Source organism: Procambarus clarkii, chromosome 8, assembly GCF_040958095.1.
Source record: "Procambarus clarkii isolate CNS0578487 chromosome 8, FALCON_Pclarkii_2.0, whole genome shotgun sequence".
In the NCBI taxonomy this organism is placed as follows: Eukaryota; Metazoa; Arthropoda; class Malacostraca; order Decapoda; family Cambaridae; genus Procambarus; species Procambarus clarkii.
In genome coordinates, this window is record NC_091157.1 from 4,341,754 (window position 1) to 4,485,932 (window position 144,179).

At 42.0% G+C, this 144,179-nt stretch overlaps 2 protein-coding genes and 2 non-coding genes across 4 annotated transcripts in view; 2 read left to right on the plus strand and 2 right to left on the minus strand.

Moving 5' to 3' along the window:
• Positions 1-50,730: 50,730 nt before the first annotated feature.
• Positions 50,731-109,830, minus strand: LOC138358453 (uncharacterized). The gene is made up of 10 exons (XM_069316407.1): positions 109,698-109,830; positions 101,959-102,215; positions 96,538-96,696; positions 93,200-93,382; positions 67,747-67,935; positions 66,043-66,141; positions 65,273-65,433; positions 62,572-62,691; positions 60,824-60,939; positions 50,731-57,057 (listed from the first exon to the last, which is right to left on the minus strand). The coding sequence occupies exons 2-10, from the start codon at positions 102,067-102,069 to the stop codon at positions 53,057-53,059; spliced, it is 5,139 nt and encodes a 1,712-aa protein (XP_069172508.1). The 5' UTR covers positions 102,070-102,215; positions 109,698-109,830; the 3' UTR covers positions 50,731-53,056.
• An 18,220-nt stretch (positions 109,831-128,050) lies between these two features.
• Positions 128,051-128,121, plus strand: TRNAG-GCC (transfer RNA glycine (anticodon GCC)). Its single transcript has one exon. It is a non-coding gene; the product is annotated as a tRNA-Gly (tRNA).
• Positions 128,122-129,252: 1,131 nt separating this feature from the next.
• Positions 129,253-129,323, plus strand: TRNAG-GCC (transfer RNA glycine (anticodon GCC)). The gene has a single exon. It is a non-coding gene; the product is annotated as a tRNA-Gly (tRNA).
• Positions 129,324-136,295: 6,972 nt separating this feature from the next.
• Positions 136,296-144,179, minus strand: part of LOC138359473 (serine/threonine-protein phosphatase PP1-beta-like) — an 11,973-nt gene continuing 4,089 nt past the window's right edge. The window contains exons 2-6 of the mRNA XM_069318692.1: positions 140,441-140,671; positions 139,900-140,114; positions 138,844-138,957; positions 138,409-138,552; positions 136,296-138,059 (exon numbers count right to left, since the gene is read on the minus strand). Coding sequence (XP_069174793.1) covers positions 137,961-138,059; positions 138,409-138,552; positions 138,844-138,957; positions 139,900-140,114; positions 140,441-140,671 — 803 coding nt within the window. The 3' untranslated portion in view covers positions 136,296-137,960. The remainder of the gene's footprint in view (positions 138,060-138,408; positions 138,553-138,843; positions 138,958-139,899; positions 140,115-140,440; positions 140,672-144,179) is intronic.

Genomic DNA, 144,179 nt, shown 5'->3' on the forward strand with positions numbered 1-144,179 from the left:
TTGTTCGTCTCCTCATATACCTTGAAGATATAATACCTGAGGAAACTGTACGCGGCCTGGTGGCCCACGCAATCTGCTGGCGGCCTAGTGGCCCACATAAACTGTAGGCGGCCTAGTGGCCCACACAAACTGTAGGCGGCCTAGTGGCCCACACAAACTGTAGGCGGCCTAGTGGCCCACACAAACTGTAGGCGGCCTAGTGGCCCACACAAACTGTTGGCGGCCTAGTGGCCCACACAAACTTTTGGCGGCCTAGTGGCCCACACAAACTGTAGGCGGCCTAGTGGCCCACACAAACTGTTGGCGGCCTGGTGGCCCACACAAACTGTTGGCGGCCTGGTGGCCCACACAAACTGTTGGCGGCCTGGTGGCCCACACAAACTGCTGGCGTCTTAGTGGCCCACACAAACTGCTGGCGGTCTGGTGGCCCACACAAACTGCAGTACAAATGTTCAGTATTTGTTCAAATGAACAAACCCGCAAGGGACGTGATGACTGTTTGAACCTACGTCCAGGATGATCCCGGACGCGCCCTAGTCGACTGCGCCAAGACATGGTAAAAGAATGGCCACATGGTAAAAAAAAAATAATTAAATTGAAATTTATTGTGATTTCTGTGTGTATTGAAGTGAGGGCGAAGAGGTAAAACATTTAGTTGACAGAGCCCGGGTGCTTGGGGGGAATTGCGTGAAACTCCGGAGAAGCTGTGGTAGCCTTGTGAGGGCAGTAGCAATCTAGGTTGCAATTCTTTTACTATGTCGTGGCGCAGTCGACTAGGGCGCGTCTGAGATTATCCTGGACGTAAGTTCGAACCCTCATCACGGCCCTTGTGGATTTGTTCATTTGATGCATCACACTATTGTGATTTCAGTGTGTAGTGAATATCTTCTTCTATCACCCGACTATGCTGCGTCTTTGAGTAACCAGTTTTATATGCAAAGTGAAAGTCACGAGTCTGTAAACTGTCAGTTAGGAAGTCAAGGAGTATATATTGGTAGCAAAGAGAACAGGTTAACTTTAGGTTACCAGGGCGGGAGTTATTGAACAAAAGGAAAAATTAAAGCCAAACAAGTCTTCAGAACCGGACGAGATGTTTGCTAGTTTTGGTTAAAGACTGTAAGGAAGAGCTTTGTGAACTCTTTGGCATATTCTATAGATCATTAGCTAGTACATTAGTCGTTGAGGGTTGCTAATGTGGTATCGATTATCAAGATATGAGATAAATCACTTGCGTCGACTAATTAACCAATTAGCGTAATGTTTATTGTTGGAAAAAAGCTTGAATCGATAATCGCGAAAGCTGTTTGTGTTCATCTTGAAAAAAAAGATGAATGAAAGAAACTTGAAAAAACTTGCAAGATGTAAATAAAGTAAGGAATAATAGGCACAATTTTGTTGTAAATTCTGACCCACGTAGAATTGCAAATTTCATATATTGGCAGAAGTTGCCAAAATTAGTTTACTGCAAGTTTTAGCGAGAGTCATAAGATTCTTGGAAAGACCAAAGACACAAAATCACATTTACAGCAAGAATCAGTGTGGATGTCACTTGCACAGTCATTACTCGAGATGAAATATTATGACAAAGCTAGAAATCTTCAGCCCATGGGGAGGAAGGAGGATCTTATGAAATCACGAACTAGTTGTTATTGAGAAGAGGTCCTTGCAAGACCTCATTAATATTAGTTACAAAGGAGGCAAGATTCCCCGTAAATGGAAAAAAAAGCTATGATCATCCTTATCCCTAAAGTCAATGGGTCGTGTTGGCCTGTGTCCTCAACATCATGTTTCTGTATAAGGATAGAGTAGATAATGTTATGTAGACATTTATTCTTTGAAGGATATCAGCAGTAAACTCCTGCCAATACTTGCTCCTCATTTCCTTTCTCTTCTTCCCACACAGCCTAGCCACTGGGCCAGACAAAAGTCAGTCATTTCCTATCCTGTTTCTATATGTCACACGATTAAGGATTTAGTGTTTGTACTCACTAATTATCATAAAATATAATTATCAAATAACTACAGAAAAACCATCAATCATGTATTTATAAATTTAAGAAGTTAAAACAAATTAACAAATCCACAAGGGCCGTGACGAGGATTCGAACCTACGTCCGAGAGCATCCCAGAGGCTCCTTAATCGACTGAGCTACGACATGGTATAAGAATTTAATCATTTGATACATCACGCTATTGTGATTTCTGGGTGTAGTGTAAGTTAAAACACTTAGTGCTCACAAAATACAACCTGTGAAAAGTTTTACAATAGTTTCCACAAAGTTAAGTGTAATCGGTGTTTTGGGGTCTGAAGCAATTCTTGTCCTGGTGCCGATCTGCGGTACCGCAGCCTGTGGTAAACATATGGCTCAAGATTCCACTGAACTGGAAGAGGTCCATGTAATTTAACAAACATAAATGCTGATACATGATTTGCGAGAATTCTTGAACGTGTGGTTGTTATTCAACAGTCAGGCGCAGACAGAGTGAGAGGGTATGTTAGCTGGAGCTCCGATTGTGTCTTGAATGGAAGGTGTAGTGAGGAAAATACCAGTTGAAGAATTATTATTTAAAAAATCAGCATATGACTCACAGAGGCTCCAAAAAATCATGGAATAACAAATGGAAAACATATTAAGACCGACAGAGAGTATGCTGCAGCAGCAGTTTAGACTAACAACCATGAAGCTTACTGGAGCATGAATCTTCATGGTCAACATTGCAAACATAATTATATGCCCTGCAGGAGGCTATAAATTATACAATTGGGAAGAATTTATATGATGTCATCATTCATACCAACTCTAAATCTTCGTTCCAGGCATTATTATCCAACCAGCACAGAGATAATATACAACTCATCATAGAAATGCTACAGTATAGGAAAAGAAGCACACAATCTAGGGATGTTAATCACCCTAAATTGGAAACCAAGTACCATTGGCATAGATGGTAATGAAAAGGTAGACTCACTAGCAAAAACTGCCACTGCTCTACCTGTTGTACAGGTTAAAATACCTCCACGTTTTTCACAGATTAGGGAGCAAATCAAAAATAAAATATTCTCAACTATCAAATGTCGTCACAGAGCCAAAGTAGCAGAAGGATGTGGTACTGCGATGTGGTACTAACAAGCCTCTGGGTACTCCTCTCTCAAGCCTGGCATAAAGATATCCGGACATTGCAGTAGCTATACATAGACTCAGACTTGGTTACAAGTGCTGCTGGGAGGTAATAAACACACTAGTTAACGAGTGTCCTATCTGTGGAACAGATGCAGAGGCGCCACTATTGCATTACTTACTAGAATATGAAGTAACTGAAGCCCTGCACATCAAACCCAACATTAATCCAACAAGAGCAGCTGCATGATATAGGAAAGTGGCATAATATTTTGAGGAGTCTACATTATGCATAAAGTGTTCTCGCTGGGGACATATGGGTTGGAAATGTCAATTTGACCCCAAATGTCAGTCTTATGGAAAGAAGCATGACAGGCAACAGTGTAGTCAGGATTGACAAAGGAGAAAACATTTTGCCATCTTGCTGCAATTATCGAGGCATCCACAATGCTGGTTCCTCTCTATGTCTCGTGAAGCCCCGTGTGAGAGATTCTAAGCCGGAAACCACAAACAAGGTAAACGAGGCTCCGATGGAAGACGAGATCTTACAGCAGGAACAAGGAAGAAAATGCATACGCTACTGTGATTTCTGTGTGTAAAGAAACAGTAAAAAGACAATGATTGCCTCTGTGACCAACGTTTGGGAGAAAGGCACAGCGACGATTAGGGATAGCCTAGTGATTGATGATTGATGAAGATTAAGCCACCCAAGAGGTGGCACGGGCATGAATAGCCCGTAAGTGGTACAAATTTTTTTTTCTCAGTATTCTGAGGTTGCATTTAACCATCAAGCTGTTATCGCGGGGGGAGGATACTGCTTCACAGTCTTTATGAGGGTGTCCAGCTGCTTGACACCTTTGTTGACCAGGAGAGTGGCTGTGTTGATGGCCTAATGTGGCTGTGATGTGGGAGCCGGTCGGCCGAGCGGACAGCACGCTGGACTTGTGATCCTGTGGTCCTGGGTTCGATCCCAGGCACCGGCGAGAAACAATGGGCAGAGTTTCTTTCACCCTATGCCCCTATTACCTAGCAGTAAAATAGGTACCTGGGTGTTAGTCAGCTGTCACGGACTGCTTCCTGGGGGTGGAGGCCTGGTCGAGGACCGGGCCGCGGGGACACTAAAGCCCCGAAATCATCTCAAGATAACCTCAAGATAAGAAGATGGCTTCAGGGTGGCCACTGCATGATTCAGGAACTCTTAAAGCTCTTCTAAGGTCATTGGTTGCTTCACACTCCAGAAGATAGTGAAGCAATGGCTTTTCTGTGACAGTTTGGCAGAAGATGCACTCTCTCTGTCGGGGTTCACCAATCTCCCAGTTGCATCTGTAACCTAGACGTAGTCTATATAACCTAACTGCTATTTCCCTGTGGATTCCTTTTGGAATATTTAACCTTTCTAATTTGGTTGCCTGAAGATACCATGTTGCAGATGGCGAACTTTCAGCTATTCTCTGGTGCAGGTAGGCTTTGTTGAGATGTGAGAGTTTTTTGGTGATGTTTTTTATGTTCTCTAGGCTGGGTTGAATTGTTTTATGTATCACTGGATGACGAACTGCCAATTTAGCAATTTCATCAGCTTTCTCATTTAATGGGATTCCAATATGGGATGGGATCCAGTTTAAAGTTATGTTGAGTCCTTTGCCTTTGCCTCCAAGATACAAAATGGTGGTAATTATTTCCACGTTATTTTTCCACTGTTTTTGTCCTAGTATTTGAAGTGCAGCTTTTGAGTCTGTGTGTATGATTGCATTTTGAGTGTTTTCTGCAATTACATATGCGAATGCCTGTTGTATGGCAAACAGCTCAGTTTGGGTTGATGATACTAGTCCTCCCAGTCTCCAATATGCCTGTACGCTGGTCGTGCAAAGTGTGGGAACCGACCTGTGAGATTTATATTTATTTAGTTTATATGAATTTATATAGAATTTATATCTACATTAATTTGTATACTTCGATAGCAATTTGTATGATGTTAAGTGGACTGTATTTCTGCAATAATCTCACAACTCGATCCTCTACACATTAAGGGGGGTTTATATTAAATTTATATATATGCAGCCAATCAAACTACAGTATTAACTACACATTAGTGTACATTGAAGAGGTTCCTTATCTTATTGTACAGCAGGCCTTAGTCCACCAGGTATAACCAGGATGTAGACACCAAATTATCCTCTTTGAGGTAGCTTCCATCACCCAGTAACTGGTACACAAAGCATGCTTCCTCGTCTTGACCTGTCAAAAGGGCGCTAGCTATGAAGCCAGAATCCTAATATATGACAGCTATATCAGAGAAAACACTGTACATTGAACCATAAAGACCTAGGCTTAATTACCTTTAGTATGAGGCGATCTCGTATTCTAACCGGCTCACCCTATCTACTGACATTAATGGCCAAAAATGATTAGATAAATGGGTTTCGGCAGAACACTTAGCTTGTATTTGTTGACAGTGTGTTGATAATGGTACACCTTTGGTTTCCATAACACTTCGTCCAAGTAAAATTAACAGGAGCCGTATTGCTCCCGTGTGCCTCTGGTCTAAGTACAATAATAACAATGGCTGACCACTCCCTCCTCACTGATGCTACTGGCCTACATTGTCCAGATATCAGAAAGTGATAGAAGGGTCACATATACTCTATTTTAACATTGATGATTAAGTTAATTTATATGAGATGTTTTTATGATGGTAAAGTCCAAAGACTAATGTATTTAAGAATAATTCCCACCATAATAGGTGGTGAATTTATAATAGTATGTAGTAATGATATCCCGTTTTCTATAGATGGAAATTGCACTACATGTTACATTTTCTATGGGTTAACTTGTGTATACAACACAGTAATATTATCTGCCTGTATGATATTATTAAATGGTGTCGGATTTTCCGACATAATTCCCCGGGGGGCTGCTCACGGGTCGAAGTCCTCTTCAAAACAGACGAACACCAATACTCCTCCTTTGAATTATTAGATTAATTTGATGTTAGTAGTTAGTACTCACACATTTGTGCGTCTCTTCGTACAGGACGGATGTCCCATACTAGAGTTGCAGGGGTTAGAAGTCTAATGCGATTTCATTTCCCTGTTAACTCTTGAAAGGCTAAAATTCAAGCCTAATTACATATTATTTAACCCAGAAGACTGGATGTGATCAAGTACTACAGTCAAGTATGATTCAGGGACTGCAGTGAGATCAGTGACATTAGATATAACGTGAAGCTTGTTCAGGTAACTGGTCACTGATATATAAACACTGAGGCCCATGGAATACATCTTGATTAAATAATAAATGTATCAAATCAGTCATCAGATTTATTGGGGTTTAATTTAGTTAATTGATTCAGAAGATTGAATAGCTCATCATTAAAGTAAAGTATGGTTCTGAGACTGCAATGGGTTCAGTGACATTGGTCACAGTGACTTGTAGCTGTTTAGGCTACTGTTCACTGATTTGCCACTGAGGCCTCATGAACTCATCTTCAGCTTTAAATGATGATACTAACATCAACTTCTGTTGGTATAGTCAGCTGTAATCTCCTGTGGGATTTTTCTCTACGCCTACCTCCCTTAGGAGGTGGACTACAAGTTTAAAGTCTGCTCACGGCAGTTAAGCATGAGTCCAATAGAAAAAGGAAAAGTGGGAGCAAACCGCCAGGCCTCCACCACCAAGGGTGAAAACCTGTCCACAATAGGCCGCTGGCTCCTCCTAGTTAAACAGGATGTTAAAACTAATAAAGGGTAACCGACGGGTTCTCACAATCAAATATTTATATTTGATGTGGCGCTATGAATTGGAATTCGAATTCCCAAGAACAGCCGTCATATCAAGATCACATCAACATTTAATAATATGCAGAAATATGGTGGAACAATATGGTTGAAGGGTTGACATCAAAGACCGTTTTCTATAACATAACAATTTATTAATAACAAGAGACTAACTACTACATTACCGAGTTTACGTTACGTTAATGTCCATCCAGTGGCACGATAACAAACAGCTAAATAGCAACCCTTGCTGTGAGGCTGCATACTGAACTAACCTGAACACAGGTGTGCCCACTGATGACGCAATATTGCAAATCAAAGAAAAATATCACAGACTAAGTTACACCACAGCGAATGGTTACGTTATTGTACATCAAGTGGCATTTGCAACACAGCTATTCAACAGCCCCTCGAGAAGTGACGGCAGGCTCCATCTTGCTGACACTTCGGGCTGACAACATGAACTAACTGAACAAATGAAGGATATCCACTGAAGACAAAGACACAAGCATGCAATCAATAGTGTCTCGGTTTCCCTGACAGCTACTATAATCACAAACTTAGGGGTCCTCCCGCCCCCCAGGAGAGACCCACGTAACTAGGAGGGTAGTCCAACAGTGACTCCCCTCTAACACAACCCAGTGTGAACACTCTTTGCAACTCCCTACAAGAAGTTGCACTGTTGTAAACAGTAACAAAGACAGGCAAGGCGGGATTCTGGGACACAGCTCCACAAATCCCTAGATGACTCTACTCTCGTCACCAGACGACAACCAAAAGAAATTGCCTTAAGTGATTAATTACGTTAATTGACTGATCGCAGCAGTCAGCAACAAAGTACTACGGTAATCACAAACAATTGTCTCACACTAGACAACAACATGATGATACTCTACGTTAATCTTTAACACTTGTCTCTCTTGTTAACAATAACTCAAACTTATATTACATCACACTTGACTCCTTGCAAGTATTCAGTGAGTAATTCTCAATTAAGGTCAAACGGACCACTAATTACATCCCCATTGAGTTACGTTAACTAAGCCTACCCTAACTTGGTAGCTTCTCCACAGTCTGTGTCAAAAATTACTAGTGAGTGTTAATTACCCTAATTAATTCCCTTAATTAATACTGAGCAATTAATTAACTGTCACCAGGACCGATAATTAATCGTCCATAAATACGTCTCACTCCGCACTGCCTAAGCAGGTCTCATCAAACACTGTGAATTCACGGGAAAGGAGTTAATTACCCTAATTAACAAGATGTGCCACTAATCCACTGTCCTCAGACAGGATATGATTAATACAACGATTTATGCTAGCTCCATGACCTCGCTTTACCGAGTCATCGGAGCTCTCCAATGTTAATTACTCCACTAATTAACCTGAGCCACTAATTGCTATACCCCAGAAAGGTAATTAGTCTCGAGCATATTACGTTAACACAAATACTGACAGATCCTCTCCCACTACGTGAATTCATGATGAGAAGGCTAATTACATAATAGCTAGAGTGGTCAATTAGTTGTCACACGGACAATTAATTGCTCCCAAGACGTATCTCACTCAAGCTCAACACTGTTTTCTCTCATAACAGCCCTCACTCACTCCACAATACTAAGTGTGCACCCCTTATCCAGTTAATTACCCCTTACTTAATTAACTCACTGAATCCTTAAGTCCTCAACACAACTTAAAGAAACAAAGTAACCCCAGCATTACATAGGTCACACTACAATGGCATGCAACATCATAAAAGCACTGTCCACATATGGTTGCGGCTACTGCAGCTCGCTAATTACTGTGCCCACACAATAATGACACACGGTTGTGCAACACACAAGAGTATACGAATATTACTGCCCCCCTCTTTTTCTTGCACCCGATTGCAAAGGACTACTGTGAACACACACACTTACCTCAGCAAGGCAATTAACCCATCAATTGCCTGCTCTCATTAAGTACTGTGAATTCCCCTGAATAATCCTAGAGGTCCCTTAAACCCTCAACACAGTTCCTGGGGCAATAATATCGTATAAACTGAATACAATACTGCACAAACCTGCAACATAATGATGCCGTCAGCATACCCCACATGCTAATGACATCATTAGGCAATCAGTCAGCAATCACATCTGCTGACTCACCACACAACACAGTACATAAACATGCAAATGAACACATAGAAATGGCATTCACATAATCAATGAAAATTATATCATCAAGTAAATTTAACTAACTACACAGACCTCAGGGGCCCCCCATTGACATCACTGCAACCGGGCCTGCTTACCTCTAATGATTATAATTTTACGGTACTCTATTGCATTAATCCAGTCTGAACGATTATATAGAATCGACAGGCTGGATCACTTATATGATAAATCTCTACACTGACCGGTTACATACTCTAGTCAGTCTACTATATATACATTATGATACTACAGTGTGGTCCCGTGTATAATATCCATCTCCAGGTACTGCGTTATCAATCACCTGGACCCTACTGACAGCTGTCACTCAGCTGCTTCTCTAGCCTGGCGAGGCTCTGAGACAACTCTTACCATGAATTTCCACCGGTATGCATCACACTGTAATAGTACTCATTTCTACTGCCCTCTTCCCTTTATTTTTTCCTCATTTCCCAAGTCACTACCACACTAGCTGCTTGCTCCTCATGCGTCGACAAGATGTGGCCCTAGGCTGTCCCGGAAAAGTGGCCAAGGCATGTGGCCACCGCGTGGCCCACAGCGCCCCTCCCGAGCTGAGAAGGGGGGAGATGGGGTGGTGGTAGCCGGTGCGCGGGCAGGCGGCTTGGTGGCCTGGGGGTGGCCACGGGTAGCGCATGACGTCATAGCACCCCACCCGGCTGAGCGAGCGCGCGGGGTGGGGTGGGGTTTGGCAGTGCGGGTGGGTGGTCCCCCCCCCCAAGCAGCTGGCCAAGGTGGGCGGCGCGGGTGGGCGTGCACATGGGTGCCTCAGGCTGGCAGACTGCCGCCCACAGGAGTACCCACGCAGCTGGGGGTGACAATGGCCGGCGGCGTCCCCACACTGACACAGCCTGGCGGAATGCAAAGTCCAACATGGGCCTGTAATATCACACTCACTTACACTGCCCAACACCAATTGTCCATTGCCACTAGACAGGATACTCGACCCACCTGTTACACCATGAGGCTCTGCCAGCTGCCTCATGTGTGGACACATTCAACTGTCTCTTTAGCTTTTTACTGTTCCTTCCGTAAATCCTTGGCCCTAATTCACCTAATTGGGCCTTGACACAACCCCTGATGGCAGGAGTGCCATATTCGATGAGTAATTTGGACGACAGAAGCGATTAACGTGGGGTGGAGGTGGCCGGCGTGCCACCTCCACCAGACACTTCTTCCTCCACTGGCCGCCCAATTCAAACTGCCTCCCTGGCGGGCAGGGAAACTCAAATACCCATACCTCCTCCCTACTTTGTCTTGACCAATCAGCTCGAAGCCGGCACACTACCAAGATGCCGCTTCCAACCACAGCTCTTCGCGCCAAAACTAGGCTTGGAGCACACATGCCTAAACCAATCACAGACCTCCGTCACCCTCGGGCGTCCTGTGACGTCACAAGGAGGGGGAGGCCTAAGGACAGTGGCGTGATGTCTCCCATGTGGGGGGGGGGGCAACGTTCACTCCACTCTCCTCCCCCCCCCCACCTCTAACGGTTTTAGTCAAGTATCTCCTCATCCTATTTCACAGAAACAGGAAAATTTCTGTAATTCTCTCTACAGAGCAATCACAGACCTCTAACTACTCACAAATGATAGTCCATAACATAAGCTTTCATTCAACACCCAACAAGCATATGTTATTTTGAAAGCTTCAGTTTCTAGAGTGACTAGCCTAATCTAGAAACTAGGAAAACTAGCTGAGGGATCTAGATCCCTCACATCTCCTTAGTATTATGCTACTGGAGAAATATAATCAGCTGACAAATTTAGATTTCTACTGGTATTGTTTATCTGCAGCCATATATAATTAGATTCCCAGGCTTGATACTGGGCCTGAGAGTAATTTACCTCCTGTAGAATTTAACATGGTTATGCCCTGATATTTAGTAGGGCTACCAATGAATTGATGGTAGTAGTCTGTCCCCACAAGGAGAGCTATTTGGCATTTGATTTGCTCAAATTTACCTGCAGCTGCTTGATAATAGCTTTCCAGGTCAGCATAATAAACTTGAGACTATTGTGACAAATCTTCACATTTCTTGATCTGTCTTGTTAAGTGGCCTTCAAGATCTGCAAGGGTTCTTTTCATTCTCCTTGCATTATCCATACTGGCTAGTTGGTGAAGCCTTGTGGGACTTGTACTTGGGTCGCTCATAATACTGAACAAGCACTGGTGGTAGCCTAGGGTAAAATTTCTGCACTCGCTAGGCTGTAATCCTACCTCTACTAGAGGTTAGCACTTAAAATTAATACACATTATATATATACAATCATACACACTAATGATTTGAGTGATAAACCAGTGTCATGGAAGTACCTTTAGGTTAGCTCTTCTATATCACCCTAGGATGGTATAGACACTAATTAATCACTCAAAGGTGTAATGATCATAAGTAAATTATTATATATACAACTCAACTCGAGTTGATAAAATTTACACCCAAAATAGGGTCTGCACCATTCATTAATGGTGCTAGGTTGTTTAATATAGTACAACTAGACTATGGTAATGGGACTATGATGAACAATAAATAGTTCAACTAGTCAATGGTAATATCCTACCCTGTTGTGGGTTGGCAGTTGGTAAATATTATATTGTGAACACTAGTGCAATATATATTAAATAATTCTCTATTTTGGAGAAATAATATACACAATTATTGATAATAGCCTCTATGAAACTTCTAATATTATAAAGAAGTATTAAATATTATTAGTGACCTCGCGAAATAAACTCCACAAAATTCGTGGATAATCTCTCGCGAAATTTAACACCACGAAATCTGTGAACAATCTCGCGAAGACACAGCCACTAATTTGGCTGGCTTCAATATTAGCACTGTCATCTCACAGAATAACACGCCACCAAATATCTGTGGGTGTCCCTGAAACCGCTGATGAGGCTGAACTGAACTGAGGGGGGCTCCTGAGCTCGCACGAGGCTACGCCGCTGTCTTTGACTGCTGGCTTTGTATAAATCACACTGCACTAGTATATTTAATGAATCTACTGGTTAACTGGTTCATCCGGTACTAAGATGACCAAATAATCTGTCATCCGACTCGCAGATGACCAATAATGTGGGTTCATAGGACCAATAATCTGTCATCCGGTTCGAAGATGACCAAATAATGTGGGAACCGACCTGTGAGATTTATATTTATTTAATTTATATAGAATTTATATCTACATTAATTTGTATACTTCGATAGCAATTTGTATGATGTTAAGTGGACTGTATTTCTGCAATAATCTCACAAATCGATCCTCTACACATTAGGGGGGGTTTATATTAAATTTATATATATGCAGCCAATCAAACTACAGTATTAACTACACATTAGTGTACATTGAAGAGGTTCCTTATCTTATTGTACAGCAGGCCTTAGTCCACCAGGTATAACCAGGATGTAGACACCAAATTATCCTCTTTGAGGTAGCTTCCATCACCCAGTAACTGGTACACAAAGCATGCTTCCTCGTCTTGACCTGTCAAAAGGGCGCTAGCTATGAAGCCAGAATCCTAATATATGACAGCTATATCAGAGAAAACACTGTACATTGAACCATAAAGACCTAGGCTTAATTACCTTTAGTATGAGGCGATCTCGTATTCTAACCGGCTCACCCTATCTACTGACATTAATGGCCAAAAATGATTAGATAAATGGGTTTCGGCAGAACACTTAGCTTGTATTTGTTGACAGCGTGTTGATAATGGTACACCTTTGGTTTCCATAACACTTCGTCCAAGTAAAATTAACAGGAGCCGTATTGCTCCCGTGTGCCTCTGGTCTAAGTACAATAATAACAATAGCTGACCACTCCCTCCTCACTGACGCTACTGGCCTACATTGTCCAGATATCAGAAAGTGATAGAAGGGTCACATTTACTCTATTTTAATATTGATAATTAAGTTAATTTATATGAGATGTTTTTATGATGGTAAAGTCCAAAGACTAATGTATTTAAGAATAATTCCCACCATAATAGGTGGTGAATTTATAATAGTATGTAGTAATGATATCCCGTTTTCTATAGACGGAAATTCCACTACAAGTTACATTTTCTATGGGTTAACTTGTGTATACAACACAGCAATATTATCTGCCTGTATGATATTATTAAATGGTGTCGGATTTTTCGACACAAAGTGCAGCGCCAGCACTCTCATATTCTGTGTCCACCGATCCGTCTGTGAAGATGTGGGTGGCTCCTGCTACTGCTATGCTATACATTTGCTCTTCTATTATGCGCCTTAGGATTGTCGGATCATAGGCAGCCTTTTTCATTGGGAGACTTTCTATTACAATTTTGAAAGTAGGCTCTTCCCACGGTGCGGAAGGAGTGCAATTTGGGTGTGGATGATCACCCTCTCTATCAAGAATCATGCTTTTTAAATGTAGTCTGTTTACGACTTTTCCTGCTCTTGCAGCCCAAGAGTTTCCATTGTTTTGGCCTAGTCCAACCACCAAGGCCTGCCATACTGGGATTGGATCAGAAGAAATAATTATCTTACTGATAATTGTAGCTGTCCTTTGTGATATTCTTTCTTGTAGATAGGGCAAACCCGTCTCCAGTCTAAGAGTTTCAAGCCTGGTCCACATGGGGACTCCCAGTGCGGCTTTCATAGCATTGTTTTGGGCAACTTCAAGCTTTTTCCACTGTTGGTGTGATAGATTTGTGAGTGCAGGTGCGGCATAATCGATCACTGATCTGACTGCCTGTATATCGTATGTGCAAAGGACTTGCAGATTGGCTCCTCCAGAAAGGGAGGTTAGCGACCTGAGGATTGCCGTCCGGCCGCAGTTCGCTCTCTCAAGTAAGTGACCTCAGCATTAAAATTCATGTGTGTGTCCAGGATGATTCCTAGATACTGATAGGTGTCGACTCATTCAATTGGTTGACCCTGTACTGTGAGTTGGATGTTGGGCTTCGCTATTTTTATGAGCATGGCTTTTGACTTTGAGGGGTTGAGTTCGATCCCAATCTGTTTTGCCTCTTTACTGATGCAGTCTAAGCATTTGGGTGCAAGGCGCAAGGCAAGGCGCGCCGCATCCTTTCCTTTTATGATGATGACAAAGTCGTCCGCGTACTTTAGCAGCCTGCAGTGATGTGGAAGTTTCAACCTCATTATTCTTTCCATTAAACAGTTGAAGAGAAGGGGCTATCATTTAAACAGCTTTCATCTTATATACCCGCATTTGGGTGAGGTGATATGTTACAACAGTTTTGGATGAGGTGAACAAAACTTTCAACACAAGATAGAGCAAACTTTCAACACAAGACAGAACACGGTGCAATGGGTATAAATTGGGTAAATTAAAAGGAAGAATGGAAGTAACTGCGAAGGGCCTATTGGCCCATATTTCTTGATGCTTCTATACTGGTGCAGAGTCTTGAAGTGGGTAGAATATAGTTGTGCATTAATTGGCTGTTGATTGCTGGTGTTGACTTCTTGATGTGTAGTGCCTCGCAGATGTCAAGCTGCCTGCTATCGCTGTATCTATCGATGATTTCTGTGTTGTTTGTTAATACTTCTCTGGTGATGGTCTGGTTGTGGGAAGATATTATATGTTCCTTAATGGAGCCCTGTTGCTTATGCATCGTTAATCGCCTGGAAACAGATGTTGTCTTGCCTATATACTGAGTTCTTTGAGGCTTACAGTCCCCAAGTGGGCATTTGAAGGCATAGACGACGTTGGTCTCTTTCAAAGCGTTCTGCTTTGTGCCTGGAGAGTTTCTCGTGAGTAGGTTGGCCGTTTTTTTGGTTTTATAGTAAATCGTTAATTGTATCTTCTGATTTTTGTCTGTAGGGATAACGTTTCTATTAACAATATCTTTCAGGACCCTTTCCTCCGTTTTATGAGCTGTGGAAAAGAAGTTCCTGTAAAAAAGTCTAATAGGGGGTACATGTGTTGTGTTAGTTGTCTCTTTAGAGGTTGCATGGCATTTCACCTTCCTTCTTATGCTGTCTTATCTTGAGGTTACCTTGAGGTGCTTCCGGGGCTTAGCGTCCCCGCGGCCCGGTCGTCGACCAGGCCTCCTGGTTGCCGGACTGATCAACCAGGCTGTTGGACGCGGCTGCTCGCAGCCTGACGTATGAGTCACAGCCTGGTTGATCAGGTATCCTTTGGATCCTTTGGTCTTCACCGAAACCATTGGAGAAGCCGTTGTTGACTAGGACCTGCCTTACCCTACAAAGTTCTTCATCGACTTGCTTCCATCCTGAGCTGTGGCAGAGAGCACGGTCGACATAAGCGTTAACAACACTCCTCTTGTACCTGTCTGGGCAGTCACTGTTGGCACTGAGGCACATTCCTATGTTTGTTTCCTTAGTGTAGACTGCAGTGTGGAAACCTCCGCTCCTTTCCATGACTGTTACATCTAGAAAGGGCAGCTTCCCATCCTTCTCCATCTCGTAAGTGAAACGCAACACAGAATTCTGCTCAAATGCCTCCTTCAGCTCCTGCAGATGTCTGACATCAGGTACCAGTGTAAAAATGTCGTCAACATACCTGCAGTATATGGCCGGTTTCAAGTTCATGTCGACTAAGACCTTCTGTTCGATGGTACCCATGTAGAAGTTCGCACACAGGACACCTAGGGAAGAACCCATGGCAACTCCATCTACTTGCTTATACATGTGCCCATCCAGGCTCAAGAAGGGTGTCTCTTTAGTACAAGCTTGGAGTAGTTTCCTTAGAATGTTTTCTGGTATGTCAAGAGGAGTACAGGCCGGATCACGATATACTCTGTCAGCTATCATCCCGATTGTTTCATCCACAGGTACGTTGGTAAACAGTGATTCTACGTCCAACGAGGCTCTTATCCCTGTGGCCCATGTGCCCCGCAGTAAGTCAACAAATTCCTTTGGAGACTTCAGGCTGAAGGTGCAAGGGACGTACGGAGTCAGCAAGCCGTTGAGTCGCTTTGCCAGTCTGTACGTAGGTGTGGGTATCTCCACACCCACGTACAGACTGGCGAAGCGACTCAACGGCTTGTAAACACGCAAATTTGTCCATACTTATTCTCGCATTATACTCGTGGGTGAGGTGATATGGTACAACAGTTTTGGGTGAGGTGAACAAACTTGTGTCAAACACAAGACAAAACATGAAACTATGGGTATTAATTGGATATGAGAACATAAGAATGGAAGTAACTGCAGAAGGCCTATTGCCCCATACTTCCTCTTGATGCTTCTATATTGGTTTGAAGTCTTGAAGTGGGTAGAATATAGTTGTGTATATAACACATCTCAGTTTTTTCCCCACTCTGACTTAACCCCATTTATACTAACTCTGTTTCCTTTGGTGTAGTCATGGCCTAATCCATCTTAATATGGCACCCCAGTACCATGAGCCTCTATCTTTTTAATCAGTCTTTCACGTGGAACTGTATCAAAAGCTTTGCTAAAGTCAAGGTACACAACATCGCAAATCTTACCACTATCAACTGTTTACTGCTGGAACAAAAAGATAGCAAATTTGTTACACATGAACGGGCATTTGTTAAACCATGTTGTGACTCGTTTATTAATTTATGTTTTTCAAGATGAAAACGAATGGTATTTGCAATTATCGATTCAAGTAACGTTCCCACAATAGACATTAGGCTAATTGGCCGATAGTTTGATGCAAGTGATCTATCTCCGTTCTTAATAATTGGTACCACATTAGCAACCTTCCACGACTCTGACACTGCCTGATTGATGAAGATTAGGCCACCCAAAAGGTGGCACGGGCATGAATAGCCCGTAAGTGGTGGCCCTTTTGAGCCATTACCAGTATCAAGAGCTGATACTGGAGATCTGTGGAGGTGCGAATGCACCCTGCGTGACGGGAGATGTCTCCCTTGTCAATGTGTTAAGATGAAGATGAAGCCACCCAAAAGGTGGCACGGGCATGAATAGCTCGTACGTGGTGGCCCTTTTGAGCCATCACCAGTATCAATAGATGATACTGGAGATCTGTGGAGGTGTAACTGCACCCTGCGTGACGGGAGATGTCTCCCATGAATGTGTCCAAGATGAAGATTAAGCCATCCAAAAGGAGGCACGGGCATGAATAGCCCATAAGTGGTGGCCCTTTTGAACCATTACCAGTGTCAAGAGCTGATACTGGAGATCTGTGGAGGTGCAACTGCACCCTGCGTGACGGGAGATGTCTCCCGTGCACTGCCTGACTTTAATGATTTATTAAATATGGTAGACTATGGATCGCAAAGCTCCTCTTTGCATTCTTTCACCCTGGCAAAACACTTCATCCGGCCCTGGGGATTTGTTTGGTTTGAGTTTTACTATTTATTTAATAATATCATCCCTGGTAAATGTTAGACTAGTACATCTGTCCTCGTCCCCACCCACATAAACTTGTTCGACTGAAGGCATAGAGTTAAGCTCTCCTTTAGTAAATATAGAGATAAAATATTTATTAAAAATACTACTCATCTCTTCGTCATTATCCGTTATCTGACCCGTCTCAGTTTTTAATGAACCTATCCTTTCCCTAACCTGTTCAAGGGAGTTTATGTTTCTATGTTAGGGAGTTTATGTTCAAGGGAGTTTATGTTTTTTCTTTCACAAAGATGACACATACTGTATTCGACATTTGGGTTTGGAAAACCCAAATGTTGAATACACATGTGGGTGGCTCCTGCTACTGCAGTGCTGCTCATTTGCTTTTCTATGATGCGCCTTAGGATTGTTGGATCATAGGCAGCCTTTTCATCGGAAGACCTTCTATTACTCTTTTGAAGGTAGGCTCTTCCCACGGTGGGGAACAAGTGTAGTTTGGGTGTGGGTGATCACCTCCTCTATCAAATCAAGAATCATGCTTTTTAATTGTTGTCTCTTTAGGATTTATCCAAGCAGCCAAATAGTTTACGTTGTTTTGGCCAAGTCCAACCACCAAGGCCTGTCGCACTGGGACTGGATCACGGAAAATAATTATCTTACTGATAATCGTAGCTGTATTTTGAGATATTCTTTCCTGACGAGGGGGCAAACCAGTTTCCAGCCTTAGAGTTTCAAGCCTGGTCCACATAGGGGCTCCCAGGGCAGCTCTCATAACATTGCTTTGGGCAACTTCAAGCTTTTTCCACTGTTGGTGTGATAGGCTTGTGAGTGCGGGTGTGGCGTAGTCGATCCTGATCTGACTGCCTGTACATAGTATGTGGGAAGGACTTGCAGATTGGGTCCTCCAGAGAGGTGGGTGTCCGGCAGCTGGACACCCCCATTAATACTGTCAAGCAGTATCCTCCCCCGCGATAGCAGTCAGACGATTTAAATGTGACCTCAGCACACATTTACGAAAACAACAAAAACTACCACTTACGGGCTATTCATGTCCGTGCCACCTCTTTGGTCGCTTAATCTTCATCAATTAATCAATCCTGGTGAACATTAACAATGAGACGAGCTCACAGGAAATGGAAAACGAATGGTAGGACAGAAGAAGGGAGGAGTGCTTTCTGGCAGTTGCTAGGCTGTTTGGGGCGAAGAGAAAGGAAATTAAGAGCAAGTATTGGCAGTTTACTGCTGATATCCTTCAAAGAATAAAAGTCTACATAACATTATCCACTCTATCCTTATACAGAAACATGATGTTGAGGACACAGGCCAGAACGATCCATTGACTTTAGGGATAAGGATGATCATAGCTTTTTTTCCATTTACGGGGAATCTTGCCTCCTTTGTAACTAATATTAATGAGGTCTTGCAAAGACCTTTTCTCAATAACAGCTAGTTCGTGATTTCATAAGTTCCTCCTTCCTCCCCATGGGCCGAAGATTTCTAACTTTGTCATAATATTTCATCTCGAGTAATGTCTGTGCAAGTGACATCCCCACTGATTCTTGCTGTAAATGTGATTTTGTGTCTTTGGTCTTTCCAAGAATCTTATGACTCTCGTTAAAACTTGCAGTAAACTACTTTTGGCAGCCTCTGCCAATATATGAAATTTGCAATTCCATGTGGGTCAGAATCTGCAACAAAATTGTACATTTTATCCCTTACTTTATTTACGTCTTGCAAGTTTTTCAAGTTTCTGTCATTCCCATTCTTCTCTGGAATATTAAAACCATGTTGGGAATCATTTATTAATCCATGTTTTTTAAGTTGAACACAAATGGATTTCGCGATTATCGATTCACGTTTTTTATCCCACAATAAACGTTACGCTAATTGGTCAATAAGTCGATGCAAGTGAAATATCACATATCTTGAAAATCAATACCACATTAGCAACCTTCAACTGACTAATGATCTATTGAATATGCCAAAGGGTTTACAAAGCAGCCCTTACAGTCTTTTATCAAACCTAGCAAAGATCCTCGTCCGGTTCTGAAGACTTGTTTGGCTTTAATTTTCCTTTTATTCAATAACTTCTGCCATGGTAACCACTCGTTGCTGTGTGTGTATGTGTTACATAGTAACCCACACATTTAGTCTGTGTTATACTGATTGTGTATTTTGATTGTATGGTTTCATGATTTGTATGACCTACCCCGGATCATGCAGTCTCTCCGAGAATACAAACCTGGCTTTACACAATTCCTCCATGCACTCGAGCTCTGTCAATAAGCTGCTCTACCTCTTCACCCTTCATTACACACACAATATTTATATTTACGTGAATCGAATTAAATTCACTTCATGTCAGCATTCCTTAATAAGAATTATTGGCTGATAATAAATTCACAGTCGGTTATCCCATATAGTATTGTTTGTTGGAAATATTTTATACAGTTAAAACCAGCTATTCCAGTGAATACATGTAGAACGGAATTTCAACTCTTAGCATTCTCGCCCATTTGAATGCCGGTGCATTTAAATTATTTGCGTAGCGAGCGCTTATCATTGTAAACACTATGCGTATTAGTGGCTTTTGGCATTGAATGTCCTAGCTCTATCTTTAAATCCAACATTATCTTTGTAACTCATCTTTAATGTATGTACCTTTACCTGAATAAAATATCTAAATCTAAATCATGTACGACAAATTAATATCGCATAATTTATGATAAACCTTGTCTCTATCATCTCGGAAAGTTGGACAAATTATAGAAATTATTTACTGCGTTCCAACCCTATGTACTACTGCGCATGCGCGAGCAAGCTGAGAGCGACTTAGAAGAGAGACGCCCTTAATATCGGGAGTGTCCTGAAGCCGGTCAATTCATCGCCTCTTATTTCCATCGTCCGTGCCCCTACGGACGTTATGAAGGCGTGACAGCCTCATCATCTTACCACCGCGTCCGGCAAGGCTGAGATTTGTCCTATTTATATTATTGTGGCCTCAATATATATTAGATTGGACGCCTTGTCGCTAAGCCGTGCGACCATTAAAATAAACATGTAAGTGTTATTAATTTAGCATATCCACACTTAATTTGTGAATATGTGTGGAATCATATATGTCCAGATCGAAATTATAAGCGGCTCGCCTTTCAGCTTGAGTTCTATGGGAAAGAAGGACGATTATCTTCCAGCAGGATCACGTGTTCCGAGAGTAGCCTGCTCTAACAAGTCGCTGTGACGTATTCACATAAATTTTAATGCTGAGGTCACTTATTTAAGAGAGAGAACTGCGATCCGAACGACAATCCTCAGGCGATGAGTCACAATAACGTGGCTGAAGTATGTTGACCAGACCACACACTAGAAGTTGAAGGGACGACGACGTTTCGGCCCGTCCTGGACCATTCTCAAGTCGATTGTCAAGTCGATTCACAATCGACTTGAGAATGGTCCAGGACGGGCCGAAACGTCGTCGTCCCTTCAACTTCTAGTGTGTGGTCTGGTCGACAATCCTCAGGTAATTAACCTGAGGCTCCCTCTCTGAAGGGGCCAATCTCCACGTCCTTCGCACATACTGTGTACAGGCAGTCAGATCAGTGATCGACAATGCGGCACCTGCACTCACAAGCCTATCACAACAGTGGAAAAATTAATTTCTTGGAGTTCACAGTTTCAATCAATCTGTTTACCTTCGTTTTCAATTCATTTTTAACCTTTCTAACCAGTTGTATAAATTCTTGTGTTGATGAGGAGTCACAATAACGTGGATGAAATATGTTGACCAAACCACACACATTAGAAAGTGAAGGGACGACGACGTTTCGGTCTGTCCTGGACCATTCTCAAGTCGATTGTATTACAAATTTACAAATTCTTGTTCTAAATTATATTGTATTACACCAGATAAAGAGACACCAGGTGTCTTGTTACTAATGCTTCGTTTAATAAATCCTAGTGTCCTATTTGCGTTATTACGAACATTTATGCATCGATTTTAGGGTTTTAAATTCTTACAAATCATAACTCCCAGATCCCTTTCGCAGTCTCAACACCATCTTGCTCGTGTTTTGTAACTTTATCATCATTATCAAGCCTCAAAACCTTACATTTGTCACCATTAAACTGCATCTGCCAATCTTTTGACTATTTCAAAACCCTATTTAGATCGCCTTGAAGTGATAGTGAGTCACTATAATAAGCCGTCTGTTTTTTCCCCTCATTCTTGTATTCATGTTCTTAAATACTGTCGAGGCTGAGACGCAATAACTGAGTGAGCAGTTATTAAAATTTATTTGTATGAAGGAATTTGGAGGAATATAAATACGATTTGCTTTGTATGGATCCAAAGGCCTTCTTCAGCTATTTACATATTAAGTTCTCATGTGTTATTGACCGGCTTGGGAAGCCCTTAGCTTTGTGAGGTGGCGGGAAGGAGTTCGGGAAAATACTTACGTCTGCCCGCTAATTGTTCCTATGATCTCATGTGAGGTGGCGAGAGACTATAAAATTGTTGTACTCATGTGTTAATATCACACACGGGTTGTCTTCTGTACGTCCACACTGCACTCTCGTCAACAAGGAAAATGGAACAACCAGAAGAACTGTTCGCTTATGCGTCGATAGCGTTTCTTGATATTGTAAGTGTGGTAGGGGTTCTGTTAGCGTGCCTTATCATTCTGTGTTTTTGCTGCGGGAAGAGACAGACTCGCTCATCAACAGAACGGTCAGAAAATAATGAAAATAGTGCCAGGGTGTGTTCCAAACGCCCAGCAGGTCCACATGACATTCCCCTACAGGGACGCGGGCAGCAAAATTTAGAGTCTCTCTCATTGTCACCGATCAATATTGTCACTTCAGAAACAGGTAACTTAGTCATGCCTCTACGAGAGCCTGCAACCGCTGCCACAGTTACAGCCAATTCATTTATTTCTTATGCGCCCCATACCCAACCCGTGGGCAGGGGTGATGTTTACAGAGTCTTCATGAACTGAACGAGTTACAGGCAACAGGCGTCCTATGCACTTCAGCAACATAAGATCAAGATAAAGTAAAGTAGCATTGGTTAACGACAACTGTTCCAGGTCGCGTCAGCACTATTATATGTTTCTTATTTTTTGTAGCAGTTAAACTGCATTAATTTAACTGAATAAATGTTAGTAATTTGTATTTCCCTTTTCACTATTCCTATATATATATTTATATATTTTGTTTAATTTAACAATATGTGGACCAAACCACACACTAGAAAGTGACGGGACGACGACGTTTCGGTCCGTCCTGGACCATTCTCAAGTCGATTGTGGACAACACAGGTCCCGTCCCGTCACTTTCTAGTGTGTGGGTTTGGTCAACATATTTTAGCCACATTATTGTGACTACTTGTCTGAAATTTAACAATTCAGTGGAAGTCTTCCCTCCCGATTTTCGAATCGTCGGCAAATTTGCAAATACCTGAATGAATAAATACATATATTTCTAACACATACACATACTTTTAGTCCTCTTTTCTCCCTATCACTATTACATAAGAACAAGGTAACTGCAGAAGGCCTATTGGCCCATACGAGGCAGCTCCTATCTATAACCACCCAATCCCACTCATAAACATGTCCAACCTATGCTTGAAACAATCGAGGGACCCCACCTCCACCACGTTACGCGGTAATTGGTTCCACAAATCAACAACCCTGTTACCGAACCAGTATTTCCCAAGTCTTTCCTGAATCTAAACTTATCCAATTTATATCCTTGTATAAATTGTCTTGTGTTGATACTTTTAATACCCTATTAACATTCCCTTTATTGTGTCCATTCATCTACTTGTAAACCTCTATCATGTCACCCCTAACTCTTCGTCTTTCCAGTGAATGCAATTTAAGCTTTGTTAATCTTTCTTCATATGAAAGATTTCTAATTTGGGGAATTAACTTAGTCATCCTACACTGGACATGTTCATTTGAATTTATATCCATTCAATAATACGGCGACCAAAACTGAACTGCATATTCTAAATGGGGCCTAACCAGAGCAAGATATAGCTGAAGAACCACACCAGGTGTCTTGTTACTAAAGCTTCGATTAATAAATCCCAGTGTCCTATTTGCCCTATTACGAATATTCATGCATTGATCCTTTTGTTTTAAATTCTTACTAATCATAACTCCCAGATCCCTTTCACAATCCGACTTCGCAATCTCAACACCATCTAGCTCGTATCTTCTAACTCTTATCATCATTACCTAGCCACAGAACTTTACATTTATCAGTATTAAACTGCATCTGCCAATCCTTTGACCATTTCAAAACCCTATTTAGATCAACTTGAAAAGATAGTGAATCTTCTTCCGTATTAATTTCCCTACCGATTTTTTTGTCATCGGCAAATTTGCAAATGTTGCTACTCAAACCTGAATCTAAATCATTGATATATATTATAAACAACAGAGGTCCCAGGACAGAGCCTTGAGGCACTCCACTTACAACATTTTCCCACTCTGACTTGACTCCATTTTTACTAACTCTCTGTTTCCTTTGGTATAGCCATGCCCTAATCCAGCTTAATATAGCACCCCCAATACCATGAGCCTCTATCTTTTTAGTCAGTCTTTCATGTGGCACTGTATCTAAAGCTTTGCTAAAGTTAAGGTACACAACATCACAATCCTTACCACTATCAACGGCCTCAACTATGCTAGAATAAAAAGATAACAAATTTGTTAAACATGAACGGCCATTTATAAAACCATGTTGCGACTCATTTATTAATTTATGTTTTTCAAGATGAAGACGAATTTTATTTGCAATTATAGATTCGAGTAACTTTCCCACAATAGACGTTAGGCTAATTGGTCGATATTTTGACGCAAGTGATCTATCTCCTTTCTTAAAAACTGGAATCACATTAGCAACTTTCCATAACTCTGGTACTCTGCCTGACTCTATTGATTTATTAAATATGGTAGACAGTGGCTCGGAAAGCTCCTCTTTGCATTCTTTAAGCACTCACCATCTGGTCACCATTAGGTCCGGGAGACATCTCCCGTCACGCAGGGTGCAGTCGCACCTCCACAGATCTCCAGTATCATCTATTGATACTGGTGATGGCTCAAAAGGGCCACCACTTACGAGCTATTCATGCCTGTGCCACCTTTTGGGTGGCTTAATCTTCATCTTAACACATTCACAAGGGAGACATCTCCCGTCATGCAGGGTGCATTCGCACCTCCACAGATCTCCAGTATCAGCTCCTGATACTGGTAATGGCTTAAAATGGCCACCACTTACGGGCTATTTATGCCCGTGCCACCTTTTGGGTGGCTTCATCTTAACACATTCACAAAGGGAGACATCTCCCGTCATGCTGGGTGCATTCGCACCTCCACAGATCTCCAGTATCATCTCTTGATACTGGTAATGGCTTAAAAAATGGCCACCACTTACGGGCTATTTTTGCCCGTGCCACCTTTTGGGTGGCTTAATCTTCATCAATCATCAATCAATCTTTTAAGCATTCTGGCAAACACTTCATCCGGCCCTGGGGATTTGTTTGGTTTGAGTTTTACTATTTGTTTAAGAACATCCTCCCTGGTAACTGCTAAACTCGTCAACCTGTCCTCGTCCCCCACCCACATAGACTTGTTCGACTGAAGGTATATCGTTAACTTCCTCTTTAGTAAATACAGATATAAAATATTTATTAAAAATACTACTCATCTCTTCATCACTATCTGTTATTTGACCTGTCTCAGTTTTTAATGGACCTATCCTTTCCCTAATCTTTGTCCGGTATAATTGGAAAAACCCTTTAGGATTTGTTTTTGCTTGCTCTACTGTGCGAACTTCATAGTTTCTTTTTGCTTTCCTTATCTCTTTTTTAGTATTTCTAACCAGTTGTACGAATTCCGGTTCTAAACAGACTTCCCCATTCTTAATCCTTTTGTACCGCGCTCTCTTTTTACCTATAAGGTTCTTCAGATCCTTTGTTTTCCACTTTGGATCATTAGTAATCGATCTATTCAATTTATATGGTATACTACATTCCTGGGCTTTGGTTAGAATATTTTTAAATAGGTTATATTTTGAATCCATATAGAAACCCCTTTTACGTCACCTATCGCTGGATTAACGTCTAGCTCCAATACCGGCCGACAACCCATACCCCAAGACGTTCCAATCTATTTGACCCAAAAAATTTCTTAGGCTATTGAAATCAGCTTTTCGAAAATCAGACACTTTAACAGAATTTTCTCCTACCTAATTTTCTCTTTTCTCCTATTCCATTGAATGCAAAATCTGATTTCTTTATGATCACTGTTACTTAGCTTACTCCCTATTTCGATGTCCTTAATTTGTGTTTGCCTGTTAGTTAACACAAAATCTAAATTATTATTTCCCCGCGTTGGTTCCTTAATGTGTTGCGTAAGAAAGCAATCGTCAATTAATTCTAGAAAATCTTCTGCTTCATTATTCCCTGTTTTCTTCAACCAGTTTATTCCACTAAAATTAAAGTCACCCATGACATAAATACTGTTAGATCTAGATGCTCTAGATATTTCATCCCATAGATGCTTTTTTTCCATTCTGTCTAAATTTGGTGGCCTATATATAACTCCTATTATAATGTTATTTGTTTTTTCGTTTAATTCTATCCAAATAGTTTCTGTGTGTGGCTCAGTTTTGATTCCCTCTTTGAGACTACATTTCAAACTGTCCCTAACATATATGACTACTCCCCCTCCTCGTCTAATATATCGATCTGTGTGAAATAGTTTAAATCCATTTATTTGATATTCAGCTAATAGCTCTCTATTTTCTACATTCATCCACGTTTCGGTAAGTGCAATAATATCTATTTTTTCTGTGCAGACAAGAGCATTTAAATCGTTTATTTTATTTTTAGACTTCTAGTGTTTGTGTAATATACCCTAAGTGAATTGTTATTTTGAGGCTCTTCTCTTTTCCTGATCATTTTGCCAATTCTTTTCTCCCACAAACACATATTTTTATTACCTCCTTCCTCCAAATCGGTTCCCATACCCCTATCTACTATCAGTTTAAACCCAAACAAACGCCTCTAACCACTGCTTCCAACGAGTCCAACAGCAGCCGCCCCAGCCCTCGATAGATGCACCCCGTCACAAGCATACATTTCATTTCTTCCATAGAAGTGTTCCCAGTTGTCTATGAAAGATATTGCATTTAATTTGCAATATCTTTCCAGCCGGCAATTGACACCAAGTGCCCTCGACATCCATTCATTTCCCACTCCCTTTCTTGGAAGAATGCCACATATGATCGGGATTCTTCCCTTGCTTCTAACTAATTCAATTGCTGTTTTATACCTCTGAATCAATTCCTAACTCCTAACTCGACTAACATCATTTCCTCCTGCGCTAATGCAAATTACGGGATTGCGGGATTCACTACTAACAGTAGATAGCTAACTATATCTATATCTACTAACAGTAGATAGCTAACTATATCTATATCTACTAACAGTAGATAGCTAACAGTAGATAACCAGAACAGTTGAGGAAGTTGATAGTGAAAACGTTAGTGACGATGTGTATCTTAACTTTAGCAAAGCTAAACTTTAGGAAAAATACAGTGCCACATGAGAGATTGAGGTATTGGGGGTTCCTATGTTAAGCTAGATTAGGTCATGGTTATACCAAAGGAAATAAAGAGTTAGTATAAATGGAGTTAAGTCAGAGTGGGAAAATGTTGTAAGTGGTGTGCGTCAAGGCTTTGTACGGAGACCTCTGATATTTATAAATAATCTAAATTCTGGTTTGAGCAGCCTTATTTGCCAATCGGAAAATCACTAGAATCGTCGAATGATATGGCAATATCATATATGGAAGGACTGATATGTTTGCTCTAGATGTTATTAATTTATAGGCTGGGGTTGTTGCTGTGGCCAACTCTCGAATCAGTGATTGTATGGCTTTATTTGGGATTAACCTGTCAGTAAATAGTGTTATGGGAATAGGTTTGAGGAAAGGAGGAAATAAAAGTATGTATTGGGTGGGGGAAAAGAATTGGTAAAAGGAACAGGGCCTCAAAATAGCAATACACTTAAGGTATATTAGACAAACAGTACGAGTCTAGGAAACAAAATAAACGATTTACATGCTCTTTTGTGCACAGAAACAATAGATATTATTGTACTTAATGAAACATGGATAATGCTATTTGATACAGATTGGCAAATTAGAGGGGGAAGTAGCCATATATGCAGACGATGAGTCACAATAACATGACTGAAATTATGAAGAGTAAACCACTCACGAGAAGATGAGGAGACGACGACGCTTCGATTCGTCGGTTGGACCATTACAAAGTCGATTGTCATACAGAATCGACATGATATTTGGCATGATACATGACGACGTCGTCATGTATCATGTCGTCGTCTCCTTACCTTCAGGAGTAGGTAATATAGAAAATATAGTGTCAAAGAGGGAATCAAAACTGAGCCATTCACAAACAATTTTAAGAAACAAACTAAAAAAGCTATCTTATAATAGGAGTTATATACAGGCCACGAAACTTGGAATGGAAGCCAAAGTGATTGATAAATATTAAGCCACCCAAGAAGTGGTACAGCCATGTATAGTCCGTAAATTGGAGTGACTAATTTTAGTGGCATGAACTGACCTAACAAAACAGGGAATACTGAAACAGAAGATTTTATCAAATTATTGACGGAACCAACCTTAAGGAATTCTTAGTAAGAATTTAAAGCCAAAAAATCAATGTATAAATTTTCAAAATAAGACAAATAGGGCACTGGGATATATTTATCGAAGCATTAGTAATAAAACCCCTGGTGTTATTATTCTGCTATATCTTGCTCTTGTTAGGCCCCATTTACATTATGCAATTCAGTTTTGGTCGCCATACAATGGTGATCAAATGGACATCAATTCCATATTGTCCGAATGGACATAAAATTACTAGAATGCGTCCAGCGTAGGATGACAAAGTTAACCCCACAAATTAGAAACTTCCCATAAGAAGAACCAAGTTGTTTTAGATTCAGCGACTGGAACAAAATTTCCTTGTAGCAAAATTATGGTGAACCCGTAAGTGGATGCTGTTGTTGTTTTAGATTTAGCTACTCAGAATGAAATGCCCATGTAGCACGGGCTATAGTGAGCCCGTAACTGAGTTCGGTTATTTGCGATGACCTTGTTACTGTGATATTTGGGTCAAAGATTTAAATGAAGGTGGGGTTTTCTCCCGTTTCTTTTCCGCTTCTGTTTTAGCGCACTAGTTTTAGTCTTGTTTTAATAACATTATTTTGGTAGCGGATATAGACGCGCAGAGTTCACTAGTGCGTCCCATTCTTCTCCTGCTAGTCTAACCATTGTATTCACTGTGGATTTTGCATCTAATGCAGCGGCTCTCATTAGATGAATGTTGAATTTGATGCGCAGGGCTCGAGTTGCTTCACATTTTAGTAAGTAAAGTAATGCAATAGAGGCTCCTCTGCATCTGTTCCACATATATGACACTCTTTAATTATTGGTTTTATTACCTCCTAACAGCACTTGTAACTAAGTCTGAGTCTGTGTATGACTACTGCAATATCTCTGGATTTGTTTTTCCAGGATTGAAAGAGAAGTACCCAGTGGTTTGTTCGTACGATATTGCAGTGGATTTCCCTTCTGCTACTTTGGCTCTGTGGCGACTTTTGATAGTTGGTAGTATTTTCTTCTTGATTTGCTAGTTAAGCTGTGAAAAACTTGGAGGTATTTAATCTGTACAACAGGTAGAACAGTTGCAGTTTATGATAGTCTGCCATTTCAATGCCAATGTGACTTGATATTCCATTTAGGGTGATTGACGGCTCTAGATTGTGTGCTTCTTTTAGTATTTGTAGGATTTCTTTGATAAGGTGTATATTATCTCTCCGCTGGCTTGATAACAATGCCTGGAACGAAGATTTAGTGTCAGTATGAATGATATCACATAAATTATTGTCTGCTGTTTCAAAATTTTAGTTACAAAATTTCAGAATTTTTTGCCTACTTCAGGGCATATAACTTTGCTTTCAATGTTGAGCACTCACTAATCATGCTTCAGTAAGCTTCATGGTTGTTAGTGTAAACTGCTGACCCAGAACCTCTTTCCTGATCAATTGCAGGTTGGGCAATCTGTGAAGAGTGATTGTTGATCTTGTGATGCTTTCCATTTGTTGTTCTCTGACTGCTTTGAGCCTCTGCAAGTCAAATGCTGATCTTTCAACTGGTAATCCATCAATGATTATCTTTAGACTCGATTCTTCCCAAGGAGGAGGCTGCCAAAATTGTTGATATGGTTTACCTTCTCCTTTGTTCAAGTCCACTTTCTCTAGAATCTTGACCAGATTATCAGTCCAACCACTTGTTCTGTATTGAAGGTTTTTGTGAAGCGATCTGTGTATGCTATCTCTGCATAGAATACACAGTCTGGTAGTGGTTCCAACAAGTTTTGCTGGTATGTTGGCTATTCTTTGTTTGATCCTGTTTTCTAAGGCTGGTTAGTTGGTATCCATTCTTAGATTCTCTCGACACGTCCATATAGGTGCTCCCAGCATTGTTCTGCTGCATTTGTGATACTTCCAGTTTCTCCCAATGGTTATCACTGAGCAGGTAAGAGCAGGAGCAGCATTGTCAATGAGTGACCTAGCTGCTTGAACGTTGCACCATCTCTAAGACTTGAGAGGGAACGTTGGGAGGTAAAGCATTCTGTGGTTCCAACACCTTTTCTGTAAGCAAACATATTTTGGTGCAGCGGTTTGGCTTTCCATTCAATTCGATTCAGAGTCATTCTTCCCGCAGTTTTGGCCAGATATCTTGTTAATGAGATGGATTTTGGAATGGGAACTATAATTTCACTATTCCAAGAGAGTGGTCGATGTTTGTCACTCATACTCTGTTGATTCAAAGATTCTTGGCCAGCATGTTGTAAGTGAATTTGTCCTCACCTGGAGTTGTGTTTTTAGTTTTCTTTGTAGCTCTGCGGAGTTCTTTCAGATTGAAACGTTGGTATAGTTCGTCAGATATGGCTAAAACATCGTCTTATTTTTTTCCTTCTTGCTGCTTGAAGTCTTTGGTGGTGAGTCAGAGTTGTTTGAGGAGGTTAAGTGGAACTGGCTCTTGAAGCAAATACATTTGCTCTTTTTGCTTCGTGCTCTGGATGAACATGATGGGAGCAGGAGGCTATTTTCCTTTGGCCCTGTTGATCTGCCTCTAGATGTCTCCCAAAGAGTTATGCTGATTTAGCTTGGCACACTCTTTAGTCATTTTTCTTCTCTGATTTTTGCTGTTTCATCATGCAAATGATCTCGGACAGCTCTAATTATTTCCAGCTTTAGTTCCAAATTAGCTTGGGTTCTGGCTCTTCTGAAATTCTTTCGTGCACAATTTAGTCTGTTATGTAGTTCTTTGATCCTATCACAGTAATATCAATGGTCATTATGTTGTTGGGTAATTGTTTTTTCTTGGCGATGGAGTGATTTGCTGCTCTATGTATTGCATTTACAAAATCTTTTTCCATTTTTTCAGTGTTGTGAGGCGGAGTGTAATTTTGGCGCCAAATTTCAAGGAATTCCTGAAACATTGTTCAATCTGCTATGATTAAATCCCATCCGGGCTCGGGAGCTGGAGGTCTGGGAGGTAGTGCTATTAATAACTGTTCTTGTAGTAAAGTGGTCACTAGTCAGTACACTGGTTGTTATTGTTTTAGATTTAGCTACTCAGGATGAAATGCCCACGTAGCACAGGCTATGGTGACCCCGTAAATGAGTTTGGTTATTCGCGATAACCTTGTTACTCTGATATTTGGGTCAAAGCTTTTAATGGATGTGGGGTTTCCTCCCTTTCCCTGTTTCTTTTTCACTTCTGTTTCGTGCACTGGTTTTCGTCTTGTTTTAATACCATCTATGCCAATAACTTGGTATCCAATTTAGGGTGATTGACAGCCCTAGATTATGGGCTTCTTTTCCTATATGTTGGACTTCTGTGGAGTTGTATATTATCTCTGGAGCGAAGATGTAGAGTCGGTATGAATGATGACATCATGTAAATCATTCTCAATTGTATAGATTACGGCCTCCTTCAGGGCATATAATTATCTTTGCAATGATGAACACCCACTATTCATGCTCCTGTAAGCTTCATGATTGTTAGTGTAAACTGCTGCCCAGAAGAACCTCTTTCTTCATCAACTGATCCGTCTGTGAAGATGAGAGTCGTTGTAGATCTTGTGAGGGTTTCCATTTGTTGTTCTATGACTACTCTGAACCTCTGCGAGTCACATGCTGATTTTTTAAATAGTAATCCTTCAATGATAATCTTTAGACTCGATTCTTCCCATGGAGGAGGCTGCCGAAAGTGTTGATATGGTCTATCTTCTCCTTTGTTTTTAATGGTCCATTTCAAGTCCACTTTCTCTAGAAACTTGACCAAATTATCCATCCGTGCACTTGTTCTATACTGAAGGTTTATCTGAAGCGATCTGTGTATGTTATCTGTGATTGACAGTCTGGCGGTGGTTCCAACAAGCTTTGATGTTATGGTGGCTATCCTTAGCTGGCTGTTTCACTCTGAAAGCCAACTGGCTTGTACACAATGTGAGTCCTATTGTGCAAAATTCTTCTGATCTGATCTATCAAACTTCCCAATAAACTTTTAAATCTCTCAAAATCGGCTAATCCCAACAAAGTTTTTTCTCATAACGTCTCCATGCAATGGTAGATCTGAATTTCTATATTCATTTAAGAGGGGGTGGAGGCCTGGTCGAGGACCGGGCCGCGGGGACACTAAAAGCCCCGAAATCATCTCAAGATAACCTCAAGAAGAGTATGAAATGAGAATGATTATAAATGTAGCTGCAAAAGTCCTATGCAAAGCCGCTCCTATTTTAATTCAACCAAACTGATCCAGAGATCACAATTCACCCCATTTAGATTCAGTTCGGTTTTGGTCGCCATACCGTAAAAAGGACAAATTCACTAGAACGCGTCCAGCGTAGAATGACAAAGTGAACTCTACAAATAAGAAACCTGTCACACGAAAAAAGACTGAAAAAGCTTAATTTACATTCTCCACAAAAAAGAAGAGTTATGGGTGACATGACTGAAGTGTTCAAGTGATGATGATATGTATACGATATAATGGACATAAACTGGGTAAGTCACTTCAGGCTGAATTACTAACAGAAGCATAAAAAAAACGAGGAACATATTCATCTACAATCTTAACCCCACGACTCAAAGAAGCAGCAAAACAACTAAAAAATCTGAAAGATGTAACAATAAGAAAAGCCGACAAGACAGCAGCATATGTATTGATTCCTACCCAAGAATTCATGAACAAAATTAGCGACATCCTTATTGATGACACCAAATTTCAACGAATCACGAGGAACCCTGTGGAAGACCTTAAACGCAAAGTGAACAAAACAATTACGGCAATCAACGCAAAGAAAGGTAGTGCGCTTTTCACTAAACTCCAAGGCGACTATGGCTTAGGATATGTCTAGGATATGTCTAAGGCAATGTTAAGACACACAAACAAGGTAACCCACTACGCCCAATAATCAGCCAAATACCAACTCCAACCTATCACCTAGCAAAAAGATTTAACGAACTCCTAAATCCATACACTCCAAGCAACTATAGTCTACAATCAGCAGATTTCCTAGAATTAATCAAAAGTACTCAGCCCGATGGAATCATTGCTTCCCTGGACGTCGAATCCCTATTTACCAACGATCCAGTCGACACAACCATAGAAATGATACTGGACTATACAGAGACGAGAGCACCCCCCACACTCTCGTGGATAAAGGGTCTCAGCAGCAGGTGTCGAGGACACCTAGCCATCGTGCAACAGTGATTGCAAAGGTGCACTCAGGATCTGCCTGAGGTGCAAGACACCACCTACCTTAGGGTAGACGAAACTTCTAGAAGTGACCTCAAGCGTGAGAGGTCTCATTGGATGACAATGCAGTTGTCAAGGGTGTCATGGAGGTGTAGTTGTTAATCCACCTGTGGATCTTAGTGGGAGGTAGCGCCCCCAGCTGAGGATCCGAGTTGACTTCTTTAGAAAGAGGAGTAATTCATCGGTAGTTAGACAGGTGATTTAATTTCTTGCCAGAATGGGACTGTACAACCCCCAGGAAGAATTCACTGTAGTCACTTGAGAGGTTGAGCAGAGGCTCCCGTTTTCAGAGGTGACAGCAAGGCCGAGTTCGAGCCTGATGGTGAGAGCGCAGCAAGTCAGTGCTGGCTCAGGTGCAAATTGCAAGGAGGCAATCTCACACAGGGAAGGGAAGCCAAATCCACCCTATTGCACTTAACCCGGTGACAAGGTATGAAGGTAAAGATGCCTAGCTTGGCAGCAGTGAGAAAGACGATTCGATGGATGCATACATCGATTGCCTTTTGAAGAAAGGCTGCCAATGCAAGATGGCAAAGGTCATTTTGGGCTGGTGATTTTCCATGGTTCAGATCCCCAGCAGCATAATGATTTTAATCTTTAGGGATTGTCTTGGTTATAGTAGATCTGCAGAAGGAATGCTGATCACATTCCAACGGATCAGGTTATGTCCAGGTAGAAACGGACAAGGGAGTTTGACAGCTGTCAAAAGTTTCACTCGAGTCTTTGATAGAGTAGCAAGACCTAGGAAATGCAAGGGAGAGACCCCAAGCTCAGTAGGGTGAGAGTAGGTACTTGAAGAAGGTTTTCTCCCAGATAGTTCAGTCGGTAGAGCAAGACCGTCTTGTGTTTGACACGTCTTGTGTTTGACACAAGTCGGTAGAGCAAGACCGTCTTGTGTTTGACAAGTTGATCCTGTCAACTTGTTGCAATGTCAGGAGGAAACTGACAGTAAGTTCATTATAGGCTGAGAGGAGTTAAGAAGTTCTTCACCGGTAAGGCCACACCAGCGTGTTGCACATGTGTCCAGTATGACACAGACCGAGGATGGAAATGGTTGCGAGGTGTTGAACCAGCCAGGACCAGAGCTGGAGCCGAACATGCTGCCACTCCAAGGTCGGACAGCACCACCAAGGGTGACTCGGTGGTAGTGCACAGAGACCCCTCAGGCCAGAGATGTGTAGAAAACAGAGTTTTACACTCCAACACTTGTTTAGCTAGTACACCTGTTGAGCAGATGTGTGCAGAAAAGCTAGCTGGTGTTTTGAATGGGAGGTAGTGTGAGGGAATGAAAATTCCCTCAGCTAGTTTTCTAGATTAGGCTAGAGTCGCTTTAGGACTCTAGACAAGAAGTTTTCAAACTACATGCACTTGTGTGCTGTTCGATGAAAGCTTATGCTAAGGCCCATCGTTTAAGACTAGCCAGAGGTCTGTGACTGCTCTGTAGAGAGAATTATAGAATTTATCCTGTTTCTGTGAAATGGGATTGGAGAGAGTGAGTGTGGTATGAGAGGGTACTTGACTCGCCAACGGTTTTAGAGGTGAGGGGACAGAGGGGTGAACATCGCCTCCCCCTCCTTGTGACGTCACGGGACGCCTCATGGTGAGGGCGTCTGTGATTGGTCTAGACACCTCAGCTTCGTGGTGAGTTTTAAGCGTGAAATGTGGTGATTGGAAGCAGCACTATGGGCTGTGCTGGTTTTGTGCTGATTAGTCAAGACAAGGTAGGGGGAGACGGGCATTTGAGTTTCCTATGCCTGCCAAATCTTCAGTCTGAGCTGGGCGGCAAGCTGAGGAGGTGTCCCCGGAAGAGGGTGGTGTCTGCCACCTCCACCACCGTTAATCGCTGTGTCATCCTTATTACTCATCGTGCATGGCACTCCTGCTATCATGGGTTGTGTCGAGGTCCAATTTGCGTGAAATGGGGCCAAGGAGTTCGGAAGGAACAGTAAAAATCTAAGAGACAGTGTTCACCCATGAGGCAGCGGTCAGACCTCATGGTGTATCAGATGTTGGCTCACATCGGTTTAGAGTATCCTGTCTATGTTAACGGACAATTGGTGGAATAAGGGCAGGGCCTCCTAGTGTAATTGTGGTGATATTACAGGGCCCCTGTTGGACTGTGAATTCCACCTTGCTGTGTCCGCCATGTGGTGACGCCGGCCATTATCACACCCGGTGTACGAGCGAGGCATGCTCTGGTATGATGTGGGTGTGGGTGCTCTCCCATCCACATTGTGTATGCCTGTGGCCGCCAGCCAGCCAGCCTGAGGCAACCCCATGTGGGCGCCACACCACTAAATGGCCAGACACAGTGATGGCCACTCTGGCCACCCCGTGGGGCGCTGTGACGCCCCGCGTCACAGCGGGGGTGGCTACTCGGTGGGTGGCTACTACTAAAGGGTGGCTACTCGGTGGCCACCCTTTAGGGCCACGCGGTGGCCACATACCTTGGGCCACATGCCCTGGACACTCTAAGGCCACACCTAGTCGATGCACGTGGAGCGAGCTAGGTGTTCTTCAGCCAGTGAGGTAGTGACCGGGGAAATGAATGTAATGAGAGTGGAAATCGTGAGTACACAATATTATTGTCTCAGGACTGTTGTTAATTCTGGTAACAGTTGTGTTGTCCCATAGTGCCTGCCAGGCGAGGGAAACAGCTGAGAGACAGCTGTCTGTACTGACGTCCAGGTGACTTTTTTTTTTTTTTTTTTGCAGGTGATGTACCTGGAGACGGTACTGTTTACACAGTACCACATGTAGATGTGTATATTTGTATGTTGTGTGTAGACTGACTTGAGTATGTAACCGGTCAGTGTAGAGATTTACCATGTAAATGATCCAGTTCTGTCGATTCTATATAATCGTTCAGAGTCTAGGTTAATGCCATGTTAATTATATCATTGCAGAGGTAGGCAGGTGAGTGTTGTAGGGTTGTCAGTGGATACCCTGAGGTCTGTATAATTATGTATAATTTATCTAGTGATATAATTTTCATTGATTAAGTGAATGCCATTTCCATGTATTTTCATTTGCATGTATATATATATACGGTGTTGTGTGGTGAGTCAGTAAATGTGATTGCTGACTGATTGCCTAATGATGTCATTAGCATGTGGGGTATGCTGATGGCATCATTATGTTGTAGGTTTGGGCAGTGTTGTAATCAGGTATGCGTTATATTACTGCCCCTAGGAGCTGTGTTGTTGATGTAAGGAGGTAAGGTGAAGGTCCCTATGATTATTCAGGGGAATTCACAGTGCTTGATGAGAGCAAACAATTGATTAGTTATAACCTAATTATGAGAAATAGTGCCAGCTGTCCACGTAGCGACGGTGTTTTATATTAACGTAAATTGTTTGGCTGAAGTAGTAGTGATTGTGCACAGTAGTCCCTTGCAACTGTTGCAAGATTAGAGGGGGGCAGTAATGTAGGTATACTAGTAATGTGGGTATACTTTTGTTGTGGCCAAACTGTGTGTCATTACTGTGTGGGTACAGTAATTAATGTGTTGCAGAAGCTGCAACCGTATGTGGGCTGGACATTTATTTATTTGTTAAGCCGCAGTAAGTGTGACCTATGTAACCTGGGGTTACTTTGTATTCTTTAAGTTGTGTTGAGGACTTAAGGATTCAGTGAATTAATGGGAATTAACTTTATAAGAGGTTGCACATTACTTGATGAGTGTGAGAGCTGTTAAGGGGAACAGTACTGAGCTTGTTGAGATACGTTTCCAGTGCAATTAATTGTCCGTGTAACAACTAACTGACCACTCTAGCTAATTATGTAATTAGCATTCTCATAATGAATTCACATAGTGGAAGAGGAACTGTCAGAGTCTGTCAGTATTTGTGTTAACGTAATTTGCTTGAGACTAATTACCTGTCTGGGGTATAGCAATTAGTGGCTCATGTTAATTAGTGGAGTAATTAACGTCAGGGGTCTTGATGACTCGGTAAAGCGAGGTCATGGAGCTAGCCAGACTCGTTATATTAATCATATCCTGTCTGATGACAGTGGATTAAGATGCACTCATGTTAATTAGTGGAGTAATTAACTCCTCATCCGTGAATTCACAGTGTTCGATGAGACCTGCTTAGGCAGTGCGGAGTATTTATATATGATTAATTATCGGTACTGGTGACAGTTAATTAATTTCTTGGAGTTAATTAGGGTAATTAACACATTAAAGTAAATTTTTACATAGACTGTTGAGAAGCTACCAAGTTAGTGGTAGCCTTAGTTAACGTAACTCGATGGGGATTTAATTAGTTGTCCGTTTGACATTAATTAGGAATTACTCACTGAATACTTGCAAGGAGTCAAGTGTGATGTAATGTAAGAGACTTTGAGTTATTGTTAACAAGATGACTTGTGTTAAGAGAGACGAGTGTTGATGATTAACGTAGAGTACCATCATGTTGTTGTTTAAGAGAGACAAGTGTTTATGATTAATGTAGAAGTACTTTGTTGCTGACTGCTGTGATCAGTCAATTAACGTAATTAATCACATAATCAATCTTGTAATTGATTAAGGCAATTTCTTTTGTTTATCGTCTGGTGACGAGTAAAGTAACTTGGGGATTACTGGAGCTGTTTCTCAGAATCCTACCTTGCCTGGCTTTGTTTACTAATTACAGTGCAACTTCTTGCAGGGAGTTGCAAAGAATGTTCACATTAGGTTGTGATAGTGGGAGTCACTGTTGAACTACCCGTCTAGTTACGTGGGTACCTCGGCTGTAGGGTTGGAGGACCCGTAAGATTGTGATTATAGTATCTGGTCACCGTGAAACGTGACAATATTGATTGCAAGCTTGTGTCATCAGTGGGCATCATTGTTCAGTTAGTTCAGTTGTCAGCCCGAAGTGCCAGCAAGATGGAGACTGCTGTCATTTCTCGAAGGGCTATTGAATAGCTGTGTTACAAGTGCCACTGGATAGACAATAACGTAACGAATCACTCACTGTGGTGTAACTTAGGCTTGTGAATATTTTTTGGTTTGCAATATTGCGTCGTAATGGGGAAACACCTGTGTTCAGGTTAAGTCAGTGTGCAGCCGCACAGCAATGGACCGGAGTCATTGCTATTTTAGCTGTTTGTTATAGTGTCACTAGATGGACATTAACGTAACGTAAACTCGATGTTGTAGTAGTTTAGTTTCTTGTTGATTAATAAATTATTTATTTTATAGAAAACGGTCTTTGATGTCAACCCTTCAACCATTCTTTTCCACTCATGTTCTGCTTTATAAGATTATGCAATGTGATTTTTCTATTAATGACGGCTGTTCTTTAGAATTCGAATTCCAATTCATAGCACCACATCAAATACAAATATTTGTTGACCAGACCACACACTAGAAGTTGAAGGGACGACGACGTTTCGGTCCGTCCTGAACCATTCTCAAGTCGATTGTGATGGGGAGATAGAGACAGGCAATAAATAGGCAAGAGAGAGAGCTGAGGAGGAAAGTAAGGTGTAGGGGATAGTAGTAATAATGAGAACTGCAGAGGGCCTATTGGCCCATACAAGGCAGCTCCCATTATAACCACCGAATGAGATAGTAATAGGAATAAGAAGAGGATAGCAAGGAAGCGTAGGAGAAGACAATGAACAGAAAAAGGCGAGAAGAGAGAAAGATAAATGGAAGGGGTAAGCTTATGTTAAGTCACGTTTGTTAGAAAGATTAGAGCATTTGAGTATATACTGTGAAAGGGAAGAGTCCACAGCAACAAAGCCAGGACTCAAGTTCATGTTGGGTACATTGCGTATCAGAGCCGATTCTACAAGACGGCATCTGTGTAGAGTAGAGGCAGGAAAGATTATTTTGGAGGAAGGCCAATCAATGGGATGATTAGAATCCCTCAAATGGCAGAAGAGAGCATTGTTAGTGTCTGCAGACTTAACACTTCTCTTGTGTTCTTTAAGTCTGTCATTCAGTGTACGGCCAGTTTCGCCAAAGTATTGGAGAGGACAAGATGAACAGGAAATAGAGTAGACACCAGCAGCATTAGAAGCAGGAGGAGCAGTGTGAACTAGATTGCTACGAAGTGTGTTAGTTTGTCGAAAGGCGAGTTTAATGTCAAGAAAGGTATTGGTAAAAGTTTTGAGTTCAGATATGAAGGGAAGGCATAGTACAGTGCTACTAGTGTTGGAAGCAGGTTTAGGATGAAAGAAATTTCGTTTAGCTTGAGAGTAGGCACAGTTGATGAAATGCAAAGGATAACCAAGGCGAGAGAATGATTTGCAGATAAAGGCAATTTCAGAATCAAGAAACTGAGGGTCGCTGATGCGCAGAGTGCGGAGGAAGAGAGAGCCGAGGACACTTTTCTTAACAGAAGGAGGATGGTAGGAAAAGTGAATGTACATGCCACTATGCATGGGTTTACGGTAGACAGAGAAAGAGAACCCAGACACAGAGCTGTGAACATGAACATCAAGAAAAGGAAGGAGGGAATTAGATTCCCACTCAACTTTGAAATGGATAGGAGCCAGATTGTTAAGAGAGGCGAGGAAAGGCTGGAAAAGATTAAGGTCATAAAGCAAAAATGTCATCAACATACCGAAGTCAGAGAGAGGGACGAGTATCAATAGAAGGAAGAACAGTTTCGAAGTATTTTCGAAGAAGTAGCAAGAACACTGGGAGAGAGGGGAACCCATAACCCATGCAGTAAGTGCTTACTTACTGCAGATATATTGTGCAGTAATATATGCCCACAGCGGGATGCCCGCCTCCATAGAAGTGTGACCACCGCGGGAAGCCCTGAGCTATGTGAGGTGGCTGGAAGGAGATTCTGGAAAATACTTAGGTGTACCCGCTAATTGTTCAATACCAATATCAATACAATCAATATAATGTCAATACAAAGACAGTTAATGAGAAAGGAACTTAATATTCCGAGCGTTGTTGATCGTGTTACTGAAATTAACTGTCAAATTGGTATAAAAATGCTTAGGCTAACTCATCCTTGCACAGAAGCCCTCCAGAATTTCTTTATTGAAGATCAGCATTATCCAAATGGATAACTAATACTGGAACTCAACTCAGAATGTATCAGGTTCTAAGAGAAACAACAACGGCAGTTTCCTGCACCGTGGGAGATTACACCCTTTCCAGTTTTAATCCCTCCCTTTCCCAAGAAGCAAATTAGAGATCAACCCAAGCTTCGTCTTGAGGCAAAGCTCAATGCCTTAAGCCATAGTGATGCTCTCTCCACAGAGCATTCTCTCTCTCAAATCATATACACTGATGGTTCCCTACACCGCACCAAGGGTGCAGTGTAGGAATTGCAGGTGTCCTGACAATGGGCGATGGCTTATATTTTGAGTGGGGAGTCCAACTGGGACTCAATAAACAACAATAAACAACTGGGCCTCTACTCTTCAGACCGAACTATTTGCCTTGCTCATTGCACTGAAATGTGTACAAGTCTCCAAACTTGATACATTAATTGTAAGTGCTCTCAACTCTTTAAGACATAACTGTAACATAACCGAAGCTAGACAAATACAACAAAATTATTAAATTTTGGTAACAGGGTCCATTTCATGTGGTCTCTTTCATTTCATGTTGGCCTCCGAATGCATGATAGAGCTGATAGGTTAGCCAAAGAATCTGCCTTAAAAGGAGCCGTTGAGTGTAACCTTGGATTGTCAATGAGCAATCTGAGAGCAGCAGTACACCGAGAACTTCAACAAGTTCTTGTAGATCTGAGACAAATTGAAATCGACACCAGTAATTCCATCTACCATCATACTATCATGCAAGAGGAGCCACACATCTATGGTTCATCCAATAAAATCAGCAGACTTCTAGATGTTACTACTGCTCGGCTTAGACTCAGTTACAAGTATCTGTGGAAATTCTCATTATATTCCGATGTAGACCTGACCAAATGTGAACTGTGTCAACAAAATTATTCGCACATCCTCCGTCACTATGTGATGGAGTGCGAAAAGATACGTGAATTCAGAGACAATTCTATAACCAATGTTCTAACGATGTGTAAATATTTCATTCAAAACGATCTCCTACAAACTTTTTTAGCCAAGTACCCCCAGTTTGCTAACTGTATGTAGTAACTAATTGATTGTAACCTATCCACCGCTGCCCACTGAATGGGGGGCGGTGTGCAGGACAAACATATCAATTGTGACACTAGCTCTCCACATATGTCAGTTGCTTAATTAAGAAACTGTACTTGTGGTCGATCTCGAACCTACTGTTACTGTGACTACTTATACTGAATTTTATAACTCGTTCATCAAGATTGTAACTTGCTAAGCTAAATGAATTGTGGGGTTCAGCCCTGAGCCAATATGTGCCTCTGTAACCCTTTCCACAACCGCCCACAAGATGGGTATGGGGTGCATAATACATTAATTAAACTGAAACTGTCATACCAAACATCAATGTCTGGTATGATATTGCCATATCATTCGACGATTCGAATGATTTTGCTATTGGCAAATAAGGCTGCTCAAACCAGAATTTAAACGATTTATAAATATTATAAATATCAGAGGTCTCCGTGCAGAGCCTTGAGGCACACCACTTATAATATTTTTCCACCCTGACTTAACTCCATTTATTCTAACTCTTTATTTCCTTTGGGAAATAAAAATTAGTTCCTTTAATGCCATGACCTAATTTAACTTAACATAGGAACCCCCAATACCTCAATCTCTCATGTGGCACTGTATCTTTCTTAAAGACTAGCTTTGCCAAAGTTAAGATACACATCGTCACAAACGTTCTCACTATCAACTATTCTTGTTTTAACTGTTAGTAGATAATGGTATGGGAATGGATTTGGAGAAAGGAGGAATATATATATATGTGTTAGAAATATGTATTTATATATTCAGGTAATTTGCAAATTTGCCTACGATTCGAAAATCGGAAGGGAAAACTTCCTATGTATTGTTAAATTGCAAAAGAAGAGTCACAGTAACGTGGCTGAAATATGTCGTCGTCTCTTCATTAGAAAGTGAAGGGACGACGACGTTTCGGTCCGTCCTGGACCATTCTCAAGTCGATTGAGAATATTAGTAAATTAAACAAAATATATAAGTATATATGAATAGTGAAAAGTGCAAAGCAGATCACTAACATTTATTCAGGTAAATTATTGCAGTTTAACTGCTACAGAAAAACAACAAGAATCATAATGGTGCTGACGCGACCTGGAACACTTGTCGTTGACCACCGCTACTTAACTGTGTCTTGACCTTAATGGTGCTGACGCGACCTGGAACACTTGTCGTTGACCACCGCTACTTAACTGTGTCTTGACCTTAATGGTGCTGTTGACCACCGCTACTTAACTGTGTCTTGACCTTAATGGTGCTGACGCGACCTGGAACACTTGTCGTTGACCACCGCTACTTAACTGTGTCTTGACCTTCTGTTTCAGAAGTGTAAATGACGCTTGTTTCTTGTAACTGTAACTCGTTCTCACAGACGACTGAAACATCACCACTGCCCACGGGTTGGGTATGGGGTGCATAAGAAATAAATGAATTGGCTGTAACTGTGGCAGCAGTTGCAGGCTCCCGTGGAGGCGTGGCTAAGTTACCTGTTTCTGAAGTGACAATATTGATCGGTGACAATGAGAGCGACTCTAAATTTTGCTGCACGCGTCCCTGTAGGGGAATGTCATGTGGACTGGAACATTTCCTGGCAGAATTTTCATTATTAATGTTATTATTATTTTCTGACTGTTCTGTTGATGAGCGAGTGTGTCTTTTCTTCCTGCAGCAAACACACATAGTGCACGATACCAAAAACACTATCACACATACAGTACCAACAAACCGCACCGAAGCTAAAATGAGCAGTTCTTCCGGTTGTTCCATTTTCCTTGTTGACTAGAGTGCAGTGTGGATGTACAGAATACAGACCGAGTGTGAAATTAACACAGGAGTACAACTGTTTTATACTCTCTCGCCACCTCACATGAGATCATAAGAACAATTAGCGGGTAGACCTAAGTATTTCCCCGAACTCCTTCCCGCCACCATACAAAGCTCAGGGTTTCCCAATCCGGCCAATAACTCATGAGAACATAACATGTAAATAACTGAAGAAGACCTTTTGTTTCATACGAAGCAAATCATATTTATATTCCACTAAATTCCTTCATACATGTAAATTTTAATAACTGCTCACTCAGTTATTGCGTCTCAGCCTTGACAGTATTTAAGAACATAAATAGAAGAATGATGGAAAACAGATGACTTATTAGCACATATAAAGCAGTTTCAATTTGTATCCATCAAAACTCATATATATTTTTAGTCAACACTTAAACAGTCAATTGATCCCTCATCAATTATGGCACTGAAGCTTTGCTAAGGACAAGGTATACAACGCCACAAACTTTACCACTATCAACTGCCTCTACTATTCGTGAATAAAATAGCAAATAGCAAAGACCAACCTTTCAATCTGAAAGAACTCAGAAGAGCTACAAAGAAAACTAAAAACACATCTCCAGGTGAGGACAAAATCACTTACAACATGCTGGCTGGAAAAGATAGGAGAAAAGGGCGAAGAAGCATTCTTGAATCTCATAAACAGAGTATGGCTGACAAGAACTCAACCACTCTCTAGGAACAGTGCAATTACAGTTCCCATTCCAAAACCTAAAGACCAAGGAAATCCAAGACCCATCTCATTAGAACAAATCCACAAGGGCCGTGACGAGGATTCGAACCTACGTCCAGGAGCATCCCAAACACTGCCTTAATCGACTGAGCTACGACATCTCATTAACAAGCTGTCTGGCTAAAACTGCAGAAAGAATGGTTCTTAATCCATTATATGATTAAGTATATGAGCTGGTATATGAGTGGGATTGGGTGGTTATAAATAGGAGCTGCCTCGTATGGGCCAATAGGCCTTCTGCAGTTGCCTTTGTTCTTATCTTCTTATGTTCTTAATCGAATTGAATGGAAAGCCAATCCACTACACCAAAATATGTTTGCTTACAGAAAAAGGTGTTGGAACCACAGAATGCTCTACCTCCCTCCTGGATCAAATCAATGGCCAACCTGGAATCCTTATTTTTCTAGACCTAGAAAAAGCCTTCAAGTTAGCCAATGCAGCTACACTGCGCTGCCTTGTGGATAGGGAAATCAAAGGATACACTCTTACCTTTGCCAAAGGAAGCTTGCTTAACCGAGAAGCTAATGTAAAATTCTAAGGAAAAACTTCGTCCTCAAAGAGGCTCAAAAATGGAACTCTGCAGGGGGGAATAGTAAACCCCTTCCTCTTCAACTGTCTCATGGAACAATTCATAATTCTCAAATTACATAAGAACAAAGGTAACTTCAGAAGGCCTATTGGCCCATACGAGGCAGCTCCTATCTATAACCACCCAATCCCACTCATATGCATGTTCAACCCACGCTTGAAATAATCGAGGGACCCCACCTCCACCACGTTACGTGGTAATTGGTTCCACAAATCTACAACCCTGTTACTGAACCAGTATTTACCCAAGACTTTCCTAAATCTAAACTTCTCCAATTTATACCAATTGTTTCGTGTTCTGTCTTGTGTTGATACTTTTAATACCCTATAAATTGAATACGGCTCTTTCTGGGACCTCTGTTGTTTATAATATATATCAATGATTTAGATTCAGGTTTGAGTAGCAACATTTGCAAATTTGCCGATGATACAAAAATCGGCAGGGAAATTAACACGTAAGAAGACTCACAAATCACTTCAAGTTGATCTAAATAGGGTACTGAAATGGTCACAGGATTGGCTGATGCAGTTTAATGCTGAAAAATGTAAAGTTTTGTGGCTAGGTAATGATGATAGAGTTACAAGATACGAGCTAGATGGTGTTGAGATTGCGAAGTTGAATTGCGAAAGGGATCTGGGAGTTATGATTAGTAAGAATTTAAAACAAAAGGATCAATGCATGAATGTTCGTAATAAGGCAAATACGACACTGGGATTTATTAATCGAAGCGTTAGTAACAAGACACCTGGTGTGGTTCTTCAGCTATATCTTGCTCTGGTTAGGCCCCATTTAGATTATGCGGTTCAGTTATGGTCGCCGTACTATAGAATGGATATAAATTCAATTGAGCGTGTCCAGCGTAGGATGACTAAGTTAATTCTCCAAATTTGAAATCTTTCATATGAAGAAAGATTAACAAAGCTTAAATTGCATTCACTGGAAAGGCGAAGACTTAGGGGTGACATGATAGAGGTTTACAAGTGGATGAATGGACATATTAATAGGGTATTAAAAGTATCAACACAAGACAGAACACGAAACAATGGGTATAAATTGGATAAGTTTAGATTTAGGAAAGGATTGGGTAAATACTGGTTCAGTAACAGGGTTGTTGATTTGTGGAACCAATTACCGCGTAACGTGGTGGAGGTGGGGTCACTCTTTGCATTCTTTAAGCACCCTGGCGAACACTTCATCCGGCCCTGGGGATTTGTTTGGTTTTATTTTTACTATTTGTTTAATTACATCCTCCCTGGTAACTGATAAAGTAGTCAACCTGTCCTCGTCCCCACCCACATAGACTGGTTCGGCTGAAGGCATATTGTTAAGTTCCTCTTTAGTAAATACAGATATAAAATATTTATTTAAAATACTAGATTTGGAGGGAATTGATTTGGAGGAAGGAGGTAATAAAAGTATGTGTTTGTGGGAGCAAGGAATTAGCAAAATGATCAGGGAAAGAGAATGGCCTCAAAATAACAATTCACTTAGGGTATATTACACTAACAGTAGAAGGCTAAGAAATAAAATAAATGAATTAAATGCTCTTGTCTGCACAGAAAAAATAGATATTATTGCACTTACCGAAACGTGGATGAATGTAGAAAATTGAGAACTATTAGCTGAATATCAAATAAATGGATTTAAACTATTTCACACAGATAGATATATTAGACGAGGAGGGGGAGTAGCCATATGTTATCCAAGTGGATAACAAAGAATTTGAAGAACCTTATAGGTAAAAAGAGAGCTTGGTACAAAAGGATTAAAAATGGGGAGGTCACTTTAGAACAGGAATTCGTACAACTGGTTAGAAATGTTAAAAAAGAGATAAGGAAAGCAAAAAGAAACTATGAAGTTCGCATAGCAGGGCAAGCAAAGACAAATCCCTAAAGGGTTTTTTCAGTTATATCGTACTAAGACTAGGGAAAGGATAGGTCCATTAAAAACTGAGACAGGTCAAATAACAGATAGTGATGAAGAGATGAGTAGTATTTTTAATAAATATTTTGTATCTGTATTTACTAAAAGAGGAACTTAACAATATGCCTTCAGCCGAACAAGTCTATGTGGGTGGGGACGAGGACAGGTTGACGAGTTTAGCAGTTACCAGGGAGGATGTTCTTAAACAAATAGTAAAACTCAAACCAAACAAATCCCCAGGGCCGGATGAAGTGTTTGCTAGGGTGCTTAAAGAATGCAAAGAGGAGCTTTGTGACCCACTGTCAACCATATTTAATAAATCAATAGAGTCAGGCAGAGTGCCAGAGTTTTGGAAAGTGCTAATGTGATACCAGTTTTTAAGAAAGGAGATAGATCACTTGCGTCTAACTATCGACCAATTAGCCTAACGTCTATTGTGGGAAAGTTACTCGAATCTATAATAGCAAATAAAATTCGTCTTCATCTTGAAAAACATAAATTAATAATTGAGTCGCAACATGGTTTTATAAATGGCCGTTCATGTTTAACAAATTTGTTATCTTTTATTCTAGCATTGTTGAGGCAGTTGATAGTGGTAAGGATTGCGATGTTGTATACCTTGACTTTAGCAAAGCTTTTGATACAGTGCCACATGAAAGACTGATTAAAAAAATAGAGTCTCATGGTATTGGGGGTGCTATATTAAGCTGGATTAGGGCATGGCTATACCAAAGGAAACAGGAGAGTTAGTATAAATGGAATCAAGTCAGAGTGGGAAAATGTAAGTGGAGTGCCTCAAGGCTCTGTCCTGGGACCTCTGTTGTTTATAATATATATAAATGATTTAGATTCAGGTTTGAGTAGCAACATTTGCAAATTTGCGATGATTACGAAATCGGTAGGGAAATTAATTCGGAGGAGGGTGAGGGACAACAGAAGGGGGCAGATCAGTCAGATGTTGAAAACACACAAGCCAAATAAATTAAATTCATTACCTACATGCAGTGACTAGCCAACAAATGGATTGAAATCGCGCCAAAGGTGATGCAAATAACCTCTATTCATAACTTCAAGAACAAATATGACGGCACTGGTAGCATAAGTAAACCAGGTGCAAGAGCTAAGAGGGTGAACGAGACCTAAATCCTCCTCCTCGTACAGTACACACCATTATGCGCACAATTATTGTTGTCAGATGGAACAAATTCCATGCCAAATTTTCACGTAACAGTTTGCAGGAAGAAGCAAGTGTGATAATTGAAAGTGAAGAACATTTACAAGCTCTTATCAATGGTGAATTGATGGATCATCAGCTGTAACAAATGTAAATTGTGTGTGGGGTATATAGGCTATGGGAGTGTGTTCCAAAGACACTCATACCACACTAAAACTAAAAGTTCTGAAGCATAACATAAGTAATTCTCAAATGACACCAAGCCCAGGAAACTACAAAGCACTGTCTGCATCTCAGAATATTCAAGTCCCTAGATATCATGCAGATGTGAGAGCAGAAAGATAAGATGACATTAAAATTAAGATGAGCATTGCCCAAGGAATCACATTCACCGAAGATTTCACCAATGGACAAAGGAACATTGGTAAAGCAAAATTTTTGAGGCAGAAAGTAAAATGCTTAAATGTGTAAAGCCATGTTTATAAATATATTGTATCATTCACTAATAACACACTGTTTTTGCAAGATTAATGAGACAACCTCTGTTTCTGTGCATCAGTCATCTTGTCTGTAAGTGTCCACACACTCATTGCATAATACACTCCACTAAATAATTGCCTTAAATTGTTTCCTACTTTACTTTTGTGTGCAGATCCACTATTTCGTAACAAAAGTTCTGCACATGGCTGACAGAGGAACTCTCCACAGTACTAAGATGGCATAAATCAATGCCAAGAAGAAAATGGGTTCACACTTTAACAGTCATTAAAACAAATCTGCCCAACTCTTCAAGTGCCATGCATCATATTATATAAATTACTTTTATTACAAAATTGGTAGATCTGAATTCAAAGTATGGAAAATAAACAAAAAATCTTATATCTAACCTTATATTTTGGCCAGGGTGGTTGGTGGTCAACATTCCTCCTGGCACTGGTCAGCAATATGCCGTAATAAGCGCCAGGGGACCAAACAAAAATCATATTTTTTTGCATGAAATATATTAAAAATAAGGGATCTGTAAGCAAAAGTAAAAAAAAAAAAGAATACCTAAATCAATATATATACAGTGATAACGGGAGAACATTTACTCCACATTATTGGATATCCTCCCATGACTGCTGGGAGAGACCACTGTGGTATTGCAACCATATGGTTAATATCAGTCTTCAAGCTAACAAATGTAGAATCATCATATGAGGATGACCACACTTTGAGGGGTTAAAAGATTGCCGTGACACTGTGTATAGTATGAAGTGCATGTAGCTGTACATTATATAGAGAAGAGGCTTTCAATATATTAATGTACTAACAACAAATAAAAATTCCAAGACAATACAATAAGTTCGAAGAAACAAAGACTGGCATCAAGACTTGGTAATATGCTATGTTATGCCCTGACGTGGCAAGTAGCCATGCTGGCCTAATTTGGGAACTGTCTAGGAATTTGTTAGGCCTTGCTGCGACCATGACAGTGCTAGGAATACACAGCAGAAAGGTCTGTTCTATTTCTTTGTGACTGGAACAAGGCATTGTATAAAGACAAGTTATGCCGGTGATGTGAATGATCTATTACTAAAACTTTGTATGTGATGGCCATAACAGTGATACTTATATGTACAGTAATGTGTTGAAACTCAAGATATAAAAATAAAGTTTAGTTTGTTGTGAACTGTTTGAATTGCCACAACGACAGTGTACAGGTCACGGCAAAATACTTTTGTACACGTGTACATCACGGCAAAAGACTTTTGTACACGTGGAGATGTAAATGACTTGTGCATGTACATGTCATTTACATCTCCACCTCCAGCAATAGGAACCTGCACAAACGTGCTCTCGTACCTTAACGACACTCATCACTCAACCTGCCCCCTCTAGCTCCATTATAATAGTGCAAAGCATAAGATGCAGCAAAGATGGACACATAGATGAACATTTAACATAATCAGTAATAAACAATAATAACCATTATATGTACTTCATACATTTCATTCCCATCTATCAAAATTCTAATTACATATGGAGAACCCTCGACAACCTACTTCTGTTACTTGAGGACGTAACAAATTACACATGACTTAATAATTATATCTTTTATTATAAAACATGAGTAACAGCAAAATACTCACTCAATTACTCAGACAAGCCAGTGCAGTCCATAAAAGTATAAATATTCCATTTATACAAAGTTTGCATAATGTCCATTCTTCATTGTCAATGACTACAAATTGCATCTCAAAAATTCTCAGACCTTGCAGATTCCTTAGGCCCCCCCATACAAACACGACTAAAAAAAAATCTTGACTTGTGACGTATTAGCCAATGTGAGCAGTGGTGGCGGTGCATGTTTGTTCTCCAGTGTGAGCACGATCTCTCCCCAGTGTCCACACCACCACCGAGGCCATGCTTGACCCATGCAAAACCAAAATCATGGAGAAGTAACTATATTTCCTCTTGCATTATATAGTACAGTACCAATATTATTCTGCCAGCACACAGGATTACTCAGAAAACTAGTATTCAATTTAATTTGGGTAGAATATTTAGCTCCTGCTAGAAATGTCTATAAATTTCTTTCCATACCCGAGCAGCATAATCGCTCAGAACACTGATGACATACAAGCCAATAAAAATGTAAAAATGGTATGATTTATCTATGAAGTTTATAATGGCATTACAGTACGTTCCATTACTACATTTTGGCTAAGTAAATGCTCTTTAGCAAAATGTTTCTGCTACTTGATCAAAAAAAAAAAAAATCGTACCTAGCCATTATATTATACTTACATTATATCAAGACATTTAAGGAAACAATCCAAGAAATCTTTTGTCTATAAATTTCCTTGATAAAAACAAGGATAATTTCTGGTTGAAATATCGGAAAAAATACTACAATTTGTTCGTCATAAATGAAAATGTATGTCATGCATTTTAGGCAGTTACAACAAACCAAATTTTCTCGCAAAATTAAGTTTTCAAAATGTTCTCATGCATTAATAAGAAATATTCAGCTCAAAAAACATGTTTCAAATTTTTTTTTTTATTTAAACTAAAACTAACTTAGCAACCTTGTCTAACCTTAATATGCCTATTAACTCCTAACACTGCCAAATGTATGTACATATAATTTATAAAAATGGCATCATTAAAATGCTGAGTTTAAAAATGAAATCAGCGTTAGAACAAAATATTAACCTGCCTATTTTGGCATGTAGATGCTTGATAACTAGACCAAGTTGGGCCTACAAGGCCCCATTATATCTACAATGCAGTATACAGCAATGTATGTATACACAGTATATATGCTGTCTGTTCACAGTATAATTAAGTGAGAAGTACAGTTATAAAAAATAAAGTAATACTGTTTAACCAAAATATTATCAATTTGTTGCAGTGGCGTTCAATACCAGAAGATTGAGGGAAACCTGAACATGTCTGCCGTTTCTTCCAAGCAGACACAAGGAAGAGTACATCAGCAAGAGTTTCTTCCAAGCAGACACAAGGAGGAGTACATCAGCAAGAGTTTCTTCCAAGCAGACACAAGGAGAATACATCAGCAAGAGTTTCTTCCAAGCAGACACAAGGAAGAATACATCAGCAAGAGTTTCTTCCAAGCAGACACAAGGAAGAATACATCAGCAAGAGTTTCTTCCAAGCAGACACAAGGAAGAATACATCAGCCAGAGAAAAGATTAAGGCTTTAGGTAACCGTTAAGCAGTTATTGTTTTTATTCAGCACTTAATAGCCAAATACAATTATAGTTATAATTTGTTTGTTTCTTTACCACAGGAAAAACTCTTGTAAACTGACGATCAAGGAAAAGAAAAGCACTAAAATTAACGACCAATATCTACATACCTGAATCACAGATGGTCTTTGAATACTGGACCACCAGCCCTCGTTATGTTACCTTACAAGTAACCGCTGTCATCCACACATTCTTTATTCATTTAAAAACATTATATTGAAACAATTTTATTTCCACTCTCCAGGAAATCAGACAATTGTTTACAATAAACAAAAGTAATTGGTTTTCCCTATCTGATAAAATCTTCTACCACCCTGAGGAACCTGATCATACTACTTGTGGTAATCTGGTTTTATGCGTCACAGAACCCTCATACGCACTCCAATACCTCAAATAATTAAGAGATTTGAATGAAGTACAAATATTTACTGTGCCTACCTATTTACACATTAATTTTATCACACTGCATAATACTCTTTTCCAACTGATTTACTGCTCTCTTTAATAATTATTTCAAATTTTTTGTACACACACGGACAAAAATACCGAGCTATTCATCCAACGCCCATGTTAAGATTCAGACAACAAATCCCTTCAGAATCCTAATGATCAACACTTTGTTGACAAACTCCACACCTTACCAAGTATAAATACTATCATCAATATTCCTCCACATTATGAAGAGTGCCAACAGCACCAAAACATTACTCAATAATCAGACGTAGCCAGCTGCTAAGTGTGTGAAGTTCACTTGTAAATATCTTGATATGTGAACATTGTTGCATGACATGCCTTCTCCCTCACTCGCATACCATACAACTATTTAAAAATGTAGCCACATTTAGTCATTGCCAGAAAACTGTAGACACTATTTAAGTATAGAAATGCATCCTGAACAGAAGCAGGTGGCGGCGTGGTGCCCACAACACGGACCGCACCATTATCATCATCTTATTCTCCAAAGAGGGAAAAATAACGTCTCCCAATATTACGTAGAAGAAAAAGCTCGTAAAAGTACTCTCTTCCTGTAATGTAGTTGCCATCAAAATTATACTGTAAATAAATATTTTCATTTCATTCTAAAGACTGGTCACTCAAAAACTGCACGATGATTAAACTCATTACAATATACATAATGACTGCCATTGTTGTTCTCAAATGTTATCTTTGGTTGCTGCTCAACAAAATGAAACCAAAATGGAAACAACATAATTACAGCTCTAAAGACAAAAAAAATTACAATAATTATAAAGAGTATACATTAAACTTAGATTAAATTTTTCATATACCAAGTTTCTTTTACCCACGTACACCACATTGTTTCTTATTGTTATACACAACAAAAAAAAAACTGCGGTTGTAAGTTTTACAATAAATGAAAGAAGGGGCAAGTTACTGAAGAACATGTATACAAACCTTTCAAATTCTATGAAATATCCCAATACATTTCAGTAAATATTATGAAATGATCAATAAAATATTTTGTCAACCGTATCAGACAAAATGGAGATTGGTAATTTTGTAGCGCATATCACTTTACTTGAAACAAGTCCTCATAATAAAAGCTTACAAGAAAGTTGATACAACACATATACCCTTCTAATAAAATCATATTCAATTTATGACTGGCAGGTTAAAGTTCAACACGCACATAGCTCTCTCGGCGAGCAATATTTGTCGATGGGAACTCCGAGGGGTGAACACTTCCAAGTTACTAACAACATTAGTTTGTGACCGTGTATTTCGTACCTGGCACCGCATGCGTGTTTTCGTGGGGCTATTTGTCATGCCAGACTTAAGCAACACAGATGGAAAATTTATTGAAGGGGTTGGTAAAGCACTTCGGGTAGTTCTGTAGCTTCCATCTCCACTTTGCGTCCTGATATTTCCCACATGGCTGGCTCTCCTGAGCTGTGATACAGATTTTAATAAGTGTCTTCCCACTCTGAGCTCCTTGCATTCATCACTCAAAAGTCCAGAAAGTTCACGGTTCATTTTAATTGACAATTTTTCTTTTTTTCTTCTCACATCTGAACTCTTTATCTCACCTGTCCTGTGTCCATTTATTGACTGTCCTTTAGAATGATATAATGGCACGTCATCTTCATCCGAACTGGCATTTAGATATTTAACATCTTCCGAACCAAGATAATCAGATGGATGGAAGCCCGTTCCACGAAGTTCTTTGTATTCGTCTTTCCCTAGATTGTTTAATTCCCGACATAGAGATTTAAATATCGATCTCTTTTTCTTTGGGTTTGGGGCCTGTGGTTGTACAGTTGACCCAGCCACTTGTGTACAATCCAAAACTATTGACTTGGAAGTTCCAGAATCTGACACCAGTATGCTTTCTAACTTATTTGAGTATCTGTTTTCTTGTGGTTCTTCAGGTGTTGGAATTCGAGCCTGTAATGCCCCACTTTCTTCTGCAGTCTCGCCCATAAACCCAGACTTTGCATCCGTCACAAATGTGGGCGAAACATCCACATTATCTCCAACAGGAGATTTAATTCCACAGTGTGTCTGTCTTAATTCTTTTCTTTTAATCTCCGATATAACAAATTGTGAAGGATTAAAACCCATCCGAATGATTTCCTTACATTCATCCTGAGCAAGAGATTTCAACTCTCTTACCATTTTTACACTATTTTTCTTAAGGTTCTTTATCTGTTCATCTATCTCACTTGACTCAAGTACAGTATTGAGACAGGCTGCAGATCCCTCCACTCTTGGAAATTGTTTTTTTAAATGCCCTACATTCAACAGACCAGGTTTAATATTTGTAACAGGATGAAATCCTCTATGCTGCATTTCCTTCCACTCATCACTAGTTAGATTTACAAGTTCTCGAGTACTTACACTAAACCTCTTTCTTTCAGTATTTGTTACGTCAAATATGCCTCTTGCCGCAACACTATTTTCACTACTTAATAAAACACTATCTTTTATAACTGGTTCACTGTGTACTGTACATCTAATTTCTTTATTACTATAATTATCAGTAAGCTGTTTTTCATTATTTACATCTAAAGGTCCCTTTCCATGAAACATATTTTCAGTTATTATAGATTCTCTGTATTCTTTAGAGTTTTCTGAATATAACCCAAAACTTCCCCGTTGCGCAACACCACAATTCGAAGAACTATCGACTGATTTACCGTCGAGTGTCAAGTACGAGGCTGAATTTCCATTTTCATCCGTACACGATATATAATCTTCTGGCATCACCGAAGGACGTGAGGGACGAGAATTACGAGTGCCAATTATTTCCGATTGTGTCCTGGTTCTTGAATTAAAATGATCTGTGGCACCCACCGCTGATGTATTACCAGATTCACTCTTTGCTGCAGTATTTCTGCGGTAATTTAAGCCGTCACTATTTTTTCTTCTCGCTTTGCTAGGTAAAAATTTTTCTAGAGATCTTCTTGTTAATCGGGTCTCTTGCACATCTAAATGTCTCAGTTCCCCTAACCCTTTACACTTAAGTTCCCGACACTCATCCTTAAAAAGTTGAACTATTTCAGATTTCCTTATCTTGTAGCTAGTATATTGAAAAGATGAAATTTTTTCAGTTTGTTCAGCACCATTTTTGTCTTTTAAAGGTTTTCCTATACCTAACATTTCACTGTGTAATCTATTTGAAGTCAAACTGCTCATACAGTTGTGCCTTACATCTTGACTTGCATCAGTTCCTACCCAAGATTTGAAGAATTCCACACCTTTATTAACAGTATTCACAATAGTACTAATAATTCCACCAACTTGAGTGCCCACAGTAGGAAGGTGTTTATTCTGGGTCTCTGTTACTTTCAAAGGGGTCACACCCTCTGTGTTGTGCTCACTCTCTCTCAAGTTCACAGTTGGAACACGGAAGGAGATATCTTCATCTACACGAAAAGGAGACTTAAAGCTAATGTCTTCATCTACGATAAATGACTTGTTAGTTGCATGTGAATATTTCCTTCTTTCAAGGGCACCACTCTGATCTGATACCTTCAGGAGTGTGGCTTCTGTCAATGGTGTTAAGTGAGCATTATTTAACTCTTCAGGAGTAACAGGAACAACCTCTTCAGGGATTACAGTTACTTGGTTGTCTTCTTTACTAAGCAGAAATTCTTTCGAGGGTCGAGACTCTTCTGCAATATTCCCCTCCGAGGAGATCACTCCTTTATTGGATATGTCTAAAATTATCATCTTTCCACCACCACAAGGAGGTTCCTTACTTTTTCGCTTCCGGCTATTGCCCTTCATCTCTGGTCCTTGGGTGGCCGGTGGTGGAACTGTGTCATTAGGTAGGAACAAAACATGTGGGACGGGTGAAGTTGCTAAACTGGGCGGGACATTCGGCGGCTGGCCATTGGTCGCCAAGTCCCCTACGTGTCCGGCTCCACAGTGGGACTTCTGTTCCGACGACCAATGGCTACTCCCATTTTTTGGCAAGGAATAATCAGATGAATCTGGCACTTTAGCACCAGTGTGAGGATAGCAGGCAAGGCCATCAAGCTGTTGAGGGGCATTGTCTGCTTCACTCTGGCCACGAGCCCGAACAACATCGTCATCGTCACTAGAGAGATCAATTATTTCAATAGAAGAGTTTGTTGTCGGATGTGATATACTTGAGAGAGTAATGCTGGTATTGTTCAGTGACACTGCACTACTGTCCCTCTCTGACATACGAGGCACTATTTGGGAATAAATGCTCTGACTGCCTTTTGGCATGCTTTCACTTTGCATATGTGTAAGGTGTCTGTTTTGTTCTTGTTGGTGACCCGTTACACTTATTCTTGAATCATTGTTACTTTGTTCACTGGCATTTATTTGCTGAACATTTGACCGAGAATCACAAAAAGCATATTTTTTTCTCGATAATGGCTTCAAAATATCACTATTTAATTGTCTATTACTTCTATCATGTTTAACTGATGTCTTTAGTGGAATTAGAGATATGTCTGCAGTAGAAGAAGCATTCATCTTCAAGGATAAGCTCGTTCCATCAACAGAATATGAGGTCATTTGGCCTAACTGATTCTTACTACCAAACTGACCTATTTGAGATTTCTGGATGAAAGCAGATTGGAAAGCACGCTGTTGATTCGTGAGCAAGTGCTGACTCCCGAGCGGTAACGGAATAAATTTTAAAGAACCCTGCTGAATGGCCTTATTTGAATTTAGTTCACTTATGCCTAATTGAGCAGTACGATTTGAAGTAAGGATACTGCTGAGTAACCCTCCAGAGTTTAAAATTCCACTGCCCCCAGGAACACTCACATTGTCAGACATCTCAGGCAGGCCATCCAGCCACTGTATAGTACCAGCAAGTGTGCCAGATGATGATGCTTTAGGGCTAAATGGGTCCTCATTTGTGCAAAACTGTGTTTCTCTACTGCTCCAGGGTGCTGGTCTTGAATTAAGCAACATACTGTTGTCCGCTAAAGCTGGGTATCTATCAAATGCCCACATGTTATCCACTTGACACTCGTCAGTTAAATCAATGCATGGAGCAGTAGGCCCTCCCAATCGCATAATTCTATCCACCATTCTTTTCTGTAGACGTTTCATTTCAATCTTCAGTGGTCGACACAATCTCAGTAGTCGTCTGCTTCTCCAGTTCAGCCCTGGAGAAGATTAAGAGGAAGAAATAAATAACAGCCTAAAAACAGGAATGTCTGATGCTCACAACCGATAGTAAGGGGCACCAAGGGGCTGCTTCAAGAGTGGCAGTGACTGCCTTATGTACAGACCAAGAGAGACCAAGAGATGCTGGTTTAGTATAAATGTGAAGACCCAAGAATTATTAAACCAGTAGAAATGGATAATCTAAGAAGCATGAGTGCTGTTATTTTGACCAGACAACACACTAGAAGGCGAAGGGACGACGACATTTCGGTCCGTCCTGGACCATTCTCAAGTCGATTGTGACTCATTCGACTTGAGAATGGTCCAGGACGGACCGAAACGTCGTCATCCCTTCACCTTCTAGTGTGTGGTCTGGTCAACATACTTTAGCCACCTGATTGTGACTCATCGCCTGCATAAGTGCTGTTATAATGTGCTCCAAAAGGGTTTAGTCACAATGAATGGATGTTGATAGGCTGGTGAAAGGAATAATCAAATAAATTAGAGAGGACGAGACAGAGATAAAAGCAGAAGAGAAAGTGCAGACATGGTGACTGTGTGGGCACAAGCAGAGATTGAACGAATAGCATACAAAGTATGATATACTGGAGGTGTCGTGCTGTTAGTTATCCATGATACCCGCCATGTGTTATACAAGACATGATTAATGCATGAGTGCCATACAGTCCAGTCCTGCTCCATTTACCTCTTGAGGCTCATGCCACGAGAGGCGAGATACACGGTAACAGTGATGATGACACTTCGAATAAAGCAGCTATAGAGATAATTAGCACTTACTGGACATTTATAATTAATGATGTTTAAGACAAATAACTTGTTGTATTTAGTGCAATTAAAACCTACAATTTGAATTTAGAGACTTTGTGCTATAAAATGACAGACTTGCCCCGAGTCAACACAGTAAAATCTGGCTCAATCTCCATAAAATACACAGTTCTGAGGGCAGTGTAACTGATCCAGTACTCTTCCACATCCTCATATCCGACAGAGACAAAGACTTGGGCTACGATGTTTATCAACTTCTGCAGATGACGCTGCCATTTTTATGAGAGTACAATCTACAGAGGACACAACACACCTCCAAGTTAAAGTAAACCAGAACACTCAATGGCTCGTGGAAAACAGCACATCTCCCGCACTTCAAAGCGTTATATGACAGAGTGCTGGGAAGATGGAACACCACGAGCATAGCTCTCATCCTGTAACTACACTTGGGTAATTACTATGGTAAGAATGAACAAATCAAAACTCAAAATACATATACAGTGTTGTCAAACCACACAACAGAAATACAGAAAGCAAAATAACAAACCTGGAAGTAATCATGATGAAAGACCTCATTTTTACAAAATACTGTACAATAAAGTAGCTGTCACAAATACAACAAAAATAAATGATGGGCTGCATAATAAGAATCTTTCAAACAAGAGATGCCAGACCAATGACGGTACATTTCAAGACAGCAGTAATATCTAAGGTGGAAGATTTTGCACACCAATTCTCCCATTCAAACGTGCTGATAGAGATCGTGTAGAAAACACTCACTGCTCAAATAAATTCAGTAAAATATTCATAATTGGAATTTTTTAAAATTCCTCAATCCTGGAATGCAAGTGCGAGAGATACATCATAATTTACACCTAAAAAATGCTGAAAAGACTGGTTCCAAATCAGGACACCGAAATACTTCCTTAGACCAGAGAAATGGTAGAATAGATAAAATTACCCAGTTGATAATTAGGGACGCAATAGGTATTAAAAAGAAATAACTATAAATATTAACAGCACAAGAATTTAAAACTCCATCTCTCTAAAGAGGCTCAACTAAACAACCTTTTGGCATTCAAGAGGAAACTTAATAAAACCTCCAAAGAGGCTGATCAACCAGGCTGTGACTCATACGTCAGGCTGCGAGCAGCCGCGTCCAACAGCCTGGTTGATCAGTCCAGCAACCAGGCGGCCTGGTCAACGACCGGGCCGCGGGGACGCTAAGCCCCGGAAGCACCTCAAGGTAGGCCCTAATCATCTGGACTGTGATTCATATGTCAGACTGCATGCAATGCCATCCAACAGCCTGGTTGACCAGATCATCAAACACGAGGTGCTGATCAGAGACTGGCTCGTGAGGATACCGATCCTCGGAACCAATTCAAGGTGCTCTCTACCTTTTCTTTTCCGTTTTCTCATGTGTATATTCGCAGACCAAAGAGCCAGAGCTCAACCCCCAGAAGCACAACTAGGCAAGTACACTGTGGCAGTCCTCATTTTTAACACACGTTCATGTATAACAGTGAAATTGTTCAAACTTTACTTAGTCAATTACCAAGCCAGGACTCATCAAACATTTACACAATATACAAAGTCTGTAAATGTTTTCTCAATCATGGTGGCTGTTTATATTTATTAACTATTTTACAAGCTTGGAAAAAAGGTAACTATTGTTATAAACAACCCTCGTATTGCTTTGAAGCTCCTCAACTGCTTAATATATGTAAACAAAGCTGCCATGACTGAGGACAGACCTGCAGGTGTTGTAAGTGGAAACATGTATGCTTGAGTAATGCTGGCCCACAACCTGCAAGTCTTAACAAAATATGTTAAGTATAGTACTCGTTTTAAATCTTCAACGGAACCCCTTTAAGGTACGTGTTGTTTGGAACATTAAGTTACGTAAAGCCACCCCCTTGAGGCAGGAGAGTTTCGAGAGGGAAGAAGTGTCACACACACACACACAAGAGATCTCGTGGTACAGTTGGCTTCATTCTTGACCCTCAATCCGAGATCCTGGGTTCAATTCCCAGGAATTGGAACAGAAATGGCTGGCCACTTTTCTTTCACCTCATGCCTCTGCTCACCTATCAGTAAGTAGGTACCTGGGAGTTAGGCAACTGTTGAGGGTTGCATCCTAGGAGAGGTCAGTAGTTTGACTTACAGGGGACCTCGATACAAGCCTAAAGAATACATATACACAGGCTTCCTCTCCTTGACAAAATTAGTATTATTCAAATAAATATGTATAGCTCCGGGTTCTCAAATTTTTATGCCATTTGTCATTTTTCTTTCTAAGATATAAGTAATGAAGTTTTAAGTTCTAGTAACATTTAGTTTAGCAAAATTGCAAACAAATTTCTAAATATATTTAGTTTATACTTTACATAACAGGATCAGCTTTCATATTTTGTTGCAACAACAGTGATTCAATATTTGTTTAGCATGTGTCGTGACATCATAACGTTCAACAGCTCTGCCTGTTCATGTATGCATTCCAGTACTGTTGTTCATCAACAAATAATACCATGGGGCACAAGGGCACTACTCAATAGTGAATAAACGATGGCTCCTGAATCTTAAAAAAATAAACTTATGCTGAAATATACTATAAACGTAAATAATATACTATAAACGTAACAAAATGCAATTGGGATCTGACTAACAAAAATGATCGATAATGGGAGATATAGGGAGAAAGTGCGATAAGAAAAGGAATCTGGTACCTATAAGTGAGGAGGTGGAATTATAAATTAAAATGTGTTGTATCCTGAGCAGTTTGAGTCTACAGCCTCACCTGAAAAATATGAAAAATGGTAATTGTTACAATGAACATCATACTGCAATAGTTTATTAACTTGTACATGAACTGTTATACTAGTTTTTTTACTTCCCCTGATCCCATTTTCTCAAAGTGACTATTGATACAAGTCATCATTGCCAAAATGTCCTTTGAAAATACTCAAATCCTCCTACCTGAGTTGATGGTGATTCTACGATCTCGCCGCTGTCCGCTAGTGAAGCAGTAGAGATGGACCCACGGTTGCTCTTCCTTCCTGTCCCGCCATACAACAATCCATCGACTGTTACATCTGTTGATAATTATAGCGTACTGAATTGTGCTACACTATACCTTATTATTTTGAGGTTATCTTGAGATGATTTCGGGCATTAGTGTCCCCGCGGCCCGGTCCTCGACCAGGCCTCCACCCCCCAGGAAGCAGCCCGTGACAGCTGACTAACACCCAGGTACCTATTTTACTGCTAGGTAACAGGGACATAGGGTGAAAGAAACTCTGGCCATCGTTTTCTCGCCGGCGCCCGGGATCGAACCCGGGACCATAGGATCACAAGTCCAGCGTGCTGTCCGCTCGGCCAACCGGCTCCCGTCATGGCAACGTTGACAAAAACAACAGTTACAAAGGAAATGGTGGATTTTAAACATAAAATTAAAAACTTCTGTTTAGGTAGATAGAGAACAGATGTACGTAAGGTATGAGGTAAAGAAATTTTAAAAATACAAAACTGGTATAAAACACAGTAGATAAAAGCAAACCAATAATTTTGGGGGGAATGTAAAAGGAAGGAAGAAAGTTGAAAAGAAGTTGAAAAGTTGAAAGAAAAAGTTGAAGAAAGAAAAAATATATGTTTACAATATACAACATACGAGACTGAAGCTGGTGTATGCAGCACAGCTGTGAAGAATCTACTTAAAAAAAAAGTTATACAATATAACAATTTAATGATCAGAATTCTGCAGCAAAATGACTACCAGAACTGCAGGGAAGAATTATAGGAACTTGAGCTACAGAAATTTATAGATAGAAGAGAGAGAAAGGAGACATGATAAAGACAAATTAGATAATGTATATGATGGAGAAGCTAGAGAGGGACGAGACCCCTATGATCAGTACTGAACAGAATCAGGTTTTAGATACAGTTGAAACAATAAGAAAGCCACAAATACTCTTTTACAAATAGCAGACGAACAGAATGTACTACAGGATTCAGTAGTCACTTCTAAAGTGACACAGCAGTCATAGTACAAGATAAGATGTGTTGACCAGACCACACACTAGAAGGTGAAGGGACGACGACGTTTCGGTCCGTCCTGGACCATTCTCAAGTCAACAATCAACTTGAGAATGGTCCAGGACGGATCGAAACGTCGTCGTCCCTTCACCTTCTAGTGTGTGGTCTGGTCAACATACTTTAGCCACGTTATTGTGACTCATCGTCTGCAAGATGAGGTGTGTAAAGATGGGTCACCACTACTACAGATAATCCTGAAATAATACTTAAGTAAATTACACCCTCCCTGCTCCTGTGCCTGTCTAACACTATATAGCTTTTACTCTAAAATCTCTAAGTTCTTACCAAATTGTAACATTATAAAAACATCACATTCTTAGTTGCAATTGCAGGCGATGAGTCACAATAACGTGGCTAAAGTATGTTGACCAGGCCACACACTAGAAGGTGAAGGGATGATGACGTTTCAGTCCGTCCTGAACCATGGAGAATGGTCCAGGACGGACCGAAACGTCGTCATCCCTTCACCTTCTAGTGTGTGGTCTGGTCAACTTAGTTGCAATTATTTGAACTTATTTTATCGAGGGGGGTATACTACTTATAGGGGGGGTATACTGCTTATTATATAAATATTATAAGGAGAGTAACTATAGAATTATGAATTTAGGCCCAATATTTCAAGCATGACCCACCTATCTCTGCTCAAGTTGAAGTCAGTGTTCGGGGTAGCATGAAGGTGGCGTTCATACCGCATCACGTTGTGCTGCGATGGCTGATATTTGTTACGAAACTTGGAGTGCGAAAACAAAAACCTGTGGAGAGTCATATACACAACTGCTGGTTTTATTCATCTAGACTGTCACATAAAATACTTGTGCATTTAAAATAAGGATGTATATTCAATACCTGTAACAAGATGTATGGCTTCCTTCAGTTCTTCATTGAAGTTTTCTAAATCAAACTGCAATGCTTTAAATACACAGAAGAAAATGTCTAAATTCTTGCTGTTCTACCAATAAACTAACTAAACAAGGTTCCCTGATCAAGAAATACATCTCCAGTTCAGCACATACACGTAGTACCATGATACAGACAGGGGTCGTTAAGTACAGGTTCACTTTACAATCTTAATGAGTAGAGCCATATATAATGAATATATGGGGTATCGTGAGTTCAGACTGCTGTAATGAATACAAGCTGATTGTATGTATGGCACCTTTAGTCTTCACTGGATCTATCCTGCATTTCCTACCATATCTTTCACTGCAATAAGTTGCTATTCTATTTTGCATTTTTGTGATCTGTTCTTCAAGTATTTTACATGCATATGTGACATCTCTCGTTTCTTTTCCATAGATTTCATTCCAAGTGCTTCGAGACAGTCCCGTTATTTTAGGAGAGTTACTGCAGGTATGTCTGTATATTCCCCATACTCCCTCTTTTTTCAGATATTTCTTCTACATGCGAAGGGGAGGTGACTATCGAACAGTATTTAATGCAGGAGAGTACAAGTGACTTGAAAAATAGGAGTATTGTTGAGGCATCCCATAATTTAGAAGAATCTTTTACTTCACCCTTATTATTTTCCCTTGACTGATGCTATGTTTGCCTTATTATGCTCACTGAACATTAGGTCATCCCACATCATTGTTTCGAATTCCTTTATGTCATTTTCCGTCTTGTTAAGATATTTAATTGGGTCTTGTAACCTGAATCCAATTCAAGTCCTTATTTGTTTCCTCTAAATACTGTACCTGGTATTTATCACTACTGTATTGAAAATCATGTTGTCCGTCACCCAGTGAATACATCAACTAGCTTTATTATATTAGCTTGTACAGTATGTACTGCAGTGCACCAGTTGCTCCCAACTGGTGCACTGGTCGTGCACCCCAAAGAGGGTCATGACCCCAAAGAGAGGTCACGAAATGTTTGTGGTGGGGTCACGGGACCTAATTTCTGAGTACAGTACTAGTATATCTGAATCACGTAGAAATAGTAAGTGGCGAGTATCCTGATTAGGAAATTTGTTCAATTAAAGTGGCAGGGGGGGGGGGGATGTGGGAGGGTTGCAAGTCTTTTGAGTGTCTTAAATAGGACTGTACAAAAAGATTGGGAACCACTGCACTACACTTATGATTCTTGCCAATATTGTTTCTGAAATTAAAATGTGAGGAAGCAGATTTGTTAAGTCATTCTATTATTCCCATTTATTTACATTACTCATATAGAGTTCATTACTGCTGCGGTGTTGTGTCCCCGAGGAGAGTGGCGAGGGTCCAACACTGTTTGGGATGTGCTAGTGAAAGAGGCAAGTAGTGGGGAGTCAGGGGTAATAGGTGGGTGGCCTGATTTGATACCTGGTTGATGGGGTTCTGTGAGTTCTTCTACTCCCCAAGCCCGGCCCGAGGCCAGGCTTGACTTGTGAGAGTTTGGTCCACTACGCTGTTGCTTGGAGCGGCCTGCAGGCCCACGTACCCACCACAGCCCGGTTGGTCCGGCACTCCTTGGAGGAATAAATCTAGTTTCCTCTTGAAGATGTCCACGGTTGTTCCGGCAACATTTCTTATGCTCGCTGGGAGGGTGTTGAGCAACCATGGACCTCTGATGTTTATACAGTGTTCTCTGATTGTGCCTATGGCACCCCTATGGCACCTCTGCTCTTCACTGGTTCTATTCTGCATTTTCTTCCATATCGTTCACTCCAGTACGTTGTTATTTTACTGTGTAGATTGACATATTGGCGGCATGACATACTAAAAGGACTGAAGAAGAGGCAGAAGTGGCACAAGGTTGAGGGGATGGGGGGTAAGGAGATCAATAACTGCTGTATCTGGCACAGTAACAAGGTCATTAGGGTAGCTGGGAAATGAACTCGAGCTGAACTAAGATGGGAGGTAGAATGACATCACGTTACATTTGATACCAGATGCTGCCAATTGTCTATATAGCATGCAGATAATTATCAAATGCTACCATTTAGTCTGAAGGCTGAAAATAAATATGGTTAATTACACGACATTAAGAAATGTACAAGAATTCTCCAAACAAGATTCAATTCTGCAATGCATATTCTGAGATACTAATCACAGATTCAAAACCATTGATTACTGTAACAGTATAATTTTGCTATAATTGCAAAACAGAAATGGTTGCAGTGGCAGTGATAACAATTTACAAAATAAACTTAATTGCAATTTTTAAGAAGTATGAGGAAATTGAATCTATAAAAATAATATTAAAATTGTGAAAATATATATACTGTTCATTACTGCTCTAAATAGTATAGTCAAGACATTCACTGTACAAATTTGAAAGGAATATTAAAAAACACAGGAATCACACATTGGAAAGCGAGTTCTGACCCATCATACCACACGTTTAACCACTCACCTTCCTAGAGGGGAGCTGATTGCAATAGAGTCATAGCGAGGGTACATAGGCCCTGGGATTTTTCGGGGAGGGCTGGATGAACTTCTCTTTCTAGGAGACATATATGGTTCAACTCCAGTATGTTTTGCTGGTTGTAGGTTGAAGTATGCAAGGAATGGTACCTGCAAATATTAATTACAGCAATAAAACTTTGCATTTCTTATAATGGAGCTTAGCAAAATTTGTGTATTTTAACTTCCTCGTCAACAGCTTCGACACCTTTGCCAATATTTGTTTTGCCCCACTGCCTGGATAGCTGGTAGACTTTGCATGAAAATCATTCTTTGGTCCTGAGATATGTTATCCAAGGAATTTTATGATAATTTTATACTTTATGAATTTTATGATTTATCTGAGATGTTGCAAGCTGGCATGCCTTTCCTACACACCCAGAGTTACACACACAGCCTTCTCACAGACCTTTAATTTGTATACACACCTGCACAAGAAATGTAAAACCTATTTTTACCCTTTTAATTTTCAATCCACTCCTGGTCTTAATAACAAATCCTCTTAAACCCTCCTACCACCGACTCATCATTCTGCCACGTACCTCAAAGCTTTTAGCAACCAACCACACAATACAGTACGAGTATTAGCTATGCCAGTAGCTAACTTAACCTCACTGATTACGGAACCACCAGTTAAAGAAAATGCTTTAGTGTCAAATGTCCTCTCCAATAAAGCTTCTCTTTCCAGGTTTGAACTATTGGGCAGGAGATGGCTATTACCTGTCCAGCAGGTTCAGGCTCATCGTCGACCAGGTCAAGCTCTGGCGAGGGAGCAACGGGCGACGATGGCATGTCTCCACGACACTGCTTTTCATGTGTCTGAAAATGCATACAACATTGAAGTTCACATCGAACAGATTAACTTTTTCAGAGTATGAACTCCAATCCACGATGTTACTGAAGTAATAGTTACAGATTTTAATAAAATACAATATTTTTACATTTACATGGGTAATTTAAACATCCACTCATGTACAGTATACATATATTAGTTATAAAGCAGCAACTAATCATTTCTTTTAACTATTCCGATAAAATCAATGTTTATAATGATAACAACAGCAGCCGACTACATGACATTACAGTATTATTCTTATCCACTGGCTTACAATTTGTGAGGCTGCACATTAAAGAATACTGTACACAGTAGCACGTGCAGGTCTTAGAGCGACTAATCTACTTCCCATGTTGGGTGGCCCCGACTGGACCTGGGGCCAGAATCACGAAAGCACTTACGCAAGCACTTACGAACGTGTACATCTTTCCTCAATCTTTGACAGCATTGGTTACATTTATTAAACAGTTTACAAGCATGAAAACTTCCCATTCAACTGTTGTTATTGTTATAAACAGCCTCCTGGTGCTTCGGAGCTCATTAACTGTTTAATAATTGGAAACAAAGCCACCAAAGATTGAGAAAAGATGTACAGGTTCGCAAGTGCTTGCGTAAGTGCTTTTGTGAATCTGGCCCCTGGTAACTCAACTAGGCATGACTTATATTATGGGGTCCCAACCAGAAACTGTAAACAAACTGGTTCACTGACTGCAAACAAAATATATAAACTAAATCAATTATTAAGGATACTGTATTGAAAATTAACTAATTTTGGACTGTATTGTGGTGTTTATTATCTGGCATATTACCTGTATCTCAGTTGTAACATGATTAACTTGATAGGTAACTAACTGATGGATAAGAACTCGGTCATTAATCAAATACAGTACTGTATATTGTCTTCTGACCTAAATAATGAAAAACATTCTGAACCCTTCGGGGTTCATAGAATTTTCAACTACATCTAATACAGTATTTACTTTTTTTGTTTTACAATAAATATAGAAGTGATGTGTTTAAGTACTGTTGTGGTAATAATCTAACATGCCCTTGCACATACAGAACATTATATTTACACACAACATCAAAAGGTAATGGGACTTTACTGCAGTTCAGTGCTATGCATATTAAAAAAAATCCATCTTATGCAAAACTTATAAATATATAACTATTTTTTTGTCCCTGGGGTAGCAAGTGCTCTTTTCTATGATGTCTTGAAGGTGTCTGATGGCTGCCGACAAAGCAAAGTTTGAGGGGGAAATAATTAGCCATTTTTCTATACTTTGGAGGTACATACCTGGATAAGCCATTATAAAATAACGCTTACTGCCCGAGGGATACAAACTGTGTTACACAGTGTTCAAGAATGTTGTGCTTCCAGAAATGAACATACACACAAACTGTAGGAGCTGTACCAAACTGGAAGTCATGTACAGTACTATATATTAGAATTTAAGAATGTAAGCCATATAATGCAATTGTCTAAAAGGAAGGAAGGAAAGTACTAGTACAAGAAAACGCTAGATAAAATGCACATCTTCAATACATGGAGTGAATATTTTTCTCATAATTAAAACTTTGAACAGCACCTGAACTTCTCGCAGACTATAGAATTCACTTTCACATTTGTCGCAGAGGTAAATGTCTGTAGCGGGAGGCTGGAACATCGCTGTAGTGCCGCCACCAGACCCTTTGCGTTCGCCAGTGTGAGGGGAGGGTGATAGAAGCAGCTTCTTCGTGGTGTCTCGACTGCGTCCATGGCTATATTTGTCATAATCCTGGAAAAAAAAATTGAATAATCCGATACATACTTCTAATTTTGATATTCCTGTATTGCTATGTTTGATATATTAATTAACTACTGTACATTATATATCCAGGTGTGCATAAAAGAGATTTGAGAACCAATTAGGTTCAATCACATATAGTGAATTGAACACATGGGATCATAGCTAGTGAGTGGAATAGAGTATGGGTTAAATAACAAAAATTGCTAATTGACTGATCATTAACACCTAATTAAATATGTTTACAAGTAGGATTTTCAAAATCATTCACTATAAACCTACATAACAAATTTTACACAGTATATCATGAAAGCCTGTACCAATTTTTTGTTTTTTTATTACAGTATCACATGGAAACATACCAAAGATGCTATGGAACCATGATAGGAATATGTGAAAAATAGAGTGCAGAATACAACCAACCAATCCTGCAAAATGTGGTATAGTTCCCCTTACCTCACATGATTCCTTTCATACTGATCCCAAATTAAAATTACTGTACTAGGCAGAGAGAGATTTCCATAAAGTATTCGGAGAAGCATCTGGGGAATATTACAGTATTCCCTTAAATGGGCCCACTTGTCAAATTTTTCTGATGCTATTAGAGATCTAAAAGATGAAACAAATGTCGTTATGAGTGAATTCAATCATCTTGATACCTGGTCGAATGGAAAGCTATTTAATAGTCTTGAGATTTCTTGAAGTTATCTTGAGATGATTCTGGGGGCTTTAGTATCCCCGTGACCCGGTCCTCGACCAGGCCTCCACCCCCAGGAAGCAGCCCGTGACAGCTGACTAACTCCCAGGTACCTATTTACTGCTAGGTAACAGGAGCATTAGGGTGAAAAACTCTGCCCATTGTTTCTCGCCGGCGCCCGGGATCGAACCCAGGATCACGAGTCCAGTGTTCTGTCCGCTCAGCCGCCGGCTCTGTCCCTGTCAATGTCTAATTCTGAGTGGATGTGAACTACGGAACCTTATGGTATGATTTGATGCATTTTATATATGGTTTCTGTTTTGATATTTTAATTTTTCAATGGCACAGGAGCTGGAACTTCATTAAATGTTTCTCTTATCTTCAAATTATTTTTCTGTGGGACATTGAAAGACCTAATTTACACCAGTTTCAAGGTTTGCCGAGTCCTCTATATTGTCTACTCTCATAACAATCAGTGTTATCTGCAAAGGCTACAGTACTATAGTTTGTTTCTATTTCCAATATGAGGATGAGAAAAAGTACTAGGGCAAGCACAGTAACTTGGGGAACTGAGCTTTTAACAGTGGATGATATGGATTTTACTTTTGTTGACTATTACACGCCGAGTTCTGATTGTTAGGAAATTAAAGATCCATTTTTCTACTTTGTCAGCAATTCCCTTTGTGCACATTTTGTGTATAATAATGCAATGGTCACATTTGTCAAAAGCTTTAGTGAAATTTGTGTACATTACATCAGCATTTTGTTTGTCTCCCCATGACATCTAAGGCCATGGACATAGTAGTCCAGCAATTGTGAGAGGCAGGAGCGCCCTATTCTGAATCCATGTTGTCTAGGGTTAGGTAGGTTTAGTTTAGTTCATTTATTATGCACCCCATACTCGTCTTGTGGGCGGTAGTGGAAAGGGTTACAGAGGCAAATAATGGGCTCAGGGACTGAACCCCACAGTTCATTTAGCTAAGCAAGTTAGGTAGGCACTGTGAATCCGTGTGTTTTGTGTTCTTACTTCTTAACATCATTTCAAAGTCTTTAAAGTGTGATATTAGTGCTATCAGGCTAAAATTTGTTTCCTCTACTTTATTTCCTCCTTTGTGAAGTGGCACTATCTCTGCTGTTTTAAGTGTGTCAGAGATAACACCATTATCTAGGCTCCTCCTCCAAATAATGATAAAGGAATATGATAGTGGTTTTTGCAACTTTTACCAAGAAATGTATTACAAAGATGAGTGTGGTTCCGCCCTGCCTCCCTAACACTGAGATCACAACAAGTCTTCTCGCGTTGCCACAATGGATAAACACCAGTGTGTGTAAAATACGCAAACCCAAGCCACTGGCTTAACCTAACTGACCTAACACCGGGCGGGTTATCTTCGAGTGACGGCGGAAGCGTCAACACCAAATCAAGGGCCAACCCTCCCACCCCGTCAGTATAACAACAAATCAACAGCTGACTTATCAGCTGATATGACAGGCAAGGGAAGTGATATCTGGACCAAACAAGTACAGAACTGACTTCACGAGACTCAACCTTCAATCCCGTTGATACGCGCACACTAACATTCCAAGCATATGTAGTCTAAGAAAGGACACCAAGGTCTTCTGTATTATAAATTCAAATATCCATTTTAAGCAAATATGAAATAAGGTTTGCAGCTGAAAAAATAATATATGTGAATTTCATTCAACATATTCTGGTGAAGGAGTACAGTAATCATACCCACACATCACAATAACGTGATATTGTCCGTGTGTAGGTTCGAACCCTCATCACGGCCCTTGTGGAGTTGTACAGTAATCATAGCTGGGTGGAGTCTCAAGTGGAACAAGCTGAAGCTCTTCCTCGTCCTCACTCCCCTTTTCATAAAAAAGAAGGTTGTGTAGGGGAAGTGGGAAGACAGTAAGCCTGGAAACTATGTGGTGGGAGTGGGCCGTGGTGGTGATGGTGGTGGTGGGAGTGGGGCATGGTGGTGGTGGGAGTGGGGCGTGGTGGTGGGAGTGGGGCATGGTGGTGGTGGGAGTGGGGCGTGGTGGTGGGAGTGGGGCATGGTGGTGGTGGTGGTGGTGGTGGGCGTGTGGCATGGTGGTGGTCCACACCGAGACACGTGCAGTGGAACAAGCAATGAGGCACCCACTGGCAGCAAGATGTAATCCATTGACCACTACGAATTCTTCCATGAAGGAGACAGTACAAGCAGGAGAGCGTACAAATTAGGAACCAAAGAGCAGAAGCAGAACCCCTCCAGCAAGAGCAATTAGCAGAGTGCGTCCCCACTGGGGGAATATCTCATAAATGGTTTACGGGCTCACCATAGCCGGTGCTACATGGACACTTCGTTCTGAGTAGCTAAATCTGAAACATCATAAATGGTCATAAAGGCATGGAAAGTGGAGGCAATTGACCGCACTCGTCAATTCACATCGGCTTACTTCCCATTTTCAAGTAGTTGTTAACACCTAACACCCAAACTCCTACAAATATTGAAAGACAAAACTTGCTCCTTCCCAAATCAACTTTCCCGCGCAATGATGTCAAGTGGTATAAGGGTCGTACGTCAGCGGGTGAGGCCCGGATGTCAGTGGGTAAGGGGGCGGATGTCAGTGGGTAAGGGGGCGGATGTCAGTGGGTAAGGGGGCGGATGTCACTGGGCAAGGGCCCGGATGTCAGTGGGAAGGGCCCGGATGTCAGTGGGTGCGGGCCCGGATGCCAGCGAACCCCGGGAAAGACCCCAACGTGAGGGTCGGTGAGGCCCGTATGTCAATGAGTAAGGGGGCGGATGTCAGCGGACCCCGGGAAAGACCCCAACGTGCGGGCGGGTCTTTGTTCCCATAACCCGCCGCCCTCCGCCCACCACGGGAGCATTCTCCCTACACGCCCCTCTACCTTATACCAACTTCACAACTCTACTTACAAACCATTCACTATTGACATTAATCTTAAACTGAGTATCACGCGCCGAGAACAACAAATGTCTTTGACCAAATGTGAAGCGACGGGCTCTTCAAGTCTTTAATTAATTAAACGCACACTAAAAATTTCCCGGAGGTTGAATGCGCCAGAACAGAGGAAGAAGAAGGGAACAAAGCCAATTTCCCCTCAAAGTTCTCCCCCGAAAACCCGTTTTCTATTGTTAATAACCTTTTGTCCATTTAATTTTTGAACAATTATTAGATTAGATTGGAGACTTTATTCGTAGATTGGATTTATTAGATTAGATTGGAAACTTTATTCGTAGCCACTTATAACAAATGTTACTGAGTAAATCAGGCTTGAATCTTTAGACAGATAAAACAGAGTTAACATACAATTTGAGCGGTGTAAAGTACTGACAATAGTTGTACTGAAACACACATAGTAGGCAGTAGAATAATCTACAACAAATAATTGTTTACTATACACTAGCTTCACAACATTGTCACTTGCCTAGCTAAATGAACTATGGGGTTCAGTTTCTGAATCCATTACATGCCTTTGTAACCCTTGTAACCCCGTGTCAGGCGCACCTATACACCAGATGTCACCCCATCTGTTACATGATACGTGTGGTGTCTGCCACTCCAGACCGACAAGCAGAGTGCAACTCCATAGTCTCCCGAGACTTGTATATACCTACTACAACAGGCTAAAACGCCTCTAAGTTCACATCCATAACATACCTGTCATTTAAAAGCCAACGACCTCAGGCTCTCAAAATCATTTGGGGTGGAGGTGGGAGAGAGGGGCTGGGAGAGTGGGGAGAAGGGGGAGGAGAGAAGGGGAAGGGGGAGGAGAGAGGGGGGAGGAGATAGAAAAAGGGGGGGAAGGAGGGGATAAAGGAGGGAAGAGGGGAGGAAAAATAGGAGTGGAATGCAGGGGAGGGGGGGGGGGTGTGTTGGAGGCGAGATTACCCCGGGCACCCCTCTTAATATATCTATAAGAGAGAATGTCTGTCTGTCTGTCCAAAAGTTGAAGGCTAGATGTTTAGGGCTAGCCTCACTCAAATCCGCAGGGGGGGTAATGGCCTGGGATATGGGACGAATATAGGCTGGTAAAGGTTCGCCCAAGTTAAATGTTTTAAGAAATATTACATTGTACAGAGACCCCCCCCCCCCATGTTATTTTCACAGTCAACGTGTGAAATACTTGCAAGGTTTTACCAAGAGTTCTTAGTAAGAATAATAAAATAATAATATTATTATTATTAAGATGTTGGAGGCGTCTGGCCTCCAACCTAGAGATGGTTCCCAGAATTAGCGCTCACGAGGGCAGACTTCTTTCTGAACAAATCCACAAGGGCCGTGACGAGGATTCGAACCTGCGTCCGGTTCGTCCATCTTTTTGGCCAGGACTCTTGATTGGAGGTCAGGGGTCAGATTCACGAAGCAGTTACGCACGCACTTATGAACCAATACATCTTTTCTCAACCTTTGGCAGCTTTGTTTACAATTATTAAACAGTTAATGAGCTCCGAAGCACCAGGAGGCTGTTTATAACAATAGCAACAGTTGATTGGAAAATTTTCATGCTTGTAAACTGTTTAATAAATGTAACCAAAGCCGTCAAAGATTGAGGAAAGATGTACAGGTTCGTTAAGTGCTTGCGTAACTGCTGCGTGAATCTGTCCCCTGGTCAAGCAGGCTGTGACGCCCCCTGCTCGTAGTCTGACATATGAATTGCATCGTGGTTCATCAGGGGAAGTTCTTTGGAGACGACTAATACAAAACATGACTAAGGGAACATGTGGTGGGGGTGACGACCACCACCTAACGTGGTCGTCGTCACCCCCTGGTCGTATGTGAGAGGCAGCCATCGCCTCCTGGCTTGGTCAAGTGGCTATAGGTCGATAGTGAGAGCTTCCTCTCACTTGGGAGGCCTCTACAACCTCCAGGGAATTGATTTCAGCCGAGGCTTACACGTGGGGTCAAGTTCACCTTAAGGTGTGCTCTTACTACGCACGCGCACTGAGACAAGACTAAGGGGGGGGGGGTGTTACAGAGGTTACAGGGGGTGATGCTAGCGTGGCCTTCAAAGGTCCCACTTGTCACACCATCAAAGGTCCCACTTGTCACACCGTCAAAGGTCCCACTTGTCACACCATCAAAGGCCTCACTTGTCACACCGTCAAAGGTCCCGCTTGTCACACCGTCAAAGGTCCCACTTGTCACGCCGTCAAAGGCCCCACTTGTCACGCCGTCAAAGGCCCCACTTGTCACGCCGTCAAAGGCCCCACTTGTCACACCGTCAAAGGTCCCACTTGTCACACCGTCAAAGGTCCCACTTGTCACACCGTCAAAGGTCCCACTTGTCACACCGTCAAAGGTCCCACTTGTCACACCGTCAAAGGTCCCACTTGTCACACCGTCAAAGGTCCCACTTGTCACACCGTCAAAGGTCCCACTTGTCACACCAGCAAAGGTCCCACTTGTTACCAACACACAAAGGTACAGTGTGGTGTGTGCATGGATAAAGGTCGAGCGGCAATTATTCATTGGGACAAGTTTTGGCTAAGTGGCACTCACTGATGCTGGGGGGGGGGATTGGGGGGTGGGGGGGATAGGGGGGGGATAGGGGGGGTGGGGGGGAAAGGGGGGTGGGGGGATAGGGGGGTGGGGGGATAGGGGGGGTGGGGGGATAGGGGGTGGGGGGATAGGGGGTGGGGGGATAGGGGGTGGGGGGATAGGGGGTGGGGGGGGGGAGGGATGTCCTGGAATATTCATACCATTAACTACCCTCTACTGCTTTGACTACCCCCTTGTGTCTTGGCGCCCCAGACACGTTCCTCCAGGAGGTGCCGGAGCAACCGGTTGGTAATGGGTTATCTTGAGATGATTTCGGGGCTTTTTAGTGTCCCCGCGGCCCGGTCCTCGACCAGGCCTCCACTCCTAGGAAGCAGCCCGTGACAGCTGACTAACACCCAGGTACCTATTTTACTGCTAGGTAACAGGGGCATAGGGTGAAAGAAACTCTGCCCATTGTTTCTCGCCGGCGCCCGGGATCGAACTCAGGACCACAGGATCATAAGTCCAGCGTGCTGTCCGCTCGGCCGACCGGCTCCCAGGGTTGGTAATGGTTGGAATTTATGCCCTATTCTTCCTATTCTAAAGCAACAGCCTTTTAGATCAGGGGAGCCCAGATTTACCAAGCAGTTACACGCAAGTACTTACGAACGTGTACATCTGTCCTCAATCTTTGACGGCTTTGGTTATATTTATTAAACAGTTTACAAGCATGAAACTTGCCAATCAACTGTTGTTATTGTTATAAACAGCCTCCTGCCGCTTCGGAGCTCATTAACTGTTTAATAATGATAAAGTCGCCAAAGATTGAGAAAAGATGTATAGGTTCGAAAGTTCGAAAGATGTACTGCTTCGTGAATCTGTCTCCAGGTTACCACACGACAAGGGTGACCCCAGGTCGGGCTTGGAGTAGTAGTAGTACTCAGAACCTACTCCAGGGGCCAGGATTCCCACCTGAAGATACTTCAAGATACCGACATAGAAGATACTGCTCAACATACCGGAGCCAAAGTAGCGGAAGGAAGATCCACTTCCTTCTGCTTCTGTCTGTGTTAGTCTTGTTTTAGTGGTCTGACATATATATATATATGTCTGACATATATATATATGTCAGATATATATTTTATATGGTCTGACATTATATAATAATATATATATATATATATATATATATATATATATATATATATATATATATATATATATATATCTATCTGAAAACTCACACCCCAGAAGTGACTCGAACCCATACTCCCAGGAGCAACGCAACTGGTATGTACAAGACGCCTTAATCCACTTGACCATCACGACCGGACAAAATGAGGTGATAGCCGAAGCTATTTGAACCACCCCACCGCCGGCACTCGGATAGTAATCTTGGGCATAGCATTTTACCAAATCACCTCATTCTTTGGGGCACACGTGAGGAACACAAATGCGAACAAGCCTGAATGGTTTGTGTTCCTCACGTGTGCCCCAAAGAATGAGGTGATTTGGTAAAATGCTATGCCCAAGATTACTATCCGAGTGCCGGCGGTGGGGTGGTTCAAATAGCTTCGGCTATCACCTCATTTTGTCCGGTCGTGATGGTCAAATGGATTAAGGCGTCTTGTACATACCAGTTGCGTTGCTCCTGGGAGTATGGGTTCGAGTCACTTCTGGGGTGTGAGTTTTCAGTTGCATATTGTCCTGGGGACCATTCAGGCTTGTTCGCATATATATATATATATATATATATATATAATGTCAGACCACGGAGGAAAATTGAAACAGGAATTTCCTTAAGTACTTTCGTATATTAATACATCTTCAGAAGGAGTGAAGTATTCTGAAGATGTATTAATATACGAAAGTACTTAAGAAAATTCCCGTTTCAATTTTCCTCCGTGGTCTGACTCACATTTTTAATCACGTGTTTATTTTCGTGATACACACACATATATACACACACACACACACGCATTCAGAAACTTGTGTAAAGAATCATTCAGAACTTTGTATACCACATATGTCAGGCCAATCCTGGAGTATGCAGCCCCAGCATGGAGTCCATATCTAGTCAAGGATAAGACTAAACTGGAAAAGGTTCAAAGGTTTGCCACCAGACTAGTACCCGAGCTGAGAGGTATGAGCTACGAGGAGAGACTACGGGAATTAAACCTCACTTCGCTGGAAGACAGAAGAGTTAGGGGGGACATGATCACCACATTCAAGATTCTGAAGGGGATTGATAGGGTAGATAAAGACAGTCTATTTAACACAAGGGGAACACGCACAAGGGGACACAGGTGGAAACTGAGTGCCCAAATGAGCCACAGAGATATTAGAAAGAACTTTTTTAGTGTCAGAGTGGTTGACAAATGGAATGCATTAGGAAGTGATGTGGTGGAGGCTGACTCCATACACAGTTTCAAGTGTAGATATGACAGAGCCCGATAGGCTCATGAATCTGTACACCTGTTGATTGACGGTTGAGAGGCGGGACCAAAGAGCCAGAGCTCAACCCCCGCAAACACAACTAGGTGAGTAACTAGGTGAGTACACACACACATACACAATATACACAACACATCAAGTACTACAGGAACTAGTAGTACCACTCTTATCACCACTACGGGACATCCGCTCATTACACGCATCACTTTTACACAACTCCCAACACTCATTATCAAATCATTGGCACCCTTGTGGGTTAAATACTGCAAGTACCAGGATCGATCTCCCAGCCCCTCAGACGTCACCTTTGCCCACTACTGGTTGCTTCATTACCGACTCCTGGCTAAGGAACACTATGTACATTACACTATGTAAGGAACATAGCCCGTGCTACTTGCAACTTTGTTTTGAGTAGCTGAATCTAAAAAAAATTATTTATCAGTGGTTTACCACCCATAAATGTTGTATTTAAGCAGGTGAGGAGTCACAATAACGTGGCTGAAGTATGTTGACCAGACCACACACTAGAAGGTGAAGGGACGACGACGTTTCGGTCCGTCCTGGACCATTCTCAAGTGGATTCAAGTCTGTTGTATTCATGCCCGCGCCACCTCCTGGGGTGGCGTAATCTTCATCAATCAATCATAGGAGTGGTTACGGGTTATTCATGCCCGTGCCTTATACCAGTGACCCGTCATGTACAAATCAAGTCTCCTCTCACCTTGGTGTTTTTGTTTTAGAGACAAAGTTAAGTATTTTCATCATACACGTTTACCTTCGGTCTATCACAACACACACACACACAAAGAACCAAACGCCATTCATAATTGTAAAAGTTGAAATGATAGGGAAACAGGCCACACATCATTGCCTATGACAACCTGCGGACGGCAAATCAGGGTCCAAGAGCTAACGCTCGATCCTACAGACACAAATAGGTGACCGCGCACACAGCCCCCCTCCCCCCCTTTTAACTCCCAAACACTAAAACTTCAGCGAGACACTAACGAAATCTTTCCATTCACAATAGATTTATTTATTTAACGAAATCTTTCTTTCCGGGGCCTCACCTTGACGGCAGAGTCCTGGAGGCCTTGACCGGGGTAAAGTCTCACCACGGGTGAAGGACTCATCATTATCATCACCATCATCATCATGCTCTCATCATGGTCCTCAACACTTATAATGCTTTCCAATGATGTAGTGTTGCGTGCATTGTTTACGGGGGGAGCAGCGAGAGCTCGTGTTGTGTGGAGAGTAGTGGTGTTGGACCTCTTAGTGGCGGGTGTTGCGTGAAGCTTAGCGGTGTCGCTCCACTTAGCGGCGGGTGTTGCGTGGAGAGTAGCGGTGTTGGACCTCTTAGTGGCGGGTCTGGTATTCCTTGAGATTAGAATGTCATAAGACATGCTCTTGTCGGAGTCATTTGCGATACTTGTATAATAATAATACGGACTTGTGGCAAAGGCGTTGGTACCGGATAATGCGTTAGTGTTGCTGGAGGGGGTGGGGGTTGTGGGGCCGGCAGGGGTGGGGTATAAGATGATTTCGGGGCTTAGCGTCCCCGCGGCCCGGTCCTCGACCAGGCCGCCGCCTCGTTACACATCCCCAGGAAGCAGCCCGTAGCAGCTGTCTAAACTCCCAGGTACCTATTGACTGCTAGGGGCGGGGCCATCAGGGTTAGAGACACTCTTCCCATTTGTTTCCGTCTCCGTCGCGGATCGAACCCGGAACATTAGGACAACGAATCCCGAGCGCCGTCTACTCAGCCGTCAGGCCCGATGGGGGTGCCAGCTTGGCCAGATAGTCCACAGGAGGCGGCGAGAGAGAGGAGCCGGCCTCCAGCCTCTCCGCCAGCATGAAACTAAATCACTGGAACCTGCGGGTTGTCACTGACTGACCTTTGAGGCAGCAGTTTCCTCCCCACGCTAGGCAACATCCTCCCTCACACCCCCAAAACCTCCCCCACCAACTGTCCCACCCGCAGATTGATTGATTGATAAAGATTAAGCCACCCAAGAGGTGGCACGGGCATGAATAGCCCGTAAGTGGTGACCCTTTTGAGCCATTACCAGTATCAAGAGCTGATACTGGAGATCTGTGGAGGTGCGACTGCACCCTGCGTGACGGGAGATGTCTCCCGTGTCACCTGTAGGTTCGCCACCTACCCAGTACCTACCTTCAGGTTATCTTGAGGTGTTTTCGGGGCTTAGCGTCCCCGCGGCCCCGTCGTCGACCAGGGCCTGATTCACAAAGCAATTACGCAAGCACTTACGAACCTGTCCATCTTTTCTCAATCTTTGGCGGTTTGTTTCCAATTATTAACAGTTAATGAGCTCCGAAGCACCAGGAGGCTGTTTATAACAATAACAACAGTTTATTGGCAAGTTTTCATGCTTATAAACTGTTTAATAAATAAAACCAAAGCCGTCAAAGATTGAGGAAAGATGTACACGTTCCTAAGTGCTTCGTGACTTCGTGCGCGTAACTGCTTCGTGAATCTGGCCCCTGGCCCCCTAGCACGTCGACCTAACACTGGTGTTATATCCGGCTCTCGCATTAATCCAGTTGCCGTCATCACCGTGTCGTAGTCAGATGTGGTCTTGTGCTGTGAACCTTGTCAGATGTGGTGTTAACTCTGCACACATGACGCGCAGGAAGGGCTCATAGTGAAAATAGAAATCCAAAAATGAACTTTTTGTCCTATACAAATCGCCAACATTTGGAAGATCAGCCGATGACAACCGAACCTATTTAGAAAAACCTCACAAACTTCATAGCGGCGACAGAAAATTCTGATGTTAACCACCAGGGAGCCGGTCGGCCGACCGGACAGCACGCTGGACTCATGATCCGGTCGTCCCGGGTTCGATCCCGGGCGCCGGCGAGAAACAATGGGCAGAGTTTCTTTCACCCTATGCCCCTGTTACCTAGCAGTAAAATAGGTACCTGGGTGTTAGTCAGCTGTCACAGGCTGCTTCCTGGGGGGTGGAGGCCTGGTCGAGGACCGGGCCGCGGGGACACTTAAAAAAATCCGTGGTGCACTATGCGTACTGTACTCTCAAGGCACAAACCACACAACTTGGAACAATATCGGCCGCGCTCTCTACATCGGCGACACAAAACTTTTCACCCGCGATCACTCCCCCGAGAATGACAAATTAGGTTACGTACGGAACACACCACGAGGCTCTGTTGTTGATGTTTCAGAGTCAGATTAAAAAAAGTTCCAAGTAGCTATATTGAGCCCGTAACAGGAGGCGGCTGAGGGCTGACTCATGCCACCCACCCAGCGATGAGTCGGGACTCCGGTCCCACTGACTCATCGTGACTCATCAGCGGCCCGTGCGGCTACCACGACTATAATTACCATCGTCTGATGACCGCGGCCGAAATGAAACTTTTAAAGCTTTGCCGAGACGGGGGGGGGGGGGGTGTGAGTGTAGTAATAGGTTAAGGGGTGCTGGGCTTGGTCAAGTTTATTGGGCAGCGCCACTCATCCTGTGAGTGGACACACCGCCATAGTGACAGTATTGGGCAGCGCCACTCATCCTGTGAGTAGACACACCGCCATAGTGACAGTATTGGGCAGCGCTACTCATCCTGTGAGTAGACACACCGCCATAGTGACAGTATTGGGCAGCGCCACTCATCCTGTGAGTGGACACACCACCATAGTGACAGTTTTGGGCAGCGCCACTCATCCTGTGAGTGGACACACCACCATAGTGACAGTATTGGGCAGCGCCACTCATCTTGTGAGTGGACACACCACCATAGTGACAGTATTGGGCAGCGCCACTCATCCTGTGAGTGGACACACCGCCATAGTGACAGTATTGGGCAGCGCCACCCATCCTGTGAGTGGACACACTGCCATAGTGACAGTATTGGGCAGCGCCACTCATCCTGTGAGTGGACACACCGCCATAGTGACAGTATTGGGCAGCGCCACCCATCCTGTGAGTGGACACACCGCCATAGTGACAGTATTGGGCAGCGCCACCCATCCTGTGAGTGGACACATCGCCATAGTGACAGTATTGGGCAGCGCCACCCATCCTGTGAGTGGACACACCGCCATAGCAGCATGTACAACACTCCCCAAAAGGAAGAAAACCCGCTGGGTTGTGCATCCTGTCACTTGTACCCAGACACAGCTGGGACTTGGTGTTACCCGTTACCAGAGTCCAGAGTTCTACTTCCATACCCCGGCGAAGTTACACGAATTGTTTTGGTAAATAATTGGAAAAGCCTAGAGGCACGCCGACGCCCAACGCTTACTGTCTCAACACCTCAAATGTCTTATTCAAAATAATTAAAGTCAATTTATCATAGAAGTAGGATCCCTCGATTGTTTCAAGCGTAGGTTAGACACATATATGCATGAGATTAGGTGGATATAAATATTATACATTACACATACATTTGCATTCTGAAATTCACATCTCCCAAGTCAGTAAGTTTAATTCTATCACCACCATCCGGTCGACGACCGGGCCGCGGGGACGCTAAGCCCCGGAAGCACCTCAAGGTAACCACCATAGCATTTCTTGAGGCATGCTAACATTATTCTCACGGCTTCGTTTTGTAAATATTCTCCAACTTATTAAGTCTAGGTTTACCATGAGAAGTAGTGAGAGGCGAGGTCCCGCCAAACACACACCGAAACTACGACGTTGGTACAACGTTCCAAGTTTTTAACACCACCTAACCAGTTATAACAACCAATATAGCAAGTTGTAATAACGTAAGGAACACGTTGAGACAAGATGTAACAACTTTATTACACGTTCGTGACAAGCGGAAAATAGAGTTTCGGTTTGTGTTTCCAGGGAAGTGGAAACACCTCACCTCTCACTCCAAGAAGTGAGAGGTGAAGTACTGTATTCCAAGAAGTGAGAGGTGAAGTACTGTATTCCAAGAAGTGAGAGGTGAGGTACTGAATTCCAAGAAGTGAGAGGTGAGGTACTGAATTCCAAGAAGTGAGAGGTGAGGTACTGTATTCCAAGAAGTGAGAGGTGAGGTACTGAATTCCAAGAAGAAACCTCACAGTACTTGAGTATATCCTGCGCTCTCACTGGACAAGACGGGGGAGACATCTCCCGTCACGCAGGGTGCAGTCGCACCTCCACAGTTCTCCAGTATCATCTACTGATACTGGTAATGGCTCAAAAGGGCCACCACTTACGGGCTATTCATGCCCGTGCCACCTTTTGGGTGGCTTAATCTTCATCAATCAATCAATCGACTCCCATCCCACAGCACGCCAAGGCTCTCAAACACACTATCTCTTCCCACATTGACGCAACACGAAAAATATTTTGTGAACAATTGTAAAACGGAAAAAAAGTAATTTGTATTATCATCTCTAGTGATTCTCGAGAAGAAGGAATTGGAGTAAACTGGCAGTTTAGCGTTACTTGTTATAAGCTGTCACACATGTGTCACATGTGTCATAAGGGCCTGTCACGTGTGACAGGCGTGACGAGGTTTGTGACGTGTGTGACGAGGGCGTGTCATAGCCACACAACAGATCATCTACACAAGACACACGTGGCAGCTGGTTAAACACCTGTCACATGTGTGCAGTTATTTACACAACCCCAAATTCGTTCGTATATATGTGTGTAACCTCCGCTTGAAACAATCAAGAGAGCTATATTATGCTACCCGGCAACTGGTTCCCCACCAATCCTCAACTCGTAACCAAACCCACAATTAATATCAACCCTTGGGATAGAAAGAACATCTGCCGCGGCCTCTGCCACTATCAAACACCTTCCGCATACCGCAAAGAGGTGTTATCTTGAGATGATTTCGGGGCTTTAGTGTCCCCGCGGCCCGGTCCTCGACCAGGCCTCCACCCCCAGGAAGCAGCCCGTAGCAGTTGTCTAACGCCCAGGTACCTATTTACTGCTAGGTAACGGGGGGCACATCAAGGTGAAAGCAACATTTTGCCCATTTGTCACCGCCTCCACCGGGGATCGAACCCGGAACCTCAGGACAACGAATCCCCAGTGCCGTCCACCCAGCAGCTGTCAGGCGCCTTTTGGTGTGGTCTAAGGTGTTTACAGGCTCACTAGAGCTACACGTGTCACCGCCACACACGCACACTTCCCTCTCAGTAGCTAAATCTAAAACAACAACAAAGAGGAAAGAATTAGCCAATGGGAAAGACTGCCGCCGCGACGCAGCAGCAGAACCCACCAATCAGATCACAGATGCTGATCAACACGTTCAAAGCGACGCAGTATGGCCGCTCCTCTTCACAGAACTCCTCGCAACATTTGCTACTTAACATTACAGGAAAAACAAATGAAAATCGGTTATCTGAGGCGTAACGACAACAACAGAAGCAAAGGAGAAACACAGAGGAAGGCACAATGTAAATAATGAGAAACAAAATGTGAAGGTTGACTAGTTAGCGCCATTAATGGTGCCATGACTGGTCTTATACCCTCTGACACCCCCCTCCCACAGGGACGTACCCAGTAACCCTCCCCCACAGGGACGTACCCAGTAACCCCTTCCCCCACAGGGACGTACCCAGTAACCCCTTCCCCCACAGGGACGTACCCAGTAACCCCTTCCCCCACAGGGACGTACCCAGTAACCCCTCCCCCCACAGGGACGTAACCAGTAACCCCTCCCCCCACAGGGACGTAACCAGTAACCCCTCCCCCAACACAGGGACGTACCCAGTAACCCCTCCCCCAACACAGGGACGTAACCAGTAACCCCTCCCCCCACAAAGACGTACCCAGTAACCCCTCCCCCAACACAGGGACGTACCCAGTAACCCCTCCCCCAACACAGGGACGTAACCAGTAACCCCTCCCCCCACAGGGACGTAACCAGTAACCCCTCCCCCCACAGGGACGTAACCAGTAACCCCTCCCCCAACACAGGGACGTACCCAGTAACCCCTCCCCCAACACAGGGACGTACCCAGTAACCCCTCCCCCCACAAAGACGTACCCAGTAACCCCTCCCCCAACACAGGGACGTACCCAGTAACCCCTCCCCCCACAGGGACGTACCCAGTAACCCCTCCCCCAACACAGGGACGTACCCAGTAACCCCTCCCCCAACACAGGGACGTACCCAGTAACCCCTCCCCCCACACAGGGACGTACCCAGTAACCCCTCCCCCAACACAGGGACGTACCCAGTAACCCCTCCCCCAACACAGGACGTACCCAGTAACCCCTCCCCCAACACAGGGACGTAACCCAGTAACCCCTCCCCCAACACAGGGACGTACCCAGTAACCCCTCCCCCCCACACAGGGACGTACCCAGTAACCCCTCCCCCCACAGGGACGTACCCAGTAAACCCCCCCTCCCACAGGGACGTACCCAGTAACCCCTCCCCCAACACAGGGACGTACCCAGTAACCCCTCCCCCCACACAGGGACGTACCCAGTAACCCCTCCCCCCACAGGGACGTACCAGTAACCCCCCCTCCCACAGGGACGTACCCAGTAACCCCTCCCCCAACACAGGGACGTACCAGTAACCCCTCCCCCAACACAGGGACGTACCCAGTAACCCCTCCCCCAACACAGGGACGTACCCAGTAACCCCCCCCCCCAACACAGGGACGTACCCAGTAACCCCTCCCCCCACACAGGGACGTACCCAGTAACCCCTCCCCCCCACAGGGACGTACCCAGTAACCCCTCCCCCCACACAGGGACGTACCCAGTAACCCCTCCCCCCACAGGGACGTACCCAGTAACCCCTCCCCCAACAGGGACGTACCCAGTAACCCCTCCCCCAACACAGGGACGTACCCAGTAACCCCTCCTCCCACAGGGACGTACCCAGTAACCCCTCCCCCCACAGGGACGTACCCAGTAACCCCTCCTCCCACAGGGACGTACCCAGTAACCCCTCCCCCCACAGGGACGTACCCAGTAACCCCTCCCCCCACAGGGACGTACCCAGTAACCCCTCCCCCCACAGGGACGTACCCAGTAACCCCTCCCCCCACAGGGACGTACCCAGTAACCCCTCCTCCCACAGGGACGTACCCAGTAACCCCTCCCCCCACAGGGACGTACCCAGTAACCCCTCCCCCCACAGGGACGTACCCAGTAACCCCTCCCCCCCACAGGGACGTACCCAGTACCCCCCCCCCACAGGGACGTACCCAGTACCCCCTCCCCCAACACAGGGACGTACCCAGTAACCCCTCCCCCCACAGGGACGTAACCAGTAACCCCTCCCCCAACACAGGGACGTACCCAGTAACCCCTCCCCCCACAAAGACGTACCCAGTAACCCCTCCCCCAACACAGGGACGTACCCAGTAACCCCTCCCCCCACAGGGACGTACCCAGTAACCCCTCCCCCCACAGGGACGTACCCAGTAACCCCTCCCCCCACAGGGACGTACCCAGTAACCCCTCCCCCCACAGGGACGTACCCAGTACCCCCCCCCACAGGGACGTACCCAGTAACCCCTCCCCCAACACAGGGACGTACCCAGTAACCCCTCCCCCCACAGGGACGTACCCAGTAACCCCTCCCCCCACAGGGACGTACCCAGTAACCCCTCCCCCAACACAGGGACGTACCCAGTAACCCCTCCCCCCACAGGGACGTACCCAGTAACCCCTCCCCCCACAGGGACGTACCCAGTAACCCCTCCCCCCACAGGGACGTACCCAGTAACCCCTCCCCCCACAGGGACGTAACCAGTAACCCCCCCCCCACAGGGACGTACCCTGTAACCCCTCCCCCCACAGGGACGTACCCAGTAACCCCTCCCCCCACAGGGACGTACCCAGTAACCCCCCCCCCCACAGGGACGTACCCAGTAACCCTCCCCCCCCACAGGGACGTACCCAGTAACCCCCCCCCCACAGGGACGTACCCAGTAACCCTCCCCCCCCCACAGGGACGTACCCAGTAACCCCCCCCCCCCCCCAGTTACGTCCAAACTTCGAGGGTATTCTCTTACTGCCACTTTACTTCCTATTCTTATAACAGTCTCCGTCGCCGACCACCAGGGGACGTAGTCCCCCCTCACCAGGCCCTGGGGTCGGGGACGTAGCCCCCCTCACCAGGCCCGGGGACGTAGCCCCCTCACCAGCCCGGGGTCGGGGACGTAGCCCCCCTCACCAGGCCCTGGGGTCGGGGACGTAGCCCCCCTCACCAGGCCCTGGGGTCGGGGACGTAGCCCCCCTCACCAGGCCCTGGGGTCGGGGACGTAGCCCCCCTCACCAGGCCCTGGGGTCGGGGACGTAGCCCCCCCTCACCAGGCCCTGGGGTCGGGGACGTAGCCCCCCCTCACCAGGCCCTGGGGTCGGGGACGTAGCCCCCCCTCACCAGGCCCTGGGGTCGGGGACGTAGCCCCCCCTCACCAGGCCCTGGGGTCGGGAACGTAGCCCCCCCTCACCAGGCCCTGGGGTCGGGGACGTAGCCCCCCCCCTCACCAGACCCTGGGGTCGGGGACGTAGCCCCCCCTCACCAGACCCTGGGGTCGGGGACGTAGCCCCCCCTCACCAGACCCTGGGGTCGGGGACGTAGCCCCCCTCACCAGACCCTGGGGTCGGGGACGTAGCCCCCCCTCACCACCCTAAACTAAACTAATTATCGTTTCAGAAGTATTAAATCACTCGATTCCTTGTGAGGAGGACGATCAAATGTGAAAGTTAAACCTTGCATCACCTAGGACACCGACACACACACATGTGTGTGTGTTAGGGGCCTCGTAGCCTGGTGGATAGCGCGCAGGATTCGTAATTCTGTGGCGCGGGTTCGATTCCCGCACGATGCAGAAACAAATGGGCAAAGTTTCTTTCACCCTGAATGCCTCTGTTACCTAGCAGTAAATAGGTACCTGGGAGTTAGTCAGCTGTCACGGGCTGCTTCCTGGGGTGTGTGTGTGTGTGTGGGGTGTGGGAGAAAAAAAAAGTAGTTAGTAAACAGTTGATTGACAGTTGAGAGGCGGGCTGAAAGAGCAAAGCTCAACCCCCGCAAAAACACAACTAGTAAACACATGTGGGACAGGAGTCATTGCTGTAAACAACCGATGGCTGGAAAGGCGGCATCCAAGAGTCAATGCTCGATCCTGCAAGCACAAATAGGCGAGTACATGTTCTCACAACCCAACACAAAATAAACGCACAAACAAATGACACACGCATAACGCCAGCCAATGGTGGTGGACAGGCCACCATATTTTCAAACCACCTCCCTCTCCCTCCCTCCCTCCCTCTCACCACCTCCCTCCCTCTCCCTCCCTCCCTCCCTCTCTCTCACCACCTCCCTCTCACCACCTCCCTCTCCCTCCCTCCCTCTCACCACCTCCCTCTCACCACCTCCCTCTCCCTCCCTCTCTCTCTCTCTCTCTCACCACCTCCCTCTCCCTCCCTCCCTCTCTCTCTCCCTACACCCACATCCTCTTCCAGAATTTCACCTCCCCATCCCTCTACCTCCCCCTTATCCTTTCCAAACCCTTTGGACATCTTAAGCTAAAGCTGTGTCAAACCTTCCCAAACAAAAACTCTCCTTCCGTGGTATAAATGAGCCCAGTAGGCTCAGAAATGTGTACACCAGTTGACTGAAAGTCGAGAGGCGGGACCAAAGAGCCAGAGTTCAACCCCCGCAAGCACAACTAGGTGAGTAATGAAAGCGAACGGGAAATTTGAGCTACGTGTTTTGAAAGGCATCTTTAAGCCCTATTATATGGGGCGTGACGTCACAGTTGGCACGAATTCTGGAGTACACACCACTACAGTCAGCCGGCAGGTAATACCTCAACCCGTTCTCGCACTTTCGTATAGTCAATATTGACTTATTAAATACGTGCATATGTGACATACTAATTTATTGTGAATATTTTAGTTTACCTTGAAAAGCTTCATAGAAAACACCGGCCTTACCTAACCTTCTTAGTATGTTAAGATAAGCATCTTATTGCTTCGTAATTACAATTATTACTTAACCAATTATAGGTATAGGTTAAGTAATAATTGTAATTAGAAAGCAATAAGATGCTTATCTTAACATACTAAGAAGGTTAGGTGAGGTCGGTGTTTTCTATGAAGCTTTTCAAGGTAAACTAAAATATTCACAAAAAATAGTATGTCACATATGCACTTATTTAATAAGTCAATATTGACTAAGTGCGAGAACGGGTTGAATACCTACCTCACGCTGGGTACTTAACCGTTATACCTCAGTCCCCTCACTATTAAATATGCTTACCCACCCCGCGAGTCGAACCCTGGAACCCGTAGACACAGGTAAACCTGGGTGACCATCATACAACCCCGGGGATGGGAGCCATGGTGTTGGCCAGCATCCCGATTGATGAAGAATAGGCCGCTCAAAAGCTGGCACGGGCATGAATAGCCCGTAACCAGCATCCCAAGTTATTAAACTATTGCTGGTTCAGTCCAGTACTTCCCCTTACCACGCTTGTATGTAACCAAGCCCTGCCCTAAACAGTGCCAACCACCACACACACCACTATAGGACCAACTATCACACACCCCCTACAGTGCCAACCACCTCACACCCCGAGAGCCACCACCACCCTACTGCCAATCCCTCCTGACGGTGTTTCCAGTTTTCAATTAAGCGCTCACCCTGTCACATACATGTTTCACACTATTACGCCCCCCTAGTTGGCCTAACCAAAGCTGCTCTGTACACGCGACGCCCTATACTGCCTTGGTGTGTACTCCCCACACCCACCACACCCTACACATAAGCTATGTCATATAAATCCACGACACCTTGCAAATACTCCTTATATTGAGAACACCGTAGGGAGGGGGGGGGGCCACATTCACGAAGCACTTACGAACCTGTACATCTTTTCTCAATCTTGGGCGACTTTGTTGACAATTATTAAACAGTGAATGAACTCCGAAGCACCAGGAGGCTGTTTATAACAATAACAACACTTGATTGGCAAGTTTTCATGCTTGTAAACTGTCTAATATATGTAACCAAAGCCGTCAAAGAGTGAGGAAAGACGTACAGGTTCGTAAGTACAGTACTCCCGTAACTGCTTCGTGAATCTAGCGCCTGGTCCTTGTTCTAACCAACGATGACAAACACGCTAATATAGCAGGCGTCGCTTCATTTAAAAACAAGGCAATTACAGGACGGGCACGAGGGAAGAATTAGGACTGGCGTAGTAAACAAAGATGGTTCCTGTGGTACATGATGCGGCGGATATGTGGCAATACGCGCGCGGGAGAGGCTCACGTGTGGCAACTAAATGACGCAACATTTGGCAAAACCTCCCACGAATTGTGGGGGGGGAGGGGGTGTGGGTGGCAGAGGGTGTGTGGGGGGGAGAGAGAGGGTGTGTATTCACCGAGTTGTGCTTGAAGGGGGTTGAGCTCTGGCTCTTTGGTCCCGACTCTCAACCGTCAACCTGGTGTACAGATTCCTGAGCCTACTGGGCTCTTATCATATCTACATATGAAACTGTGTATGGAGTCAGCCTCCCCCACATCACTTCCTAATGCATTCCATTTATTAACTACTCTGACACTGAAAAAGTTCTTTCTTATGTCTCTTGGTTCATCTGGCTACTAAGTTTCCACCTGTGTCCCCTTGTTCGTGTCCCACCCGTGGTAATGAGTTTGTCTTTGTCCACCTTGTGAATTCCTCTGAGCATTTTGTAGCTGGTTATCATGTCTCCCCTTACTCTTCTGTTTTCCAGGGACGTGAGGTTCAAGCCTTTCCTTGTAGCTCATAACTCAGTTCCGGGACGAGCCTGGTGGCATACCACTGAATGTACTCTAACTTTGCCTTGTGTTTAACTAGGTATGGACTCCAGGCTGGAGCTGCATACTCCAGGATTGGTCAGTTGTATTCACCTAGTTCTGCTTGCGGGGGTTGATCCCTACTCTTTCGGCCCGCCTCTCAACTGTCAATCAATCAACTGTTCAAACACTCAAACGACAAGGCCGACGAGTACTAATCAACTGGGTGCCAAGTCATGTGGGAATAATAGGAAATGACACTGCAGACGAAGCTGCAAAACTTGCAACTAAGAAGAAATGTAGACATTTACATACCACAGAGTCTATCACAGATTAAGAAAGTAATTCTAAACAGAACAATGCAAAAGATGTACAGTGACCACAACACAGCAGTTGCAACATCAGGATCTGCGGGTTGGTACAAGAATTCAACCAACTACGAACCACTTAGTTTGATGAAAGGCAGCAGTAGAGCAACAGAAGTGCACTTACATCGCATCAGGCTTGGATACCCATGTGCATGGGAAAGAGGCTTACAGGTTCCGGAAGATGAGAGGAAATGTCAACACTGTGGAGAAATGCCCGACAGACCACTGGAACATTATCTAACACAGTGCACAGTTACAAACCCATTAAGATTTCAACTTGGATTCAACAGAGCAGAAGAAGTTGTTAAACACATATGGCAAAATTGTTCCTGAAGCGACCATACGAGTCATAAATACTCATACTCCGCCCAAGTAAAACAGAAACAAGCACCACTTAGTGGGCCAGCCAGAGGCTTAGGGCCCACGCAGGAATATCCCTGCAAAAAAAAAATCAACTGTTACTATTATCCCCCCCCCCTTCCCCCTAGGAAGCAGTCCGAAACAGCTGTCCAACTCCCAGGTACCTATTTACTGCTAGGCAACAGGAGCATCAGGATAAAAGAAACTGCCCATTTTGTTTCTGCCATAACCGGGGATCGAACGCGGACCCTAGGATTACGAGACCAGAGCGCTGTCCACTTATCTATCAGGCCCCCACAAGGCTCCTCAGCCTACAGAGGGTGCGGGGGGGGTGGGAAGAGGGGGGGAAGCGGGGGGGAAGAGGGGGGGGAAGAGGGGGGGGGGGGGAAGAGGGGGGGGGGGGAAGAGGGGGGGGAAGAGGGGGGGAAGAGGGGGGGGAAGAGGGGGGGGAAGAGGGGGGGAAGAGGGGGGAAGAGGGGGGGAAGAGGGGGGGAAGAGGGGGGGAAGAGGGGGGGAAGAGGGGGGGGAAGAGGGGGGGGGAAGAGGGGGGGGGAAGAGGGGGGGAAGAGGGGGGGATGAGGGAGGAGAGGGTGCGGGGGGGGGGGGGGGGAGATGAGAGAGGGGGAGAGAGGAGACCTGTGATGGAACGTGACGTTACCACCACAGGTGAATCCATCTCATTACTGGGACGAAGCAGCTGGCGGCGCCGCAGCCGCCACCAAAACCTTCTCAAGAAGGGATGCTGCTGGAGATGGTGGTGGGGGGGGGGGGGGGATTGTGAGGAGTCCAGTGACCTTACAATCACACGCGGAACCTGGCGACTGACTGCCTTACGCTGGCGAGACCCGTGACGCAGCTAATGACGGAGTAGCCTTGATAGGAAGAGATTCATGTACAAGTTTCAGTTCTGAGGGCGAGGATAATAGTGAGACTGGTGACCCAGGACACAGACATGTTGGCCTCACTCAACATAACCACCTGCTGTACTTGGACCACCAGCTCGACTAGGGCGAAATATTATACCCCCCCCCCACTCTCACCCCCTCCTCCTCCTCCTCTCCCTCTCACCCCCTCTCCCTCTCTCACCCCCTCCCCCTCTCTCACCCCCTCCCCCTCTCTCACCCCCTCCCCCTCTCTCACCCCCTCCCCCCCTCCCTCTCTCACCCCCTCCCTCTCTCACCCCCTCCCTCTCCCTTCCCCTCTCTCTCTCTCCTTCCCCCTCTCCCCCCTCCTCTCCCTCCCCCTCTCCTCCTCTCCCTCCCCCTCTCCTCCTCTCCCTCCCCCTCTCCTCCTCTCTCTCTCCCTCTCTCCTCCTCTCTCCTCCTCTCTCTCTCCCTCCCTCTCTCCTCCTCCTCTCCTCCTCTCTCTCCCTCTCTCCTCCTCTCTCTCCCTCTCTCCTCTCTCTCTCTCTCCCCCGTCCTCCTCTCCCTCTCCCCCCCGTCCTCCTCTCCCTCTCTCCCCCCTCCTCTCTCTCCCTCTCCACCCCCCCTCCCTCTGTCCGTCCTTGTTGACCTGGACTTTACACCCTGTGTGTACTGTATGTTGACAGAATCTTGCAAGTACCTGACATGGAATGTTTGCTGCTACTTAAGGAAGCATTTGAGTGAAATCCAGTGTTTAGTTTCACTTGTGAGTTGCAGGGTGAAGGCAAGGCGTCTGTCCTGGACGGCTGCCTCAAGACCCAAATGGCGTCTTCCAGACAGCACTCTACACTAACGAGCACCAGTCGAATGTGCCAGTGCTGGGACTGACTGCAGTGACTCCAAAGTGTTGTTCACACCTATCTTGAGATTATCTTGAGATGATTTCGGGGCTTTAGTGTCCCCCGCGGCCCGGTCCTGACCAGCCCTCCACCCCCAGGAAGCAGCCCGTGACAGCTGACTAACACCCAGGTACCTATTTTACTGCTAGGTAACAGGGGCATAGGGTGAAAGAAACTCTGCCCATTGTTTCTCGCCGGCGCCTAGAATCGAACCCGGGACCACAGGATCACAAGTCCAGTGTGCTGTCCGCTCGGTCGACCGGCTCCCTATGTACACAGTGCTCCGACACCCTGCTTCTGTTAGAAGTAGCTTGACGAGGAACTCACTAGAGTGCGGTAGGTTTTTGTCCCGACGAAAGCTACTTTAACAGTCATGTGGAAGACATCATTAAAAAGGAAGGTGAATTTGCCATTCTATCCCCTACCTCCATCAATGAAAGAGGTCTACTCTACAGAACCTGCCCCACCTATTAATCTCCTCTACAGAAGCTTCTTTCCAATGGCCTACAAGACGGGGAAAAGTCCTGAAAGATATAATAAAGAGAAACATAACCCCTTACAACACTTAAGATGATGATACAGCTCACCATATACCCGAAGAGTGTGAAGAGTACCAACTTGCTCGTAAACTTTCCCCCGACACCGGACAGAAAGCCTCGAGAGATGAATGCCGACTATTTCTTTACGCGCCCACTTGGAAACTCTCTGTTCCAGCAATTCCAATTAAAGTATATATTACTTTTAAGGCACTTGACAGTTCACAAACAACAAGGCACCATCACAGATTACATAATTTCTACATGCAAGACCATCGCCAGTAGCGACATTAAGTAAGTTTATAGTGATTGAGTTATCTATAATAATTTAAATTAATTTTTTAAACCTCACATGTAAAATATTTTACAATGTAATAAAACCTCAATTATGTAAAGTATTTCATTATCAATTAATACGATACGAACTGCTAGAAATTGATTCCCAACAATGCTAGTTGAAGTTTCCAGTTCGCACAAGACAGTATTCAAAAACACGATTTGTGCTCACCCTTGTACGTCCCTTATCAGGTCAGACCCAACACGTAACGGACGGGAAAATAAAAGTAAAATAACCCCCAACGAAAACAGGAACAAAAACGAATATTCAATAAGCTTCATAAGAGACAGCGATGAGTCACAATAACGTGGCTGAAGAATGTTGACCAGACCACCCACTAGAAGGTGAAGGGACGACGACGTTTCGGTCCGTCCTGGACCATTCTCAAGTCGATTGCGACTTGATTGCCTTAAGAATGGTCCAGGACGGACCGAAACGTCGTCGTCCCTTCACCTTCTAGTGTGTGGTCTGGTCAACAGTCTTCATAAAAGGATTAAACTGTACTCACCCTGTTCTCATTCCTGAAGGTAACGAGGAGTTTGCCAGTTGTTCCATGATACATGGAAGTGGTGCCATCCCGATTATCATTAAAGCGGTAACCAGATGCAGGCATCTGCGTTACTAACGAGGCACAAAATTGTAACAGGTACTGACAGCCATGAAACGTGTAACATCGTTCCACGAGGCCCACCTGTAAAACAATAAGAAAAAACACTTGGATAAAAATACGTGCAAAGAGTACCTTAATTTGTGCTTTATAAAACATTTTAAGTAGTACACTAATTGCCAACTCTCATACCTTCAACATGACAGAGTAAGGTACACACAGAAATCACAATAATATGATGCATCAATGAACAAATCCACAAAGTTAAATGAGGATCAAGCCTGTTTAACCGAACCCCTCCAGCGTCTGGGATGCTCACAGACGTAGGTTCGAATCCTCGTCAAGGCCCTTGTGGATTTGTTTACAGAGTAAGGTGATATTATTGTCCTTCCCTTAGCTCAAAAACTCATTTTCAATGCAACTTTCCAAATCACCTTCAGATGTAGCGGTGTTGATCCCCGGACCCAATAGCAGGTAGGTACACGGCTCTGCCTCTCCTAACCATTACCATATATTTGACAATTAATACTACATCACGGTAAGCATCTACATAGTACTAAGCATCTACATAGTACTAAGAAATGGCTCAAGCAGCCTCTGGCTCTTAAATGGATGTAAATCTTGACCTATATATCGCCTTTATGCCTAATCTTTTAAATAAATATCTTCTTTATAATAAAATATTAAGGCCAAACAACGAGGATCGAACCTATTTAACCGAACCCTCCTCCCCCCCCCAGGCACACACACTACTGCACCATTGTTGGTCCACTCAGTCGTGTAGATGTTGTCAGGAGAAGGTGGCAAGTGATAGTGGCGAGTGGTAGTGGTGGTAGTGATAGTGGGGATTGGTAGTGGTGGTAGTGATAGTGGGGATTGGTAGTGGTGGTAGAGATAGTGGGGAGTGGTAGTGGTGGTAGAGATAGTGGGGAGTGGTAGTGGTGGTAGAGATAGTGGGGAGTGGTAGTGGTGGTAGTGATAGTGGGGATTGGTAGTGGTGGTAGAGATAGTGGGGAATGGTAGTGGTGGTAGCGATAATAGCAAGTGATAGTGGTGATAATGGCAAGTGATAGTGGTGAGGTGTAGTGACAGTCATGAGTGTGAGTGATAGTGGTAATAATTCATAGCATTAATGTTTGTGTTATTTTGTACATTTCCTGAAAGAAAAAAAATCACATTTACCACCAATCATTAAAACATTCGTAATGTGAGATACTCAAACAGGGAAAAAATGTTTTCCTGGTAAATACAGATTAACTGCATCTGGTGACATTACCCTCTATTGCCACCAAACAGTTGCTGCAGCTATCAGGCTCAAATTCCTTTCAAATGACAGACTTCTAAACAAATGTTTCAGAATGCAGACGATGAGTCACAATAACGTGGCTAAAGTATGTTGACCAGACCACACACTAGAAGGTGAAGGGACGACCACGTTTCGGTCCGTCCTGGACCATTCTCAATTGACTTGAGATAAGGGAGCTGTAACACCCAGGACCTCCCCCCCCCCCCGTTAGAGTTCACACCCAGGGAAGCCTTCTCCAAGAGGTCAGCCCAGATGACCTCCGGTTTATCTTGTATATTGATTAAAAATTCCTGGGTTAGTCTTAGTCTGCATAGTTTCAAGTATGTAATATTTCATGCAAGGAAATTAGACTCCAGAATCTTATGTGTAAACATCCCTGGATCTCCCCCTTTTGGCCAGGTCAGAGGTCAGTCACACATGTAATTAATAACTCCTCTCTTGAAGAGTGTATGGTGAATGTCAAACAAGCTTATTGAAATATTTCTTGAGTGTTTGTACACTTTTGGTGGGTAGCAACAGCAGATCTCCCCCCCCCCCTGTGGGGGTTGTATATAGAGGGCCTGTAGGAACATAGGACGGGAGAGGGCGGTACACCGGGATCGAAAGCGGGGCTGTGAAGAACATCTCAGCCCGGGAGAGAGATAGCTTAAGGTAATGTGTGTGATCTCTGAGTTTTTGTTCCATGTCCAAATTTCTTAACTTTTTGCCAGTGTTAGTGTAGCATGTATAATTGGTGATTGACATAATTTTGGTCTCAATAAACTTACGTGAAATTTCCCGTCTGTGTCAATTGTTGAATCCTCTTAGCCTTTTGGATATAGTGGCTGACAACCGTTTACATAATTAATGACAGTCATAGAAAGTACTCTCCAAGTCAAGCAATGTTTCTTGCCTCGTTGCTTGATATAGTTTCAATGGTCAAAGGCAGATGGTGGCAGCGTATTTCATCCTGTGTTAGCATCTCCTTGTTGGCAGTGTACTTTGTAGTCCCGGTGTAACCATCATATGTCAGCCCATAACAGTGTTACCAAGTGCAACCGATGAGGAAGTGTTACTCAGGATAGTTAGCGTTCCATTATAGTGGTGTTCCATTATAGTGGTACATTTTAGGGTGGTGTTACAATAGAGCGGTGTTACTGTCAACAATGTTTCAGAATGTTCACACATTTTAAAACGCATTCAGTAAAAACTTTATGTAATGCATCATTTTGTCACCACTCAACCATAGCAGCATATCACAGACAAAGATTAAAATACTGAGTTTGTCTCCAATTTGTCTATTTCCCTCAGCATTTTATATGTAGTTCATCCTCCCTATCCTTTAAGGCTGTGCGATTGAGTTATTTTAACTCTCAAGCTGTGGGGTTTACATCCCACAAGGTTTGCAGTTAACTAGATTCAACATTGATGTTTATTAATAACTGGGTTACTGGATGTCAAATCAGCTGATGTATGGTTCATTAAGAGTCTCTGGAGTATAAGTGACCATGTCATAACAAATTCATCAGTCCCTCAATGCCTACAGAACTACACTGAGGAGTGCATGATGTCTGTCTCCACCTCGCAATGTTTTTGACTCCCAGCCAGGTACTTTCTTGAGGTTATCTTTAGCATACAAAATAGTCATAGACTATTTCGTAATATCAGTAATGGCAATAGGTTCTCCCTGAATGAACGTGTAAAAATGTAATTGCCTATATGAGGAGAGTGGTGCTCGAGGCACTGGGTGAGGGCACGCGAACTTGCCACCACTACCGCCACCCTCTTCTTCCCACCAACCTTGAGGTTACCTTGAGGTGATTCCGGGGCTTAGCGTCCCTGCGGCCCGGTCGTCGACCAGGCCTCCTTTAACCAAGCAGTTAAAATTTTAATGCATAATTTAAAAATACAATATTCGTACATTCATGCATGTACCGTCAATAATACAACTCACCAGAGCTGAACGAGTAGAATTAGTATTATTTGTTGTTGGCATACGGAATGGGAGTTTCTTTGGCCACCAAGTTGGTCTTGGGAGTTGGGCCCATGGCACTGGCCGTTCTTCTCCAAGACTACAACGCACTACAAACGGAACAAACTCCTCCAATTCCGCCTGAAACAGAATGAGAAAACATTTGAAAATATAAATATTACATACATTCATAAGCCTGACATCATTATAGGAAAAGGTATGAAGAATTTAAGTTATGCATGGCAAATGCAATTCAAAATTACATGAAAATTGTACATATATAATTACAGAACTGTGAATACTTTAAATCACAGGCATTGAAGGAAGGTATCACCTGGTCCCTATGCCAGTCAAGTACATAAATGGCATAAGTGAGACAAACTAACATTTGTAATAGTTAAATGGTGCCTACATTTCAAGAAGTATAGTGTAAGTAAGTTAGTTAAGATGCAAAGACATGCTATCAAATGGCTACAAAACCTAAGACGCTTGAGCTACGATTAGAAATTGGAGGCGTTAGAAATGTATAACCTACTGGGCAAAAAAAAAAAAAATTGTATGTGGTGACATGATCACCACATACAAATTTTATCACAAACTGACAAATCTGTAACAGCAAGACCAAGGGAAAGTACAGTATGCCAAAACTATCAGAAGCTAACAAATGTGGTATGACTTAAGATTATAGGGAAGCTGGAGCATCACACAAGTAGAGTTCTAACATCGTGTATAATGGTAATTATCCGTCATACACTTGGATAATTACTGTTCAGACATAGTACAATATGGACACAGCATTGTGAATGAATGCAAGTGTGTGGCGGTTGGGTAATGTTAGTGGGTACTGTGTGGCCGCAAGTGGGGGTGTGTGAGCAAACCGAGTGTCAGTAGGAAACTTGTATACATAGTGTTGAGCATCGGTGGTTACTGTGTGGATGAGGCGGGTGAGGGGAAGGGAACTATGAGAAGAATGTGCCAAGCCACTATGACTATATAGCACTTGGAAGGGATCAGGATAAGGATTTGGGATGGGACGGAGTAAGGAATGGTATCCAACCACTTGGACGGTCGGGAATTGAATGCAGACCTGCACGGAGCGAAATCTTCGCTCTACCGTCCAGTCCAAGTGGTTGGGCGAGAGAGGGGCGAGTACTGTGTGGATGAGTGGATAATGTGAATGAGCTTGGAGAGGTTTTTACCTGTAGCTAGTTTCAAAGGTTTGCTCTTGCAGCACAACTGGTGTTCAGCTTTTTCTTGTAATAACTTAGTAAGGTTGTTTGCTTGCAGTAGCCCATAAGCCTACATATCCATTACAACCTGGCCGGACTCGGCACTTCCAGCACTTGCTTATCCACGTCCCACATGCAAATTTCAACTTTTGTTCTCACAATATTTCTTAGAAGTGTTAAAAGGCTAAAAAGCCCTGAGCCTCTGATGTTTATACAGTTCTCTGATTATGCACATGCCACCTCTACTCTTCAATGGCTTTATTCTGCATTTCCTGCCATATCTTTTGCTCTAGTATATATATATTTTATTGTGCATATTTGGTACATGACCTTAATATACCTTCAATATATAAATTATGATAAGCATATATAACAATCTACACAAAAAACCTTGAAAGATGGTTAAGTAAGAACACAAAACACACGTGTCTACATGATGACCAACACGGGTTTACAGCAGGACACTCCTGCCTCTCGCACACGTTAGGACTACCGCCATGGCCTCGGATACCATACATGATAAGCAAAATGATAAGCATAGGTTTTGATAATTGTGTCCATGGTATAATTGCTCACAAAAACTGAGCAAACTGGCAAAGTCAAAAGATGGATCTATAATTTCTAAGAAACAAGACAAAAGAGTAATGACCAATAGAGTAAAATCTGGATCATCCACCCAAGAAAAACGTTATCTCCCAGGGTACAGTACGCTGGCTCCAGCAATCTTCTTCATTCTCCTAATCAACATCTCTTTTACAGATGACAATGAATTTTACAGAGAATGCAGCAAACCTTCAAAGTGGTATAAACAGAGTACTTCAGTTACAAAAATTAAAAGTTAATGTAGTTCCGTTCCTGCACCATACCTGGAGCATACGCGAGAGGGTTCCGAGACGAAATCACAATTGGACTACCACACACAGAACAGTCAAACCACACAAAGTAAAAGAAAGAAAAGGCAATGTAAGACACGGGAATAATCACATCAAAAGATCTTACCATTTAAAGAAAATAATGACGTAGCTGTCATAATTGCAAGAAAAAAGGATAGGCTGTATTACAAGAACTTTTCAAACCAGAGATGCCAAAAGCAATAATTGTACTTTTAAGACACTAGTATATTGCTATCTAAAGTGGAATATTATTGCAAATTAATTGCCAAATTCAAAGATGATGAAGTTGCTGACTTGGAGATCATAAAGGACTTTTACCGTTTAAATTCATAAAAAAAAAAATACAAACTAGTGACACTGCTTAATAAAATCTCTCAAGAACAACTCCCTGAAATGTAAGTGAGATACATAATAATTAACAAATTGATAAAAAAAAAAGTAGAGAATATGGTTTCATATCTGCACACTGAAATAATTTCTAAAGAGACCACGACACTGGCACAACATGTAAAGCCTCATTGAAAAGTAGTGGTGCAATAAGTACTCTTAAGAGTATTTTATTAACAATAAGGGCCCATGGCTTTTAACACCCTACCCCTAGAAAACACAGGACATAACTAGTCGACCTATTTTGCCATTCAAGGGGAAACTTGATAAACACCTTCAAAAGGTACCTGATCAAGCGAGATGCGATTCCTACATCAGACTGCGTGCAGCGGTGTCCAACAGCCTGGTTGACCCAAACCATCAACCAGGAGGCCTGATCAGAGACTGGGCAGCAGGGACATTGATCCACAGAACCACCTCAAGGTAAGGAAAGGCATAATTTTCCTCCCCCTGAACCTGCATTAATTCTAGGTCATGAATTCTATTTATCCAGATGTTCCACTCGTCTATTTAACTTGCTGTCAGGGCATTGACCTGTAATTTAACACATCTTGTCAGACTTTTTTTTTTTGTGATTGGTATCATGTTTGTGCCCTTTTCCATATTTTTGACAGGTCTCCTATGTGTGTGTGTGTCATTGTATACTGTTCTTTCATCAGTAGCTTGCACAGTATTCCTGGAGTAACCAGCATGTAATCTGAGCTGGCAACTGTCTTTGATACATTCAGATCTAAGAATGTAGAGGCTTAGTCGGCCTTTTCCAACTTTCACTCAAACATTTTCGGCATTTTCCACATTCATGGGATGAGATACCAGCTCAGATAATAAAAATATAACCCATTCATTTACTAAATCATTCGCAATATTTTGTGTCAAAGATAAACAAGCAACGTCACACACCAGTCATTCACAACATCCCCCCACCACTTTACAAGTCTAGGTGTACAGTGTTCCCCCATGAAATGCCATATGCTTTACAGTACGTATATTTAAACTGCTTCTACCAAGCCTTGTCCCATATCACATCTTTTGTGTTGCTCAATAGTGCTAGTGTCCACTGCATTGTGGAGTTGAAAGAGGGAGGCAGACCAGGATATACAAAGTGGAAGGAGAGTGATTAGAGATGAGTTAGCAATAGTAGGGTGAGGCCTTGCTTAGAAAAAGTACAATGGCAGAGAAAATTTGAGTAAAATACAATAAATAATATTATTGAATTTATTATCCCAGAAAAGACACACAAGCAGTTTTAATTCATCACACTAAAGTAAATGGAAGAGAAAAGCAATACAAGACCTGGATTCAATAGGACATACAGGAAAGAGGACAGGATCAGGAAAAATATGGAAAACGGACAAAAAACTCAGCATAGATGATAAGAGGGGCATTAAAGTTATAAATGAATAGAGTATACCAAAGTCAGAAGGGAAGCCAAGAGGTACAGAAATATGAAAACAGTGACAAGAACTAGAGACCAAGCAAAGCTGCCTTGCCATATAATTAGCACAATAATAACATACCACATGATCAGCCTAAGGAAACAAGATCACATTTTAAATAAGAGCAACAAAGGGAGTCTAGAGCAACAGTAGATGAAATAGTAGTACAGTACAGCAACTGAGGAAGTAAATCAACAGGATCCAGACCCAACAAAGAAGGACTAGACGTGATATCACCATAGATGCAGCAGTCAATACAAACACTGTCAACCCGCTAAAATTTTTTAATTAATACACAGGAGATCTCTCATAATCTGGGAAAAGGGAAAAGTAGTCTCAATATTCAAAACAGGGAACAGACAAGAGGTACAGTACTAAATTATAACCAATGTCACCTACATGCATTCCTTGCAAAGTGCACTAGTAACCAGGATGAGAATAAAGTATATGAAGGAGAGAAGTTTTGTAACGGAAGAGTTTTAGGGATATAGAGAAGTCATGCCTGACGAGTCTGATCACATTTAATGACAAGGTCACCAAAATATGCACTGCAGGCCGCTCCAAGCAACAACCTAGTGGCCCAACCCCCCACAAGTCAAGCCTAGCCTCGTGCCGGGCTTGGGGAGTAGAAGAACTCCCTGAACCCCATCAAGCAGGTATCAAGCAAGCAGGCATGACAAAAAAAAAAGGTTGCCTCTTTCTAGATTACCAAAATATTAGAAAATATTTTTGTCCTGCACAAGTGGTCAACAAGTGGGCTGCATTAATAGTAGTACTGTAGTAGTAGTAATGGAAGACAGCTCCATTCACAATTTCAAGAACAAATATAACAAAATACCCAAACATCCGGGGGAAAAAAAAAGCACACCAGGTTACAAATGTTAGACAAAAACTATACTTCAATTCTTCACCCTCACACCAGTCTGCCCTTCAAACGCACTCAATCTCCCATAACTTGCCACACCTCATCACACAAACATAGCGTATTTTGTATTTTTATGAAAGGATAAGGATTTGTATTTTTTAGAATATTTCACAACACTGTTTGTATTGGAACATGTTTATCATAGAGGTCCAGGAATACCTTCCTTGATCAACTGTGATTAATATATATACATCCAAGAGTTAAATAAATTAATTTCTAATTCAAGGGAGCAAATTCCTATTTAGATATGTCATAAATGTTGAAAAAAAAGCTAGGTACTGTAATAAAAGTATACAAGATTTGAGAAAAATTTCAGTATTCTCTCAGTAGTTAATTTACACCAGTGTGCTGATAACCTATCAACATTTCAAAAAAAATAATACACACAATTTTTATATTCACTCACATTTCACATTCAACCTCCAGTCCTTATAATGTACTGCAGAGTACTGTACTTGTATCCATAGGAGCAAATTTCACCTACAAAATCCCCATTTTTAAAAAAAGCATACAACATGTACCTCTACACTTACCACACTCATTTCATGAAGCGATGAGGGGCTACCCCGGGAAAAAAGGAGGGGGAGGTTGGACACCATCACCCCAGAAGCAGAGTCTACATATTCTTGGTCGTCGGACTCCATTTCTATCGGCCGCAGGCTGAACTAGGAGAACACCCACTACTTTAAAATCATCGGATCGCTGTCCGTTTCTTCTTTTCCTTTCCTTGTAACAAGTGAGAGCCCCCATTAGGCAAGGTGGCTGCACAACACTTCCATGCTCCAATGCACTGGAAATATATGAAAATCATATTAGTAAATGTAAACTATACATATTATGTATTCACCTAGTTGTTCTTGCGGAGGTTGAGCTCTGCTCTTTCTCAACTGTCAATCAATCAATTGTAACAAACTACTAATTTCCTCCCCCCCCCACTCACACACATGCACAGGAAGCCGCTCCGTAGCAGCTGTCTAACTCCCAGGTACCTATTTACTGCTAGGTAACAGGGTATATCAGGGTGAAAGAATCTTTGCCCATTTGTTTCTGCCTGGTCCGGGAATCGAACCCAGGCCACAGAATTACAAGTCCTGCGTTGTCTGCTCAGCTACCAGACCCGTGTGTGTATGTATAATTACCCAAGTGTAATTAGGCAAGTGTAGTTACAGGATGAAAACTATGCTCATAGTGTCCCATCTTCCCAGTACTCTTTGTCTGTTTAACACTTTGAAACTGTTGATGGTTTTGGCCTCCATTACTTTCTCACTTAACTAGTTCCAACCATGTATGTATGGTGAGGAACTCTGAACAATCCTACAGGCTAGCCAAAATAGAGAGTTGGGTAAGGATATTCTAATAGAAACTAAATGGCTACCTAAGGAGAGGAAGATACTAAAGGATTGGAAAAGTACAAAGAGGAAATGAAAGAAACAAATGCATAAGCTGTAAAACAAATAATCAAAGCAATATGTTTGGAAGTCAAAAAACAGAAATAAACAGCACGAATCTAACATTAGATGGGCAACTAGGAAAGAACAGATTGCCAGCCGTAAATTAGTAAAAAACACTGTAAATAGAATTATGTCCATAATAATTTTTGGGTGTTGAGAAAAGGTAATACCATCTAGGATAAATATAGTAGAAGAGAAAAAAAAAGAGGAGGATAGGCAAATATGAAAAAGATAAGAATAGTAATCGTTAAGTAATTTACAATCCTGCCAGCAACGAATAGAAGACCCAAGCAAGAATACGATGACAACAATCAAGCATATTGTATGTATAGATAAACTACAGAAAAAGCACACAAACCGAGAGCTAAATTACTAGTCATGGAGGACCTAAATCATGGAGAATGATCGACTGGGAATCGAGAAATTGTGGAGAGCAAAATTGGTGGATGTTATGGAAAGAAACTTCTTAATGCAATGTGTAAAGGATGACAAGAGAAAAGGGAGGAGATACACCAAGCCTAATGGACCTGATCTTCCTCCAGAATGAGGAAGACAGGGAACTTAGATCATGAAATACCAGTAGGAACCAGTGTTCATTGTGTCAGTCTTTGATTATATGATCAAACTGAAAACAATTACCATAAGTACAAGGGACTATAAGTACAAGGGACCATAAGTCAGGGAAAATAACACAGACTACAGGAAAGATGATTTTACGTGAGGGTTAAAAAGAGTACAGTGTCTGGAAAATGTACAATGTGAGGAAGACCTTAGTTTCTTAATCTTTAAACCTTTGAAATAATTCTGGATATTATAATTCTTCTTTGGATAAGCACACATACGGATTTTATTGTCAATTGAAATGAGAGGATTTGTATTTGCGCCTGATACAGGTAAAATGAGAAAAATAAAACGCAAATATGATTCAAAAATAAACTTACATATGATTAGAATTACCCTACTTATCTCTATTTTTTTTTTTTTTTTGCAGAACACCTAGTTACCTTGGGGGATCTGCGGAACCCCTGTTAAGAAATACAGTCTATCAGCATGTGCATTTCAACTCTGGATAACACCTTTGTTGACTTCCGTGTTGCACATCTGGGTGGTGCTGCCGTCCTCGGGGAATCAGCCAAGCCCCGTAGGAACGTACAGATCTGGACCACCATTACAATTTTGTCCCCGTTGCTTCAAACACACTTGGTGCCTGGGGTTAGTGTGCCACTAGTTTTTTTTTTTTTTTTTTAAGGATCTGGGTTCTAAGTTAATTGACATAATACGAGACCTTGTGTTGAGAAAGTCTGTCTGTACAAATCTGGATGCCAGATGCTTGGGGCTAGCCACAACCTAATTTGCAGGGGTAATGTTCTGCGGTATGGGACAGACAAAAGTTGGTTGAGGTTGGCCCAAATTAAGTGCTTTAAGAAATATTAGCAATTATAAATACCCCTACACAATTTCATCGAATCTTTCATGGAGTGAATTATGAAATATGCTGTAGTTAACATGGAGTTGTCTATCATAATATAATTTCTTAATACCCATACAGTTGTTTTAGTGGTTCTTAGTAATATATTTTCTGAGAGGGGGGGGGGGGACAGGAATAATTTGGGATAGACAGATGAATACATAGGCGGACGAATGAACAGATACACACAGACATGGGGAATGCCAGCCCCCCTCCCCCCCCCCTCCCTTTTCCCTCTGTATAATGTGAAAATGTCTGTCTGTCCAAAGTTAAGAGGCCAGATGCTTAGGGCTAGCATCCCCAAAAGTTGCATAGGTCTTGTGTACGGGACACACACAAGCTGATCAAGGTTGTCAAAATTCAAAAGGTAACAGCATGCCAGAGTCACATTCTGACCCTCTATAACAATTTTTGGCAGTGGCTGCCGGTTACGCATTTCAAAATACTAGTATTTTGAAAATCAAAATTAACAAAAAAAATTTATAATAAAAAACACCATTATTCACTGATCTCAGGATAATTAACTATCATAGTTATCATAATTAACTATATTAGTTATCAAAGTAACTCGTTATATAGTTACTTTGGCCGTAATAGCATGAAACACGGGTCCATCCGTTAAGTTATGTTCGAACAATTTAGTACATCATTTTGTAAGGTGACAACTCGAGAAGATGGGCAGCTCTCGGTAAATTTATTATGCTGGTCACTAGAAACTCTATGGAAATTGTGCCATAAATTTCACACCTGTCTCCATGTAAATTGCATGGGGGTTGTTTATGATTATTTGTATTTCTTAAAGCATTTAACTTAAGAGAAAAATCAGTATGAGCCAGTCGGAGGATTCGAACCAATGCACTGGATACTCTCAGACAATGCTTACACCACAACATGTTAATGTGATTTCTTTGTGCATTTAACTTAAACATACCCCCAATGAGCCTATGTACATCCAGTATGTAGACCAGATCTCCTGCAAATTTGGGTGAGTTTAGCCACATGCATCTGGCATCCTATAGAGAGAGAGAGAGACAGAGGCATTTTCTCTTATACATAGAGATTACTAGAATGGTATCCGGCAGTGTCTGGGATCCTGAATCAGTGTCACTCTGCCATGTTGCCCCAAGTCATACGGAATATAGGTGTATTTGTGACAAAACAGTGGCTGAAAGGTATGGCCAGCAAGGTCTGCTCTGCCAAAGCATAGGGTGATGCCACTCAAGACACAGGTTAATGATCATAATATGATTATAAGTGCTTGCATGTTTTGACTAGCTGCGTGGAGGTCTTTTACAAGTTAATAACAATAAACCAGTGCACTTGTATAACATTTGGGAGTTTCATAACACTGAGGCCCCTGGAGCTAAATAATTAGGCCTCTGCTTTGTAGGTTAGAGAAAAGTTGTGTTTTGAGGGAGAGAAAATGGCATTGGCGTGTCAGCAACCTGTGATTCGCAGAACTAATAAAACAATGGTTTGCGTGTTACATGATGTGATAGACCTATAAATATGACAATGATAAGGCTACATGAGATTTTCTTGGTTATTATATATTTGAACAATTTTATAAAACAAAAAGTAGACTTCCTATACAGAGAACAGGAAAACATTTGTTAAAATACAGTAATGTAAAACTGTTTATTATACTGAATTTTAATGTCTTTCAAAATATGTAAAGGCCAAAGTGCAATTCATTTCCCAAGAATTTCCTTGTCTATATTTACAGTTCTGAGTACGGTATTAATAAAATATACTGGTACTGTACTCTATATGTTCATAATAAAAAATAAACGCACGTGTGTGTGTGTGTGTGTGTGTGTGTGTGTGTGCTCACGTGCGGACACTGTGTGGGGTCTCGTAGCCGAGTGGACAGCGCTCTGGGGTCATAGTCCTAAGAGCCCGGGTTCGATCCCTAGCAGAAGCAGAAACAAATCACAGTTTCTTTCGCCCTGGTGCCCATGTTCATCTAGCAGTAAATAAGTACCTGGGAGTTAGATGGCTGCTACAGGCTGCTTCCTGGAAATGTACTCTCCTTGTTGTGTTTGCGGGGGTTGAGCTCTGGCTCTTTGGTCCTGCCTCTCAACTGTCAATCAACAGGTATACAGATTCCTGAGCCTATTGGGCTCTATCATATCTACACTTGAAACTATGTATGGAGTCAGCCTCCACCACATCACCTCCTAATGCAATCGATTTGTCAATCACTCTGACACTAAAAAAAGTTCTTTCTAATATCTCTGTGGCTCATTTGGGCGCTCAGTTTCCACCTGTGTCCCCTTGTGCGTGTGCCCCTTGTGTTAAATAGCCTGTCTTTATCTACCCTATCAATTCCCTTGAGAATCTTGAATGTGGTGATCATGTCCCCCCTAACTCTTCTGTCTTCCAGCAAATGTGTGTGTGTGTGTGCATGTTGAGAGAAATATATGTAGCAGACATATTAGAGGAAAAACAAATTGGTTAGAAAGGTGGGGTCCAAGAGCTAATACAGTATCTGGATTCTGCAGATACAAATATTAAATAGTAAGCACACACACACACACACACAAAGAGCAGAAGCTCTGTGCCTGCCACTCTCCATGGTGTACAACAAATCACTGGTAATAGGTGAACTGCCAAAAATTTGGAAGACGGCTCATGTAGTCTCGATACTCAAGTAGGGTGAACTACAGGCCAGTGTCCCTAACTTGCATACCATGCATGATGGAGAAAATTGTGCGAAAAAAAGCTAGTGGAACATCTAGAGTGAAAGAACTTTGTAACGCAACATCAGCATGGGTTCAGGGATGGCAAATCATGACTTACAGAATTAATTTAATTCTATGACCAGGCAACAAAAATCAGGCAAGAGAGAGAGGGCTGGGCAGACTGCATATTTTTGTATTGCCAGAAAGCCTTTGACACAGTACCACATAAGAGACTAGTGCACAAACTGGAGATGCAGGAAAGAGTGAAAGGGAAGGTGTACCTAAGCAACAGAAGACAGCGCGTCACTGAGGTAGAGTCCGAGGTGCCAGTAGAGTCCCACAGGGATCAGTCCTTGGACCTATACCGTTTCTGATATATTTAAATGATCTCCCAGAGGGAATAGACTCGTTCCTTTCAATGTTTGCTGATGATGATGAGCAGAAGATTTTGCATTCCATGCAAGATGATGGAGAAGATTGTGGCAAAAAAAAAAAAAAACTAGTAGAACATCTGGAACTAAAGAACTTTTGTAACACATCAGCATGGGTTCAGAGATGGCAAATCATACCTAACAGGTTTAATTGAGTTCTATGACCAGGCAACAAAAATTAGGCAAGAGAGAGGGCTGGGTAGACTGCATATTTCTGGACTGCCAGAAAGCCTTTGACACAGTATCACATAAGAGACTGTACACAAACTGGAGATGCAGGCAAGAGTGAAAGGGAAAGTACTCCACTGGATAAGGGAGTACAAAAGCAACAGGACACAGCGAGTCACTGAGGGGTGAGGTCTCACTGGCGAGGAGTCACCAGTGGAGTCCCACAGGGATCAGTTCTTGGACCTATACTGCTTCTGATATACGTAAATGATCTCCCAGAATGAATAGACTCGTTCCTCTCAATGTTTGCTGATGACGCAAAAATTATATCAAGACAGAGGAAGATAGTATGAGGCTATAAGATGACCTAGACAAATTGAAGGAATGGTCTAACAAATGACTACTAAAGTTCAACCCAAGTAAATGTAAGGTAACAAAACTAGGAGGAAATAGGTGGTCAGGCACTGGATACCGAATGGGAGATGAAGTCCTTCACGAAATGGACAGAGAGAAAGATCTCGATATCACACTAAACCTGTTTCCTGAAGCCCACATCAAAAGAATAACATCAGCGGCACACGTGAGGATAGCTAACATCAGAACTGCTTTCAGAAACCTGTGTAAGGAATCCTACAGAACCTTGTATACCACATATGTAAGGCCAATCCTGGAGTATGCGGCCCCAGCATGGAGCCCCGTACCTTGTCAAGCACACGACGAAGCTGGAAAAAGTTCAGAGGTATGCCACCAGACTAGTCCCAGAATTAAGAGGCACGAGTTATGAGGAAAGGCTGCATGAACTGCACTTCACGTCGCTGGAAGACAGGAGATCTGGGAGACATGATCACCACATACAAAATTCTCAGGGGAATTGACAGGGTAGACAAGGATGGATTATTTAACACGAGTGGTACATGGACAAGGGAACAGATGGAAGCCGAGTACCCAAATGAGCCACAGAGACATTAGAAAGAACTTTTTCATTGTCAGTAGTAAGTAAATGGAAAGCATTAGGCAGTGATGTGGTGGAGGCTGACTCCATACACAGTTTCAAATGAAGATATGATAGAACCCAGTAGGCTCAGGAACCTGTGCACCAGTTGATTGACAGTTGAAAGGCAGGACCAAAGAGCCAGAGCTCAACCGTAGACAAGCTACTCAGCAGTAGACAACCTAGGCCTCCACCACCACCACACTGACTCAAAGTTGTCACTGGTCCTGTACATCACTCCTAGACCAATATACACCCACCCACACACACACACATACACCCATATATACACCCACACCCACATATACACCCACACCCACACACACACATACACCCACATATACACCCACACCCAGACACACACATACACCCACACCCAGACACACACATACACCCACCTACACCTACACATATACACCCATACACCTACACACACCCCTACACCAACACACACACACACCCCTACACCTACACACACAATGACCAAATATCCCATAGCCCGCGTCCTTACATCCACACACAAGCCCCCCGGGCGGCCAACAAGCATCACCATTACTCAAAATATCAAGGCCCTGGAAATTTAAACTTCTCGCCGGAACTAATTAGCGGAGCAATGAGTGAACTTTAAAACAAGAGGAAGAAGAGGAGCCGAGAACCCGGCCAATAGCAGCAACAAGTGAGGAGACCTTTCCTATTACCACATCCCTTAAATTCACCCTAAATGGTATTAGTATCCCGAGATTCTTATAGACCTAATTCAAGAGTTTTCGAGTTTACTCTAATACGAGTTTTCTTCCTAGATAATTCCCACAGGGGGTGGCATGGGGGCCCCACGTGCCCAGGTGGTCCTGGCGGCTCTAAGGGGAAGGGTAAGGAAGGTCAGGGTGCCCTTTAAGGGGTCATCTAAGGGGTGTAGTGAGTGACAGGTGCTCAAAGTCACGTCGTGGGTGCGAGTTTTGCCGCTTCTTGGCCGAGTTGGCTGGCTGGGCCCACAGCCACCCCCTCTCTTAAGTCTCTCCCATTACCGCCCTCTCCCGGCCCCCCGCCCGCCTCTCACGCCCACACCGCCCACTTCTTACCTTCAACCAGCTAAAGCATCCGTTTTCGGCGAGCGCGGCACACGACGACGGTCAAAATGAGGGATTTTGACACAAATGCAGAAGTAAATATGTCCACCAGCCGAGCATAACAATGACCAGCTCCCAGATGGCAGCACCGGGCGGAGGCCTCGCGCGCGCGGTAAGTTTGAATGTGACCTTTCTTAGGACATCTTGGCTTTATCCCTTAAGAAATGTTTATGTGTATCTCTCACAATGTGCGGTGATGTGTTTATTGTTTGTGATGAGTGTTTGTATATGTATGAATATGGTGTACTGATCTGGGTGAGAATAGTTTGAGCTATCTCATCCCTTTTGTGTGTATTTTAGCTCAATAAACTTATTTCAGTTTCAATCTCTTTACCTTCAATACTCCTTCCCACCTATACCATTATTTACTGGCTATTATAAATATTATACATCCTTTGTTAATACTTTTTTTCACTTAACCTTTTATACAGGGACTCTATGATTTGAAATTGGTTCTTCTATATGCCAGGCCGATTAGTGACTGTTGCTCGATATTGCTCGTTCTGAGAAAAATTATGTTATTATCTAATTAGTTTATATTATGCTGTAAACATTATTTTCGAGTTGTAGCCGCTATTGAGACATCATCGTCTCTTGAATGCACGCTTTCTTTATGCGATATAACAAAACATGCACTTAAAGCAACTCCTTCATGTCATAGTTTATGCGATCGTCTCGTTAATTTCAGGTGAATTTCATCTTATGCAGGCGATGAGTCACAATAACGTGGCTGACGATTGTGAGACTCACAATCGACTTGAGAATGGTCCAGGACGGACTGAAACGTCGTCGTCCCTTCACCTTCTAGTGTGTGGTCTGGTCAAAATTCCATCTTATGTTGGATTCCAAATGCATTATATAGAGTCGATGAGTTGAACTAAGAATATGCCTTCAAAGAAGCCAATGACTATAACTTTGGATTGCCTATAAGCATTCTGAGAAAAATAATACTCAACACAATTATGTTGAGCTCAGCCAAAATGAAATCTACACTAGCAATTATGTCTATAATATTACTACCAATACAAAAGAGCCACAGATTTATGGCTCATCCATTGAAATCAGCAAATTCCAAGATTTGACTACTACTACTTAGCACTGATAGCCGCCGTCTTCCTGTCCCCGTCAAGGCCCGCAGAGAGATAGTGGCAAATTCGGGTAAATAAGTATCTTTTGGAGGTTTGCATTGCCTGCCTATGTCAACCTTACAAACGCAAACTATCAGAAAAACTATTGTCACACCCTGTATATATGCGGAAAATCCACAGAGAAATGGAAAAGAGAGATGAACGTTTCGGCCGATGGGCCTTTGTCAACACCGGACTGAAAAAAATCACAAAGGAAGAGTGGAGGCAGACACTAGATCCTGACCACCATCTCCTGGGGAAAGAATTAACTAGAAAAAGGTATAGATTAGCTTAGAGTGGTCAGAAGGATTTAAGCGGTACGAAAAAAAAGATTAAAGAAAAAGCCTCATTGAGCAGACACATAAAATATATTAATATAATATTGTTATGAGACAATGTAACTCTCCCTATCATAGTTTTTTCTTAAACTGTTGTGCAATATTGTAACTTAAAACAGGGGTCAAGTTTGTACATACCAGTACTAACATTGAGAAGATTTGGACGTTGACTAATTAGGGCAGACTCAATTAAATTCCGTTCCACAAAGCCATTTCAATTGGTAATCCTTTTCGCCCCATCCCAATTAATAGTGTGATCACACAAACTTGTGTGCAGATACAAAGCATTAGACGTTTGGCCAGTTCTTATACTACAAGCATGTTGGGACATACGTAATTGTAAGGATTTTCCAGTTTGTCCAAGGTACACAGACTCACAATCATTGCAGGGAATCGAATACACACAACCTGCTGTACCAGGGGAGTTTTTTTATTATTAAATTAGACTTGATCGTATTATTAGTGAACACCAAATTGATATTAAGGTTCTTAAAAACTGGGGAAAGTTTCTCAAATCCCATCACATAAGGTACCACCAATGAGTTCCTAATTTCTGGTTATTATAAATTAATTATTATTATTATTATTAATTATTATAAAACGTACGTTTATATTTATATAAACTAGGGGTATATATATATATATATATATATATATATATATATATATATAGAGAGAGAGAGAGAGAGAGAGAGAGAGAGAGAGAGAGAGAGAGAGAGAGAGAGAGAGAGAGAGAGAGAGAGAGAGAGAGAGAGAGAGAGAGAGAGAGAGAGAGAGAGAGAGAGAGAGAGAGAGAGAGAGAGAGAGAGAGAGAGAGATAACGGTCGAAAGTGTTAAAGAATAATGCAAGTCTTTCTCTCAAAATTATTTACTACCAGAATGATGCTTCCATAAGCAACTTAGCTGCTGCTGCTGGTAGCATAAACTGGGGGACTGAACTCGGTAATATGACAAGCATCAACATAGCTGTGCAAGCATTTCTTCACAAAACTCTGAGCCTTCATAATACCCATTGTCCACTGCTAACGAAATAACTCACTACCAAAGGGATAAACAACTCATGTTATACGTAAAGGTATTCTTACAGCTATCATGATGAATTGCGTGAATACGAGGGGCGGTGCGGTATAGGATCGGGGTTATTTTCAAAGACGTGTCTAGAGGTATTCTTCGATGCAGCCTAAGATAATTACATGAGTAGGAGGGTAGAAATAGCCTAAGCTACTCTATCTCTTTGAGATGTATTTCTTTCTTGTCTCAATATACATACTTGAACTTGATTACATGAGTCAAAACAAGTTACTATGAAAATAAATTTAATCAAACTGTTTAATTTAATTTAGATCTTGTATTTTTATTGTAAGTATTTTTTGTATTTAGTATTATATTTATCTGTTTCATCCAAACTTTATCTGTCTGTATAGCAAATCAATATTATTAAGTCTTGTTATTTCACTTCACTCAGCTACTGAACGCAATCTAACATAGACCAAAAATTAAACATGTTATCATGTATCTATGACACTCATCACTTTAATTATCAAAAGATAAGTAAACGCTATGCGTATTAATGGATTTAGGTATTGTATGTACTAGCTCTATCTATAAATCCAACAGTATATTTGTAACTGCATCCATGCATGTACTTTTCCTAAATAAAATATTATTATTATTATTATTATAGATCTCTACGCGAACACTTTGATGACATTAGTGTCTTAATCTAATCACAGAACAAACAATTATCCTTAATTATGCTTGACGTTAACATGACTAACAGAAAACACAACTCAGCCCTTCAACTTACCAAACTACTCAGAATCTCCAGCTGTAGACGACGCCAAAGAGGAGGCGATACTGTAATCCACTACCACCAGGAACTGTCAATCTCATATGTTATTAGAATCAGACACACTTGTGGCGAGTATATCTTCAGAGCCCAATTCAGAGCCATGGGTGCTGAGGCAAACTTAGCTGTGGGAGCAGTGTACAAGATTCCTATCATAGATGTAACTGAATTTAACTCTAACCTGAGAAATTTAATATTGAACAACAAAAATGTGCAAAAAATTAACTAATACTATCATACGATTTTTAATATTGACCTCTGACAGCCAGATAATATTTATGTTGCTAGTTTCATCAACTATGTGAACTCCTACATGCTAATAATACCCTTTTTTTTAATACAAGAGTTCTTACATTTTTGTACAGCCACTAGCACGCATAGCGTTTCGGACAGGTCCTTAATCCCATATTCCCTGGAATACGACCCGCCAAATCGTTTAACAACCAGGTACCCATTTACTGCTGGGTGAACAGAGGCTACAGTTAAGGACTGGCGCCCAGTCAATCCTCCTCGGCCAGGATACGAACCCAGGCCAAAGGAGAATAACTGAAACGACTGCCTCTACTCTTGACCACTTCCGGACAAACATAACCTCTCCAATAATCAAGGAATTTTGATTTTTCCCAAGTTTACAATTGGAACAGTATATCATGCAAAATGTGGATTGGTATATTTTGTGCATATGTCTCACCGTCGATATAGATTTATAATATCCATTTGGAAGATTGATTGATAACCAGGAGTATTTATTAGCAACTACATAGGTATAAAGAAAAATATTGCACAGATGTAGATTATATTTATGGTGTGAATGTAAGCCTTGGAGCTGGTATAATCACTCTACCTTATAATCACTAGGAGTAAACAAACACTCACCATATTAAACCTCAGAATTGTCTTATTAAAGCCTATTATATTTCACAGGAATTTAAGTTAGCCTATATAATACATTCATGATGTAATTATTTTTGACCTTGAAATGATGGAATATTTGGAGGCTCGTAGCCTTCCTTATCAATAACCACGGGCCAGATTCACGAAAGCACTTACGAACCTGTAAATCTTTTCTCAATCTTTGGCGGCTTTGTTTCCAATTATTAAACAGTTTACAAGCATGAAAACTTCCCAATCAACTGTTGTTATTGTTATAAACAGCCTCCTGGTGCTTCGGAGCTCATTAACTGTTTAATAATTGGAGACAAAGCCGCCAAAGATTGTGAAAAGATGTACAGGTTCGTAAGTGCTTGCGTAGGTGCTTTCGTGAATCTGACCCGCACGACACTTCCTCTTCCTAAGTCTTAACTGCTCTGATACGATTGAAAGTAATGAGCCGCTAAGTAAATTAGTGATTTCCTCAACCACTCCGTGAAATAAAATATAAATATTCCCTTCAATAAAATACATCCGACTGCAAAATTTCCAATAACTACCATGTTCGCGATCCCAAGTTCTTGATATACTGATACTCACAGAATAAATTTTCTTGCTCAAAGGGGGTTAAATTCGTAAATCCTCGCGATGAATTGTAAATTTGTTAATTTCAATAATTTATTGATAACATGCAAGATTAATTTACCAATATCTAATTAGCATCATTCATCATTCAAGGGCCTTGCGAAACATACATATATAGAAAGGTAGACACGCATGGTACTGAGGTAGTTACCATAATATGAATTAGGCTATGCTTATTCTGAAAGCAAACGAGGAGTTATTAATCGTTACAAGTGGATTATCCCAGCCATAGCAAGCAGATGACCTCAAATTGCTGTCAACCTGAGGGGCCACCACATTAGTACCCTCACACCATAACTACGGGGCTCACCATAGCCCGTGCTGCTTGGAACTTTTTGTTCCAAGTAGCGAATCTTAAACAACAATTCACACCATAGGCGTGACCAAAGAGCCAGAGCTCAACCCCCGCAAGCACAACTAGGTAAGTGAGTATCAACCACACTCAGCCCCTATTATAACCCCTAGGGGGCGGCGCCCCAACAATCCGATATATCATTCTGATAATCTTATACATATTTTGTAAATTTTAGGGAGCCTATCACCACTACATGATCAATTTTCAGCATAATTCTTACATCGTAAATATCCACGCGTATATATTTTTACACAGCGCCGCTGAGGCACATCATTACAACTCTTTTTACCCTGTCGTAGCTCAGTCGATGTGTCTGGGATGCTCCCGGACGCAGGTTCGAATCCTCGTCACGGCCCTCGTGGATTTGTTCACTGAGACACATATTAGTATACCTGCAGCTCTTGAACACGCTGATATATCTATACTAGGAGGTATATCCGGCGGTGCCCGGGTCTCCGTCTCTCCCTACCTCCCTACGTAGGTCTCTCTCTCCCAATCCTGAGTCTCCTTCGCATTCTCCTTCAGCTCTTGTGTTTTCTCTCTCAACGTTGTGTTATCGTTATCATCGTTGTGTTACCGTTATCGACGTTGTGTTACCGTTATCATCGTTGTGTTACCGTTATCGACGTTATGTTATCGTTATCATCGTTGTGTTACTGTTATCAACGTTGTGTTACCGTTATCGAAGTTGATTCTACGTCGGTGATAGCCAAGAAATATGTTGACCAGATCACACACTAGAAGGTGAAGGGACGACGACGTTTCGGTCCGTCCTGGACCGAAATCAAGTCTTGGAGTGACCGAAACGTTGTGGTGTCTCCTTCTCTTTTGACCCAGCCGCTTGGGCTGGACGGTAGAGCGACGGTCTTGCTTCCTGCAGGTCGGCGTTCAATCCCCCGACCGTCCACAAGTGGTTGGGCACCATTTCATCCCATCACAAATTCTTATCCTCTTCCCAGTGTAATATAGTCGTAATGGCTTGGCGCTTTCTCCCCTCCCTGATAGTTCCCTTCCCCATCTTAGGTTTTGATATCTATAAAGCCAAGTTATCTTGATTATGCGTCAGCCAAGAAATAATTTGGAAAATACTTTGTAGACAATGAAACCTCACATTTTAGGCTTTATAGCAGCCGTTGGTTGAAATTTGAATTTGAATTTTTGAATTTAAATAATGTTATTATGTTATTATTTTTGCAATAGGAGGGAGTCCTACTTAACCACCATGGAAAGTTGCCTGAGACTAGCTGCAATCTTCAGGCTTCAAGCTTCGAACAGACAGACAGATATTCTCTTTTTACATATGTATCTATCTATACACACACACAGTTCATTTGAGTACTTGGTGGAGGTAACCTATCCAAGGATAGGATCGGAAGGAAAAAGACTAAATTATCGAAGAGGATATGACACCTGTGCAGGATATGATAGATTACGTCACCCAGAAGTGCCAGGAAGCTGCAGATAAGTTTATCCCAGTCCTAAAGGAGAAAAACGAAAAACAGAAAAACCCATGGTTCAACCAGGAATGTAAGGTAGCGACGCAACTGAGTAAAAGAACATGGAGAAACTACAGAAATAACAGAACACCAGACAGCAGGGAGAGATACCAGATGGCCAGGAATGAGTACCTCAGAGTGAGGAGGGAAGCAGAGCGACAGTTTGAAAATGACATCGCGAGTAAAGCCAAGACCCAACCAAAGCTGTTCCACAGCCACATCAGGAGGAAAACAGCAGTGAAGGAACAAGTGATGAAGCTGTGGAAAGGGGAGAACAGATACACAGAGAGTGACAAGGAGGTGTGTGAAGAACTCAACAAGAGATTCCAGGAGGTCTTCACAATAGAACAAGGAGAAGCCCCTGCACTAAATGAGGCAGCAAACCAACCAAGCAAGCTTGGAGGAATTTAACCTCACCAGTGATGAGGTCAAAAGGAATCAGTTGGAACTGAATGTGACAAAGGCTGTTGGCCTAACAGAATCTCACCGTGGATACTAAAAGAAGGTGCAGAAGCACTAAGCGTGCCGCGTGAATAACAGGTCACTGGAAACGGGAGACCTTCCGGAAAGCTGGAAGACAGCTATAATGTAGTCCCACTATACAAAAAGAGTGACAGGCAAGAGGCACTGAACTACAGGCCAGTTTCCCTAACTTGTATACCATGCAAAGTGATGGAGAAGATCGTGAGGAAAAGGCTCGTAGAGCTTTGTAACACACCACCAACATGGGTCCAGAGATGGTAAATCGTGCCTCACAGGTCTAATAGAATTCTATGACCAAAAACACAAATTAGGCAAGAAAGAGAAGGGTGGACAGACTGCATTTTCTTGGACTGCCAGAAAGCCTTTGACACAGTATCCCATAAAAGGCTGTTAAAAGAGTTGGAGCAACAGGCAGGAGTAAAAGGGAAGGTGCTCCAGTGGATAAGGTAGTATTTAAGCAACAGGAAACAGCGAATAACTGTTGAGGGGGGGGGCATCAGAGTGGCGGGATGTCACCAGCGGAGTCCCACAGGGCTCAGTACTTGGACCCATCCTGTTTCTAATATATGTAAACGATCTTCCGGAGGGTATAGGTTCATTCCTCTCAATGTTTGCTGATGATGCAAAAATTATGAGAAGAATCAAGAGAGATAAAATTAGACAGAGACTACAGGATGACCTGGACAAACTGGAGGAATGGTCTAGAAAATGGCTGCTAAAGTTCAACTCAGGAAAGTGTAAAGTAATGAAATTAGGCGAAGGAAGCAGAAGGCTGAACACAAGGTATCATCTGGGAGGTGAAATCCTGCAAGAGTCAAGTAGAGAGAAAGATCTGGGGGCTGATATCACACCGAACTTGTCCCCCAAATTCCCACATCAAGAGGATATCATCAGCGGCATATGCTAGACTGGCCAACATATGAACTGCCTTTAGAAACTTGTGTAAGGAATCGTTCAGGACCCTGTATACCACTTATGTCAGACCAATCCTGGAATATGCAGCTCCAGCCTGGAGTTCATACTTAGTTAAACACAAGGCAAAGTTAGAGAAGATTCAGCGGTGTGCCACCAGACTCGTCCCGGAACTGAGAGGTATGAGCTACGAGGAAAGGCTAAAGGAGCTGAACCTCACGTCCCTGGAAAACAGAAGAGAAAGGGGAGACATGATCACCACCTACAAAATTCTCAGGGGAATTGACAGGGTGGACAAAGACAAACTCTTCAGCACGGGTGGAACACGAACAAGGGGACACAGGTGGAAACTTAGTACCCACATGAGCCACAGAGACGTTAGAAAGATTTTTTCAGTGTCAGAGTAGTTAACAAATGGAATGCATTAGGAAGTGATGTGGTGGAGGCTGACTCCATACACAGTTTCAAATGATAGAGCCCAGGGCTCAGGAATCTGTACACCAGTTGATTGACAGTTGAGAGGCGGGACCAAAGAGACAAAGCTCACATACTATTACCTAGCAGTAAATAGGTACCTGGGAGTTAGACAGCTGTTTTGGAGCTGCTTCTTGTGTGTGTTTGTGGAAAAAAAAAGAAATAGTAGTTAGTAACAGTTGAGAGGCGGGCCGAAAGAACCCCCGCAAGCACAACTAGGTGAATACACACACACACACACACACACACACACACACATATATATATATATATATATATATATATATATATATATATATATATATATATATATATATATATATATATATATATATATATATATATATATATATATATATATATATATTGTTGAATATAACCTTTCTCACGTTTTTCTTCACTGTCGAGGGTAATTGAAAAATTAACTCCAAAATTCATTCTTTACATTTTTTATTTTTGGTTTGACGCCTGAACGCGTTTCGTAAGCTTCTTACATTTTCAAAGATTAGTTTACACATAACATACATCATACTTATACTCGTTTTGGGTGAGGTGATATGGCACAAATGTTTTGGTGGAGGTGATAGAACACGAACCAATGGATATAAAACATAAGAATGGACAGTTGCTAACAGGAAGTCCCCTGCATGTGGGGCTGCTACTGCTGTGAGGCGAGCAATGTCGTGTTGTGTTGTTGCAGCACCCAGGCACTCTGCAGCAACTTGGTCTACAATGGGGCCATCCCAGCTGGATTGCTTGTGGGCTTTTGGGGATGGTGGTTGAGGTGATGGGCCTGCACGAGAGGCCCACTCTGTGGCACAGCGTGTAAAATTGGGATCGTGTACACATGCCAGCTGATGTAAGTAGGCAGGTAGAATTTCCTTCACAAGGTCGTGTGTATTAATAAATATACAAACATGTATACTTATTAATTATATATGTTTGAATGTATATTTAATCAATAAAATAATTATTATTTGTATCATTATTATATAAGAATAATTAGTAGATGATTATATATATATATAGGAAGGCGGTGAACCACAATTTTACACTCTTGGAGGCCTGGTCGACGACCGGGCCGCGGGGACGCTTAGCCCCGGAAGCCCCTTAATATCTCCCAATACCTTATAACAAGACCTTTATTTACACAATAAAGTGGCTGAATTAATCAAGGAGAGCGGGACACACACACTTTAACAAGCAACAAAAGAGTAGCTATGAGAGAAAGCCTGATATAGTGTAGAAACAGAGCATGGAGATTCAGCAGGGCGGACGAGTACATCAACATGGTGACGTAAGCTGGGTTGGGCAAAAGGTTTCTCTGTGAGTCCATTGGGTACATTGTAGGATTGTCAGACGGTCCCAAGTAGGCAAATATATCTAATGTTCCTGATTCTGAACACATCTAATGTGCGTGGACGCATCCTAACGTAACGTAACCCAGCCTAGCCTAGCGTAACCTAGCCTAACCTAACCTAATCTAGCCTAGCCTAACCTAGCCTAATCTAACCTAACCTAACCTAACCTAATCTAACCTAACCTAAAATTAACAAAGTAAGATCCAACGAGGTCCATAATCACAAGAACTGGTTGCCCATTTGTCCAGAAACATCATATACTACTTTGCCTCAGCCCCCATTTCCTCTCCTATATCCACAAATCAATTACATAAATACTTTGTAAACTCAAGTGACCAGTCCATTGTTTAAAGCCATTTCTCGAGTTGATGAAATAGCACATAACATGAATTAATTTGCTGTTGTAGAAAAAGGAATCATTATATTACATTAACCATTCTATACGACACAACTCTAAGAGTAACTACACTCAATGCAGATGATGAGTCACAATAACAATTATACACCCAATTATGTTCCAAAATAATCGAACTTATATATATGGAACGAAAGTGGCGACGTTTCGATCTGTCCAAGAGGCCAGATTTACCAAGCAGTTACGCAAGCACTTACGAACCTGTACATCTTTTTTCAATTTTTGGTGACTTTGTTTACAATTATTAAACAGTTAATGATCTCGGAAGCACCAGGAGGCTGTCTATAGCAATAACAACAGTTGATTGGCAAGTTTTCAACCTTGCAAACTGTTTAATAAATATAACCAAAGCCGTCAAAAATTAAGGAAAGATGAACACGTTCGTAAGTACTTGCGTAACTGCTTCGTGAATTCGTAACCCATGGACCTCTTATCGAGTCGGGACTAGGATGGACCGAAACTTCGTCACTCATTTCATTTGTGTTATTCGTTTGAGCAACGTCATTCTGACGTACTGTCTGCTCATATACGTGTCTTACAACCAAGAAATCCCTGATGACGTCTCAGGATTTTTCCCACGAGAGAAGCTGTTTACTGACAGCCTAGCCACGTCCGCCTCCCCTTCTCATCACTGTATTTTTCTGTGGTTCAATAAATCTGAACTGTATGTTTAACAAATCTTTCACCCTGTCCATGGAGGACAGAAGAAAATGTATATATGCTGGTTAGCATTGTAAATGTGTGGCCACGTCTGTGGTAGAAAATAATAATAATAAATAATAGCTGTATTTTTATTTTCACTAATGTGGGATTCAACGTAAATGGTAAATATCATTATTATCCTCGACGAAACCTGTCACCAAACGAGGGGGATAAGAAAGATGAGTTACCGGAATATATAGTTTCTGGTAATTGAGTCGACTTAGTAAGTGAGTTTCTCTGGTCGACTTAGTGAGATTCCCTGGTCGACTTAGTAAGGGAGTTTCTCTGGTCGACTTAGTAAGTGAGTTTCTCTAGTCGACTTAGTAAGTTTCCCTGGTCGATTTAATCAGTTTCTACGGTCGACTAGTGGCTGTACAAGAATGTAACAACTCTTGTATATATCTCAAACAAAAAAAGTTTATATGGTCAACTTAGTAAGTTTCTCTGGTCGACTTAGTAAGTTTCCCTGGTCGACTTAGTAAGTTTCTCTGGTCGACTTACTGAGTTTCTATGGTCGACTTAGTAAGTTTCTACGGTCGACTTAGTAAGTTTATATGGTCAACTTAGTAAGTTTCTCTGGTCGATTTAGTAAGTTTCCCTGGTCGACTTAGTAAGTGAGTTCCCCTGGTCGACTTAGTAAGTTTCTCTGGTCGACTTAGTAAGTTTCTATGGTCGACTTAGTGAGTGAGTTTCCCTGGTCGACTTAGTAAGTTTCCCTGGTCGACTTAGTAAGTGAGATTCCCTGGTCGACTTAGTAAGTTTCTCTGGTCGACTTAGTAAGTTTCTCTGGTCGACTTAGTAAGTTTCTCTGGTCGACTTAGTAAGTTTCTCTGGTCGACTTAGTAAGTTTCTCTGGTCGACTTAGTAAGTTTCTCTGGTCGATTTAGTAAGTTTCTCTGGTCGACTTAGTAAGTTTCTGTAGTCAACTAAGCTGGATAGCGTTGCCCGATGCTCAGAGGTGATGTATTATTCTATTGAAGTCAGCATGTGCTAGGATGTCTGGTGCATGATAAACAAACCAAATAATCCAAATTAAATCAGATTAGCGAAAAAAAAACGTTATTTCGGTGCCCGAAACGCTATGGCTTTACAAGAATGTACAAAATACCAATCTTATGTAATCTCACCAACCAAATGTGAATTGCTTTGCTTATAGACTGTTGTAGTCCTTGAACCCATTGTTTAATAATAGAAGTTTGAAGTTCAGACCTACTGCACCAAGCCACTGACATTTCAAAGGATATAATAATCCTACAATAGTTGCCTAGGTTCTAGGTACATATTTACTTACATATTTACTTACATATTTACTGGTTACTTATAAATCTACGGCCCACTGACCCCCGCTCTCTCGAGAAAGTGTGGTGACGAAATACCTTTTGCTTGTAACAACATTTGTGAATATTATAACATGTAGATTCCTCCCCCCTCCTCCACACATATATATATATATATATATATATATATATATATATATATATATATATATATATATATATATATATATATATATATATATATATATATATATACATAGGTACCTCGCTGCTGAGTGGATAGCGCTCGGGAGTCGTAGTCGTAAGGGCCCGGGTTTGATTCCCGGCCGAGGCGGAAACAAATGGGCAGTTTCTTCCACCTTGATGCATCTGTTCACCTAGTAGTAAATAGGTATCTTGGAGTTAGACAGCTGCTACGGGCAGCTCACACACACACATCGTAGGGATGTGTGTGTGTGCTCACCTATTTGTGCTTGCGGGGGTTGAGCTTTGGCTCAACCCCCGCAGGAGGAGGACGCAGGACGCAGGAGCCTCGCAGGACGAGGAGCTGGGATATGAATACAAGTAGCTGGAACATGAAGACAAGGAGCTGGGACACGAACACGGAGTTCAAGAACGGCGCTAGCCAACCACTATCATAGAACTATCGGGGGATCGAGCTACGGCCCTACAGGAAGAGAAACCTCCCTGTACCCACCAGTGGAAGAGGATGAACAATATACTATGAGAAGTCATTGCTGGGCCAGTTGTGAGTTAACCTGGTACTGTACCCAAGCCTGGAGACCTCATCTTCAACACAGCTGCTCCGGAGAACGCTCAACACAGGCCGACAAAAACCACCCTAGAACTGAACGCTTGAGGGCCACAGGACGAACAACACGGCGGACCAAATAATATTTTATTTAGGAAAAGGACTTATAAAGATGCAGAGTTACAAACGTACTGTTGGATTTATAGATAGAGCTAGTACATACAATACCTAAAGTCACTAATATGCATAGCGTTTCGGGTTTCCGTTTTCGACTAGACATGACAGGGTTAATATAGACACATCTGGCAGGTTAGTGAGGCTGAGCCGCTACCAGAATATTCAGATTGTAAACTCTGTGATAAACCTTTAATGCATTCACTAGAACACTATATTGATGAATGTGAAACCGTAAAGGACTTTAGACCTCCTGGCCTATTGTACCACCAACTGTGTAACTATTTTATTGACTCAGGTGTTCTGGACGACATCCTAACAATTTACCCAAAATTTGCTTGTCCATTTTAAAGAATGAAGAACAATTTCTACTTATATTCTAAGCTGCATCACTTATGAACCCATCCCTGCCCTTGTGTGGCAGTGCACAATAGAAAGTTGTTTTCACATATCCACACATTAAAACATTGATTGTAACCGTGATATATATGTGCTTCAGCCTACAGTTTAGACCTATTGTCTTATGTATGACCCTCTGTCCTGCGTGACAGTGAATACTAGCATTAACCTCAATTTAATAAGACTATCAAAATCCTCAGATTAGGCAAAATTGTAATTAATTTTGTCAATAAAGATGTTAATAATAATAATATTTGTTTTTTGTTTAATACTGAAATATTTGGAGGATATTAACCCCCCAGACCACTTCTTCAAAAGGTCAGATGTAGCACGAACCAGGAGCAACGGCTTCAAGCTCAAGCAAGCCACTATGTAGAACACAAAACAGAGGTTTGTTTGTTTGTTTTTACCCACCAAGCTTTCTTATACCTTTTAAACACCCATTGGGTTATAAACCCATAAAATCGCCTACCCGCCGAAGTCGTAAATGCCCCCCCCAAAAAAAAATTAAATTTCAAAATCCAGCTGGATAAAATGGGGGGAAGCTGTGACAAGCCGCCGGCTATCCTCGCCGAGGCCACTAGATACCATTGTGTCAGGACACACTAGGCAGCCAGTACATCCAGTACATGTTAGGCTTATATCCAGATCCCCAACCCCTCCCCAGAGGGTCGAATTACTGACCCTCCCCCCAGGATGTAGCCCCGCAAGAGCTGACTAACCCCCTGGCAGCATTTGGTGATAGGAAACGCGCCCAACCGTATCTGTCATGCCCAGGATTCGAAACCGGAATTCTCGACTGTGAGTCAGGAAATGTAGATGTTTATCTCTCACAATGTTTGGCAATATGTTTATTGTTCGTGATGTGTGTGTGTGTATATGTATGTATTAATACGATGTACTGAACGGGGTGAGAATAGCTTGAGCTACCTCATCCCTTTGTGTGTATTTTACCTCAATAAACTTATTTCTATTTCAATTTCAACCGTAACTGTCCTGCCCAGGATTCGCAACCGGAATTCTCGATTGTGAGTCGAGAACGACTACCTCAAATAAGATGGCCCTCGGGTAAATATCTAATATATTCCAATCGAGGCGCAGCGCATTACTCTACACGGCGCAGTGACCTCCAGGAACCTACAGATTTCCACACAATTCGGACACAAAGTCCAACCACCATGTCCTTGTAGCCTCACGCTGCCGGATCCCCCCTACCAGCGTCCAAACATATCGTACCGGGTCTTAACAACATCCCAAATCAACGTCAAAAGCACTATATACTCGTTTACGTCTTGAAACAGTCCTAATCTAAGCTAACAGAGCCTTAATTAACCGATCTTAACTCAAGCAGATCCAACTTAACCTAAACAAACAAAAATAAGAGATAAAATGTGTTTTGATACGAGGTGTGTGACGTCATTATTACGTCATAGGTTTCATGCCGGTAAGTGTTTTAGGCTCTACTATTATTTTCATAGATAAGAATACTAAATATATATAATAAGAATAGCAGAAACACTGCAGTAGGCTTTCTACGCATGAGACGTAGGTCCTATACAGTATTTACACCTGATATTACTTAACCACGTATATGGGTGGACACCACAGCAGGAGAGGGGCCGTGACGTCATGGAGGTTGGCGCCAACATTCACACGTGAGAGTATTGGCAAAACATTGGCGCTGGTACACAGCTGAGGGATTAGTTGTTGTACATAAATATACACGACTTTTACCTGGTGTCTTGTTGTGTGCCAAACAGTTCTCACCTAGTTGTGCTTGTGGGGGTTGAGCTCTGGCTCTTTGATCCTGCCTCTCAACTGTCAATCAACTGGTGCACAGGTTCCTGAGCCTACTGGGCTCTATCATATCTTCATTTGAAACTGTGTACTAGTACCACCACATCACTACCTAGTGCATTCCATTTATTAACTACTCTGACACTGACAAAATTATTTCTAACGTCTCTGTGGCTCATTTGGGTACTAAGTTTCCACCTGTGTCCCCTTGTTCGTGTTCCACCCGTGCTGAAGAGTTTGTCTTTGTCCACTCTGTCAATTCCCCTGAGAATTTTGTAGATGGTGATCATGTCTCCCCTTACTCTTCTGTTTTCCAGGGACGTGAGGTTTAGCTCCCTTAGCCTTTCCTCGTAGCTCAGAGCTCTCAGTTCTGGGACTAGTCTGGTGGCATACCTCTGAATCTTTTCTAACTTTGTCTTGTGTTTAACTAGGTATGGCCTCCAGGCTGGAGCTGCATACTCCAGGATTGGTCTGAGTTCTTAATTCACAGTGAGTGTAGGCAAGTGAGGTCTAGTGCTTCATCTTGTAGTAGTCCACTTGGCTCAGTGGTAAGACAGTCGCCAGGCGCTTCGCAAATGCTTTGGCCTGGGTTCGTATCCTGGCCGGGGAGGATTGACTGGGCACCAATCCTTAACTGTAGCCTCTGTTCACCTAGCAGAAACGATTTGGCGGGTCGTATTCCAGGGAAAATTAGGATTAAGGAATTACCCGAAACGCTATGCGTGCTAGTGGCTGTTCAAGAATGTAATTACGAACTCTTGTATAATTAAATAATAATAAAAACATGGCTGAGGTTAGTTAGTTTAGTTCATTTATTATACACCCCATACCCATCTTGTAGGCGGTGGTGGAAAGGGTTACAAAGGCACATAATGGGCTCAGGGACTGAACCCCACAATTTATTTAGCTAAGTAATTACAGCTTGATAATAACCTAGTTACACAGGTTAATGACCCATTATATCAACAATGGGTCAGAGAGCGACCACGAGCCAGTGTCAGTCTTGAAGCTAAGCAACTTAATTAAATATGCAGTGATGTAGTTTCATAATTGATTTGCCGGTTATGCACAATCCCTTACATTAGGCTACTTTCCCGTGAAGGTTAATTAATTATGCATTATTTATAGGTTATACATTATCATTTACTTCAGTTAATTCGATATAATGTCACTTATTGTAAGCCTTATAATTTACTTATTACCTACTTTCAATTTTATTACTAATTTTGACTTTTACTTATGTAAAATAAATATGTAGCCTAGCGCGAGTATCAATCGCCATCCTGAAAATATTGTGTTGTATGAGGGACTTGTATAGGAGATAAGTGTGGTGTATGAGGGACTTGTATAGGAGATAAGTGTGGTGTATGAGGGACTTGTATAGGAGATAAGTGTGGTGTATGAGGGACTTGTATAGGAGATAAGTATGGTGTATGAGGGACTTGTATAGGAGATAAGTGTGGTGTATGAGGGACTTGTATAGAAGATAAGTGTGGTGTATGAGGGACTTGTATAGGAGATAAGTGTGGTGTATGAGGGACTTGTATAGAAGATAAGTGTGGTGTATGAGGGACTTGTATTGGAGATATGTGTGTTGTATGAGGGACTTGTATTGGAGATATGTGTGTTGTATGAGGGACTTGTATAGAAGATAAGTGTGGTGTATGAGGGACTTGTATAGGAGATAAGTGTGGTGTATGAGGGACTTGTATAGGAGATAAGTGTGGTGTATGAGGGACTTGTATAGGAGATAAGTGTGATGTATGAGGGACTTGTATAGGAGATAAGTGTGGTGTATGAGGGACTTGTATAGGAGATAAGTGTGGTGTATGAGGGACTTGTATAGGAGATAAGTGTGGTGTATGAGGGACTTGTATAGGAGATAAGTGTGGTGTATGAGGGACTTGTATAGGAGATAAGTGTGGTGTATGAGGGACTTGTATAGGAGATAAGTGTGGTGTATGAGGGACTTGTATAGGAGATAAGTGTGGTGTATGAGGGACTTGTATAGGAGATAAGTGTGGTGTATGAGGGACTTGTATAGGAGATAAGTGTGGTGTATGAGGGACTTGTATAGGAGATAAGTGTGGTGTATGAGGGACTTGTATAGGAGATAAGTGTGGTGTATGAGGGACTTGTATAGGAGATATGTGTGTTGTATGTGGGACTTGTATAGAAGATATGTGTGTTGTATGAAGGACTTGTATAGAAGATATGTGTGGTGTATGAGGGACTTGTATAGAAGATATGTGTGGTGTATGAGGGACTTGTATAGAAGATATGTGTGTTGTATGAAGGACTTGTATAGAAGATATGTGTGGTGTATGAGGGACTTGTATAGGAGATAAGTGTGGTGTATGAGGGACTTGTATAGGAGATATGTGTGTTGTATGAGGGACTTGTATAGAAGATATGTGTGGTGTATGAGGGACTTGTATAGAAGATATGTGTGGTGTATGAGGGACTTGTATAGGAGATATGTGTGGTGTATGAGGGACTTGTATAGGAGATATGTGTGGTGTATGAGGGACTTGTATAGAAGATATGTGTGGTGTATGAGGGACTTGTATAGAAGATAATTGCGTTGTATGTCGGTATATTGTACTATGGACCACATCCTACTTATAAGTACTACCAAAACAGGAGGATGGGCTGTACTGTGGTGCAGCACTCAGCTGTGTGGTGTGGTGGTACAGTGGTACAACACTCAGCTGTGTGGTGTGGTGGTACAGTGGTACAACACTCAGCTGTGTGGTGTGGTGGTACAGTGGTACAACCCTCATTCCTGTCTCAGCCTCATATCACTGCTAATCATGATTCCAAGTCTCACAATTGATATTGTTTAAATTTTAATAAAATTTTCGTTTCATAACACAAGTAGCATCGGTGGTTCAGTGGTAGAATTCTCGCCTGCCACGCGGGAGGCCCGGGTTCGATTCCCGGCCGATGCATCCTTTATATTTTCATTTTATCGGGGAACAGGCAGCCAGTGGATATATATACGTGTTAGACTTATACTGAGGTATCTTTCAAGGTCGAATTACTGACCCTTCCTCAGACTGCTACCCCACAAGCTGACTAACTCCTTGGTCCCTATTTACTGCTAGGTGAACAAGCCATTATATAGGTGACAAGAAACACGCCCAACCGTTTCTGTCCTGGCCGGGATTCAAGATTCGAACCAGGAATTCCCGATTGTGAGTCGAGAACGAACTGCACGGTACTTAATTAAATCTGTTCATTTGAGTCTTCGTAAAATGATTTATGTATAATAATTATGTATAATAATTATGTATAATAATTTATGTATAATAATTATGTATAATAATATATGTATAATAATTATGTATAATAATTATGTTATATCATATACACACATACCAAAAGAATAAGGGTGGTAGAAGAAAATATCAAAGTGTTCAGTGAGGATTCACAAGGTCTTCTCTGAGTACTCTTTATTTTAATAAATAAATAAATAAATAAATAAATAAATAAATGTTTATTCTGGTAAGGTACATACATACAAGAGATTTTACAAAAATTGATGGATTTATAGATAGAGCTAGTACATACAATGCCTAAAGCCACTATTATGCAAAGCGTTTCGGGCAGGAAAAACATTAATGACTAAAACTTAATACTAATTGAATATAAAGAATAAAATGTGTGAGAACAAATAAAAAAATATATAAAAGGGGGGAACATGGCTGAAAAAGCAGCACAAATACAATTTTCTTCTCCGAGGCTATGAGTCCCTACACTTGCACCAGAGGTGGTACCCCCTCATAATTATGTATAATGATTATGTATTTATGTATTGCAGCAAGCCGAGAGAAAGGGCTTGGAACATTTTGTTCCAGGTAGCGAATCTTGAACAACAACAACAACAGTGAAAGGACTGTACACTGTATAAAGGACTTCAATCCATAAAGTACACAAATTATACATAAGATTTTACACTACAAATACATTAATTCAATAGCTGTCATAAAGTACATATTCCGGTATAAATGAAAAGATTTTTAATAATACATTCTTGATGCAAAATGTTTGATCCTTACATTGTCTCTCATATACATGTAGCATCGGTGGTTCAGTGGTAGAATTCTCGCCTGCCACGCGGGAGGCCCGGGTTCGATTCCCGGCCGATGCATTTTTAATATAGGGGCCGGTGGCTGACTGGACAGCACGCTGGACGCGTGATCCTGTGGTCCCGGGTTCGATTCCGGTGGAGAAATCGAGAAACAATGGGCATTGAGTTTCTTTCACCCTGATGCCCTTGTTACCTAGCAGAAAATAGGTACCTGGGAGTTAGTCAGCTGTCACGGGCTGCTTCCTGGTGTGTGTTGGGGAAAAAAAAGTAGTAACAGTTGATTGACAGTTGAGAGGCGGGCCGAAAGAGCAGAGCTCAACCCCCCCAAGCACAACTAGGTGAATACATTATTATACTGATGTATAATCATACATGATGTATAATCACTGATGTATAATCATATGGACATCATACTGATTTATGATGTCCGGTCCGTTCTCTCAAGTTGCAACAATACCGATTCATAGAAAACGAGAACTTTTGTGCTTCGCAACTTCATTCCTTTTCAGGCAAGGAAGCTACTATGGGAAATCATAACTACGTATCAGTTGAGACGGCTTGGTATGGGTCGTGATGGGTTGGGTTTAATTCAAGTTTGGCAACAACGAATTGTGATTGTTTTCAGATCTTAGACCCTGAACAGTGCGCACATTTTATACATAATGTCATCAAGACCCCCATACAAGCTGAACTACCAGAGATACTAATTGTAGCCAAGTCGTATTCGAGCTGTGACAATATCTATTAGTCTTGTCAGTTTGTTACTTCTCCCATACAAGTGCTATTTAATACACATGGAGCCGGTCGGCCGAGCGGACAGCACGCTGGACTTGTGATCCTGGGTTCGATCCCAGGCGCCGGCATTTGTGTAGGGATAGATTTTTTGATTGTTGCTGCAGGAGGCGGCTAGTTTATTGTGCACCCCATACCCATCCTGTGAGCGGTAGCGCAAAAAGCATTACAGAGGGCACAAAAGGTCTTTTTCAGACCTCATCTTAGATTATTACATAAACAATTTCATCTATCCTTCACACCTTATAGTTACAATGTCAGCTAGTTACAGAGAAAGTGCTATTTCAAGAGCTATATATAACCTAAAAAAGGATAGAGGGATCAGACCAATAGCTGTGGGCAATTCCCCCAGCGTCTCGTCGCAAAGGTTGCTGCGAGAACATTCTTTGTGGAGGGAGCTGTTGTAGTTCCTGGATACCATACACAACCAGGTTATGACCTACCATCCAGGCTAACGGGATGGTGGAACGGTTTTACAGCGAACTGAAGGCGGCGCTGAGGACACAAGACCTGACCCCGTGGATCGACAACCTTCCTTTGGTACTAATTGGTATCCGTGCAACTAGGGGGCGACATTTTTTTTTTTTTTTTTTGTCTCTCTCTCAGAAGCTGACTTTGCATATGGTTCCGATTTTCGTCTTTCTTGCGAGCTGGTCACTCCGACGCAATATAAGCTGTTGAACACGCCAGCCTTCATGGAGTGACTGCGGAGGACGATGCCGTAAATTCTGAAGGCGGCGAATTTGTCCAAAAGCGGCCCATCATCCATCTACATGTCTGGCCTAAATACTCCAGGACGTTCTCTCTGATAGCTATGATTTTGTGAGAGTTGACGCTGTGCGTTAGTCACTACAGTAGCCACTACGAAGGACATTTCCGGGTGCTGTCGATAATTCCGAAGACCATCGTTATCGGCCGTCGGGGTGCTCAAGTGGTTTTCTTGATTGATCGGGTGAAAGCTGTGCATTTCAAATCAAGCCAAATCAAATCAAATGTTTATTTAACTAAGGTACATACATACAAGAGATTTTGCAAAGAGTGATGGATTTATAGATAGAGCTAGTACATACAATGCCTAAAACCACTATTACACAAAGCGTTTCGAGCATGAAAAACTTAAATGACTAAAGCTTAATACTAATTGAGCATAAAGAATAAAATGAATTGAGAACAAATAAAAAATGAGATAAAAAGGGGGGAACATGGCTGAAAAAGCAGTACAAATACAATTCTGTCGACAAACAGCGTCATTTAAAAAAAAAAACAGACATTGGTTCGATGCCACTTCAGCCCTGTCTGCCCCAGCTGCAGAATTCTTGTACTCACGGAAGCAAAATAACCCCCCACCACCTCTTCCTGAAGGAGTGGCTACTGATTTATTTCACCTACCAGTACCTTCTCCAGATCCCAGCCCTCCACACCAAGACACGGACGCCGCCACTGGAGCTAACATACCTCCCTGCGGCGAGTGTGGTCACTCTTGACTTTGTTGGTAGAGTGCGGCCGCGTCAGTTGGCTCCCGTCAGCTCCTCTGACCTCCGCCATCGTGCAAATCTCTGCACTGAAGTCGCTATAAATCTATTAATTCCTATTTGGATTTAAATAATTTAAGCTTGGGCTTAGGACGGCGTTTGTGTGGGTAGTGGAGGTGTGTTCTGAGGGAGACGGCGCCTTGTCCACGGCTGGTCCCTCGGAGTCAGTGTCAGGTTAACTAACTGGCAATGTTTTGCGAGCAATAAGTTTTGAGTATTTTATATTTTTACATGGATTAAAAATAGTTGTATTATTTTTAAATACTACAACTTTTTTCGGGTTTTCTATTTTGCTTTGTCCTACCTATATATATTTATGTTCCCAAGAGCTTAGCTGTATAGTTGATTCATTCTGTATACATTAATTCATCCTACATTTAGCGTCCTTTTGGATTCCCGTGAATAAATAATAAGTTTTTATGTTTAGTGGGTGACGACAGCCAGTGTGAGCTAAAGGTCGTTTTTCTACCTTTTTAATATACAACAAGCCACAGCAAATTCAAAGTTGAACAGAAATTCTTTATAGGTTCATAAATCGCTACAATTCTGCGTTTCTGCCCGAAACGTTGCGCGTACTAGTGGCTTTACAAGATTGTAATTACCATATTATGTATCCTCACATTCCCAGTGTACCTTCTTGTATATGCATAAATAAATAAATAAAATAAATAAATAAATAAATAAATAAAACAATGGAGGATATACTTGTTTATATTCCCAGCTGTATTTTAAAGTCTTCGTTTCTCACAATCGTTTTCTATGTCAAATTTTGGCTTGATAAAAGAAAATGTTATTTTGAAGGGATACAGTTATATTCCGTAAATTATATACTTCGCCTAATTAAGTAATAAATAATGAGGAAGGTACATTGGGTTGTGAGAATACAACTCAATTCTGTATCCTGTATCTAGTTTCCTGTATCCACTGCCCAGTTTCATTACCTTACATTTACTCGGGTTGAACTTTAGCAGCCAATTGTTGGACCGAGGGAGCCGAGCGGACAGCACGCGGGACTTGTGATCCTGGGTTCGATCCCAGGCGCCGGCGAGAAACAATGGGCAGTTTCTTTCACCCTATGCCCCTGTTACCTAGCAGTAAAATAGGTACCTGGGTGTTAGTCAGCTGTCACGGGCTGCTTGCTGGGGGTGGAGGCCTGGTCGAGGACCGGGCCGCGGGGACACTAAAAAGCCCCGAAATCATCTCAAGATAACCATTCATTCAGTCTAGGTCATCTTGTAGCCTCACACTGTCTACCTAAGTCTTAATCCTCCTCATAATTTTTGTATCATCAGCAAACAATGAGAGGAATGATTCTATACCATCTGGAAGATCATTTACATATATAAGAAACAGTATGGGTCCAAGGACTGAACCCTGCGGGACCCCACTGGTGACGTCTCGCCAATCTGAGACCTCACCCCTCACAGTGACTCGCTGTTTTCTGTTACTTAGGTTCTCCCTTATCCAATGGAGTACCTTCCCTTTCACTCCTGCCTGCATCTCCAGCTTTCGCACTAGTCTTGTGTGGCACTGTGTCAAAGGATTTTTGGAAAGTCTTTCAAAGGCTTTAATGTATTCACCTAGTTGTGCTTGCGGGGGTTGAGCTCTGCTCTTTCGGCCCGCCTCAACTTTTATTAAACTAAACCCCCCCCAAGGAAGCAGCCCGTAACAGCTTTCTATCAAGGCCCTATTTACTGCTGGGTAACAGGGGCATCAGGGTGAAAGAAACTATTCATTTTTTATTCTACCATCACCGGGGATCGAGCCCGGACCCTAGGATTAAGAGTCCAGAGCGCTCTCTACACAGCTATCAGGCCCCACGTAGACGAATCTAATTACTATAAATGACTACAGACCTAGAATTATACCATTAAAACTCGTCAAACCCTTCTGTGCCTACTTAAGAGAACAGGTGTGCTGCTGCTACGAAATAATCTTGGAAAATTATTCAATAGCCCGAGCCTGGCCTCGGGCCGGGTTTGGGGAGTAGAACTCCCAGAACCCCATCAACCAGGTATCAACCAGGTAATATTAGTGACTATTTTGACAAATGGGCCTCCATTAATAAATTTGTGGAAGTAGTGAACAATGTAATATCAAGGGAGGGTAGTGACAGCGTTGGCTTGCCACAAACTATTTTTTATTTTATTTTATTTTATATATATATATATATATTATATATATATATATATATTATATATATATTATATATATATATATATAATATATATATTATATATATATATATATATTATATATATATTATATATATATATATATATATATATATATATATATATATATATATATATATAATATATATTTTACATAAAAAAGAAGGTACATTGGGATTGTGAGGAGACATAGCATAGTAATGACATTCTGGTAAAGCCACTAATACGCGCAGCGTTTCGGGCAAGTAATTATCAAAAGAAGGCACCAAACCGACGCGTTTCGGGCAAAATTTCTATTATTTCCAGTATGAAAACTAAACTTGTAAGTAATTTTCCCATAACCTATATATAATTTAAAACTAATAAACTAGTTCTATTAATTTTACAAGTGCTTCTTAGGAAAGGGTACGAACAGGCATAACTTCTTTAAAATGTCACATATAAATTAGGTTTTCTGACATTTCCCCACAATCACATTTGTCTAAAGAAAATGGTTATTAGATGGTTTGAATATTTTTGTTTTCCCGATTGGGAACCCTGAGGGGCAAGTTCGTTTCTCAGCTCAGCACAGCCACACTTTACCACTTAGAATATTTTGCTTAGTTTCCCAAACTTGTTTGCTTAACAAAAAAATCTGAGCAAGAAACTGTCACCAATGGTATTTATACAGGGCAAAGGCTAAGAATAGAAAATTACTGACTTAGAGAATATATGTCACCTTTACACGTGATAAAATGTCAGTTATCATGGATACTTAAAATCCTTCAAAGTATACTCCTGAAACACATGAAACTCTACATCTGGTTTTTTTTTTTTTTTTTTTTTTTAGAGGGACTGGTTTCAAATCAGTACACTGAACTAGTTTCGTACGAAATCAGGATGTGCAAAATAGCCTAAACAAAAATGAAGGATAGAACACTTAATACCCAAATGGTCCAGTTTTTAAAACCGTGAACCACTAATTCACCTACATGTTCATTCAAAAAGAAAGGCAAGATAATTTGTCAGAAAGCAACAAGCCAGTATAACTGTAGAAGCATTTGGAAAGTATACGCGGTTGGAGTGAAGGAATAATAGTGATAGACAGTTTCAAAAATAGCCACGAAGGACACATGCTTAACTGAGCTATTATACTTTGGACATGCTACAGCTGGCTACCATCCAGGCGTCCTGATCAGACCTTATATTGCAACTCTTCATAGAATGCCTTGCTCTACACGAGGCCATTGGCATCCCCCCCACTTTTAATCAGACTTAATATTGTAATGCGATTTCACCGCTTCTCGCCATCTCGAGTACAATCACTTTCAGCTCTAATCTGTTTACCTATTAATTTACAGGGGGAGAGATAATTATCCTTCTTAATATTGTTTGCACATTTTTATTTTTATTTGGGGGGGGGGGGGGGGGGAGGAATTGACTTCAATAACCTCTTCCTTCAATGCACTCTTTCCTACCACCCATACAGGAAGGGGAGAAGAAAAGAAAAAAAAAACTTCCTTGCATATCTTGAACTACTACACATCCAGATTCCACCTGTCTCATATCATTTCAAGTAAACTTCCTTTGTCCATTTTATTCCCCCCCCCCCCAAAAAAAAAATAACTAATACATATATCTCAAGTTTCTTCTCTCCTCTGCACCTCCATGCTGTCCTATTACACTTCAATGTTAAACTTCAATGATACAAAAGATCTTCCAAATATTGTGTGGACAAAGTGGAAGTTACTGGACAGAACTAAACATCCACCAGACAGCGAGACATAGTAATTGCCAGGATCAAATTGGGCTAGTTACCTGTGGCAGGTGATTGCAAAGTGACAAATCTCCCAATCCTGAGCAATCCAGGTGTAAATTGAGCAGGAAGCGAGTCATGATTTTATACACTACAATGAACATTTTGTCCTGTGACCATTCATCCTTGCTGGCATGAGGTATTTGGAGCTCCACAATTACTGCATCCACATCTGTGTTCTAGAGGATATGTTCATAATGCACCAAAAGTTTGCAAGTGCAAGCATTATCACATATGATGCTGAAGACTTGCATCACAATGATGCAAGTCATCGTCATTAAGACTCAAGACCATATGACTAACCATTAGTGAGACGGAGATCTTAAGGTTGACACTAGCTCTTGACAAACTAACCCTTCATATAGTCATGGGCAGCAGCATAAATGTAGATGTACCCTTGTAGATTAAAAAAAAAAGCCACAATTAACACATACTATTGCATAATGGAAACGGACCAGGCTTTATTTAACAATAAATTACGATATTTTTAGTTATTCTACTGCATCAGTTACACGAATCAAAGTCTCTGCATCCATTCAACAATCAAGTTACTACACGGGTACAATATTCATATTCACAATCATCTTATTGTCTATTTCACAATACTAACTTTTTCTAAATGTAACGTTTTTCAATTATATATTTCAAGACATATTTGGAGATGCAATCCACAGGCATAGCAATTATATATTTTGGTGACCACATTTGTTCCTTTCTAAATGAAAAGAAAATACCCAAATATTTTTCATTTTTTATTTTCCTATTGTTTGTGGACCATTATTTGGTTATATGATCTAGTGATTTTCAATGTAGCTTACAAATTATGTGGTCAAGCTCCCCCTAACTTACAGTTCACAATTTAACTTGTGGTTAAGAGCTAAATGACCAAAGATGTAAAACCAGAGTAAACCAATCTATGATAACCTTTATTGCAATTAAGAGTAGTGGAATTTATAACCTCTGTAAAAGTAGGCAAGTGCGGAGATGAGCAAGCCGTTCCCAGCTCCCTCAGAAGGACCAAGATGAATGCCAACGGTAACACAACACTATGTATAACTTTACAAGTATAGGATAGTTCATAGAAGAAATAATTACAAAACAAAAATGAACAATCATATTTATCTAGAAAAATGTCAAGTAAAGTAACAGCCGACGTAGTTCTAGCAGAAGTCACGCCAGTTCTCAGCCTTCGGTTATAGCATCTTACGTTCATCATCATAAATAAAACTTTACTCAATAAAAAAAAAAAGCAGAAAACTGCCACTGATCACAAATGCCTGTTCCAACAAATCATACATAATAAAAAATATATTCAAGGGAGAAAACATTGGATATGGAGGAGTCCTAATTTCCACCTTTCCAAATCTCATAGCTCGCCAGACCATTTGGGAATAAGGATCTGGCAGACAGCATGCAGTGGTAGGTCAGCTGGCATCCTCTGTCATTTGCACTGATATCAAGAAATCAAGGGCATTTACAAATCAAAAAGATTTTATACAACAGTCAGTACCAATATGTACCAAGACCTTTATCAAATGGTCCAAAACTTATGTGCAATGCATATACTGTAATACCTAACTGCCAAGTGCAGTGAATTTCCTGAAATGCCCGTGCTTTCTGAATTGAGTATCCCATGACACTTGCCAATGTATGATAATCCATGGGGTTGGGCTCTGACATACCACTGGCAGTGGTCTTGGGTTGTTCCGGGATGATACAAGCAACAGCAATAGCCAGATGCTCGTGCTCCTGCTACTACGGCAACTGGACATTTGTACATGAACCTAAGGAGCAGCCACTAACTATTCTTAGGCTGCTTTCACTCCAGTCATCTTTGGGCCCTACGTGTTTATACAAGAACAATGGTAAATGCTTATACGCGATTAAATACCATGGCTATTTACACACCGAAATAGTATATATTAATGCAAGTCAAACTTTCCACCTTACAAAATTTTTACCAATACTGAACTTTATAATCACAGTTGCAGGGTAACAATTTTAAACTCCTCAATTCTGACAAAAGTTAACAATAGGATTGCATGACCAGTACTGTAGATAAAACCTACCTAGATTTTCAAAGTTTGACGATGCCCCTCTAGGAAAAATAAATAGTTCTCTGACCCATTTTAGGGTATTGCATCAATACAATTACACCATATTATAGCAACTGAACTTTGAAATGCTGTCTTGTTAATTTTGTCCTTGGAGGCAAAGGATGGCACCCCTCGCTAATCCAGGGATGCCCTATCCTGTTCTTACAGTAAATGAATTAGTTATTAAAAATCTGTCTAAATTGTAAATGGAAATAATATTCTTCTTAAAGAATATATTTGACAGGATGAGCGTGGGCTGACCACGTACAAAATTGCCAGCCCTATGAGTGATTGAAACAACAGGCCTCCTATTTCTTTTTGTTTTTCTGATTGGCAGCTCCTCTTGGTGGCGTAACAGGTCGGCCGGTATTCAAACCTCCATAAGGAAACTTCTTTTTGTCAGCAGGCTGTTAATAAGGAAAGTGTGTAAAATATACAAGAAAAAAACAGATATTCTCATAACCTAAAACATGACACCCAACATTATGAAACAATATCGACACGTTTTAATGAAGAAAACTATTATATAACACAAATTTAAGAGCATCTGATAATTAGACTTGAAATTAGATAATTAGATTAGAAAAATTGTACACTGGTATATTTGCACTCAAATTGTGCAAAGTCTTGGATACCACAAGTGAAAAGGTTACTGTCATGGAGAAACACTTATAAATTGCACATTTACTTATCAAAAGGTGAAATATTAAGCAACAAATAATCTGTAAATTGGCCTAAAAAATATGGAGGGCTTACCTTAAGTATCTGGAAAGAACACATGAGTGTTTCATCTACAGACATCATTGCTCCAGCATTATCAAACTCTCCACAATAGTTTGGTGCCGAGAAGAGTGTCACTAACTGTCTCTTTGCGAAGAACTCGTAGCCATCTTCAACAACCTACAAAGTTATACATTTTTAAAATTCATGCATTGTTTGCCATCAAATCAATATACAATTACAATCATTATACAGTATCAAGTTATAATAAGGTGTTGATCAGACCACACACTAGAAGTTGAAGGGACGATGACGTATCGACTTGAGAATGGTCCAGGACGGACCGAAACGTCGTCGTCCCTTCAACGTCTAGTGTGTGGTCTGGTCAACATACTTCAGCCACGTTATTGTGACTCATCGCCTGCTTGTAATAAGGTACTCTCCGGGAGTAGCAAGCACGAAACCACATACCTGATGAGCACGACAAATGAGGTCAAAGTCGTGTTTGTGAAGGAATTTGGCAACAACTTCTGCGCCAAATGTGAAAGAGACCCCTCGATCATTTTCACCCCATCCCATAGTGTCCTGGAAAAAAAAAAAAAAAAAAAAATTGTAGTGATTAAAATGTTGTTGCTGTGGAAGAGAAAGTTCTTTGCAGTTCCTCGAGTTCCCCAGTAATTAATGTACAGTACAGTAAGTGCAATAATCCCCACTAATTAGGCTTGACACCAGTTGACAATATAGTTCATAAATATCTCTTTTTCCCTTCCTTAGGACAACTCACAATCTTTCACTATTCATACAATCAAGCGCATATTACGCTCACACTTTCACTCCCTACCAAAATACATTCAACAACAGGGGTGGGGAGTCCTTTCGTTCCTACAAAAGGCCACAATTTACTTAGAATATTAAATATATTAGTACATTGCCATATTAAAAAAAGACCACATTGATTTTCTTAAGGTCACAATGTTTAGAGTACAATACTGTAAAGATCCTTTTATAACACTGACAGTTAGTTAAAAATTAATTTATTTTTGCACAAATACATTAATACAGCAAAAAGTGAAGAGAAAAATATTTTCTGTATAGGGTAATAACATTTTCTTGTTTGTTTTAATTTGGACTATTTTGATAAGACTGGATGCCCCCCCATGCTCTACACGAACATCTTATTTCTTCACGAGTTAATCTCGTGTGTACAATTCCCACTTACACCCTCCACCAGTCTTTCTACAACACATAACCCCCATCCCCAATCAAGCCTTATTTGCTCTTTTTCCTCAGTTGAGAGTTAAGACATGTTTGTTTTATTCACTTTATATCCATAAAATCAGTTTTTTCTTATTAATTGCTCTTGCCACTTCCTCTTAAATTCTGTCTTTGCCAATTTGGCAAAAAGTACTGTCCAGCATTTCCTGGAACTGTGGCCAGCAGCAATTTTGTACAACAAACAATTTGAACCTCTACACTTAAATTCTTAATAAACCTACTTAAATGCTAAATGCTTAATTGAAACATTACCTTGTCTGGGTCAGACCACAAGAGATCACAGAGTAACCCTTGGTCGGGGACGTCAGTGGGCCTCATAATGCGACGAATCTGTTCCATACTTTGTAAGTCGGGGCTCAGCCCACCATGACAACAAAAGATCTTTTCATCAACAATCGCTGCAACTGGTAAGCAATTGAAACAGTCTGTGAAGGTTTTCCACAATTTGATGTTGTACCGTCGTTTGCCTGGAAGAAACAGAAACATACTTTGAACCATTTCATCTTCCTTGAATCAAGAATTTTGACAATTCCACATTTGACATGTTGAATACTACTAGACTACTAACTAATACGGCTGTTGTCAGCCCAGGTGTCAATACAATTTAACATTTACATTAACTACATGGGTTACACAAATATATACAGGTACTGTAATACAAATGCATTCACAAGTTCTATAAATAAATTTTTTATACTTGATAAAAAATTTAATGCCGTTCAATGTGTGTTTAAGAAACTGTACTCTTAAGCACTTCTTCACACCAGCCTACCCATCAAAGTCTACCACTTACACTCATCATAGAAGCCATAGATTCTGTTGATTGAAGCACACTCATGGTTGCCTCTGAGAAGGAAGAAGTTCTCAGGATACTTTATTTTGTAGGCCAGTAGCAGACATATCGTTTCAAGTGACTGTTTACCACGGTCCACGTAGTCTCCCAAGAAAAGGTAGTTTGACTCTGGTGGGAACCCTCCATATTCAAATAGTCGCAACAAATCATAATACTGTCCGTGAATGTCACCTGAAAAAGAAAGAATTACATCAGTTTCATATCAACATATAAAACAAGTGTATTAAATTATGATGTAATTAAATATGGAATCTAATGCTACCAATTTTCAAAAAACAGATACTGTACGTAAATTTCTTGTCCTCCTGGATGATGGGCATCACAAGCATGAATGACAAAGTCTACACCATAACACCAGAACAATTTGGAATAAAGCCTATAAATATGCTGCATTGTATAACTGCATCCAACTCCCAGTATATCAGTGGGAAGAAAACAATTTAAATAATGACTTACCAAACAAGTAATTTATTTTGGCTTTTACTACCCGTTTTAAGAATAGGCTTGCACACACGGGTGATATTCAAACCATTGTTGCTAAACTTAAGGGTTAATTCACGATTCCTTACCATACTACTTGTGTAAAGGAGGAAATGTAGCTCTCAGAATGTTTGGTAATATGTTTATTGTTTGTGATGTGTGTATATGTATGTATTAACACGCTGTACTGAACGGAGTGAGAATATCTTGAGCTACCTCATCCCTTTGTATGTATTTTACCTCAATAAACTTATTTCAATTTCAACTCACGAGGCAAACGATTCACTTGTGAGGGTATGGTGACATCAGGGAACACAACATGGTGCACAGAATAGGGCAAAGCTTGACCAAGAGCAGATTAAAACTGGGTCAAAATAATGTTAAACCTTAAATTGAAGGGTGTAACCACCACTGAAAATTTGCTCCCTCCCCCCAAAAAATTAAATTTTGAAAATTTAATTTTAAAAATTTAAAAATTTAAAATTTATTTAAAAATGTTTAAAATTTATTTAAAATAAATTTTAAATATAATTATTATTATATATTGTTTTATCACCTCTCGTGTCACCTTCATTTTTCCTGGCTATATAATTCAAGTATTGTATTGTTTATGCTTTTGATAACGTGATGATTTACACAAGAGCTCAAGTCATTTATTATTTCATTTCCCCTTCGTAATTAAAAGTTTCATATTTATTAGTGTCATTTTCTTACATATATGCACAATAATTTATAAGGTTTGTGCATGTAAAGAAAGCACTTCCCACATCGTTACTGGTTAAGCGGTTTTGCGTGTAGTCATGTTTTAGTATTGATATACCCATTATAAAAGAGGGGGGGGGGGAGGGGGGAGAAGGCAGGGTCAAGAGGGGAAACAAAAAGGAGAAATAATGGGAAAGGGGGGGGGGGGAGAAAAAGGATGACAAAAAAAAGGGTAACATGGGGAAAAGAAAGTAGACAGTAATAAAAGAAAAAAGTGTAACATCCCCTTACTGGCCTTCCTACAGTATTACAAACACGCGGTGACCCAACGCTGGCACCTTCACGGGGACCTCCCCCACCCCACCTCCCCTACGTTGTATTACAGTTAGGTTGGTGGCCTGCCAGAAACCCACGCCCACCACCCCTACACCACTACCACCACCCCTACCCAAGCCTACACCACCACCGTCCCTACCCAAGCCTACACCACCACCAGCCTCATACCACAGTAGCCTAACCCCCTTCTTTTCAAGCTTTTGTTCCAAGCTTTTGTTCCGTGTTGTCATCGTGCCTATTTACAGATTTTTAAAAAGCTTAACTGTGCCTTTTCCCGCTCAGATTTAGCCTAAGAGTTACTCTGGGTCGCGCACCTCGCGTCCACTCTGCGTGAGGAAGCTGTCACGACAGTGATAAAATAAATTTAATTGCCTCTTGACGCTTGGCGGCTGGACTGCGGTTGCAAAATCAAATACCTTATATAATATTAAAGTAATGAACACGTTTCTGGCAAAGAATCTTCACAGTTCAGCGCTCTACCCACTATATTTTTGTAATCTCATCTGACGCAGCCTATCGGAAGTAAACATACAACTCTAATGTGGAAAAAAAAGTAATTTTGCAAGATCTAAGGAAGCCTCTCCAGCAAGTCGGTCCTCAGGGTCATGTTTTTACTGTTAAGCATTATGAATGTTAGTCGTTCAATTCTTGCCCCCATTAGACATGAGCAAAATACTTACCATGACACCAACCAGAAGTGACAAGTGGTTACATGTCGCTGGTGGCACTAGAGTTCACTAAACTCACAATTACTATTTCTAATATGCACAGTTTCCGCCGAGGCAACCATCCATCCTATTCGACCTCCCGTAAATCACCGGCTGAAACTGACCGCCTACAAGCTCGTCAAGCTTTTTAAATACATCAATATGAAGTAGAAATCTCAGGCTATGGTAAATTAAACAAAACTTTACAAATTATTTAACGTAACCCAGCCAGCAACATTGGTAGTAAGGAGCTGCCTTTTAACTTAAGATTTATCGGCTACAACTAAAACAGCGTACTTAACTTTTTCACTCAATTATTTGGTGTGAAATAGTTTCCTCTGGAAAATATTAACGTTCTTAAAAGTAAATAAATATTAGCCACTGCCTCGCACAAATTATCGATGCATTAACGTTATCACCACCTTCCACAACCCAAACACCATCACCAACAAGGAAAAAAAATAGAGAAACATTAAATCAAGAGGATCAACGACAACTGTTACATCAAAATTGTTCGGCCAGTTTTGTCAGGGTGGACACTAATACCCTTCACCTTCAGCATAAAAAAAGGTGAGAGGAAGCGTTAAAGACTTCCTTTGGTCTTGCCCTTGATGGCACTAGGTTATTGTTCTTCCTGGACACCCATCTTGTCTCCACTTTACCTCCCCACTTTCATCTTACACTCGCGAATTCGAGTTTAAGATGAAAAGTAAGTGTACTAATTCGGTACACTCGTGTACCGAATTAGGAAAGCACATTTGTAGCATAGCTTAACAGTACTTCATATAATAAAGAAGAATAATGTCAGCATTGGCAGGCATGTGGGCTCAAAGTTCTCATTTTTAAAGTCACGGGTGAGGGGAAAAAACTTGGCAAGATGGCCGCCACCACCAGCCTACCATAATTACCGGTCTCTGCATACTCGCCCTCTCAGTTCCTGCTTGACAACGTAATTAAAATTATAAATTAGTGCTAGCAAAGACCTTATATGTTGTCTGCACATTTTCCTGGTTATATTTTCAACACATTTTGTACAGCTCTCTACTTAAATGGCATGCATTTTACAAGGGACCTTTCAGCTTATTTTCACAACAAAACACCTATTTTCGTCTTATCTTCCAAGCAATTTTCTTCTCTACCTTGTGCCTTTTGTAAACTAACACTAGTGAGATCACCGTATTTGTGTTAAACGTAGTTTATAAAGTTTTTTTACTAAGCTAATCGGGTCAAATATAGAACTAAAAATTTCAAGAACACCCGAACAAAATGCTATAAATAAGTACATTCCAACTTTCTCTTCCATGCGTGTTTGCCCCACACGCCATGCACTCACCAAGATACGAATCCCAGTGTCAACAAGATCCTCAGCCAAAGTGTACATTTACAGTTTAATAATACGGGAGCCATTTTCATTACCAGCCAGAAAAAAAGTGGCTGGTTTGGAAAAGACGAGT

What these genes read in the sequence shown, in the direction of transcription:
- LOC138358453 (XM_069316407.1), bottom strand. Translation starts at nt 102,069, where the DNA reads ATGGAGTCCGACGACCAAGAATATGTAGACTCTGCTTCTGGGGTGATG. An exon ending in CGCTTCATGAAATGAGTGTG is followed by an intron (nt 96,697 to 101,958) that starts GTAAGTGTAGAG and finishes ATTCTGTTTCAG; the next exon opens with GCGGAATTGGAGGAGTTTGT. An exon ending in TAGAATCACCATCAACTCAG is followed by an intron (nt 57,058 to 60,823) that starts GTAGGAGGATTT and finishes AATCTTCTCCAG; the next exon opens with GGCTGAACTGGAGAAGCAGA.